The sequence below is a fragment of the Chenopodium album genome, chromosome 25 (genome assembly GCF_948465745.1).
Source record: "Chenopodium album chromosome 25, dcCheAlbu1.1, whole genome shotgun sequence".
NCBI classification, from domain to species: Eukaryota; Viridiplantae; Streptophyta; class Magnoliopsida; order Caryophyllales; family Amaranthaceae; genus Chenopodium; species Chenopodium album.
The window spans coordinates 5793770-5937948 of record NC_137858.1 but is presented as its reverse complement, the minus strand read 5'-3'; the positions used below and the strand labels follow the sequence as shown (position 1 = coordinate 5937948).

General features: G+C 34.8%; 9 protein-coding genes and 2 pseudogenes across 16 annotated transcripts; 6 read left to right on the top strand and 5 right to left on the bottom strand.

Annotated features, from left to right (window-relative positions):
- The first annotated feature begins 5444 nt into the window (after nucleotides 1-5444).
- On the top strand, nucleotides 5445-6785 carry LOC145613549 (uncharacterized). Its single transcript, XM_081668664.1, has one exon. It carries the CDS (start codon nucleotides 5445-5447, stop codon nucleotides 6783-6785), a length of 1341 nt encoding a protein of 446 aa, XP_081524790.1.
- Nucleotides 6786-22954: 16169 nt separating this feature from the next.
- LOC145613548 (phospholipase A(1) DAD1, chloroplastic pseudogene) lies at nucleotides 22955-24595 on the bottom strand (annotated as a pseudogene).
- A 37509-nt stretch (nucleotides 24596-62104) lies between these two features.
- LOC145614757 (uncharacterized) lies at nucleotides 62105-66500 on the bottom strand. Its single transcript, XM_081669823.1, has 7 exons — nucleotides 66243-66500; nucleotides 65372-65410; nucleotides 65017-65154; nucleotides 64306-64445; nucleotides 64082-64191; nucleotides 63120-63235; nucleotides 62105-62797 (listed from the first exon to the last, which is right to left on the bottom strand). Exons 1-7 carry the CDS (start codon nucleotides 66381-66383, stop codon nucleotides 62363-62365), a joined length of 1119 nt encoding a protein of 372 aa, XP_081525949.1. The 5' UTR covers nucleotides 66384-66500; the 3' UTR covers nucleotides 62105-62362.
- Nucleotides 66501-68654: 2154 nt separating this feature from the next.
- On the bottom strand, nucleotides 68655-75040 carry LOC145615109 (COP9 signalosome complex subunit 7-like). Of its 3 annotated transcripts, none has more exons than XM_081670185.1 (9): nucleotides 74694-75040; nucleotides 73844-73919; nucleotides 73456-73544; nucleotides 72458-72547; nucleotides 71151-71195; nucleotides 70990-71060; nucleotides 70149-70287; nucleotides 69150-69258; nucleotides 68655-69041 (listed from the first exon to the last, which is right to left on the bottom strand). In XM_081670185.1, exons 1-8 carry the CDS (start codon nucleotides 74850-74852, stop codon nucleotides 69184-69186), a joined length of 744 nt encoding a protein of 247 aa, XP_081526311.1. In that variant the 5' UTR covers nucleotides 74853-75040; the 3' UTR covers nucleotides 68655-69041; nucleotides 69150-69183. The 3 variants fall into 3 exon arrangements, with proteins under 3 accessions (XP_081526311.1, XP_081526312.1, XP_081526310.1); XM_081670186.1 differs by having other exon boundaries at nucleotides 69150-69255; XM_081670184.1 differs by having other exon boundaries at nucleotides 69150-69238; nucleotides 74694-75039.
- A 2180-nt stretch (nucleotides 75041-77220) lies between these two features.
- On the top strand, nucleotides 77221-86725 carry LOC145613329 (leucine carboxyl methyltransferase 1 homolog). Of its 2 annotated transcripts, none has more exons than XR_014106906.1 (13): nucleotides 77221-77494; nucleotides 79110-79198; nucleotides 79301-79425; nucleotides 80093-80140; nucleotides 80476-80557; nucleotides 81144-81246; nucleotides 81662-81782; nucleotides 81870-81917; nucleotides 82199-82282; nucleotides 82763-82834; nucleotides 84489-84540; nucleotides 85860-85898; nucleotides 86304-86350. XR_014106906.1 is itself a non-coding variant. In XM_081668414.1 (13 exons), the coding sequence occupies exons 1-13, from the start codon at nucleotides 77415-77417 to the stop codon at nucleotides 86373-86375; spliced, it is 1008 nt and encodes a 335-aa protein (XP_081524540.1). In that variant the 5' UTR covers nucleotides 77221-77414; the 3' UTR covers nucleotides 86376-86725. The 2 variants fall into 2 exon arrangements, 1 of the variants encoding a protein (XP_081524540.1); XM_081668414.1 differs by having other exon boundaries at nucleotides 82770-82834; nucleotides 86304-86725.
- A 6608-nt stretch (nucleotides 86726-93333) lies between these two features.
- LOC145613291 (nitrate regulatory gene2 protein-like) lies at nucleotides 93334-99450 on the top strand. The gene is made up of 4 exons (XM_081668370.1): nucleotides 93334-94758; nucleotides 95131-95315; nucleotides 96354-96574; nucleotides 98356-99450. The coding sequence occupies exons 1-4, from the start codon at nucleotides 93465-93467 to the stop codon at nucleotides 99137-99139; spliced, it is 2484 nt and encodes an 827-aa protein (XP_081524496.1). The 5' UTR covers nucleotides 93334-93464; the 3' UTR covers nucleotides 99140-99450.
- A 2061-nt stretch (nucleotides 99451-101511) lies between these two features.
- Nucleotides 101512-105928, bottom strand: LOC145613379 (serine/threonine-protein kinase D6PKL1-like). 3 transcript variants are annotated; one of them, XM_081668475.1, is made up of 4 exons: nucleotides 105757-105928; nucleotides 105412-105476; nucleotides 103307-104590; nucleotides 101512-102620 (listed from the first exon to the last, which is right to left on the bottom strand). In XM_081668475.1, the coding sequence occupies exons 3-4, from the start codon at nucleotides 104539-104541 to the stop codon at nucleotides 101711-101713; spliced, it is 2145 nt and encodes a 714-aa protein (XP_081524601.1). In that variant the 5' UTR covers nucleotides 104542-104590; nucleotides 105412-105476; nucleotides 105757-105928; the 3' UTR covers nucleotides 101512-101710. The 3 variants fall into 3 exon arrangements, with proteins under 3 accessions (XP_081524601.1, XP_081524603.1, XP_081524602.1); XM_081668477.1 differs by having other exon boundaries at nucleotides 105438-105476; XM_081668476.1 differs by lacking the exon at nucleotides 105757-105928 and adding an exon at nucleotides 105665-105683.
- Nucleotides 105929-109757: 3829 nt separating this feature from the next.
- LOC145613094 (protein VASCULAR ASSOCIATED DEATH 1, chloroplastic-like) lies at nucleotides 109758-126972 on the top strand. 3 transcript variants are annotated; one of them, XM_081668150.1, is made up of 19 exons: nucleotides 109758-110159; nucleotides 110302-110361; nucleotides 111935-111985; nucleotides 112205-112270; nucleotides 112923-113018; nucleotides 113124-113225; nucleotides 114307-114407; nucleotides 114483-114661; nucleotides 115171-115211; nucleotides 115367-115454; nucleotides 115663-115749; nucleotides 115837-115891; nucleotides 116353-116419; nucleotides 121858-121954; nucleotides 122182-122243; nucleotides 122333-122375; nucleotides 125681-125985; nucleotides 126140-126436; nucleotides 126517-126972. In XM_081668150.1, exons 1-18 carry the CDS (start codon nucleotides 109995-109997, stop codon nucleotides 126389-126391), a joined length of 1917 nt encoding a protein of 638 aa, XP_081524276.1. In that variant the 5' UTR covers nucleotides 109758-109994; the 3' UTR covers nucleotides 126392-126436; nucleotides 126517-126972. The 3 variants fall into 3 exon arrangements, with proteins under 3 accessions (XP_081524276.1, XP_081524275.1, XP_081524277.1); XM_081668149.1 differs by having other exon boundaries at nucleotides 109759-110159; nucleotides 125678-125985; XM_081668151.1 differs by lacking the exon at nucleotides 109758-110159 and having other exon boundaries at nucleotides 111935-111990; nucleotides 125678-125985.
- A 338-nt stretch (nucleotides 126973-127310) lies between these two features.
- On the top strand, nucleotides 127311-129457 carry LOC145615283 (thaumatin-like protein 1). The gene is made up of 3 exons (XM_081670348.1): nucleotides 127311-127542; nucleotides 128261-128468; nucleotides 128693-129457. Exons 1-3 carry the CDS (start codon nucleotides 127479-127481, stop codon nucleotides 129162-129164), a joined length of 744 nt encoding a protein of 247 aa, XP_081526474.1. The 5' UTR covers nucleotides 127311-127478; the 3' UTR covers nucleotides 129165-129457.
- A 5867-nt stretch (nucleotides 129458-135324) lies between these two features.
- Nucleotides 135325-135893, top strand: LOC145615561 (uncharacterized). The gene has a single exon (XM_081670633.1). It carries the CDS (start codon nucleotides 135360-135362, stop codon nucleotides 135885-135887), a length of 528 nt encoding a protein of 175 aa, XP_081526759.1. The 5' UTR covers nucleotides 135325-135359; the 3' UTR covers nucleotides 135888-135893.
- A 4716-nt stretch (nucleotides 135894-140609) lies between these two features.
- On the bottom strand, nucleotides 140610-141273 carry LOC145615067 (splicing factor 3B subunit 6-like protein pseudogene; annotated as a pseudogene).
- Nucleotides 141274-144179: the final 2906 nt, after the last annotated feature.

Genomic DNA, 144179 nt, shown 5'->3' with positions numbered 1-144179 from the left:
CTCACCGTTTTTGTACCTAAAAGATCATTAAGCTTAAAAGTTAAGGCCTCAATTAAAGCTATGAAATGGTATTAGAGTGGGAGATGAGCTAGACAATAGGTGGCCTTTGAAGAAAACACCTAAAAAGTTAAGCATCAATCATTCAAATTATTTTCGCTTCCTAAAAAAATAAATACCCCTTCACGGGCCATGCCTAAAAAGTATTCCATCCACTTATAATTAAAACTAATATAATAGTCACGTTTTTTATGTAGGATGCTTGAAAAGATTATCACATGTCCTAAAATATAATTGGTTTATACCATGTTATTGGTTGTCCAATCATTATATTTTTACTTAGATTTGAACGATGAAGCATTGTGGTCCTAATTGTTTTGAATTGATGAGTATTATTGAATTGAAGCCTATAAAGTATTCCATCTGCTTATAATTAAAACTAATATTAATAGTCACATTTTCTATTTATAAGATGCTTGAAAAGATTGTCACATGTCCTAAAATATAAAGGTTTCTTGCATTGCTTGTCCTATCATTATACTTTTACTTAGATTGAACAATGAAGCATTGTGGTCCTAATTGTTATGAATCATATTATTGAATGGAACTAGATTTATTTTGTTACAAGCCATAGAAAACCTATCTCTTGCTTGATAAGACCCCAAAACACAAATTAAAAAACAATGCACCTTGGATCTATAGACACTTTTCTATTATTTCATTGGTGAAGGTGCTCCATAATGATTTGTGAAATATATAGCATTTGCATGCATTTTTTTCACATGGCAATAAAATTTTAATTACATAAGCTATGATCTAGAATAATAAAATCATGTCCAACAAGTGAAATTGAAATATAATGTATCTTTAAAAGAACATAGGGTTGAAATTATGCACCTACAAAACAATAAAGGACCTTTAATTCAATAATGATAAACTTAGAACTTACCTTAAGTGTCATAAAATTAAAATAGAACATACTTTAAGTTTAAAATAAAAAAAGACCTTTCTTTCAAAATTATAATAGTCTACTATTCAATAAATAACTTATAAATCTGATTCATTCAAGATCTATAGTTCTTTGTTTTTGTATATACTCCGTCCTAACCAGATAGTGGCCGAAGTGCCAAACCCTATCAATAAAGAAAGCCATTAATCGTTGAAAAGTAAACAAGTAAAGAAAACAACTTCAACAAAAGCATAGTTGTTTATTCTCAAGGTTCTTCAACACTCAAGCTTTTTGGCTTATAAAAAACACTCTCTTCCAATTGGTCCAATCAAGTTTTCATTGGAAGTTATACATTGTTTATTTTGTATGTTTTCCTTTTTCCTACTCTTATTGTCAAATACTCCCTTCTTTTTCTTAAAAAATATATATTGGTCGGAGAAGAACAAAACGAACAAAACAATGGAAAAATATAATATGCCGTACAATAGTTTATAGTTGGCATAGGATTTTGGTCAAACCTTGTAATCATTAATCTTCAATGTATGGATATATTAAAAAGGAAAATTGATGTTCTTAGCATGACGTTAGTTATAGTTTGTGCATTATTCTACTTTTTATATTTTAATTTTTATTTCATTTTTCTCTCCTTTATTTTTGGAGTACACTCCTTTTAGGCTTTTATACTGGTCCTGTGAGAATAATTTTGACCCCAACTTTTGCCACGTAGGTCATTTATATTATAATTGGTGTATAAATTCTAGAAATAGTATGATAAATGTGCGAAATAGCTGAAGTTAGAATGATAGAGACTTTTGCTCTTTTACAAGTAGATAATGTACGGGATGATACCGGTAGTAAAAGCTATTTAGCCGGTAACATCTTCTAAATACCGCTAAACAACTGTTGATTAGTAACAAAGCCCAAATATCCATAACGGCCTTTCTAACGGCCACGTGGAGAGCTGCTTGAGGCCACGTAGGCACCTGCTACCTACAAGGTCGGTCTGCCACCTATCGTTATAGGTGGCACCAGCTTGGTTGTTTCCCTATATATACCCAAGCAAATGTTCACCTAAAGGTACGATATTTTCTCTCTCTCTTCACATATCTCAAACACTTTCTCTCTCTTCACTCTTTCTTCTTATCGGATTGCTGACTTTAGCATCGGAGAGGTTATTCCCGGATAACCCCCGGGTTAGCTTATCTGTGTTGACTGTGCAGGTGCGTAATTGGACGGTAAACCTTTACCAACCCACGAAGATTATCTGTACCGGAGCTCACCCAGAACAGTTGGCGCTAGAAGGAGGGGATAGTAATAACTTCTATCGTCCAAATAACCTTCGCCAGTCATGGAAGAAAACTAGGAAACCATAACGCCGATAACAGAAGCTGAAAACCGTCAGTATGATAGTAACATCCTTAATGTCAATGCAAACAAAACCGTCAATGCAATACCTGAGATTGAGGTGGAGGATGAAACTCATCTTCTCCACAAGAATACCGTGAATACACCGGTAACACCCGAACGGAGTCCAGCACGGATACCGGATTCCCTGGAGGAATTTACCCCTGAGGAATTAGAAGTAACGGCAAGGGTAATGAAAGCGATGTCTCGGAAAAGGAAGGAGGCTGAAGCTGCAGCTAATAAGGGGCAAGTTAATATACCGGCCATTCTTGTGGTCGTGAACCTGGCGAGCCAATTCAACCAGGCAGACCAGCAACCGCCGCCCCAGCCCCAGAATCGGGGAATAATTATCCCAAGTGAGCGTCAGCCATTGCTTCGATACCTTAGTCGAGCTGTTTACCGACCAGTATATTAGTAACAGTGCTAGGCAGAGAACTTCTGGAGAGCTTATGTCAGTCAGGTAAAGAAGAGATGAGTCCCTTAGGGATTTCATAAGGAGATTTAATAGTGAGGCTAATACGATACCAAAATTACAGCAAGAAATAGCTGTAATGGCTTTAATGAACGGTTTGGGAGATAATGATTTCAAAAAATACATGGCAAGGAAGTCCTTCCCGAATTTAGGCGTGGCCTTTGGCAAGGCATATGAATACATAAAAAACGAGGAGCTATTGAAAACCAGTAACCAGATAGCGGCATCAGAGCCTCCTCGAAGACAGAATGACAGTGTTGCGCCTAATACTTATGCCGGCGGAATAAACAGACAACAACAGCAAACAAACCAGCAAAGAACCGGTAGGCCACCCAGAGGTCTTGGCCGGTACAACAACTACACACAACTGAACACACCAAGGGCCGCAATATACTCAATAAATCAGCACAGAGAGGACTGGACAAGACCGGCACCAATGATAACCAAGGGGCGAGACACAAAAAAATACTGCATGTTTCACAGGGATATCGGCCATTATATAGAAGAATGTACTCAATTGAAGGAGAATATAGAAGACCTCATTAGAAAGGGCCACCTGTCCCAGTACTGAGCTCAAGCAGGGCCAAGTCGGCAGCAAGCCCCTCAGCCTAGACAAAGTAAGTATCGAAGGCAGGGCGATTCGTCCATGCAAGATGACACTTACCGGCGTAATCACAGCGGGGAATACCGTCAAGGGAACAATGCGCCAGGTCACAAGATTACAATAGAGGTTATTACCGGTGGTCCGGTGCATGGGGGATCAGTTAGCGGGGCGAAGAAGAGCCTGTCTGAGCACAAGCACACGGTGAATGCATTGGGTGTGGATGAGCGACCAAGGCCCGCTCAATGCCGTCAGTATCCTTCTCGGAGGCAGACGCCAAAGGCTTGGTATTTCCTCACGATGATCCATTGGTTTTAATTCTGACGGTCAATGGAGCCAACATCAAGCGAGTGCTGGTCGATGGAGGGAGCTCCGCTAACATCCTGTTTGCAGAAGCATTTCACGCAATGAGGATAGGCCGGAAGTACTTAACCCCGGTATCGTATCCCATTATTGGCTTCAATGGATCTACAGTAAGGCCAGAAGGAAGTATAGCTTTACAGGTTAGAATTGGAGAAGGCATGGCGGCCAGAGATGTCATGACAGAATTCCTAATAATTGATGTGCCCTCAGCGTATAATGCTATTGTCGGCAGACCCTTGATCCACGATGTACAGGGAATAGTTTCAACATATCATTTGACGATGGTGTACGTTTCGAATCTGGGGAAGGCAGAGCGCGTTAGGGGAGGTCAGACAATGGCCAGGGAGTGTTATGTAACAGCTCTAAAACAGCCTAACCAACAACCCCAGGCCGAGCAGGCAATGCAGAAAAGGGGGCGAGCCATACCTGCGCATGACTTAGAAATGGAGAATTTCGACACGCGCCCGGCAGCGGTTCCCCGCCCTTCGCCGGGAGGAGAGACAGTAGAAATCGAGTTGCAACCTGGGATGTCGGGAAGAACAGTGCGAGTAGGGTCCGACATGGATGTTGATACCCATTGTCACTTGGTGGAACTCTTACGGGAGAACGCTGATGTGTTCGCTTTCTCGGCAGATGAAATGCCCGGGATCCACCCAGATGTTATAGTACATAAGCTGAATGTGGATAGAAATGCCAGGCCAGTTAGGCAGAAAAAACCTAACTTCTCGACAGAAAAGATAGAAGCAATACAAGCAGAAGTAAACAAATTGCTAGCGGCGGGGTTTATTGAGCCTTGCACGTACCCTGAATGGTTAGCAAACGTAGTCATTGTGAGGAAGCCGTCAGGAAAATGGAGGATGTGCGTGGATTTTACGGACCTAAATAAAGCCTGCTCAAAGGATTTCTATCCTCTGCCCCGAATAGATAGACTGGTAGACTCCACTTCCGGCCATGCTCTGCTTAGTTTTATGGATGCCTTCTCGGGATACCATCAAGTTATCCTGTATGCACCGGATAGAACGAAAACGGCGTTTATTACTGATGCCGGCGTATTTTGTTATAAGGCAATGCCATTTGGGTTACGAAACGCCGGGGCAACATATCAGAAACTGGTAGACAAAGTCTTTGCAAATCAGAAAGGAAGAAACGTGGAAGTATATGTTGACGACTCTATCGTTAAAAGCCGGTTAGCCACTGATCACGTTGCAAATTTAAGGGAAACGTTTGAAACTTTGCGTCAGTACCGGATGAAACTCAATCCGGAGAAATTCTTTGGAGTTCGTTCAGGGAAATTCTTGGGGTTTATGGTTAGTGAAAGGGGGATAGACGCAAATCCTGATAAAATAGAAGCTATCCTTAGCCTACCACAACCAAAGTCAATAAAGGACATACAGAAGCTTATTGGACGCATGGCAGCGCTGACAAGGTTTATTAGCAAATCGGCTGATAAGGCCTTACCATTCTTCGTAGTCCTCCGGCAAAATAAAACATTCGTTTGGAGGGAAGAGCAGGCAAAGGCACTAGAGGTGGTCAAAAACCATATAAGGTCCCTACCGACCATAGCAAGGCCGGAACAGGGAGAGAGCTTGTAGTTATATATCTCGGCATCTCCTAAAACGGTTGCAGCGGTGCTAATAGTGGAACGACAGAAAACTCAAATGCCTATTTATTTTGTGAGCCATGTCCTGAACGCGGCAGAGAGACGATACCCTCTGATAGAGAAAATTGCATATGCAGTGGTCATCGCTGCAAGAAAACTTCGGCCATATTTTGATGCACATACCATTGATGTCTTGACAAATCAGCCGTTAGAGAAGTCTCTGCAGAAAATGGAGGCGTCTGGAAGATTACTCAAATGGGCGGTGGAGTTGTCGGAGTACGTTATAATTTACAAGCCACGAGTGTCGATAAAGGCTCAGGCATTATCTGATTTCATTGTGGAAACATCCTACACCGAAGAAGAAGAAGTCAATGGAGTGTGGAAGGTCTCCGTTGACGGCTCCTCAGCATCAACGGGCTCCGGAGCCGGTATCGTCATGACATCACCGCAAGGGGACATATTCGAATATGCTATCAAATTCAAGTTCAAAGCCTCCAATAATGAAGCTGAGTATGAGGCAGCACCTGCGGGAGTACAGTTATGCATTGCGGCTGAGGCAAAACGGATAGAACTCACGACTGATTCACAACTGGTAGCAAGTCAGTTTGACGGCACTTATGAGGCAAAGGAACAAACAATGATGGCCTATTTGGCCAAGTTGAAAACAATAACGGCCGACCTGGAAATGTTTGAAATACAATTGGTGCCGAAGGCAAAAAACACACAGGCAGACGCCTTGGCAAAACTGGCAAGTTCAAGCTTCAATGATCTGGAGCACACTGTAATGGTGGAGCTTTTGGAACGCAAAAGTACTGACCCCGACAACACTCCAAAAGAGGTGAATTGCGTGGTTAACGGCCAAGAATGGTATGATGGTGTGCTGGCCTACAAAGTGCATAACGTCTTACTGGTGGATAAAACAGAAGTCCAGAAGATAAAGAAGGATAGTATCTGGTTTGTCATGTTCAAAGGAATGTTGTATAAAACGGGGTTCTCGCTACCATTGCGAAGGTGCATATCGGCCTATGAGTCAGCTAGGCTGATAGAAGAAATCCACGAAGGGGATTGTGGAAATCATGCCGGAGGCCGGTCAATGTCTTTAGAAGCAATGAAAAGAGGATATTACTGGCCAACAATGAATGTTGATACTCTAGCCTACGCGAAAAAGTGTGATAAATGCCAAAAGTTTGGGCCGGCAATAAACCAACCACCAAACGACTTGACACCAATTCTAAATCCGATACCGTTTGCACAATGGGGAATGGACATTGTTGGGCCTTTTACATCAGCAACTGGGAGCAGAAAATTTTTGATAGTAGGGATTGACTACTTCACCAAATGGATAGAGGCGGAACCGGTAGCGAAAATAACAGCGGACGAGGTCAAGAAGTTTATCTAGAAGAATATATTCACCCAATTTGGCCTACCGATGGCAATGATGTTTGATCACGGCTCCCAATTTGATTGCAGCCCCGTTAAAAACTTCCTCAACATATATAAAGTAAAATTTGCATACGCAGCAGTCTGTCATCCCCAGTCAAACGGCCAGGCGGAGGCCGCAAATAAGCAGATATTAGCGGCATTGAAAAAGAAGGTAGAAGATGCAAAAGGCTTATGGGCAGATCTGATCCCAGAGATACTATGGGCAAATAGAACGACAACAAGGGAAGCCACTGGGGAGTCACCATTCAACCTTGCTTTCGGCTCAGAGGCCGTTATTCCAGCTGAAGTGGGACTCCCCACGTTCCGTGTACAACATTTTTGTGAAGATTAAAATGACTTGCTCCTAAGGCAACAATTAGACTTCCTACCAGAAATACGGCTTACGGTTGCCGTCAGATCAGCGGCATATAAGAATCGTATGAGTCAAGCATATAACAAAAGAGTCAATTACCGGCCTTTGGAAGATGGGGACTTGGTCCTTCGCCGAACTACCGCAACGGGTAAAGGAAATGCAGATGGCAAGCTCACCGCAAACTGGGAGGGACCCTATCAGGTGTACGAGACAGTTCGTCAAGGATCGTATCGGTTGATGACTTTTGAAGGGGTACCGTTAAAAAATGTTTGGAATGCAAGTGTCCTCAAGAAATACTATGTTTAATTTTTTTTTTTTAATTTTTCATGTTTAGTACTGGCATGACATGTAGTCATGATTCAGCGTTCTTTGTTATTTCTTATTTTGTAGGGCAAGCTCTATGCCTATAGTTTGTTTTAAAAGTTTTGGCCAAGGCCGTTAATAAGAGCCGTACGTACTATAACTAATGGAGTCATCCCCTACTTTCGATATGATCTGATAAACAGCCTAGCTAGCTGTCTCTTTCATTCAAGTGAGGAGGAAGGTTGGATAACTAATGCGCCTCAAGGCGAGTTGAAATTGACGGTCTGATCCACTGTCAATACTCGGCCTGCTAAAGGCTGCATATATATATGAAAAACACCGAAAGAACCAAAATGATAAGGAATTCCGAAATCAATTTCTAAGGAAATTAATTGCGGAATTCGGGGGCATATGCCTAATATGCCTATGTGTTGGAATCGAAAAAACAAAAAAAAGAAGGCCGATAATTTGTTAGAACTAGAAATAGTTTAAGTAGCAAAGCATTACAAAATTTTGCGTACAGATAAGCAACAAGTATACGATTATAATACAATTATAGAAATCACAGACAGGAATAATAGTATCGAAATACAAGTGCATTCACGGCATTAGAATGAATACATGAAAGAAAACACGTAGGTTTCTTTCAAACAAAATTAACGGTAAAATCATTCAGAATACGGGCATAACGGAGAAACTATTTAGTTTTGCGCAATTAAAATATACAGGTTACCAAATTCAGATACAGTTGATAAGTGATTAAACAAACAGAAAATAAAAATTGTCAGAACATACACATATGAAGTCGACAACCATCACCCAAAAAAGATAAGGGTCAGATCGGCCAAAATACAAGTTCATAAAAATTGTTTTAACAAAAAAGACATAAGTTGCTCAACAATGAGCCTTAGCAATTACAGATAAAGAGGACCCGCATGATTCCGGTGATGACTGCCCGCCCCATTAATCCTTCTTCGTGTCAGGCGCCTTTTGGGGGACAGCTTCAGAGGTGCCGACAGCCTTGCCCTCTCCGATAGGACTAGCAATCAGAGCATCTTCAAACTCCTCTTCCGGTAGGTCACGGGGGTCCAGATTCTTCAGAACTTCAATCGGAGGAGGGTTATCAAAGTAATCCCCCTCATAGCTGGTAGGAGAGAGATGCATGTCATCACCATAGGCAGTCTCAGCTGCCTGCCATTTTTCTGCATCCCAGTTCTCGGCCTTGCAGACACAGCGGTGCGCAGCTACCCATCCGCCAGTGTACCGGTCCACTAGCAAGTTCCAGTAATGGTCAGACTGCATGAACCGATTGACTGCTCGGCGCCTGATACCGGGCTTGTCCTCTTCAGCCTTTTTCAAACTCTCCTCCAACTTTGTTCTGGTCTCCTTCTCTGTCTTCAGCTGCAGCTCGAGGTCGGTAATTCTCTTTTGCATGGATTCCTGGTTGGCCAGCTTAGTGTTCAGAACAATCATATTGTTCTCCAACGTCTTGACATTGGCCGTCAGTTTATCCTTCTCTCTAATAGCAGCTTGTCGGGCATCATCGCATTTTTTAAACTTTGCCTCGGCTTGATCATGACAGCACTGATAGTAACGGTACATGTGTACCACCTTGACCGCCGAGTTGACAGTCTGTAAAAAGAAAGGGGGGGGGGAGAAGGGAATTGTTATACAAATGTATATAATTATGAAAAAAAAAACAAAAAAAAAACGGATAAAGACCATCTTACCCGGAGCATGTCGTTCATCATTTGGCCGCAATGAGCAATAAGCTTACCAACAGGCCGGTCTGCCGGCGTGGCCAAATTCTTCAGCACTCTCCAACCCATGCTGCCGCCGGTATTGGGGTCGTCACAGATAACAGACTCTCCCCGATTTACATTGATGCGAGGATGCCACGGCTCGCCAGCACTGCCGCTAGGAACCAAGAACTCTTCAGCCACCTCGGCAGGCACCTTCACATGGGGAACCTCAATGTAATCCCCAGTCATCACCGGAATGAAGGCGTTTTTGCTGCTAGCAGACCTCCCCGACACCCGAGTTTGTCGGTCCCTCAAAGAAGGATCTTCGGCCGGTACCAGCTTCTCAGTGGCTACAACTTTCTCTGCCGCAACAACACTTGCCTCAGTAGGCTTGCGCAGATGAATGTTTAATTTCCTGATACCGGAAGGACGGTCGCCGTCATCCTCCAAATTCACAACGTTCAAATCCTTGAAGGTCTCTTCCGGCTTCTGCTGGTTTTTAGCGGCCTCTTCTTGTTTTTGCTTTTTGAGCTGGTAACGGCTTGAGAGGTCGCCAGCTCTTTTGGAGGCATTTGCTCCGCCTCTCTTAACAGGCAGGGTGCGAGCTTTAGTCCTGCGTTGCTCGTTAGAAGTCATGTCTTGTCGTCTTCTTTTCTTCCCTTTGAGAGCACGTGTGCAGTATACAGGTAGTGTATCGTAACTGTGTTTTGGGTTTGGAGGGCACTGAAATTTCACCCTGCCGTCAGGATGTAAACCCAAGCTGGCAAAATCTAACTTGTTAATACCTGCAACGCAATAGACGCGCAAAGAATAAATACAAGTAACGAGATAGCGAGGCTTAAGTACTCTGAATGTTGAAATACCGATATGATAGTCAGCTATTTTAAAATAACTGGTTCTGGGCATAGAAATACTTCAACCCATAGTTAACAATACAAAAAAAAAAAAAAAAAAGAAACAAAGCTGTTAATGTGAGAAGAACCATACCAAATTCGTCAGTCCAGCAGAGACCGACATGAGACAAAGGGGCGTTACCCAAGATATAATTACAGTTGGGTAGCCACACCCCCGGTACAGCTTTTTTCTTACTACCAGCCTTTACATATGTACAATCAAAAAATTTACAAGCATACTTCTCTACCGGACCTAATCTTCTACTCCTAATAGTATCACACATGCTATGAGGGGGATAGAAACATCTGCGAACTTTGTAGTCTTCAGGAACACTTAGAAAATAGAACATCTCCATCCAACCTTTACAACTGGTCAGTTTCGGCCAGATTGTACATTTACCACGGGCCGTGAACAATGACCAAAACCCTGGTGACTGACTGTCTCTCTTTAGCCAGTTAAGGGTACGAAACAAGTTCAATGTAAGAGGGAAGTCCATGAATATCATAACCTACACCAGTGAGATAAGGTTACAGATAGCAATGGGCGTTAGCTGCGCCACACACACATTCCAAGCCCTGAAAATTTTCTCGATAAAGGGGTGCAACGGAAACCGTAAACCATATTCAATATGCTTCGCATAAACGACTATATGACCGTCAGGACAGTCAAGAGCAGCCTCACCCTCTTTAGGCAATTTTAAATCATAGCCGTCAGGAAGGTTGAAGAAGTGGGCACCGATGCGGCAATACTCTTTCTCGGTAGCCTTCTGGAGCCATTCTGGGTCAACTTTCGTCGACACAACCTTGTACTCGGACTTTAGTTCAAGAGGTTCTCGGTATTTTTGGTCGTCATTTTCAGAGTCATACCCTTCATCCAAACTTTCTTCTTTCAAGACGGCATCGCTTCTTTCAGCGGCCTCACCCTATCTCACTCGCACAACCAACTCACTAGTCTCTGTATCTTGACTACCATCTGCACTACCGGTAGCCTCAGATTCCTCACCACCACTCTCACCTACACCCTCATCTTGACTGTTACCTACACTTTCCTCATCCATTCCTTCCAAAGACCTCTCAACTGACTGAACGTGTTCCTCACCGACATCAGAGGTTTCTTCAACCACAGGTTCATTACCTGCGCGGCGCTCAGAGGTTTCACCTTCCTCGGGCTGATAACTAATTCTTTTGGTTCTCGGCATTGCCGTTGTTTTACGACCTATCTTGCCTAAATTCGATCCGTACTGAATAATCTCGAAAGTAGACTCCAACTGTGGACAAATGCTTATCGGGGAGACTGAGATGATCTCAACGTCTTCTAAAATACTAGACCAAGTAGGCTGACAATACTTTTCAACTTCTTTCACTGGAGCTGAGGACAAGGGTGCAAACGGGTCAGCCTCGCCGGCCTTACCCGAAGTCGAGTTTTGAGCAAATTTAGGCATAAACTTAACAGACACGCAACCACAGACACAACACTAAGGTGAAACAGGAAATTGACACTCTAATTACCAAAATAAACGAAAAAGTTAGAGCTTTTTACCTCGTTGAACCGATTGAATTTCGCAGAACAGCTCTGACAGAAATACTGAAGTAGGAAAGTCGAGAAGTTATATCTTCAAGCCAAAAATTGAAATCACTCTCCTCTTGATGATGCAGATTGATTGACGAAAACCTAAGTGTGTTCGCAGAAATACTTCGAAGAAATTTTTGGAATGAAGAGCAAATGAGGAAATTTCCTCATTTTCGAGGCTTAAATACCCCCATGAACAGTGGCAGTTGAAGTGACAGTTTGAGCATGCAATCCAACGGCTGGGGAAAAACGCCTTTTCATAAACTAAGACGCAGGATGAATGACACGTGCCCCACTCATTTTTTAACTATTCCTGCCCAAGCCAATTTTGGATTTTTCAAATTTTTCATCAAAAAATAATGCCTCCGTGCACTATCGGTACTTTTTTCACTTGGGGGGCAAATCGGAGATTTTTTAATCTCAGTTAAGTTTTAAGTTGACAAAAGCACTATCGGTACTTTGCTCACTTAGGGGGCAAATCGGAGATTTTTTAATCTCAGTTAAGTTTTAAGTTGACCAAAGCACTATCGGTACTTTGCTCACTTGGGGGGCAAATTGGAAATTTTTCAATCTCAGTTCATGTTTTCCTTACTTAACTCCCTCTCATAATTACAAGTGAGCACGCCGGTTTCACCACCGTCCTCACTTGGGGGGCTAGTTGTACGGGATGATACCGGTAGTAAAAACTATTTAGCCGGTAATATCTTCTAAATACCGCTAAACAACTGTTGATTAGTAACAAAGCCCAAATATCCATGGAGAGGTTATTCCCGGATAACCCCCGGGTTAGCTTATCTGTGTTGACTGTGCAGGTGCGTAATTGGACGGTAAACCTTTACCAACACACGAAGATTATCTGTACCGGAGCTCACCCGGAACAGATAAGCTGCATTTAGGCTGGCCATAAGAGGGGGCTACATGATTGCAACTTATCCAAATGTAGCCATGGAAATTTGGATATATGGGTCATCATAGTTGTGTGCACTCCTTCTATCAACATAGCTAAGGTTAACCACATATATTCTTAGTGTTCAACTAGCCTTTGAGTCTCATAGTCGACCGTGTGTATTAGATTTCCACTTCTTAGTGCATCAACTTACAAGGATGGTAGGTCGTACATTATACCGGGAATCTATAAATAATCGAAAATGTGTGATTTTATTGAAGTTTTCAGCAAATATATAAGGAATATAGTTGTTTTCTTTATCATAGAAGGGATATTTTAATAAGAATATTAGATTATCATGAAAATATATATACTCTTATCCTTGTTTTGAGAGTTTGATTTGAAGAAACTTTTTTTTATTTGAATATTTGGAAAGAGGTAATGTACATCTCAACTTGTTTTTGCTAAATTTAACTTTGTTTTGGCCACTATATATAAGTTTGAAAGAACTTAGCATGTGTTGTCTCATGAATAGTGCGTTTCAAAACGTGTTGTTAACTTTGTTCCTAAAGCAATAATGCCTCTTGTTGAATATAATGCATCATAATTTAAAATTGACATTTTGTCCTTGCTAAAGTGGTGGTGCAGAATTTCTTAAAGCTATTTTGGAAGTAGGTTAAAAAGTGTACGACAAAATATATACATAGATTTATTTCTAAGTGTGGCTTTATTAGTAAGAAAATGATGGTTTAAACTAGCAAAACAATGGTAATCAATTATTGAAATTGTTCTAATTCACATAGTGACTTGATTTTAGGCATACCCTTTTGGGCTCAAAAGCATTCCTTATCAAGGATATGGATATGAGTCTCGGTAGGATCTTGTAAATTTTAAACTTCAAGAGCTTCAATTCAAGTACTTGAATTCAAAATTATCATCTTTAAATGGCCATTAAGTTAACTTTGCAAATTGTTCAATTCTCAATATACCCTTTCTTGCTATCTATCTTTTAAAAACTATAAACTTGAATCAAGAATAATTATGTTTTGTATACATCATATATAGCAATTCATTGTTAACAATTAGAAAAATGAGTTATCGGTTCTAAGCAAATGAAGTCAAATTATTGTGTTAGTTTTTGTATTTATTCATGTTTTTAATCATTGTGAAAATAATATTGGTATAATAGTTACTTAAAGGTTTATATTGGATTGATATATATCATAATAATAGTTTTGTCTTCTCACCAAAGATGTATACCTTGATATTTTTAGTAGTATAAAGTAGCCACATTAAATGATTATGCTTCGTCAAATTCAATTGTCCTATTTTGCAACATCTTATCTCAATTTGAAGTGGGTTTTAAGCATGTTTGATTCACTACTGTTTAGATTTGTGGTTGCTATATTTTGTCATGTGAAATTTAATTGAAAAGGGCATGCAATGTTTCATGATCGAGTGAACTTGCTTTTAAGTTTCAAAACTAACATAATTTGTTTGATATGATTTGCTTAGTTGGATTAAATTTTGAGATAGAATGCAAAGTTAAAAAGTTGAGAAGTATGGAGCATACAACTTTCGTTTCTTTAAAAATGTCTTTTGAAATGAATGTATGTGTATATCCGCGTAAGAATTGAATTTACTCCGCACAAGTACAACCACGTACAAGTCCACAACCATATAGCTATCATCTAAAACAACTTATTTCTCGAGTATACACGTATACACGTACACATATAAAAACGGATTTGTAAGAACACATGTATACACGTACACATATAAGTACATAACTCACTGTGATTCCCTAGAGTATTGCATATTTGCATGTCAACCATATGGTTGTCTTCAATGAATTCGTTAAGTTAGTTTTAAAAATTGGTAATAATAAATAATTATGTTGATGGTTTGCAGCATTTGCATGCTAGTTATATGGTTGGTTCCAATGGACTATAGATGACATTTCGAATTTCGTGGTACTGGTACGCTAATAGTGCCTTATACCCAACGGGAAGACTATCCAAGTTCCAACATTGCTATTTAACTCTTATTAGATTTCAATATTATCTATTGAATGCATTTGCATTTTTGGTGCAGACAGTATATATGTGCGACAATTATATAGACGGAATTTGGTCACATACTGTATGAACTAACTTCAAAGACTTTAATCAACAAGTTTAGATGGCGTCCACTCTATTGGATTCATTTGTAAGTCTTCTATTGTGTTATTCTAGAAATGCAATTGTAATGGATTTGCCTTATTCAAATTATGTGATAGAAAGAGGATTGTTAACAATGAAAGTATATTATTAAATTGATGAAATTTGAAAGTTTTGTAAATTTTCAAATTCAAGCTCCTTTTCGTTTGACTTTTGATATAGCTCACTTTTAAGTTTGAAATATGTATGCAAAACACATATAGGTCTCACGTCACTGTGTAATCAATTGCTACTGTCTGTTGGTTGTTTGTTGGTTCACCTGATATATTTTTATTGTTTTAGTCAAGTGGTTAGTTGATATTATTGGCTTAATGTCATGTATACTTTAAAAGATATGCAGTAAGTAAAAATCAATTATTGGCTACTAGATGTTTGTGCAAATAAACCAATTTTTGAGGTAAACGACCTATAGATAATAGATCTAATTATGTAATTGGTATATAAATAGTCGAGTAGCCAATTGATAAGCCATCTAATAAGCTATTCTAAGTATTATATTTATTTAATTCGATGAAAAAAATGTCCATTTAAGTCAATTACCAAATAAGGTCTCAGTTTTGTGATAATCCTTATATAAATAGGAATAATTTTCTCATTGAGCATGAAGCAAATGTGCTTTGGTAACAGTTGCACTACTTCACCATTTGTATCATTTATTTTTCTGGCTCTGCATGCATGGTTGCACTGCACCATTTTTTGCCATTGGTTTGCAATGTTTTAAGTTTTAATAGGATTGTTAACTTTAAGGTTTTTTTTTTTCATAATCTCTAGTATCGTCAATCTTCTTACATGTATTGGACAACAACTTTTATGGAGTGTTTCACATTTTTATGGCATGTATCTTAATATATATGCATGATCTTATGGTTTGACTGCACTTTCGGAGGAATTGGAGCATACTTTGGTGTAAATTAATCATTACTATTAAAGTGATTATATCTCACTTTATACATAACATAAAATTATTAGTCAAAAAGTTTATCATATGTAAATAATTAGCCGCAAACGAGGACCCCTAATCAAAGATACATTGGATGTGTCATTTGTCTGAAAGAAGTTATAACAAAATAATTACAATTAGAATGTTCTATTTACTCATTGTTATTGCATTTATTTTACTCTTGGTTCTGTGCAAGAATTTTTTTTGAGTTCAAATCTTTTAAAAATGATGATGATTTGGTTTGATAATCTTTGATTTAATTTGTCTATATTAAGTGTGTGTAATCATAAGTTTAACTTCTTTCTTAACAATAATAATGATGAAATTTTTATGGTACACTCCATAATAATGACAGTTTAACCGTGTGATTTGGGCATGTAGATTTCAACTTTCTATGTTCACCTTTTAACTGGTGCAATGAAATTATGTGAAGAAATTTAAACTTTATAAAATTATACAGAGTACTTGTTGTAGATTAAAAATAACTAATCATTAATTACACAGATTGATGTGTGTTTTTATATCATAATTTTTTAATTTATACTATTTTTTCATTAAAAAAAAGTGAATTTTATCCTTATACTTCATCCGTTTCTTTTTAGTTGACACGTTTCTTTAGTCATGTTTGCCAATGCACTTATACAATCATTAATATCTTTAATTATCAATAAAAAAAAATTATGAAAAGTTGATACTTTGAAAGTCGTGACGAATCTAAAAAGATCCCACATGACTATATTTTTCATTACGTATAGAGCACAAAATACGGTCAAAGGGAGGTGGATGAATAGTGTTAAAGTCAAAACGTGTCAACAAAAAAGAAACGGAGGTAGTATGTGTTTGTAGTTCTATGTGTTACATATATCATAATTCATTGCATCAAAAAAATATATCATTATTCATTACCCATGTATGTATGCAAACACTAACACACATTAATAGTATTGCAATTTAGTTTTGTAAATGACTATTCGAGGTAAATGAATATTCGAGGTATATTCTCTATCAACATGGAATAAAATTATGATAATTTAGTTTTGTAAATGAATATTCGAGGTATATTCTCTATCAACATGGAATAAAATTTGGCTTCTATAATATTGACATATATGATGCTTTTGAATAAAGACGATATGTTCACATACTTATTATTAGGTTCACAATTTTAATGATTGTTTGGCCATATTAGTTTATTTTAATAATTTTGACTTATCAGAGGTGACAATCGAGTCATTAGGGTAGAATTTGATTCAGGTCGTATTATTTGTTGTTCTATTGTCAATATGTTTGATTATATAAAATCATCATTATACAAATATTGGTTATTGGGTTGGGTGGGTTTGGTTAGGGAGAAATAATGTTATTTGGTTGAGTTCTGGGTCAGATAATCAAGTATACTTCTTCCGTTTTATTAATATTGCACCACTTGCCTTTTAAGAAAGTTTCACAAATATTGCACCATATCCATTTTAGGAAAAGAAATACTCCCTCCGTCCCTTAATACAATGCCTCTTTTGAGCATTTATTCCTCACATAATAAAGAGAAAGAGGTATTGTATTAAGGGACAGAGGGAGTACTTGTGTTCACACTACAAACACCTAATATACCCTTGCTTTTCAACCCTTACTTTTTATTTTGTGTATACAATCACATGGCCTTTTAAGAAACTTTGTATTTCTACCTTTCTCTCTCATCATTTTTTCAACTTCCAAAAATTTTATGCCAAACCCTTATGGTGCAATAATAAAAGAACGGAGGAAATAGATAAATTCTATCAGCCTTATGGCATAGGTTATTAATCTTTTGACATTTTAAGTATCTCATCCTTGTTAATTTTACTTATATAATGTGGTTGCGTCAATTTGTTGGAATTAGAAGATAAACTTGTGACTTTTTAGGATTCCGAAGAAAAACTCGAGAACCAAGCAACAAAAATAATTGATGTGTTAAGGGCCTGTTTTGATTTACTGAATTAAACTGATTGGGGCTGAACTGAATAAAGTTGAAATGAGTTGTTTATGAAAGATAGAAATTAGGAACTGAGTTGAATTGAACTGAATTAAAATTAAGCTTAAAAGAACAGGCCCTAAAGGTGATTGTTACCTAAGGGCCTGTTCACATTTACTGAATTGAGCTAAACTGAACTGAACTGATTGGAGTTGAGCTGAACTGAACTGAACTGAGCTGAAATGAATATTTTATGAGAGAGGGAAATTAGGAGCTGAAATGAACTGAACTGACCTGAAATTAATATTTTATGAGAGAGGGAAATTAGGAGCTGAACTGAACTGAATTGATTGGAGCTGAACTGAATTGAGCTGAAATGAATATTTTATGAGAGAGGGAAATTAGGAGCTGAACTGAACTGAACTGATTGGAGCTGAACTGAACTGAACTGAAATTAAGTAAATGTGAACAGACCCTAAGTGCATTTAAAGGTAAGATGCAATCAAGAGTTTGTTTATATTTTCAGGTAAGAAAGACAAAATTCGATTAGGCTCTATGAGATTTGATCCCTAAAACAGTACACAAGGATCTGTCAATCTCAAAGTAATGTTTATTACTCGTATGTACGAAGTACATATGTACGTGGGGGTCAAATTTCTAAATTAAAGTCTAAAGCTTCCTTGTTTGCAGAGTTGAAGACAATAATTATAGTTCGACACATTCTTCTGGTTTTCCTCTGTTGTTTGGTCAAGTTGAGACTAAGGAAGGATATATACTAGAATTTATATCATAAAGGTCTTCATAGACTTCAAATAGCTAAGTTTTCAATACGTTTGGAAAACATTTATTGTTGAAGAATCGAAATTCTAATTCGAGACATATTGCAGATAATAAAATCAATTTACTCATTTTTTCAATTTGGCACATTATTTGACCATATACTACGTAGCATTTAGTCATTTACTACTTCCTTTTTTTTAATGTAAACACAATTTTTTTTTAGTTAATAATGGTCTCTAGTCTCGCTCTACTCTCTAATATTGTATTTTGGTCAATAATAATTCTGATTATATATCAACAAACAAAAACAAAAATACAAGAATTTTAAAACTTACATGTTGTAACAAAATTTTCAAAGTCTCACATGATTAAACAAATAAATTTCTTACATTGGTGTGTGAAGTCGTGATAAAAGTTTACGAAGTTTATTGACCATAAACAAGAGAGATTAGATGTTGAATTTACTTTAGAATGGAAATTAAGTATGTACCTATTTTTATAGAGTATGTACGTACTCCGTATAACTTTAGGGTCAATATATTTTTTTCATGAAAAATGCCAAAGTTATTGGGTTAGATGATGGAATTTCTACTTCAACACGAAAACCTCATTTAGTTAAATCATTGAATCTTTTGAGAATAAAATTTCCTAAAATTTGTGTTTTCAAAGTAAATACAAGACAAACAAGTACACATACATTTATTTCTAATAAATTCAAATTTTCACATATTTATATGTCAATCAAGCAAGTTAGAAAGTTGTTACAATTTAATTGTGCTTTTGTAAATTGTTTATTAGGGTATACTATTGGATTTATGACTTATTTTCAATCTTTACAATTTTACAATACAATTAAGTGAATTCTAACATTTTTCATCACTTATACTACCTTAAATAATAAAGTTGTCAAATCAAGCATGTTAGTAGATTTAGTGCAGGTTCATATATGCGTACCCAAGTTAATCAATTCTTATTCAAGCTACTTCGAATGTGATTAATTCAATTTTTGACAACTTTAACCTTAAGGTTCGATCAATTGACGCGCACTAAATTGATAGATTATTTGATCTTTGAATTTCACGATTTGATTGGCTCGATACATCTTGTAGCATTCCTATTCATGAATCTTTTAAGCCATACTTCATAATTTGTATTTTCTAATAAATACATGTTAATATTACCCTTTAATTACTTAAGTACACGAGTAACTTGAAATAAAAAAAAATTATAATACGTCAATTATTGCCTATATAATTTTTTAATCTTATAAAATTTATATATATATATAGACTTTAAGACTAGGGGCCTGTTCTCATTGACTGAACTCAGCTGAACTGAACTGAACTGAACTCAGCTGAACTGAAGTGAACTAAACTGAACTGAAATGAATATTTTATAAGAGAAGGAAATTAGGAGCTGAACTGAACTGAACTGAACTGAATTGAGCTGAATTGAACTGAACTGAACTGAACTCAGCTGAACTGAACTGAACTGAACTGAACTGAACTCAGCTGAACTGAACTGAACTGAACTGAATTTCAACGTAAGAGAACAGGCCCTTGATGATCATCAAAATGATCCACTTTTTGAGTCAAATATTTTTTTTGTTGGCCTATCAAAATTGCGGCGGTATACTCTTAATTAATTAATAATTCGAGTACTAAGCAGTTGAACCTTTTTGGTACACGAACTTCGATGCAGGACTTTTTTTCAATGACTTTTTTCCTATAAAATAAGTTTGGTGTGTTACACTTTTAAGGAAAAAATTACTCGTATAAGTGGCCGGTGGACTGTGATTGGACGTTATTTTCATGTCTCAAATTTTGTAACTGTTTAATTTTTCATGGCCGGTGTTATTTCATGCAGTTGTGAAGATTTTGGGTATTACACGGGTATGTTTATTTGACACTTTGACCATATATATTATGTAGTCTTACATTTAAATAAAATCAAATATGATATAACTATAATAATGTAGGATAATTTTACAATGGCTACAATAATTTTGTGGCCACTATAACTTTTAAATCATGGTCGTACACTTGTTGATATTAATTCCACGTCATCCATATTGAGTTGAGGCACTTGACTTGACAAAAAAAAAAAAAAAAAAATCAAAAATTAAAACTGCATTACCCCCTTCCTTTCTAAACTCGGATCCTCATACGGAGTATTACATTATTAAATTACTCCATTGCTTACCATGAATTAATAATGGTTTTCATAGGTAACCCTACACAGCAGAAATTAAAACAATTAGTTCATGGTGATCCGATCAAAATTCCACCATTGATCATTTCTGCTATACCTTGCTTCCATTTTCTGTAATCTGATCTAATGCTTATGTTAATCAATCTAATGTTGTTTCATCACATAATTTGAATTCTTGATGTTTATATTATCGGAGTATATGTGTGTAAATTAATTCTCAATCTTCCATCAATGGAGGAATAGTTATACGATCATTAAATAAATTGATAGAGTTTTATTGATTTTTTTTATTAATTGGTAAAAGCAGTTTTTTTGGATTAAAAAAAGTTATGGTTTAATAAATGAATGGATAGGATTTCCACTAAAAAATAAAGGGTCTAGATTAAAAGTAATACAATGGCCACAATTTTAATGTAGCCATTGAATAGTCTTCCTAATAATGTAATGAATTATCTAATTAAATTACGTAATATATGAATATAATAATAAAGGAACTATACAAAAAACAAATGTCAACTTTATTATATTATGGATTAGAGGGATTGATTTTATATGCATGCACTCACGTACTATAACCTTATGATAAAGGACTCTTTATGGACTTGCTCCAACATCATATTGTTCCTTAGGCTTCTCCTTTTTTTTTACACACTTACGATGAAGAAAATCACACTTAAATTTGTGTTTGTGTAATCGTGTTTTTTTTAAAAAAAATATTTCGTATGTTATTTGATATATATACTTTATGCATAAAACTTTCTCCCTTTTTTTTTTTAATTGCATCATTATTGTAATTGCGGACTCTTAGCTAATTTTTGGAGTAAAGAAAGACAGAGAGAAAAAGTATAATAGAAAGAATTGATTAGATTAAAGAGAAAATGATGCATCTAAATTAAAACTTTTTTTATATATAAAGTGATGCATATAGTAAAAAAATGGAGAAAGTAGCTTATAAAATTGTCTTTTAATGTGTAGAGCAAGGTAATAGAGTTTTTTTACATTCAAGAAAGAATAAAATCAATCGAGGTGCAAGAGTAGCTCAAACAATAATCATCCCACTCGATCAAGGAGCATACTTGGGTTCGCGTCTCATCACCAAAGAGAAGGCAGATATACATTATTGTTGGGGGTTCTATACGTTCACATTTGTATAATTTACCTAAAGAAGTAGGTGAGTCAGCAAGGTATATGCATGTACTATTGTACTCACATATACTCAGAGTTATGTAAAGAAGTTTAAATTTTTTATTCAAAGCTCAACCACGAAATGTTATGAAATCAAGAGGGATGTTTTTTCATTTGCATAATATGGTAAGGCCAAACCTAAAGGAGGAGGAGGAAGAGAAGAAAAAATAAATAAATAAATAAATAAAAAAGACCTTTTTAATTAAAAGCATATGCAAATTGTTCAGCTTTATAGGTCATGCTTTTAGGAGCGGAGATAAATTAAAAAGTACTCGTAAGAGATAGTCACACCCTCAAAAACTAAAATTGGTAGAGATCGATCATTTGACCTAAAGATCACATACACGGTGAAATCTATAGCAGCACTACTTAATGCAAATACTTTCTACTCGTATTTTGCAACGTGACATGTTCAAGAGCACAAAGAGTGGAAACTTACGTGTCGTCCCTTGTGAATTGGAGTGATAACATGACTGAAGAAAAGCCATTCTCGCCACGTGCTAAAATTCATCACTATTTTTTTTTTTTTTTTTTTTTTTTTGTGCCTTTTCCTTTTTTCAGAGGTAATGAAAATTGTAAATCAATATGATCAAAAAAAGATGTTAAAAATCAAATATGATTAAATGTACGTCAAAAAATTGTATGTATTGCATAAAAGTCTAGGTGCACTAGATTGCTTATTTATTAGCTTAGGAAATGTGTGAATTTTCAATTTTTTTTTTTTTGAAAGCAAGCTACGAATATCATTGAATTTTAACAAATTACTATGAATTTGTTGTGAATATGCAATAATCGATCTCTATTTAACAAAACGAGATTTGCACCTTGAAAACTATCGGAGTTGTATTGTCAATGAAACTTAGTTAAATTTAAATTTTAATTATAAAATTGAGAATTTTTGGATATAACGTAACCTTATTAAAATTACGGTTTGACCAATGAAATTGTAAGGATTTTTTTTAATCCCTTTAGACTAATTTCTACGTAGTAAACAGAAAATTAAATAAAAATAATGAAGCCGAGTTCAACTTAGAATCAAACAATGTCGAATTGCCCAAATCTATACGTAAGATATATGTACAATTATTAGCATGTCTCAAAATTGTTTACAAAGAAATGCAAAAACACCATTATTCTCTTTTCGATGAACACAACAACTCTCAGAGAGTTTATTCAAAGACCTTCTAACAAGATTTTTGAGTGGACAATCTTCCACTAAGTTAAGGTATGTTTTTAGGTCATGACATTTTGCAACGTCCAGGTTTCCCAAGTAGTATGATAGTTGCTCTGATTCGCTGTTTGCTAACCGGAGCTCCCGTCCCACCTCGGCGTACACCCACCACTGTGTGTCCTCCACCCTAAATTGTTGGACCCAATTCAAGCATAGCTCCGCCAATGGGTTTAATTTTTTGAATCCATTATTGTTACTAGGACTTCTACTTTCAACTTCTCCGAACCCAAAATGGCTACCACCACAACTACTTTTAGTTTTACTAGAACGACTAATGATGTTACTATCAATTCTACCAGGACGATTACTTTTATTGTTAGTGTTATTGTTATTGTTATTGCGAGGATTTTTACTACTTTTTTCCTCAATTTTTTTAATAGGACTAGTACTTTTATTTATGTTGACAAATTCTTCATTATTATCAGTAACAAAGCCGGGTACTTTAGTGATGAGATCACTCGGATTGACCACCCTTAATATTTTCGTCCCTTGCTTGTCTACAAGGGAACGGAAGCTTTGGTTTCCCACTCGTGGCCCACCGAAGGATATCACGGTCACGAGTGGGGCCCGGTCGAACGTAGTCTTGATGTCGTAGGCTGCCAACGTAGCGAGGGCAGCCCCGAGGCTGTGGCCGGTGATGGTTATACTAAGAGGCTGCTTGTCTTGGTAGTGCTTGAGGATCCGACTAACCTCCATTCTTATTGAGTCCTGGAGACTGGGCCACATGTCGGTGCCCGAAGTGTACAGGCTCAGAAACCCACTTTCTACCATTGGGGGGCCGTCTAAGTCCCCTGGGTCCACATTGTCATTATTTAACGATGTGGACCCAGGGACAGGGACTGGGACTGGGGCTAGAGTGGCTCGTAGGTTCTCTAGCCACTCTAGACACGTGGCGGTCCCACGTAAGGCGATGACTACCTCCCGGCGCCCCAGGTGGTCAATCATCGCCTTATCAGTACAGACCGCCACGTACCCAATCCAGCTGGTCTTCACCGGAGACCAGCTAGATTGGGCCCAATCGGGTACTTGAATCCCCGAAGTAGCCCGGAGGTGTCGGGTAAGCCGAAACCCGGGTGTTGGCAACCCACAATCTTGGAAAAAAGACTTTTTTTTATACTTGGATGACCCAAATGAGGGTGATCCGGGATCAAAGTCGAACCCCCGGTACGTAGCCTCAATAAAGGATCCGTACCGGAGGATCTCATCGCGAAGATTATCATCAAGTGGGTCAAGTAACCCTTCCCAATCCCTCGCACCCATGTACTCCTTCCAACGATCAGCAACACGGGGCGAGCCCATATGCCTCACCCCTCGACCCGACTTACTCGTTGTCGTTGTCGGTTTAATAGAATGATGAAGGAGGGACTGCTGAGATGACTGGAAAGTCATCATAAGTTGTTGAGTTTGTTTAGTGAGATTGCAATGCTGCTGCGTGGGGACATGCGGTGTTATGCCGGAAGTAGGGATATCATATGGTAATGCAAATGACTTCATAGACAGCCTCATTATATATATATATATATATATATTTGGGCTGCTATGATATTATTCGTACGAAAAAACTATATATTATACGATCAAATAAAGTTGTTATTGTTATTGATGAATAATGATGAAGATATTTTTGGGGGGGATTTTAATTTACATATAAGCTAATGTTGAAGAGTAGCTGTAATGTAGCAAAAAATAATGTTTGGGAATGAAGAGTTTAAGCATTGCCAAATTTATAGGAGTGGAGAGGGGTAGAGGAGGAAAAGGCATAAAATGGAAGAATGAAGAGTGTGTGATTGAGACTAGTGTGAGTGTGACACTAAACGAGTAGAATCTCATTGGTTGAATTTTCTTCAGAGAGAGAAAACTCTTGATTTTTTTAAATACATAATTTATTTCTCCATTTCTTATTAATTGCGACTTTAACGTTATTATTCATATAAGTAGTTTTTTACTTCTTTTAATGATTTGCACTTTAAAAACAAGAAAATAATAATAATAATAAGGGAATTTCTCAACGGTAACCCCCAATTTTTGCTACGCCCCAATGGTAACCTCCCCTTTTTTTAATTATACAAAATGACCTTAGTTAAAAAATTCATCTCACTCATAACCTAATTTCATTAAATATTAACAATAGTTAGATTTATATTTAAAAAAAATAAATAAATAAAATAAAATAAAATTAACCCTAACCACCAAAAATCAGCCACCACCTGCCCAGCCACCATCTGCCACCCACCATCTCCCTTCCGGCATACCATCCCAAGTCCTCCAATCGCCGGCGATTCTACCCACCCAGACTACCCCGACCGCCATTGATGATGCGCCAACTCCACCTCAAACACCGCCACAACCCTCCTTCCCTCTCCTCCTTCTTACCGTCACCACCACTAGATCGCCAATCTCGGAAGCCCGACCACCCCAGACCGGTGAACCCAAACACGAATTAGATTTTGTAGATCGATCAAGGAGCAATTGCTTCAATGGAATAAGCGCTCGGAAGGGTCTTGCGGTGGCTCTGCTGTGGACTGAGTGCGACGGTGGCTTTTGTGGTCGAATTGGAGGTGCTGGTGGTTAATTTGGCGGCTAACGGTGGTTGTCTCGTGGGAATCAGCTGTTGGTTGGTTGCGGGCTGCTGTGTGAAGGAGTTGTTGCGCTGGGGTTGTGCGGTGATGGGTTGAAGGTGGAGGTAGGGAAATGGTTGGTAGCAGGCTGCTGTGCGAGGGAGTTGTTGCACTGGGGTTCGGCGCTTTGGGTGTGAGGTCGGTGTTTCAGATGAGGGGGTTGGGTGGGAGGCGGCTCCGATGAGGATGGAGGTGGTGCAGGCTAGATCTGGTGGGGTGAGGGTGGAGGTGGTGGTAGGGTTGGTGGTTTTTCTTTTTAGTTTTTTTTTTTCAAAACTAACCATAGTTAGTTTTTTTTTAATTAATTAACTCTCATTAATGTCATAAGTGAGATAAGTTTTTTAATTGGGGTCATATTGTATAATAAAAAAAAGGGAGGTTACCATTGGTGCGTAGCAAAAGTTGGGGGTTACCGTTGAGAATTTCCCTAATAATAATAATAATAATAATAATAAACGGTCAATGTAAGCTCTTGATATATTGAAAATTTTCCATTTCTTATTAATTGACATGTTATAACTTCGACGTTACTATATAAGTTGCTTTGACTTCTTTTAATGATTTGCACTTTAAAAAAAAATGGAGTAACTATCAATGTAAAATATTTCGCAGGTTTCAAATTAAACATACCATTTTAAAATTAGGAAAATGCTATACATAGCCCTTAGGGCTACATATAAGCATTAAATTTAGCCTTGAAAATCGTTAAAAATTAAGAAATCATGAAAATATAAACACTAATTACACTGATTTACGCGTGTTTTTGTCATAAATTCCTAATTTTATACCATTTCCAATAGTATATTTAATGCTTATATATAGCCCTTAAGGCTACATATAGCATTACCCTTAAAATTAATCATAACATTTTTGACATAGGTCATTAATATTACATTACAGGTAGTAAAATGTACTCGTACATAAAGTTGATTTAATAAAAATATACATAACGACTAATCAAAAAATAGTTTACTAAAAAAAATACATATAATCGATGCAAAGTAAGTAATGAGTATATAGATATTCTATGTAAAGTCAAACTGTTACAACTAATCTGAAACCATGATAGTATTAGATTTTTTAATCTCAAATTTTTTATTTTTTTTTTCCCATAATTTAACTTATTTGTTGATTAATTGATTTCATTTGTTTCAAAAAAAAAAAAAAAGAATTCATTAATGTTCAAAATCATGCATTTTATTAGTGTCAACTACCCCGTAATAGAGTATATATCAAACGGTGGAAGTAGGAAATTTTCTGATGATGATTTAATTTTTAAGTTGCATAATTTTGTCTTGAGTTATCATTTCCTAAATATTAATGGAACCTCTCAAGGACCGAGTTTTTAAGTCAACTGCCAAGTGCTAACCTAAAAATTTTTGACATCTTGAGGACATGCAACATGCATGAGTCCATGCATGTAGGAAAAATTTCCTTTCAATGACAAGTCAGTATTTAAATTTTCAAAATCTTTAAATTACTTCGTAAAATGTAATCTACATTTGAATCAAAAATATTGTGATACATTTAATAAATTTGGTTTAACCCAATGAAGACATACATATGACTAGTGCTGTCAAATTTCAAACCGAAACCGTTTAACTGCCCGAAACCGACCGACCCAAATGAGAACCGAACCGATTAAAAACCGATTTTTTTGAAACCGAAAACCGACCCGAACCGTATTTTAGTAAACCCGAAACCGAATCGACCCGAATAATGTTAAACCGTATAAGAACTGAACCCGTTAACAAACCGAACCAAATATAAACCGAACCGAAAGAAAACCGAACCGAAAAAGAACCGAACCGTATCTAACCCGAAATCGGTTCCAACCCGAAACCGTTTAAACTGGCAAAAAAACCGCTTACACCGAACCGTTAGCAAACTGCTACCCGTTTGCACCGAACCATTTAAAAACCGAACTGTTTGTAAACCGAACTGGTTATAAACCGAACCGTTTATGAACCAAACCGCTTTTAAATCGAACCGTTTACAAACTTTTTTACATAATTAAATGGATTTTTTTTTTTTACGGGAATATAATTAAATGAATTAAATATTAGAAATCTTAGAATATTTTTTTTAAAATAGCAAGGCAAATCATTCATTAAGGATAATCAGTGTTCACAAACAAGAGCAAAACAAGCAGGCTCAGGCCCTGCCTCAAACTATTAGCAACACTACTGCCTCTAGTCATGTATATAAATGATTAAATAAGAAGCATATAATAACCTAATTGTAAACACAATAATACATTAATACACTAACTCTTATAATCTACTTCGTAATAAACTAGTAAGATCAGTATGACTAAACTTGAAACAGAACATAATATGTATTTATAAAATCAATGAGAATTTGTTTATAATATGATGCCTAAATAATAAATATGAAATGATTCGCGACTTTATATAAAACTTGTGAACGCAAAAGGTTAGCAAGTACTATCAAATTTCAAACCAAAACCATTTAACTGCCCGAATCCAAACAACTCGATAAACAATTTATTTTTTGAAACCGACCCGAACCGTAATTTAGTAAACTTGAAATGGAACTGATATGAATAACGTTAAAGTGGTTAAACCATCGAAGAACCGAACCAGTTATAAACTGTACCGAAAAAGAACCGAACCAGTTAAAAACTGAACCGAAAAAGAACCAAACCAGTTATAAACTGAACCAAAAAAAAACCGAACTGTTTCTAACCCGAAACCGTTTCCAACCCGAAATTGTTTGAACCGGGATAAAAACCGTTTACACCGCACCGTTAACAAACCGCAACCCGTCTGCACCGAACTGTTTACTACCCGGACTGTTTACAACCCGAACCGAATTAAAACCGCTTAAGAATAAACCGAAACCGAATCGAACCGATAACTATTTAAACCGAACCAAAACCGACCCGTGAGACAAGTAAACCGATTCCAAACCGACCCGATTGAATACCGAACCAATTTCAAACCGAACCGAAACCGAACTGTCAAACCGTTTTGACAGTGCTACATATGACTAATGACTTATAACCACATTGAATTTGGTTTAACCCAATGAAGACCTACATATGATCTCGATAGTTACATTTTTTATTTATAAGGGCAAGGAGTCTGTAAAGTAAAGTAAAAGACCAAATCAAATCAAAAGATTAAACTGATGGTTAAACTTTTATACGTCCTATAAAATAACGCGCCATATTATTAAAAATGAAAAACATGAGATCGGATAAAAAGAGAGAAAAAGGGAGTGGGAGATGAAAAAAGAGCGAGTTTGCGTAGGGGTGAGCGAGGGTGGGGGAACCCACGCACGCACTGGCCACCACGAAAATGGGAAACAGAATAAACCGTTGGTGCTTCTAAACGTACAAACGATATTATTTGGAAATGGTGTCCTATTATGCCAATATATGACTATGTATTTGTAATTTTGTACACAATATAGTGAACTAGGAAATGTCACAATTTGGAGATCCTATTCGTAAATTTTATGGCCCATTTTACATTTTTCTGACAGTAAATGTTTTAAATAGTATCCTTGTGTTTTTTTTTTATTATTAAAAATACCTAATGTAAAATATAAACATGCTCGATCTAGCCTTAAATTCGTAATTTGTTCTACAAATGAAAACAGAGGCAATTCCGATCCTTTGTTCTTTATGCTATGATTTCACGATTATCAATACTCCATATATATCTTTTACAACTAGTATATTCGATAAAATATGAGATATATTATTTTTAAGTTGCATCTAAAAAGATCTCACGTGATATGATTTTGGTGTCTTATTATAGTGAGTTTTTATTGTTAAAATTTTTGGTATCACGTGTAGTACTTCGTACTTATTAAGACAATTCTAACAAAATTCCACATAAATATGTTTTTTCTACCTACGGTCATAAACAGAAGACGTGAATATTGTAAAAGTCAAAGCTAGTTTAGGGGGTGTTTGGTTCGCAAAATGATATGGGGTTGGAATCAAGAATGAAGCCACAATGATATCGGTTTGGAATTTGATTCTCAATACCATGCGTTTGGTATGAGTATGAAATGCATTTTTTTTTCTTTTATTTGATACGTAAAAGTATGGGAATGAGTGAAACCCACTTCCACCTCTCCCCCTAGATTTCTAAACCCGTCCATAGACTCCATACCTTGAGGGTTTGAACTCTTTGAAGTATGGGTTAGAAACTCTTAAAACCATAAAACAAATATAAGATATTGGTTTAAAGTTTAAACCATTCTAAGCTCATAACTTGTATCTAAATTATGCGAATCAAACACATCATAATAATTAGTACCATATTAAAAAAAAATTATTAGAAAAAAAAAAAAAAAAAAAAAAACTATCCTCCTTACGCAACTCAACAGTGAAGTATGAGTAATTCGCTTGAGTGTACGTTAGCGAATCTTGTTTTCCAACAAAAGATGAGAGATTCCAATTTCTTCGGCAGGAAAATATTTATAGGGATTGAGGATGGATGGTAAATGAATTGCGTATATACTCCCTCCGTTCCAAAAAGAACGACCCAATTGGCCAAAATTTTGTCCCAAAAAGAATGACCCATTTGCATTAAAACACCCACCAATTTGCTACAATATTTGTGCAAAATTAGCTTCCCCATATAAAAATTTGATTTTCCATGTTATTTTATTACTTTCTCTCTCTATTTTTTTTACAAATCTCATGTAAATTTATCTTTCCAATATACTTTTACTTATTTTTACTTAACTTCCTTAATACCCGCGTAATCAACCCAAATGGATCGTTCTTTTTGGGACGGAGGGAGTGCTATTTATAGGGGACCTCGCCTAATAATACACGTCCAAAATTGATCCATTTTTATTTTCCTTTTATTTTCTTCATTCTCATTATCTTTATCACTATCATGATTTATGCTTATCTTTAAAATATGACTTATACTACAGTATTGTTTAGAAAAAAATAAATAAATAAAAAATAGTATACTACAGTATTTGTCTTTCTATAATATCATTGAAGCTTTGTTTGTCTTGGACGAAATATTTTTTTCTTAGAAGAAATCCTTTATTTTTAAGTGTTTAGTATGTAAAAGGCGAAGATATTTTTTTTCTCAACAATGAAAAACATTTACCATTTTAAAAAGGGAATGTCACAGTTTCATTCCTTTATTAATTTCTATAACATTTTTTTAGCTCCCTATATATATACATTTAAACTTTTAAAACTTTAAAAGACATCTTTTTATATATGAAATATCATTTGTGTGAAAAACATATTCTTTCAAAACAAATAGTCTTATCGTACTAAAAATATAAGAATATAAATAAATACTTTTATTACGTGAGAGAGGACAAGAGCCAATACATATAAGTAATTTTATAAAATTATGTCGATAGTTAGAGATTTTAGGGTGGCATATTACATTTTTACAATGTCTAAGAAAATATTTTCTTCTAAAAATTTAAAATGAAACCTGAATTTTCTTTCTCATTAATAGTCAATTTATAATTTCCACACCTAAAAAGGCATTAAAATTAATTTTTATGTGGATTTTGGAGGATGACTCCATGGGAAAAGAAAAGAGCAAAAGATGGGAAGTTGACAAATGAAGACGTTGACGAATGTAAAAGGAACGCACGAACTGTTTGTGGGGTGCAACTACCGAACTTATACATACTTCATTCAAATATTCAATAGTTACTTCGTATGAACAAGTTCCTTTTATTTATACTAGTATTTCGTAATATACTTCAATACTAGTTATTTTTAGAAAAAGAGAATATGAATATGACTCAATGGGACATACTTGATTTGAGTCTTAGCTACATACCATATAATAAGTGTTTGGTCTGATAAAATAATTGGTAATAAATATGCTTGTGAAGGTGCTTCAAATTGGGGCCGGGATCCCCAAACCTTTCTTAACTATCCATCTTTTGTTTAATTTCCGCTTTAATTTTTGCATAATTTTAACTACATATATTGACACATATAAGGAGGATTGTAAACACAAGTTTAAAGTAAAGGCAATATTAAAAGTAATTAGATTATATGGGCGACTAGGTGCTATTTGCATAGTATGGGCTAAAGTCCTAAAATCATACCTTAAGGTATATTGAACTTTCAACATCTAAATACAAAAGGTTGAAAAACATTGTTTCCTATAATTAATTTTAGCATTAGAGCCTTTGTCTAACATGCACATTTTTTAACGTCTTTTATTGATTTGTTTTTATATGGAGCATGACACTACCTAACACTATTACATTAATTAAGTTTACTACATATCAAACTCGCATATGTTGTGTAAGATTATACTTTATTAAAAAGTTATAGCTATGATCTTAGATCAAAGGGTAAATTTCTTATACATATAGGCATAAAATCCAAATAATGTTCCCTACTAAAATTTAAAATTCGACTAGTGTATTTATCTGTTAGGCATACTTTTAAAAGAAGTAATTAATTAAATCAAAGTGGAATTAACAATTTAATGAGAAAATTGTAAAAAAACTTACGTTGACAGATAAATTGGAATTCAAAGATGAAGGCTTTTGTTGAAGCTACTTTATTTCTTGCGCGTTTGGAATTTAAGAACGTTAGTAATTTGGGGTTAATGGGGTGTTGCTACATTTTTCAACTTTTTTTTTGGAAAAAAAATATATGAACTTTTTATTGTAAATAATTAATCTTATAAAGATAGTGCTTTTTGAAGGGATATACTACGGTATTATATATGTTGTATTTTTTTACTGTTTATTTGCATGATAAACTCATGCTTCTAATTCGTGCCATGTGCACGCGTGCGGTCCTCTTATGTACTATACTCCCTTTTTGAGGAGACTATTCATATAAGTACTCAATATTTTGTTGAATGGTCGTTATAATACCATTAATTTAGTTATTTCAATATAATCGCAATAACAAACTTGTTATTGATGTACAATATGGATAATCAATTAATAGGAAGTACTACGTATATGTAAATGTATATGTCATTGTATAAAATATTATGTTTAACATTTGATATTATGAATATATTTTTGTCAAAAAAAAAAAGATATTATGAATATATAAATTTAATTTAATTTTGTTTTTATATTTACTCTAGCAAACTATTATAATCAATGTATTATGAAAAGTGAAAGTGATACCATTGAACAATTGAATGAATAAATCTACGAGTATAGTTAATCGATCTGAGTAACATTACTCTGTATAGAATCTTTAATGTTACTTACATATATGTTTATATTGGCACGCACTCTAAGTTTTAAAATGCCACTTAAGTGATGCAAACACTATTACCTATATATGAAGTAGAAGTGCTTCGTTATATTTTTCATTCCCTATACCTTTTCCATCAACTAGTGGATCCCTTACCCACTTTTTCCTTTCTATGTTCTCTTATTAATATAGAATATGTAATCCCTCTATTTCAAAAGAATTTATACAATTTAAATATTTTACACTATTTATCTATGATGACGTATTAATTGTGACTATATATTATACTGATTTAAAAAGATCAAGTATATCATGTATGTAAGATGTTGTTAAATTAGTACATATATTGTGATTCTATTCTTTTTTCTTCGATAGTGCATTGTGATTACTTATAATATAAGCATTATTAATTGTGATGCTTGTGCGCATATGATAACAATGGATTATTATTGATATTAATAAGAGATTAACATCATCTATTTGCTTCATCTGTATGAAATTATTTTATATGAACTTATTTTAATTGATCTTATTTTCATTAAAATTTTTGAGCTTATTTTATATGATGGTATTTTTTTATTTTATTTTTTTCAATTCTTTTCCTCCCATTGGTTAGCACCTTTTTCAATTCTTTTCCTCCCATTGGTTAGCACCTTTTTCAATTCTTTTCCTCCCATTGGTTAGGATGGGACCTTTTTCAATTCTTTATCTCCCATTGGTTCGCATCTTTAACTTAAAACACCTATATATAAACAAGCAACAAATAATTTTCAATACCTTAGCTTATGGCATATATACATATAGTTATAAAATTATTAATATTATACTAGTATGACCAAACAACAAAACAAATGCAAGATGAGCCATGCATACGCTGGAAGGTCGTATAATAATTAAGGTAAAAAGGAACAATTTAAGGGAATTATTGAAAGGTTGCTTGCACACATATAAAGCAAAACATTAGCTGCAGCAGCAATTTCTTTATTTTAATTGATTAAATTGTGATTTTTCTATTTTAATAATAACATCCAAAAATGCCCATAAATTTTATGTTTCCTAAGTGGCAAGAAACCCATGCATATTGAGGGTGGAAGACACAATTGTGAATTGTGATACTAAATATTGAAAATAAAACATTTATAAGTATAATTTGGCCTGGTTGTACAACCCAATTTCCACAAATTATAACATTGTTTAATTTTGTAAAAGGTACAAAAACCACTTATCAGATTATTTATTGGTTTACCACCATGTTGTCTGTTACTATAATGTCAATTGAAATATTGTCAACTACACTGCCAACTTTGGGTGTCACTAGCTACATTATGTTTCCTCAAAAAAACAGATTAAATAGTGATAATATAATATTATTAAGTAATATGATACAAGTGGAAGTATTTTTTGATATATTTTGTGAGTGAAATTATATTACTATTGTAAATAATCGTGCACACTAGCTATTGTAAATTTCTAACCCTATTATTGCACTAATACCTGTTGATGAGAATACATAAATCTGAGGTCTCCGACTAAATTAGTAGTCAATTCAACATAATTTCTTTAATCAAAGCTATATTTTTCATGATAAATAATATATCATAGATCATTACATACAATTAACTATTACGTGTTGATAATATAATAATTCTAAAATTGAAATAATAATTATTGTACAGTTAATTTTAGGGTCTGTTCACATTTACTGAACTGAACTGAACTGAACTGAACTGATTGGAGCTGAACTGAACTGAACTGAACTAAACTAAACTGAAATGAATATTTTATGAGAGAGGGAAATTAGGAGCTGAACTAAACTAAACTAAACTGATTGGAGCTGAACTGAACTGAACTGAACTGAACTGAACTGATTAGAACTGAACTGAACTGAACTGAAATTAAGTAAATATGAACAGGCCCTTACAACTTTCCTTTTCACATCCCGTGCATTTATGTTCTAGCTTAGGGCCTGTGCTCTTCAGCTTATTTTCAGTTCAATTCATTTCAGTTCTTAATTTCCTTCTCTCATAAAATATTCAGTTCAGTTCAGCTCATTTCAGTCAATCAGAACAGGCCCTTAGTATTTACTTCCTTTGTTCTTTTTTAGTTGACCTGTTTCTTTTATCACGCTTGCCAATGCAAATTTCAACGATCAATAACTTTAATTCTCAATAAGTAAAAATTATAAAATTTATATATTATGATAGTACTTATTGAGACGAATTCAAAAAGATCTCACATGAATATATTTGTCCTAACATATTATTCACAAAAAACGGTCAAAGGAGGGGTGATGAATAGTGTAAAAGTTAAAGCGGGTCAAGTAAAAAAGAACGGAGGAAGTAGTAATTTGATCAATATAGCTTTCTAATAGAAGTATAAAGTGAGTAAGCTTTTTTGAAATTAAAACTCATTTACTAATAAAATAATTTGAACATTAGTGTTTTCAAATTAAATATAGAATCAACAAAATGTTTTGAAATGTCCATCTCAATAATAAAATAAATATTATTCTAAGCTACAAATAAACAGAAAGTTGGCAATTTGACTGTACAAGTATTATACTTTGTAGAAAAAGTGAATTGATTTTATGATTCTTAGCATTACTTGAAAAAAAGATCACTTCCTTATGTTTTATACATTGTCACTTTCCAATCTGGCCTCAAATGGGCATAACCACGTTGATCTTTTTACCCATTATTTTGAGTTTGGTTGGAGAAAGGAAGGATTTTAATTTGATTTAACACCATATAATTCATTTCGTATCATTCTTTTGCCTCACATCAATTGTATTACGCGATCACATAGCTTGCTAATACGTATTTGCTATCAAGCTCATACTCGGGTTTGTTATATCTAGAAACTAGTTTTTGCCCCGTGCAAATGCACGGGTTCATAATTATAAGACTTAAAAATAATAAAAGTCAATTAAAATAGAGTTAGTTTAAATGAATTGACTTATATATAACAATTTTTTTTAAAAAAAAAATTTGAATTCATTAATTTCTACCCTTAAAACTCTCTTGTTAGCTAAATTATTTTAAATATTTTGATAAATTATTGTAAGTTTTATTCATTGCATTTTTTATCATATTATTTTTTAAAGAAAAAAAGTAAAAAATTTTGGGCGGGAAAATTTTTGTTGTGAATGCGACATGTGTAATTAAGGGATAACTCTGGTGATTACTTTAGTATAGAGTATAATATTTTGATAAATTATTGTAAGTTTTATTCATTGCATTTTTTTATCATATTATTTTTTAAAGAAAAAAAAGTAAAAAATTTTGGGCGGGAAAATTTTTGTTGTGAATGCGACATGTGTAATTAAGGGATAACTCTGGTGATTACTTTAGTATAGAGTATAGATATAGATTAGTGTATGGTACGAGTAATATATATCATGATATGTTGCTTCTAAACTCATATACCGTGAGCTCTTTATCAAAATCCACATTGTGTTTTCCTCCATCTTATTTATATAATTAAAATCATTCCTTATATATGTGTAATGATTTGATTAAGACTGTTGACACCGAAATTTTGTTAATTATTAGATGTCAGATATATGTAAATAAGGAGATAATAACAAAAATATAAAATATATATATATCTTCAGAATCTCATAGATTATTATCTTTTACTCTACAACACTCTATAAAGAGGATCGTTTATAGGGTTTAAGAAGGCTCAGATGGAATAAGTCACAAAAGACCTCATCTCCTCCCTACTATCAAACATTGTAGGTACATAGTATGGATTAAGCCGATAAGGCCCCGTACTATAAACAAATTTCAAAACTCTAACCCTTTGAAGAGAGGAATCAAGATATCTACGAGAGTATACAACCCACAAATTATCAATGAAATCATTGTCCCCATATATTTTTCATCTCTTTATTTGTATATTGCAGGTTTGAATTTTTATGGTTTACAAACACCATGTAATAATTTGGAACCGTGAGAAAATTTGTGAATCGATCATTAATGATTTTGAAATATTTTGGGTCATCTAATGATTATTTCTCTTTAAAATGTCATTATAACATTACTCCTTGTTTTACAAAGCTTGTACTGTAACATTGTTCACTCTTCCATTTCTATTAGTTAACATCCTATGTATTGGATCATTATTGTTCTTGTCAACTTAAGTGGCCAATTCAATAGGCTACTTTTAACCCAACCCCAAGGTAGGCCTAGCTAGATCACAAGCCTCATGGCCCGACTCGGACACTTTTTACAATATAAGGGGTCAAACCGTTAAATGCACAACTCATTAATTATTTATATAAAAAAATTGCATTGATAAGTGTGACATATATGCTAACACATTTTGCACAACTCATTAATTATTTATATAAAAAAAATTGCATTGATAAGCGTGACATATATGCTAACACATTTTAAAGAATTTATTCGATAGATTAAGATTGGTCTTCCTAAACTAGACCCACATCTCAGCTCGCAGATCACTTCATGCCTTCCTAAATCGATTATGGTTCCTCCTCATCTAACCCAACCCACCCATACATCGGCCAAGGCCGCCACTAGCCATGGGATATACTTGCATAGTTGCATGGGCCCTTTCACAAGTGAGTGTCAACAATTGGGTGATTAGACTTAAACATCCTAATGTGTTACGTGAAAAACTAATCATAACAACATATATACGGAGTATTTCAATTTATGGCCATAACACTAAGAAATACCCAACAAAATTAGAACAATTGTAACTCCTTTTGTAGTTATAGCTAGCTAGCTAGAAAGGCCACAAATTGAGTCACTTCAACATAAAATCAACTTGGGAAACCGCCAATAGCCGCATATATAACTAGATGAAGCATAAAAACATGAAGATGAAGTTGGCGTATTATGGTTAAGTAGTTGTACATTCTCTATATTTGTATACTACAGCTTCGTTCTAGATCTACTTGTTATAGCTGTGTTTGTACTTCTTACCTAATAACTCTTTTTGAGGTTGACAGACCAGATCGATCTTTACATTTTGACACCACTCAACTAAGAAATTGATAGAGACTCCATACACGAATCGATTTTGACACTCACCCCATTAATGTACATGGACTACGGAGTACCTCTGGTTATATGGCGATACATAAATTAAATTATTTATATATTGTGGCTATCTAAACACCAAAAAAATGTATATATAAAAAAACAGATATAAACATTTAGCCAATTAAATTGTTCGTATATAAAAAAATAAAATGAATGAAAAAAAAAAAGCTTTTGAACCAGCAACCGAAGTTGGACATACGTACATAAGGCGGCCTTCAATTAATTAAAAATAAGCAATCTCATTTGTTTATTTGAATAACCTCTATTTTTCTACTTTGATTCTTTAAAGAATAACTTTCTACTATTTAATCCCATTTGATCACCATGTCCTTTACTAAGTTAATCATACTGCTTAAAAGCGATCAAAGTGGTCTTGCCATCATCTAGTGGCGTGGATAACCACTTATAAATATTTGTATTTTATAATTACTTAATTCGTATTTTAATTTAATTTAAGCCCCTTCAGACCATCACAATTGATCTTACTTATTACCCTAATTTCATGTGTTTGGACACATGCAATGTTCTCCATATCATGTTGAGAAAGGAAAACTATTATACTTCAATAAAAAAAATTTAAAATAGAAGACTTAATTTTTCTACTGTATTAGACATTTAGGGTATGTTTTACTCACTAGACATTCACTTATTAGAAATTATTTAAAATTACTAGTAATTTTAACTTATTTAGTTTATAATTTAAAATTGTGTAACCTTTATCAAAATCTATTTTAGCGAATTAACTTTTTACTGAATTTATTTATCTCAAAATAAACAAAATAAGGTGAATAATAGAACAAGACCATAACTAAGGCCTATTCCCATTAAAGAAGACTTTTGTTTCTATGAAAAGAGTATTAAAAACCAAACCACATGCACATCTCATATTAATCCCAATTTTATCATCCCAACATCAAATATTTTTGAATAATTGTTACCTAACTTCAAATTAGATGGTGACATTTACTCCAAAAATGTTATAAAGACTACTCAAAACTAAGTGGCCTAAAAATAGCATCATATAATAGTCGACTAAAAATAGCATAATAATGGTCATGCAACATAACATATTCTTTAGTCTTGTAAGCAAACATAAATATATGGACTAACATCTTATCTCTATATGCCATTTTGCCCTCTGTTACTAGCGTTACTCACTTGTAACAATTATGTTGAGAATTTTGATTTTCCACTCATTTTTTCCACAAAATTTTCTTCTGATCTATCATTTAAATTTCTTGTCGATTGCTACTTATTGCTCCACTATACAAAATTATGCAATCTTTTTTTGTAAAATTTGTTTTTGGTGTCTCCAATTATAGAGTGCCTAGCTACTTCACCATTTGTTTTATTCTTACAATCATTGGTTGAATTACTTCCACTTTCATGATATAATTTGCATATTCACTCTTTAATTCAGCAGCAATATCATAGCACGAATCAATTTTGTTTGATTTTTGATAAACATAAATCCATATATATTATATAGTGGTAGTTTAAATTGACAATTGGGTTATTCGCCATTTTGGGTATAAGAGGTAGTGACACGACAAGGCCTAGCAACACCGTTAAAGCCATTTTTTTTTCCTAATTCAAGGGTCGGTTTAAAGGTTAGCAACGCTTTTTTTCATCATTACTTATTAGAAGTCGGTTGGTTTATAACTTTATATGTTCTATGTTAATATTGTATATTTGTCATGTTTATTATCTTGGTAGGAGTTTTAGGTAAATTAGGTCTCTTTTGTATTGTGTATATATATTGTCGTAAATATCAATACAAGGCTAAGCCGTTTTATCTAATCCCTCTTGAGTTTAATTAACATTAATGGCCTTAGTTTTTGTTTTCAATTCAAGTGTCGGTACAAGGGTTAGATAGTGACGCGTTTTTCGTTGTTACCGACCTTTATATAGCGCCGCACGCAAGAGCCCTTCTCCCTACTAGTTGTTGAGCATTTGGTTTAGTTTTTGATATCTAGGGCCAAGTTGGGCGCTAACCCAAGTTAAATCAATATCAGATCAAGCTAATATTTGTTGAATCAATATTAGCTCAAGCTAATTTATTAATTGGTTGTATCAATAGCGAATTAGACTTATAATTGTTGCATCGATACTTATGTTACATTTTGAATCTCCAAGTTTATTTAATTTTTTTCCAATTTGGGTATAAAATTGGATTATTCCTTATAATAATTATTACAGTAATATATGAGATGTGACATCATTATGTGTGGTGTCCCTCATTTTGATGGTAAGCCTCTAATTTGGTCATTTTCATTACCTTTTAGATTTATTACTTTATTAGTCTTGTATTTGATAATATTGCAATCAATAAATTTATCACATTCTCTGATCTTGGAGTCTAATTTGTCTTCTATATCATCGATGAGAAAATTGTTCTCTTTTTTCTCTCATTCACAAGTAAGGATAATCACTTTTTTTATTGAAAAAAGTCATCAGACTACATTAGAATCATCTATAGTACTATGCAATGTTTTTCTGAAACTTAAATTAAATTTAATTCGAATATTCGATCTTCTAGGACATATTATTATCATAAATTCTTAAATAATATTGTTTAACTTACTCTTAATAATAATTCGTATCTATAAAATTAATATTAATATTTATTGAAATATAACATATAAGACAACACGCAACACACACTCTACAAAATATAGCTTAGACAGCACAAAAGAGAAGTCGTTTTATGTCCACCATTGCTAAGCATAAAAATGCATTATGGTAAACTTATAATTATAATATGGGCCATGCAAACCAAAAATCATGTCAAAATAATTCATTTTCGGCTAATTTGATCGAGAAATACGTTGGCCATGTAATTGAGTCAAGTCACAGTCAAGATGCACTCAAATTGACATAACCCCACTTTTTTTAATTTCCTTCCATGAAAATCACTCTCAAATCTTCAACTCTTTTTTATTGGATACTAAAAGTTTTTTAGTGCTACATATTTAGCTTCCGTCCAATTAAATGTTATCAAAAAATTAAAATTAAAATAATTATGCGAAATTTATGCCATTTGGTCTGATTTTAATTTTTACCCATATCAATTAGCACCTTCGCTTCACTTTTTTGCCTTTATTTTGGTCTTTTTGTCTCAGACTAATCTTCCTTTTAATAATAATCTTTGGAGGAAAAAAAAAAATCAATTTATGCATTAGATTAGGTACAATATATTACCAAAAAAAAAAAAAAAAAAAAAAAAAAAAAAAAAAAAAAAAAAAACCTAATAACAACAATGATTTTTCCAAACTTGTTAAACCCCAAATAACATTTATTAAAGATTGTAATACAAACAAAATTACCCTCCCTGTTAATTTAAGATGCATCCAAGAAATAGCATAAATACGAATCTGTTAAGAGTTAATTAATTTAATCAAGGTGTGAATGTCCACACTCCAATTTCTTCATTGCATTTAATGTAGTAGCCAACCCTAATTGCCACCCTCTAATGTTATAGCCCACAATGTAATAGTGGTTCTTACTACTATAAATAGCCATGCAATTTCACTTGTATGAGGCACAAAAATATTACCAAGAGTAATACATAAAAGTAGTAATACTTCTCTTATTACCTTCTTCTCTTAATCCTCTAATTTCAATATATTTCATAACACGTTATCAGCACCATCTTCAATCAGGTATACTTATACCGATTATCCAATTTTTACAAAGATTCAATTTCTTTCACAAAATATATTTTGAGGAGTATGCTCTATAGTTGCCCATATGGGATCCTCTATACCAGAAACTCCCAATATATTTCTCCACAAAATTACTCTACATAATTAGCCATGTTGATAAAAATGAGGGTATCAATACATACCTTATTTATGATACTTAGTTTGGTAACTCTCATGCATGGTTATAGAAAGTAATATATAATTACTTTTGCATGTGGAAATATTTGTTGTATGCATGTTAATAGAGTAAATTTCATGGTCACACAAATCATGTTCATACTTACTTACTTGTGCATAATTACTAAAATGAAAAAAAAAATGATGCAGCCTTTATATTTATTTAATTTTTAGATTACACACTTTTTATGTTTCTTTTAGTTTTCGAACCCTTGACCTCATGAATAGATTAGGGTTCTCGGACCACTACGGCTTGCATCCCAGTGTGATACTTATTTACGTTTGTAAATATTAATAGTTTGATTACGATTATTTTACCAGTCTACTAGAACATTGTATGATATTTTTACAGTTGTGTAAAGCTGAAACGGATAATTTACCCCCTATAAAAGGCAGATTACACCCCCTTATTTCACCATACAAACCTTATCCCCTCCTTAAACTTTACCCAAATTATCTCCTCTTCTTCTTCCTCCATTTACTTCGGCCACACACCATGTTCCCCGTCAACAACCGACAACCACCACACCCCTTTACCTTTGAAGAAGATTTAAGGAAATTAAAACTATACTTAGTTTTAATTATGGCCCTAGTAGTTTTATTAATGGCAATGATGATTTTCATCATTTTACATAAGTAGTGCTCGGTTTTTCGACAAAGGGAATTCATGCATGTAATCTCCGTAGTACTTCAAGTTTTTTTTGTCTTCTAGGTAGATTATAAGTGCATTTTGTTATAATAAATGTTCCTTTTGTCTTATCATTAATGTATGTCATTAATATTATTATTATTATTGTTGTTGTTGTTGTCGGTGATATAGTAATAGTAGTAGTATTTATTGTTATTGTTATTATTATCATTGTTATTGTTATATTTGTTGTTGTCGTTGTTTAACTAAAGTAATTATCATGTTTAATTTTAGCTTAACTTTATGTAAATCATAATAATAACCCAAGGGGGAGAAGCAAATATGTTTTAAATGGATTATTATTATGATTATAATTTGATTAATTTAACTATCACTTGCTTAATTGGCTTAATAATAATTACCTATTTGATTGTAGTTAAAATGGGAGACTTGATGAAAAGACAATTTGACGTATTAGACTTGTCCGGACATAATTATCTTGAATGGACAGTTGATGCCCAAATGAATTTGAAGGCTCAGGGATTGGAACATACAATCAAAGAAATTACCATCCCAGAAAACGAAAAAGATGCCCCTGCTCAAGTTAAAGTTCCAACTGATCAAGAGAAAGCAAAAGCTATAGTTCTCTTAAGGCATCATTTACATAACAGTTTAAAAACTGAGTATTTAATGGTGGAAAATCCCAAAGAACTATGGGATAGCCTGAAAGGAAGATATGACCACCATAAAAGGGTACTCCTTCCTTCAGCACAGTTTGAGTGGACAAACCTGAGATTTCAGGACTTTAAATCTGTCAGTGATTATAATTCATCACTATATAAAATCGTATCAATATGGAGATATTGTGATCAACCAGTCACTGAAGTGCAAATGATAGAGAAAACACTCTCTACATTCCATGCTAACAACATTGTATTACAACAGCAATACCGTGAAAGAGGCTTTATATTCTGAGCTTATTTCTACATTATTGGTTGCTGAAAAGAATAATGATCTTCTGTTGAAGAATCACAACCTAAGACCAACTGGGTCTCAAGCATTCAATGAAACAAATGCTGTAGAAAGCTCAAATCCACCCGAGACAAATGTTGCTCATCATAGAGGTGGACGTGGAAAATATAATAACCGTGGCAGAGGTCTTGGAAATTTCCGCGGACGTGGCCGTGGACGTGGTTATGGCCGTGGTAGAGGCCAATTTCCCCCTAGAAACAACACTCAAAGGGGGCATCAACAAGGAAACAAAAAGCAAGCCACCACAAAAGGAAAAGACACATGTTATAGATGTGGCATGACTGGACATTGGGGACGTACTTGTCGTACGGCCAAACATCTGGTAGAACTATACCAGGCTTCCATTAAAGGGAAAGAAAAACATGCCGAAGCAAATTATGTTAATGAAGAAAATGTCCCTGGAATTAGCCTTGATGTGTCTGATTTCCACATAGACAATGGTGAAGCTGGTGGTGAATTTATCTTTGGAGAGAATAATCATGTTTAGATAATTCATCAATTACTATGATATGTATTATGTTTTCATTATGTACTTTTCTTATATGTTTTTTTTTTTCATGTTCAAATTATGTACTCTTAATTTTTCATCATTAATAAAGTAAGTCCAGTTTAATTATCTTAAACTAATCTTGTACTTATTATTTTATGAAGATATGGATCTGTCCGAAGTTGGTTCCAAATTTCAATGCCTTTTGGACAGTGGAACAACACACATTATTCTGAAGGATAGAAAATATTTTTTAAAGTTAAAATTATTTCAAGCAAATGTTAATACCATTTCTGGGTCAGCCAAGCTAATAGAAGGTTCTGGAAAAGCTTGCATAATACTCCCAAATGGAACAAAATTAATCATTAATGACGCTTTATATTCGAGTAAATCTCGAAGAAATCTTATAAGTTTTAAAGATGTGCGTCAAAATGGTTTTCATTTAGAAACAATGATAGTGGATCAAAAGGAATATTTATGCCTCGCGGCAGAAAAACATGGCAAGAAACATGTGTATGAGAAATTGCCAGCATATTCTTCAGGGTTATATCATATAGATATACGACCAGTTGAAATAAATTCGATATCTAACCAGAAGTTAGATAATAAGAATCTGCTAAATTTATGGCATGATCGTTTGGGTCATCCTGGTACAGGAATGATGCACAAGATTATAGCAAATTCAGTAGGACATTCAATTAAGAATGTTAAAATCCCTCGATCAGATGAATTAACATGCTCTGCATGTTCACTTGGCAAATTAATAATAAGGCCATATATGAACAAAATTGCTACTGAATCTCCAACATTTTTAGAGAGGATTCAAGGAGACATTTGTGGACCAATTAATCCTGCATGTGGACCATTCCGATATTTTATGGTATTAATTGATGCCTCAACTCGATGGTCACATGTAAGTCTCTTATCCAGTAGAAATGTTGCTTTTGCAAAACTCCTTGCTCAAATTATTAAACTAAGAGCACAATTTCCAGACCATACAATAAAAAGAATAAGGCTTGACAATGCTGGGGAATTTACATCCCAAACATTTAATGTTATTGTATGTCGATTGGAATTGTTGTAGAACATCCAGTAGCTCATGTTCATACACAAAATGGACTCGCTGAGTCATTAATTAAGAGACTAAAATTGATTGCAAGGCCATTATTGATGAGATCAAAATTGCCTTCATCTGCTTGGGGTCACGCCATAATACATGCGACAACTCTAATTAGATTGAGACCAACTGCTTATCATAAGTTCTCACCACTACAATTAGTTTTTGGTCGAGAACCTAATGTCTCACATCTAAAAATTTTTGGTTGTGCGGTGTATGTTCCTATTGCTCTACCCCAACGAACAAAGATGGGTCCACAAAGAAGGCTGGGAATTTATGTTGGGTTTGAATCACCCTCCATAATTAAATATCTTGAACCAATGACCGGTGATTTATTTACGGCCAGATTTGCCGACTGTCATTTCAATGAGACAGTATTCCCAGCCTTAGGGGGAGAGAAAGTGGACCCACGAAAGAAAGAAATAGAAATCATTTGGAATGCAACACAATTGTCAATGTTTGATCCACGAACAAATATGTGTGAACAAGAAGTTCAGAAAATTGTTCATTTACAAAGCATTGCAAATCAGCTGCCTGATGCATTTATAGATGCAAAGAAAGTGACAAAATCACATATACCAGCTGAAAATGCCCCTGCACGAATTGAAATTCCATCTGGTGATAAGATCATTGAAAATGAATCTCTAGCACGCCGAAAGTGTGGAAGACCACTTGGTTCAAAAGACTCTAAACCAAGAAAATTAAAAAGACCTGATGAGATCAACAACATTCCCCTTACGGAAGGTCAAGAAAGACAAAGTACAAATGAGAATAGAGAAAAAGATGATAATCCAAAAGGGGATGAACAAGATGACCATGACATCGATAACAATGAAACTTCAATAAACTTTGTTTCTACCGGGAATTATTGGAATAGAAATGATGTTATCGTAAATGAAATATTTGCATATTCCATTGCAATTGAAATGGCATCTGACGAAAATGATAGTGAACCAAGAACAGTGGAAGAATGTCGTTGCAGGCATGATTGGCCAAAATGGAAAGAGGCAATGCAGACAGAGTTAAAGTTACTCGAAAAACGAGAAGTGTTTGGAAAAATAACCCTTACACCAGAAGGTGTAAAGCCAGTTGGATACAAGTGGGTATTTGTGAGAAAAATGAAATTGTTAGATACAAGGCAAGACTTGTAGCCCAAGGTTTTTCTCAAATTCCAGGGATTGATTATGAGGAGACATATTCTCCCGTAGTTGATGCAACTATGTTAAGATTTCTAGTAAGCTTGACAGTCTCAGAAGGACTAAAGATGCGATTGATGGATGTAGTGACCGCATATTTATATGGGTCACTCGATACAGATATTTATATGAAAGTCCCAGATGGACTAAAATTACCAGAAAACCACAGCCTAGACATTTACTTTCCATAAAATTAAAAAGGTCACTTTATGGATTGAAACAGTCTGGGAGGATGTGGTATAATCGTCTTAGTGAATACCTTATGAAAGAAGGGTTCAAGAATAATCAAATCAGTCCTTGTGTTTTCATTAAGAGATCACAATCAGGGTTTGCAATTGTTGCAGTTTATGTTGATGACTTGAATATCATTGGAACCCCAAATGAACTTGAAAGAACTGCAAAATACTTGATGAAAGAATTTGAGATGAAAGACCTTGGACAAACTAAATTTTGTCTTGGATTGCAAATTGAGCACTTAAATAATGGTATTTTTGTCCATCAGTCTAACTACACCGAAAGAGTGTTAAAACGTTTTTTCATGGACAAAGCGACCCCAACAAACACCCCGATGATTGTTCGGTCTTTGACTATTAAATATGATCCATTTAGACCTCGAGAGGAAAACGAGGACGTCCTTGGTCCTGAAGTACCATATCTAAGTGCAATTGGGACTCTAATGTATCTAGCTAACAATACTATACCAGACATAGCTTTTTCTGTGAATTTGTTAGCCAGGTTTAGCAACGCACCAACGAAGAGACACTGGAAAGGAGTAAGACACTTACTACGATATCTACGAGGAACGAAAGATCTTGGTTTGTTTTATCAATCAAGGCAAGATGCCACCCTCATCGGATATGCAGATGCTGGATATCTATCAGACCCACAAAACGCCAAGTCACAAACTGGATATCTGTTCACCTATGGTGGAACTGCAATTTCTTGGAAATCAACAAAGCAAACCTTAACTGCGACATCATCAAATCATGCTGAGTTGATTGCCCTTTATGAAGCAGGACGTGAGTGTGTATGGCTAAGGTCAATGATCGGCAATATCCAAGAAGAATATGGGATGAAAAAAGTAACTGAAAGTCCAACCATCATTTACGAAGACAATACTGCATATATCGCACAAGTAACTAAAGGATATATTAAAGGTGATAGGACTAAACATATATCCCCAAAATTGTTCTTTACACACGATTTGCAGAAGGAAGGGAAGATAAATGTCCAACAGATCCAATCATCTGATAATCTTGCAGACTTGTTTACAAAGTCCCTACCTTCGAAGAGTGTTGAGCGGTTGGTCCACAAGATTGGGATGCGTCGTCTTCATAAACTATGTTAAAATCAGGGGGAGCATTATATGCACTGCACTTTTTTTCCCTTCGATCAGGTTTTTATCCCAATGGGTTTTTCCTGACAAGGTTTTTAATGAGGCAGTACACTAAAGCATATAGTAATATATTGTTGTACTCTTTTCCCTTAGCTATGGCTTTTATCCTAAAGGGTTTTACTTAGCAAGGTTTTAACGAGACAACATATATGTAATACCCCTAATTTTTGGGAAATATTTTCTTAAATAGTAATTTCTTTAATTAATTGAAATAATTAAATATTTCTAAATTATGATCTTGGTCGGTCCATACTTTATTAATTAACGTTATACGCCGTATTTTTTTTCTATTAATACTTAACAACTTTAGCTTAATTATTATCTCTTGAATTACAACAAATCTTAGTTTTGATATTATCTATATATTTTAACTTGATTTAATTATCAATTCTAATTATTTTATGATTTTCGTTTTTTATTAAAAAAAAAAAAAAAAATTAAAGTTTGGCCGTGAGAATTGGAGTGATTTCCTTTTATCTTCAACAACCTTTGTTAAGTATCTTAAATTATCTTACTTCCTATCTTATTCCTCTAACTAATTAACACCTATCTTACTTTTCTCTAATATCTTTCATTAGTTTCTTTTCCACATAAATTAATCTAGGCTAAATGGCATTCAAGTTCATTTAACTAACCAAACTTATCTAGTTTTCATACTAATCCTATACCTTCTTAAACTCTATCTTTTCCACTCTTAAACACTATAAATAGACCCTCAACCCTTCACAAATTCCTCACACCAAAAAAATCAGAAACCTCTTTACTCTACTCTCAATCTCAACCCCTCCTCCATTCCCTTCTTGTTTGATTAAACACCGCAACCGCAACCAAGTACTGCCACCACCCCTGACAGCCTGCTAACCACCGTCTCACTGATGTACTACTGCCACTCATTGCTGCCGTGACCTGCTGCTAGTAAGTGCATATAGTAGCACCTACTCCCTCCTTTGCCGCAAAACAACTACAAAGGGAAAAAAAAATAATAATAAATAATAACCAATATTACTAGATTAATAATGCTACATTGATACTAACGTTACAAGTTTTATACTAATGTCACTAAGTAGCTATCATATGTTATAAAAGTTCCGATTAATAAGGTTAATATTTAGGTAGTTCATGCACAAGTAGAATGGTATTTATAGTTTTGTGTTAATTTTGTTAACCTTATATTAATTAAGGTTATTTTAATTGTGTAGGAGGAGTCCCTCGATCGTGGTCAAGTTTAGTGACCGTACCTTAATTGTTCTCGTGATCAAGGTACGTATAGGTGGCTAGGTCCTTGATACAATGCGTGTTTTGGTAAATGTTTGTTTGAATGATTGTTTGAATAAATTAAGCGTATGAGTATTTAAGTTAACGATTTTCATGATAAGTTGAAATATATATTTTACGATTTAACGGTTTAATATTTAAAAGTGTTGATCGATTTAATAAAAGTTGTTGATTTATAAATCACTTAATTTAATTAATTTGTAGCTCATTGTGAGCCTGAGTATTTGATATTTTAATTGCCCCTCTACCCGGGACTGGTTAAGTAAGACCATGAGCTTTGTATGATCTGGTCTTTCCTCAAGTATAGTATAACTTGCTTGGGGGGTGTGCACACTTAGGTGAGGAAAATTGGTTTGGAATTATATTTCAAAAATTGAGAAGTTATTAATTGGAAATCTATTGGTTTGGAAAGCGTTTATTGATGAATATTACTACCCTTGGAAGGTTTAATTATTTTTGAAAAGTTAATTTTTGGAAATTGACTCGTGACAGGTTTAAATTTAAATGGTTATTTCGAAAGCATGTTTGCCTAATAAAAGTATTTACATGCCTTGCACTTATACGTACTTAGCGTTTTTGCGAATCTGTTTTCCTTTTTGTTTTGGTTCGCCCTGTTTACCATTTTGGTAAGCAGTCTTGATTTTAGGTGTGAAGTTGTTCGTGCGCATACTAGAGTCGGGATTGGGATCACATAGTTAGGAATTAATTTTATTTATATATGGACAAGTTTTTATTAGTTTATTTTGAAACAGTTATTATGGTTATTCCTATTATTAATAAAAGTTAGTTATTTTTCCGCTGCAATTTGAGTAATTAATTAAGCCTTACGTTTTCACGTGGCGGTAATACGCCCAAGTCTATCTCTACGGTATTTGTATACGTATAAATATAGTATATACGTAGAGGGAGATTTGGGGGTGTTATAATATACCCTATTTTGTATGGACATTCAAGGGGGAGTGTTAAGAGTTAATTAATTTAGTCAAGGTGTGAATGTCCACACTCCAATTTCTTCATTGCATTTAATGTAGTAGCCAACCCTAATTGCCACCCTCTAATGTTATAGCCCACAATGTAATAGTGGTTCTTACTACTATAAATAGCCATGCAATTTCACTTGTATGAGGCACAAAAATATTACCAAGGGTAATACATAAAAGTAGTAATACTTCTCTTATTACCTTCTTCTCTTAATCCTCTAATTTCTATATATTTCATAACAGAATCAACTTTTCTTTTATGCATCATCACATCATCACATATGCCTCTCATTTTTAATTTTTTTTTTGTTTTTTTTTTAATAATCTTTCTACATATATGTGGACATTGCTTTTGTGTACGTACAAATACTTTTGTGTACAAATTATTGTACATATGGATTTGTATCCCCCTAGTAATGGGGAAAGAGGCAGGCCCTGTTCTTTTGAGCTTCTGGACAGAGTAGAGCAGATTTCAGCAGAGCAAAGCAGAGCAGAGTAGAGCAGATTTCAGCAAAGCAGAGCAGAGCAGAGCAGATTGAAGCAGAGCAAAGCAAAGCAGAGTCGAGCAGAGCAGAGCAGAGTATATTTCATTATTATTATTATTATTATTATTATTATTATTATTATTATTATTATTGTTATTATTATTATTATTATCATTATTATTATTATTATTACTAATATTATTATTACTAATATTATTATTATTCTTACTATTATTATTATTATTATTATTATTATTATTATTATTATTATTACAATTATTATTATTACTACTACTACTATAATAATAATAGTAATGATTTATTATTGTTATTACTGATTTATTATTGTTATTACTACAACAACAACTACTACTACTACTACTACTACTACTACTACTACTACTACTACTACTACTACTACTACTACTACTACTACTACTACTACTACGTACTACTACTATTATTACTATTATTATAATCATTAAATTTTATTATTAAATATTTATTATTATTAATAATATTAATATTATTAAATATTAATTATATTATTATTAATAATATTATTATTATTAAATATTAATTATATTATTATTAATATTATTATTATTATTAAATATTAATTTTTAATAATATTATTATTAAATATTAATTATATATTATTATTAAATATTATTTATTTATTATTATTATTAAATATTAATTATTATTATCATTAAGTATTAATTATTTATTACTCCCTCCGGCCCCGAATGATAGTCACTTTTGAAGAAAAATTACGGGAATTAAGGACAATTAAAAAAAGAACATTGAAAAAGTAAATTTACATTGGGTATGCAAAAAAGTAGAGAGAGAAAGTAATTAAAGTACATGGGAAAGTAAAATTTACATGGGAAAGTTAAATTTGCACAAATATTTATGCAAATGTTAGAGAATTTTGGTAAAAAAATAATATTAATGGCACTTGAAAATATCAAATGTGACTAACATTTAGGGTCACTAAAAATGGCAAAAGTGACTATCATTCGGGGCCGGAGGGAGTATTATTATTATTAAATATACATTATTATTATAATAATTCAATATTAAGTATTAATTTTAAGCATGGCAGAGCAGAGCAGATTGAAGCAGAGTAGAGCAGAGCAGAACAGAGCAGATTTCAGCAGAGCAGAGCAAAGCAGAGCAGATTTCAGCAGAGCAAAGCAGCGCTAAAGAAGGGGGCCGCAGCCGCCTTTCATATAAAAATTGAGATTACATACTTGTAATAATTTAAGAACATATGATTTGACTTTTTCATGCATGATAACTCCTTGTCTACCAATGGCTGCTAAATGCTCAATGCTAATACTAATATAATAATAAGTACTTAGGACATGCTGCAATTTTTTTAATCATACTTAACCAAAATATTATTCTTATGTTTAGATACGCGCAGGTCACATCGCAAGAAAGCTAGACTACATGCAATCTCATCGTAAGAAAGTTTGACTACATACAAGCTCAATTGATATTATAATAAGCTAATAAAAACTATTCTATACTTTATTTTTATTTTAAATTGCGTTGATATATGAAATAAAACATCACTCATCAGTAACTCATATTTTGGTCAATTGGTAAGACCATGTATTAGATCTAGCGATCTAAGTAATTTATTTCAGATTTTTGTACAAATCATGCTTTTTTATGAGTATCGTGAAAACCTTAATAAATTTTTAAGTAATTTTTTTAATTAATTTATACTACATATGTAGTAGATAAATAATTTTCTCTTCAGTCATTTTATTTATCCTATTTACTTTTTGTGTTGTTTTTATGCAGGTAAATATTCGAGCATAAATAAGTTCAACTATCCATTATAGGAAATAATATTTTTAAACTATAAATTGAAATAAATCCAACAAATAAAATCTCACATAATTACTTGAAAGTTGGATCTACTGGTAAGACATCATGAAGATCGATAGATCATCATGATACAATCTAATCATCAATAGGTTAAGATTATTATTAAACCTTCTTATGCAGTTAATCTATTTTGGGAAATTCCCAATGGTAACCCTCAACTTTTGCTACGCACCAATGGTAACCTCCCCTTTTTTTTATTATACAAAATGACCTCAATTAAGAATTTCATCTCACTTATGACATTAATGAGTGTTATGTAGTTAAAAAAAAGTTTACTATGGTTAGCTTTGTAAAAAAAAAAATCAAAAAAAAAAAAAAATCACCAACCTAACCACCACCTCTACCCTCATCCCTCACCAGACCTAGCCAGCCCACCTCCAACCTCACCGGGACCTCACCGGAGCCACCGAAACCGCCGAATCACCCACATGAACCACCGAACGATTGCCTCCCCCCTTCCTCCGCCTAGACCCAAACCCTAACCTCGCAACCTTCTCTCTCCTGTGGCCGTTTTGGTCGAGGAGGGGCGGTGGGTTTAGGGGTTGAGGTTTCGAATATGGGCGGGATCGGAGAAGGCGGAAGGTGAAGAGAGAGAGGGTGGAGGAGAGGGCGGAGAAGAAAGAGAGAGAGGGAGGATCGGTGGTCTGTTGGTGGTCTGGGGTGATCGTGGCTTGGCTCGGCGATCTGGGGTGGTTGGGGTTCTAAGTTCGGCGATCTAGGAGGGCTGGGTTGTCGGGGTTCTGTGTTTGACTGGGGTGGTCGTGGTCGTGGTCGCGGTTTGGGTTCGGTGGTTTGGGGGCGGACGTGGTTTGGGGTTGGTCGCGGTTTGGGTTCGGTGGTTTGTTGGAGGTCGTGGTTTGGGGGTGGTCGTGGTCGCCGGAAAGGGAGATGGTGGCTGGCTAATTGGGGTGGCTGGTTTATGGTGGTTGAATTAATTTTTTTTTTTCTTTTGAAAAAAATCTAACTATAGTTAATTTTAATCAATTATTTAATGAAATAAGGTTGTGAGTGAGATGAAAATCTTAACTAAGGTCATTTTATAAAGCTAATTTTCAAGAGGGTTACCATTGGTGCGTAGCAAAAGTTGGGGGTTACCATTGGAAATTTCCCATCTATTTTTAAGTCACTTGCTCCCTATGATTCATGCACAAAATTATACACACACGAAACTAAAATAAAATAAAAATAAAATGAAAGTAAAATAAAATTAGTCATAAAAAATAAAATACTGTATTTAAAGGTAGATGAAGGTGAAATGAGAAAGAAAGGAAAAAGGCGTTGTATTTGCGGCTTGTCTTTTTCTTAGACGACAAACTCTGGATGGTGCATTGGTGCCTTGGTGGTGCCTAGTCTTTTTCTTGCTACTCCGTACTAATGAAGTTTCTCTTTTTTCTTCTTCTTCTTATTTTATTTATTTTTTATTTATTTGTTTTATCATAAGTTAGCAATAGATTGTCAATAACTAAACTATAATATTATCATCACACCTTTTTACGAGAAATTAATTAAGATTTATTGTATATAATTTTGTACTTCGTATATTATGGAGTGTTATTTTTGTTGAACTGAAATTATGTTTACCGAACTTAAGTTATTTGTACTTAACTGAAATTATTTTTACTGAATATTATTTTTTTAAAGTGAAGTGAACAAAACCTTACAAGATAACAAGTTGTACGTGTAAATGTGTAAGTCGTTCAGATTTTAATTAACTAGATAGCATCATATATTTCATTGCTTTCAATGTGTACATAGTATGATGGTTATGCATTGAAGTAATGGAGACATGAAATCACAATATTAAATTTTACTCCATATTATTGTTTTCCATAGTAATTTTCTCTTATAATTTAAATCTAATAGTTACATACATTGCATTAACTAATTTTTAGAGATTCTGAAGGATAAACTTTGCATATATTGTTGTAACTTTGTTTATCGTTAAAGCATAACATGTGAAACCAGTCTTGGTTTAAAAAATATCTTTAGTCTCGTCTAATATTTTAAATGTAAAGTAAATTACTTTTTCTTTTTTTTTTCTTTTTTTTTTGTATATATGACAATATGTCACCATATGGGCATATGGCTAGAGTCATGTCATAAAGTCATGCTAAAGACTATGCCATGGGAATGAATAGCATAGATGACTATGCACAACTATTGAAACATAAGAGAAAACAATGATGGTTCTTATTATTTTATCATTTAATGAAGAACTTAGGGTCTGTTCTCTTACGTTGAAATTCAGTTCAGTTCAGTTCAGCTGAGTTCAGTTCAGTTAAGTTCAGTTCAGCTCAGTTCAGTTCAGCTCCTAATTTCCTTCTCTTATAAAATATTCATTTCAGTTCAGTTCAGTTCAGCTGAGTTCAGTTCAGTTCAGTTCAGTTCAGTTCATTTCAGTCAATGAGAGCAGGCCCTTAATCTCTTCAATTCGTTTCCAAAATCTTATTCATTCATGTCAAGACTCAAGATTAACAATTCCAAGGAACAAAATTCTCACGCATGATAAAGGACAAGCAAACACTAAAGATGAGAGAAAGGGTAGGTTAACTAATGGATGGATCTGGAACATAAAATGCATGAAAATTTATATAATATTTATATGAAAATTTTAAAAACTTAGGGTCTGTTTTCATTGACTGAACTCAGCTGAACTGAATTGAACTAAACTAAACTAAACTAAATATTTTATAAGAGAAGGAAATTAGGAGTTGAACTGAACTGAACTGAATATTTTATAAGAGAAGGAAATTAGGAGCTGAACTGAACTGGACTAAATATTTTATAAGAGAAGGAAATTAGGAGCTGAACTGAATTTCAACGTATGAGAACAGACCCTTATATGAAATGTTAATAAATTCGTCACACTGTGTGTCCAAAACTCCGGATCATACAAATACTTTCTTTGTATTGTCTCAACTAAATATTTTTCTTTCCACATAGGGCCTGTTCTGATTTACTGAACTAGTTGAATTGAACTGAACAGATTGGAGTTGAACTGAACTGTTTATGAGAGAATGAAATTAAGAGCTGAACTGAACTGATTTGAAGTAAACTGAACTGAACTGAAATTAAGCTGAAGAGAACAGATCCCATAGTAATTTATAAAATTTATATATATTAAAGTCATATATATGCCATCTGTAATAAACTGAATATAAATTATAGATCTTTGAATTGCATTATTATTTAGATGTTATACATATCCCTTAGGGCTATATATAAGCATTAAATTTACTCTTGAAAAATGTATAAAGTTAGGAATTCATGACAAAAACACGCGCAAATCGGTGTAATTAGTGTGTTTTTGTCATGATTTTCTAAATTTAAACCATTTTCAAGAGTAAATTAAATGTTTAATTATATGTAGCCCTAAGGGCTATGTATAGCATTTTCCTATTATTTATTCTCTCCGTCGTTTTTTTTTGAGGTATATTGCTTTGTTAAATCAAGCCATATTCTTCATAAGGTAAATATCAAGATTAAAAATGGAACCATCAAGCTAAAGCATCTATGTCCCAAATCATTAAATTTCAATGAAGATATAAATACTTATGATTCAAAAACCTATTATGGCCCACATTAATTTCCTTAAGATTTTTCTATATCTTCTCATAAAAGAGGTGAACAAGATAAAAAGAAATGAAGAAATAAACCAACAAAACATAAGATAATGCTTTCCTCTTCTTGCTTTTTTGATATTATACCCTATGAAAAGTCGTTTTTGTCCTTCAATGCATGCAACATTTGGCTACAACATTAATATGCTCTTGAAAATTAGCACGAACATATTCTAAGTTCGAGATTGAATGTTCACTAGATCTAGCATGCTAACAAATATCAGAAATCACTCAACATGCTTAGAAGATACTTTAGGCTCAACAATAGGAATTTGCTGAGAATCAACTGTGACATTATCTTTATTTTGGTGTTGCGTGCCATTTGTTTGCTAGAAATTTTCGGTGCACCAACTAATTTGATCTATGCTTCTGAAATACAACGGTATAATTTTCAAGTAGATTTATTAATAATAAATTTATACGCAAACTTAACAAATTTAATTCAAGTGGATTTATGAATAATTAACATATACGAAGTATGAATTTAATTATTATGCGTGCTAAAAATGATAAAAGTGACACATTAGTTTTTGGAGACCTAAAAAAGGCAAGACTAAATTTTTTTATAACATAAATGTTAGTATTTGTATTTGCCTAAGATTTGCATACTATCGATCATGCCCAATAACCATTACCTAGAGCTGTCAATTCGGGTAAATGGGTCGGGTTTGAGTCGGGTTTGTGTGGGTCGGGTCATTTCAGGTCGGGTTAATGTCAGGACCTATATGGGTCGGGTTCGGGTTGGGTCATGCTTGAGTCGGGTCACGTCGGGTCATACATCTTTTCATGTTTGGGTCGGGTCAATAAAAGGTCGGTTTACATTCGGGTCGGGTGAAAAACTAGTCGGGTTAAATTCGGGTTTTTACGGGTTTAAATGAGTTAGGGTCATGTTCGGGTTCGAGTCGGATTCGGTTCAAGTCAATTATTTTCGGGTTATAATCAGGTCGGGTCATTATCGGGTTCGAGTCGGATTCGGTTCAAGTCAATAATTTGCGGGTTATAATCAAGTCGAGTCATTTTCAAGTCGGGTCATTATCGGGTATGAGTCGGGTCATTTCCAACGGCCTCATTTAGCTATTGTTCTAAGCTCCTAATTTTAGCCTAAAGACAAAAAACAGAGTTTCAGTAATATAATGATTTCAGAAATAAGAAAATTGTTATTTTACACCTCAAATTTCAAAGACATTATTTAAACAAAAACGAAGTACTCTTTTTATCCTAAAAACTCCTAAATCCTAAAATTCGGGTTAGTAATAGGTCGAGTTTAAATTCGGGTCGGGTCAATAACAAATCGGGTTGAATTTGGGTCGGGTTAATGACAAGTCGAGTTGATTTCGTGTCGGGTTTGTAACAAGTCGGATTTAAATTCGAGTCGGGTTAGGAACGGGTCGGGTTAGTAACAGGTCGGGTTGAATTCGGGTTTTGACGGGTTAAATCGGGTTTGGGTCATTCTCGGGTTTGAGTCGGGTTCGGTTCAGGTCAATAATTTACGGGTCACATTCGGGTCGGGTCCTCTCTAGGTCGGTTCATGGTCGGGTTCGAGTCTCAAATACTCGGGTCAACGCGGGTTCAGACGGGTTAGGGTTAGGGTCGGTATTTCGGGTCGGGTCAGCTTTTGACAGCTCTACCATTACCCCAAGATAGGAGGCTAGAGTCGTAGTTGGCTAGAGTCGTAGGAGGCTAGGATCGAATCCCACCAAGCACGTTTTAAGAGAGATTTTCCTTATATGCATTCCCCCCTTTTAGGATGGGTATCCTAACCTCTTCTCCTCAAAAAAAAAAAAAAAAAAAAAAAAAAAAAAAAAAAAAACCTAGTAACACAAGCTTTTTTGCGTCAATTGTTGGCTTTCAATGTTTTTGATGTTTACAACTAGCAACCAACAACCAACGAACGTTGCCAAACATGTACATTAAGAGGCTATATCAAAATTAATGTTGATTATTTATATTTGAGCTCGGGTTTTCTAATTAAAGCCGCTTTATTTTTTTTAACACCCCTACTCGAACTGGATCGTGCAAGGAACCATGTCAAAACCGACCCAATAAGGTGATGCGGACACTCCATCTAAAGAATTGGACGGCAAAGTGAGAGGGGTCCCAAACAAGCTAAGATAGGATCGGATCCGAGTCAAATTGAATTGAAATTCAAATTTAGTGTGAACTACTCTCATATAAACTCTAATACAAATGATTGGACACTTTTCAATGGTTTCATTAACTGACTAATTACTCTTTTAAAGCCACAACTATTTATTGCTTTTCAATTTGAGACAACCAACCAACCAAATCTTTACAACAACTACTACTAATCATATGCCTACATTTCTGACTACCTTTCCGACTATATTGTACTAAAACACTTGTCTAATTTCCTCTATCCTTTTTTTTTTTCTTCTTTTCCGTCTTAGGTTTTTTTTTTTTTTTTTTTTTTAAATTTTTGTATTTTTATCGGATTTTACAAATACTTATTCCATAAAATATCATTTGACACGTAGTTTACGTAAAATAATAGAAAATGTTTATTGGAAATAATTTTACTATCAATAAGGAAACAATGTTAAGTTTTTATGGTTCAAATTTGCAACTTAATATGTTCATGTTCATTTCTAAGTTAAAGTTTATAAATTTCACCTTAATTTAAGCATAATAAGTTTAGATAAGAAATTTCAGAAAAATTTAATTTCAAATAGTGAAAATCAGGCCAGGTGAATTGAAAAAAAGTGTCTAATCCAATTACCAATTGATTTGGGATATATAGAACCTTTTATTAACCTTATATTTGATTCAAACTCTCTTTCTCGTGCAAATTAAATTTACTTAGGTTTTTCAAACATCTCAAATCAATTATTATGTACATAACTAATAATTTCAGACGAAAGGAGATACCTCTCAATAGTTATTTAATTGATTGGTGGGGGCCTAGGGGCCATGGCCATTGCCAATTTCACATTTGTCACTAGACCTTTAGGTGAATTAGGTCCCGATCTCAAAACTCTATGGTACGGTGTAAATGGTGTATAAATTGTGAATAATGTTAAAGAATTTGATGTCATGACAGTAAAGAAGAAAGTATTGATCATGCAAACAATACTTTAAACGATACATCAAATTCTTACACGGTCAATGATAGCCCAATAAATTACTTGCAATCATATACTATATGATGCATGCACTTTTCCTTAGAATAATTTGCGTATAAGGCTGCAAAAAGGGAAAAGGGACGAGATTAGGACTTATGATGAGTGAGTGAGTGATGGTAGATAGCTTAGAGTGGTGCAAAAAACGCTCAAATTCAGCTCATACTAGTACGAGTACAACAATAACTAATCTTTATCTAATTGACACGCCTTAACCTAGAAATTGTTTATCTCGTACTAAAATTTTTGTCAATATTTGATCCCCTAAAAGATGGAAAGTTAACCGTCCTTCTATATTGATTGGAGTGAATGTACAAAGATTTGATGTACTACTAATTGTTTTACTACGTATTTCAACTTTCAAGTGTGATCATGAGTAGTTATTTAGGAGTGATACGTGTATAAAAGATTCCTCTAAATGTTTTTTAAAGGGTGAAATGAAAAATTAACACTCATTATGCTGTTGTCTTTAAATGTTTTACAGTCGTACGTATATAAGTTGGATAAAAAAAAAAACTTCTAATATATAACGCACAAAAAGTGATATTGTATATATGCAGCTGCTACATGCACTATTGCTTTTAAGTTTTAGCATTATTCCTAAAATTTTAACCACACAAACTATTGGTTTCCATATTGTCAAGCATTACATTTTAGTTTTACACGTAGGAAATATTTAAAATCCAAATAAAAATTATGTTGTCTAATGCTCTTTTGATATTGATATTGACCTTGACATTGACGGCCAATGTGGCCGGACCAATTTTGCTTTTGGTACTTTCTCCAAGGTATTACCTCCTTTGACAATTAGATTCATTTGATCATATACTCTACTCGTGGGCCTCATTTAAAAGAAAAAAAAAAATCTTCAATCACTTGGCAACCAAATCTTTTTCTTTGAATTCCTTTATTTTCTATTTTCAATGTCATTGATCCAAAACCGGACCAGATCGAAAATTTCAATTTCAAGAACCGAAGATCGGACCAATTAAGATGGAAAGAACCCGGAGCGGACCGAAAAAATAGTCCAAAACCCCGAACCAGTCCGCTTTCGACAGATTTTAGGATTTATTAGGGAAAAAATCTGATTTTTTATGGAAAACAATTTTTGTTTATGAAAAACTAAAAAAAATGAAGGAAAAACAATATTATAACGTCTTTTTATGCATCATTAGTATAAAAGCTCATAAAATTAATTTTTTCTAGGCATATTAAGGATAATTTTAATTATTATTAAAGGTTTTATGCATATTTTTAAGGAAAAAATTCAATGCAGGCCAAGAACGATTTATAGGGTTTTGGACCGGACCGGATACGAGACCGAAAAAATGAATTCCTCAACCCGAAGACCGGATCGATTAATTTAGTCCGGTCATGTCCGGTCCATTTTTTCGGTCCGGACCGATTTTTTGAACACCCCTAATTATAATAACATTTGAATTGTAATTTGTAAGTTTGATATGAGTAATTAACTTTTAACCAATATAACTATTCAATTTCCGTCATTCTTCAACTGTTGGATAGACCTAACAAAGTGTATTGTTCTAAATTTAGATTATATACTTTGAGTTTTGATTAATTATGAATTCAATTTAAATCATTACTCGGTTCTAAAAGTTGCAATTTCAAAGCTTCACTTCCACAAATAATCTCACGAGTTGATTATATTTTGTTCTTTTATCCATATTTACCTTTAACTTAGGTCTTAGGGTGAATGAGCCTAAAATCTTATCAATAAGCTTTAATTTCACAAATCATAACATTATTTACAAAAGGATCATGAAAATTGCGAAAATTAACTAAGGGAAAAGCCTTATAATGTCCAATAGCAAACATACTATTTTATATGTAGATAATTGAAACATAATATCATCAAAAAGCTATAATCTCACGCATAACATTATTAGACTTAACAAAGGATTATGAAAACTGCGAAAATAAACTAAAGGAATAAGTCTTCTACTGTCCAATAGCAAACAGACTTTGTAAATGATTGAAACATAATGTTGACTGACTTGTCTCCCAATGGCAAAAGCACAACTGGCACAAGTCATGTCCTAAAGATTTGTTCTAAACAAAATAAAATTTTGGTCAAATTTCGTACGAAATATATCATGTCAATAACTCATTTTTTTTTGCATAAGTCTTAAGAAAACCAACTAACTAAATGTCTTCATGTAGTGGGAATTCGAACAATCCTAATGTCAAATTTACTACAATAATTATATATATATATAATTTTTTTTTCCCTATAGAGAAAAGGTACACGATTACTAATGGTATTATATATAAAAAAAAGCCAAAAGAAACTACGGAGTAATAGTTTTTCGATCTTAGGTAAAGAACCACGAAAAATAAACATAGAAAAAAAAAAAAAAATACATAACAGAATTACGTCAATGCTCCAAATGACGCTTGACATAAGGTCCTTAATACTTAAGGACTAAAACTCCATAAGTAATACCTAAAACACCTATACCGCAACATCTTATGATGACTAAGAGCAAAGAACATCCTCCTACCCCTCGCGACCGAGCGAGCATGATTGCCTACACTGCCAGTGGTTCAGGGAGATTAGAGAGTTGTTCATAATGAAGAGGTGCTGCTTGCATGCATGGGATTGCTCGACCATTTGTGCCATCATAGACATTCTAGAGGGAAGTGATTGCATTCATGCCATTATAGTCTTGTGTGCCTGTTTGGGTTCGATAGTTTAGCACTATGGCATGCTCGTGCCACTATGTTTTTGGCACGATCCTTAAACTGAAATCCCTAAGGTTGGTTCATCATCCCTTCACAGGAAAGTATTTGATGATAAACAACCAATCTTCAGCATTTTTTTGGTGGTTTGTAAAACCTAAGGGAACAATGCAATTGCTTCTATTACTTTATATAATGCAGAAGAACATGTATTATTCATACCAAATTTAACACAAGTGTTTTTATTCCAAATTTCCAATATAGAACGTTCATGCATGAATTATGATGTATCCTCTACATGTCCCAACCTTCGGCCCCCACAAATATTAGGGAAGCTAGAGGGTGAAAAACAAATAGATGAGCAAAAAAAAAAGTAAGCAAAATTTGACAAATAATTCAAATCCTATTTTCCTATTCACAAGACTTATGCACATAGATAAGTTACTATACCGTATTACAGACTTTTCCCAACAACCATGGGAAGATTCAGAAGAGAGTAAGAAAATGGTACCTAAATTCACCTAAACCAGAAGTAGTGTCCTATTCCTTCTTAGGGCATGGTTTGGCTTGCCATCTGGAATTACTGTTATGTTTTCTTGGGCCAGAGTACCTGCGGTACCCAGCACTAGACCTGGTTGGAGGACCACTGGATGCAGGTTCCACCACTGCGTTATGACCTCTAGGACGTTGCTTCCTTGTTTCACGAGTACGATTTGAGGAATTACTTGACTCTGGCTCTTCTCTAGCTATTTGATTGTTATGCTGTTGCTCACTGGCTTGTTCATTCATCACCTCTGCATCTTCACTGACCAAGTCATGAAGAGACAGGCGCGAAAATAACACATTGTCTTTTGGGGGTTCTATCAAGCCACCATGCTGTTGTTGCAGCTCCAAGATTGCCTCAAACTTCTGTCTTCTACTGGTCTCCAGATCACAATGGAGGACTTTCTCCACGAGCTCTTTCTCATAAACATCCTGAAGATCATACCCAAAGTAAAAGTTTTAGTACCAGGATATGATTATACAGAGCATCGTGTTCAGGGATCTCTCTATCTACAAACCATCAACCATATAGATCTGTAGATGTGCAAGTGCCTAATCCTAGTGCTCACAAATCATAACATTACAAGCATCACTTACTTGTCAAGAGGAAAATATTGACCAATTCAGTACTTTTCATCTTACACTAAAGTTACATAACTGATAAAAAGCAGCACTGCTAGAGTGACTGTGTCTTCCTATGAAATCTGTTAACCAAAAAACCAAAACTGGGAATTGGAAATCTCTTATTACATACCAATTCTGCATCATGAGAACCAACCAAATTGAGCACATGTTCAATGTCCTTGGCAAGGAAGATTTTACGACAGACAGGACAGTTTCCTGTACTATCTCCCATCATTTTGCGTAAATCTGTTGAGCAATAAGTTAAAAGAATCAGTGAAAAACAAACAAGCAGAGGAGCACCACTAAGGTTGAAGGAGCAATTATGACTGTCTAAGTTTCTTAACAAGTCCACAAAGCTACCAATTCTATTCTTAATCATTTAGGTGCTTAACCTTGTAAGTAAGGCATCATCATATACTTGCAATTCACAGATCATTTTACACAACATGGCAAATTCTGGAGACTCAAAAATACTAAATTAGTAATTTATCACTTCAAGTGAGCTAGATGCCTAGATCAGTTCCGTTATCACTTATTACAATTATCATAGCTAGCTTAGTGTCAATGATGAATGCCATGGACAAATCTCAAGGAATAGGTTTGACTGAAAGAGTCGTATATTTGCCACAGTTGCCAAGATAGCCCTTAGATTCTCTCATAGAGGGCTTAATTTAGGTGACACTCAAAGCTATTAACATGAAAATGTAAAGCATAAGTGGCATAGAGAAAAATCAACTGTCAAGCATCATCAGAATTAGACCTGTCAAAAGGGTAAGATTAGACTGGTTTCAGATCAGGTAATTTCAAATATGGATCAGACCAGTTCCAGGATGACTTTATAGAACAAGTAGTTTTTTGCAAGTTTTGTCAGTTTTTTTGTTCAAAAATCTTGTATTTGAACACATACTTTCAGATGAATCAAGGTTAAGTTTAGGGGTACGGTCAATTTTAGAGGTAGCACATGACATAATGCTAAGAAGATCTAGCCAATGCAATCTGCCTCTATGAGCTCAAGAACTATAAGAAAAATCCTGAACAGCTACTAGATAATTAACAAAGTAGATAGTAACTACATTGGTCAACATGTCTTGCCTGAAGCCATATCGTTTTCATCATGGACAATAGATGACGGAGTACTTGAGTTTCCATGGCAGGCTTCATTTTGTTTCAGGAACCATTTCAACCATCTTACAATGCACTCACTACATCAACACGGGCAAAATCAAGACAACAACAATTTAAGCAATAAATGCAATCTGTCATTTGATGCATACTACTATACTAGTATATTACAGAATAAGGATTTAGGCGTTTACCAGTGGAAGCAATGAAAGCAAGACATCAACTTCATAAATGGCTGGGCTTCACTGTGCTTATCTTCTGTTACCAAAGGATACAAACACAATGGACAGTCACCTTCAGGGTGGTTCATGCTGGTAAGAATTTCCACAGCTTCCTGTTGCAACAAGAATTTTACTTGTTTAGAGGACAGATTTAAAATAACCTTCTTTGTGAAAAAAAGAAAATTAGAAAAAAGGATTATAGTGACACAGTAACGATAGCAGTTGAGTATAATTCCTGCATCAGCTAGTCCTTAAGGAAGCTTTAATGGCATAGTCCAGAAGTGAAGGGAAAAAAAAACTAACCAACTTCTCGCATGTAGAAAACAACACAAACCAAAACTCTCACAATTTTTTTTTTACTTCAAATAAGTTATGTCAAAAAGTTACTACCTCCGTTTCTTATTATGTGCAACAAAGGGGTATTATTTGTGAGACATAAAATATTCCTTTATTGTACGTAATAAGAAACGGAGGTAGTATTTACTTAAAAGTTTTGTCGATATTATTTTTGTACTAACTTGACCACTTCAATGTTGGCAAATTCAGAACTACATGATATGCTGTTCTTGTATTAAAAAAAAAAAAAAAAAAAAAAAAAAAAACTTAATCTTTGTACACAAGTCAAAAAGGAATATTTTGTGCATCGCATATTCACATGTTCCCATGAAAATTGAATGAGCTAACCTCGCAAAGCGCCACAAGCATTAAGCAAGATGCGAGTTCATGAGCCTTCTCATGTAAACCACTAATCAGATGCTTTTGCCTTTTCTCATCAAGTCCTTTAGAACCTATAATATCAACATAAGGTGGATCACTGGGATACTGCCACAAATTGAAGGTAAATATTAGACAGAAAAGAGGTACAAAACAAATCAAGGAAACTCTTAAAATGTCTTCCGAAATGTAACAGGGACAACTGGGTATAAACCAGGTTATAAAAACATGAAATTTCTTCACATTGAGGTTTAAGATTATGCCATTCCCTTGACTCATCAAAACTAGAGAGGGGATAATTAAATACAAAAGTAGAAAACTGTACCTGAATACCAGCCCGTAACTCAATTGTTGCTTCCACAAACTACAGAAAAGGGGAAAAAATGCTTTTGTTAAGTTTTGACACTGCATAAGTCAAGGCAAGCAAGTTACAATAAACTTCGAAAGAAACAACAATAGAGGTCTTAGGCTTCAAATCAATGGCACTAGAGCTAGACTGTAGAATAATAAGCTGATATAGTTCTCTTTCGTTTACTAGTTGCCTCATGGAGTTACAATCCGAGACGACAAACAACAAAGTTTCATAATTTAGTAGGTACTAGTTCCAATTTACCTTTAGGGAAACTCAGTTTTCAATAACAGCTGAAATAGGTATCTCAATTTCCATTAAAATCGCAAAAACCTTAGCTCTACCAAAATAGGTATGATGATAAACCAAGTGTTTATAATAAACAAAATCCTCGAAAATTCCTACCATTCGAAACACAAGGTCTGGCCTTAAAATGTCAACAATACAGAATTGGGGAAAAAAAAAATCACAAGTCTTTCTCATGTAATCTTGTTATGCATTATCAATACAATTATACTGTCTTCAACCTTAAAGCCCTAAACCTTAGGGCTTTAGTAAATTCTTCACAATCACATAATTCCATATCAACATTTTAATTCTATCAAACAATAACAATGAAACAGAAGTTGGAAATTAAAAAGTTGCAATCAAACTAAAATGAGCATAATTCGAAGAAGCCAACATAAATTTGATCAAAAAGTATTTGACAATTAATATGTTCTGAATAACGTTTAATTCAAATACTAGTACTGATATTTAGCTCAATAATTCCAATTCAAAAATCAAAAAAGCAGAAAAATAAAATTAACAAGAGAATTAAGAAATTGAATCCTTAAAATTAATAGACCTGTTGAGAATCGACGTCGGCGGTACAAGGTTTGATGTGGAGACGAAGATGAGGAGGAAATCTATTGAGGACGATACAGTCATCGCCATAAACGGCTTCAGCAGCTTCGACTTCCATTGTTACTTCATCTTCTTCCGCCATTGATGATCGCCAAAGTTAGCAGAAAAAGGAGAAAAGATGAAAAGGTTTTTCAGCTCGTTGTCTGAAGTATATTGAAATATGGAATACTTTATTAGGGGGCGTTTGGTTCACGAAATATAGGTATGAGGTATGGGTTTAGAATGACTAAAACCCATACCATATGTTTGGTTGACAAAAATATGAATTTCAAATCCATACCTCAAACCCATGAGGTATGGGGTTTAGAAACCTTGGGGGGAGGTGGGTTTGGCTCATTCCATTCCCTTAGGTATCAAATAAAAGGAGAGAATAGTGAGATATTCCATTCCAGAATTAAACCAAACACATGGTATTAAGTATCAAGTTCCAACCCGATACCACCTTAACCCCATTCCTGATTCCAACCCCATACCACTTTGTGAACCAAACGCCCCCTTATAGAAAATGGATCTCCTTTCTTGACCCGGAATATGGTAAAGGTTACTCCATTATGCACCCGGATATACCGTGGTGTTTAGAGAGCTTTAAAGATGGGCGATAAGAGTTGATCCCAAGATATCTTGAAACCGAAAAGGGAGCTCTAACCACATGAGCTATACCATAGCGTGACTCACACCCACCCTTATAGGTGGGGAGGAGTCAAAAAGAAAAGGATAGGGGATTGTTTGGATTGTGTAGACGATGCTGTTGTCACTGCTTGAATCATAATTAGAAGAGTGAGTTATAGGAAATATGATATAGAAGATCAACAAATTTTTGACCAATTTCTTGAATAGTTCTTCAGCTTTTAGAATTTGAATGCTTAAATATCAGGAATAATTCTTCAGCTTTCAGAATTTTAAAAACTCTTGAGTACTTTTAACGGCAGTATGATTGTTAACAAAGGCAATTCTTGAGATATATCAACAACTATTGAATACTGATTCTTAACAAACTTCGTAATTTGAGTATCGAGATGCATGTCTTGATTTTCATTCACTAATGTTGCATATGTTTCACAAATTTGTCATTGACAAGTTTTCACTGTTTTCATTTTCCCATAATTTGCGAAACAATATTCCAATACACACATAGAAAGAACAGCATGTGAAAATAGGAAAAGCCAGACAAGGACAGTGTGCTAATTTTGCATCATGTCTATGACAAAGTGGTTAACTGACAAAGTCGAGATTGAGCCAAATTGCGAGCAAAACCATAGATGCTGTTTTAAGCTAGTGCCTTGCTCCAGCCTTGGCATATTGTTTTATCACCTTTTCTTAAGCAACCAAAAAATCCCAATTCCACAAAACAAAACATATATTACCTCCGTTTCATAAAATCTGCAACAAAGGGCCTTGCACATTTCCCAAGGCAAAATTTCTTAAGCAAAGATTAGTAAACAAAAGGGCATGTGATTAATAGGATGAGAGAGGAAATAACCCCACCACAACCACCCAAAACCCAACCAGCCAACTTATACCACCACCACACCACCAACACCACAACCAGACCCCCAAATCGCAACCCCACCACCACCACCCAAAATCGCACGAAGCCCCACCACCACCACCCAAAATCGCAGATCCCCCTATCGCAGACCCCAAATCGCACGACCACCAAATCGCCCTCAAATCGCACGACCACGACTTTGAAAAGGGTGAAAAGGGCGGCGAACTGGAGTTGGAGAAATCGGCGACTGTCACCAGTACGAGGGGCGCGCGGCAATCGAGGGTAATTGACACCCGACCTACCTCACCACTACCATCAAATTGAAACCCGACCTCACCACCATCAAGAATCGAAACCCCATCTCGCCACCATGAAATGCGCCCACAACCACGAGAAAAGAGAGGAGAAAGAAGAGATGGTGCGGATCTGCAAGGCGGTGGTGGTGCGGTGGATCTGCATGGTGGTGGTGCAGTGAGAGAAGAGAGAGAAAGAGGATAAGGATGGTGCTGGTGGTGGTTGAGAGGGAGGAGAGAGAAAAATTGGTGGTGTTGATGGTGGATATGGTTGTGAGGGAGGAGAGAGGATGTGGGTTAGGATTTTAATTAGAGATAAATTAATTTGGGTTAAAGAGTTAATATGTTGTTTATTAAAGTTAAGTAAAATTTAGTAAGGGTATGTGGTAATTTTATACAAAAAAAATTTACTAAAAGAGGTAACTTTTGGTTTGTTGCACATAATGTATAGTTTCCGTTTTGGAAAATTGTTGTAGATTTTATGAAACGGAGGTAGTACTTCGTATGTCACAAAAACAAAAAAAAAACAAAAAAAAAAGAAAAGAAAGACATAGATCGATGAAATCAATACTGCGCCGAATTCACTTCATCTTGCTATAAAAGCACCAAAATTTTCCCGTCAATAGTCATAGATCAATCAAGAACATTATAGCAACTACGAATCTTGACTAAACCTCGAAAATATATTGTAACTATTACAATCCCAAGATCCACCCATGAAAAATTCAACCCTTCAACACCAAAACAGACCACCTACACTAATGAAAATTATTAACATGGATTCAGGGGGCTTGTATAGTTGCCTACTTCGAAAAGATCAAAGATCAGCCACAATGGTCCAAAAGTAAAGGTGTATTATCTCCAAAAGCAGAAATCTGTGCAGCTTGCCACTGTCCAAACCAGCAGTCACCTCATAAACACTCTATCTCCCACTGTTCAATGTAGTGGATGCCGCCTCCTGCAGTCAAAAAATATGTTGATAAAAAGAATCCATCATATTGAGTACTACTGAATTGTGAATACGTAAACTGGTGCAGCATAGAAAGGTTGACTACAGGAAAACTACCTCTTAGGTCGGATTCTATCTTCCTCGAAGTCCATCACTCCGCCAGGTTCAGCGTAGATCTCCTCATGCCCTCTGAAGTCCAAGTCGGCCTGCTTACAGTGTGTAGCTTCTGCCACAATGTAAGTAAGACCATCGACGAACATATTCCATGACAAAAGCAAGAAAATAAATGCGCTCTCTAAACCTAGATGCTACTACTTGCTAACTGAATACAAAAATTTATGGCTGTTGCAAACTGCCACCAGATCACTGAATCCAAATCATGATAAAAATGATTTGTCAGAATTTAACACACAAGAATACAATTTCAGCTGAATGAATGGACATACACCAAACAGCATCTTGCAAGACAATCGACATAATAATGTTGTGTACAAACATTCAGCACAAACAAACACTCCCTCTTTTTTAATGTAAAGTGCTACAGTTTGACTTCTCTTACTATTCATATGCTAAATTTCAACTTAATTTTTTACAGATACAAAAACAAACTAAATCCCAAAAGAATTTAGGGTCAGGAAACATGAACCGTCCATAAATTTATAACAAACATATTACTCCCTCTGTCTTAATTACGTGCTCGTATTCCTTTTAGGGGTGCCCAAAATGTTTTGCCTGTTTCAGAATCATTCCATTTAAAGAATGTACTATTTGATAAATATACTTATCATATAAAATGTTGTTGGATTAGTCACAAACTCACAATGTATATATTCATATTATCAATTTATTTAATAATTTTTATCAATAAACAATTGATTGTGTATCAACAAACATGCAGTCATATAGCACTAAAACAATACCAAAGGGAGTAGCAAGTAAATTGAAACTATACCAGAATTCCCAACACTACTATGTAACCAGGTCAGTGGAACGGCTACAGTGCAAGCACCAAATGCAAATGCTAATTGCACGGTATACACATTGCTAAATGACAAGCCAGTAGGCATGTTTGCAGGAGATAATTAGTAGCAAAAGCAGAAAAAATGAATTTCACACCTTCATGGAAACTGTCTTCTTTACTTCCTCCACTCTCTCTTCAACTTCTTTTTTATGTTTCTTGTCCACCTCACTCATGGTATCAGCCCATTTAATCTTCTCTTGAATTGTCAAAAGTAAGTTGTCTGAAGTTGCCAGCCTTTAACACATACACACAAAAATATAAACCATTAAATAGGATTTGCAATGGCTAGCAATACAAAAGCAAAATTGTTCTATAGAAATAACCAATCAATGTAACAATGCAGATTTGATTACTCAGAAAGCTTGATATGCACCCAACCACTGACATTAAAACAAAAAGGGAAATAAAACTGCTACAAATTCCCAGCTGCTAGGAGGTCCAGATAGGAAGAATCAAACCATGATTCATGAAACGTAACAAAAACAACATACACTGCATTCCTTGGATACAGTCTAAGGTGATCATAGACCATATGACCCAGAGGAATTTCCCAACACGATATAGCAATTCAAGAATCAGACACCGCAATAAAAAAAAATACCAAGAAAAATTAATCAAATCGTATTCTAAAAAGTGACAAGTTATGAAACTTGGGCCATGTAAGAGTCTTAAACATGTTAGGATGCGACCTAACAGTGTGTTTGTCCACAAGCTCTCATCTGTTTGCCTTCAGATCAAGTGAGGATATCAGATGAGAAGAGGAGCCAATCAGCCAATAACTTAATTACAGCACAAATGTAGGGAAAGAAGTAGAACGAAGAATCCACAAATATTAGAGGAAAAAAAAAGTCAGAAATACAGTACAAAGATTATCCTTGTTGGCACATTATCCACTTCAAAAAATAAAAAAAAGGCTTTATGCAAAAGTCAAAATACCAGTTAGTCAATGTCTGTATCATACTGCCCAATTGCCCTGGTCTAAGATCCCTTCCAGCAGCGAACGCTACCTGCATCCAAATGACAACTGTATCAAACTTCAAAAGGCTTTAACATTCCTCGTGAGAAGGTGTGGGATAAAGAGTGTGCAATTATAGAACCTCAAAACATCTTCGGTACTGATCCAGCTTTCCCCTAACAATGCCCTGTCAACCAACAACAAATGTCAGTTTACAATCGATACATAAACACAACCTGATACATAATCACAACTTGATGCTTAGGACCTTCCCAAGATCACTCAATTATTTAATAGTCACGAACATATATACATTGAAAAACACTTGTCGAATACTGTGAGTCTGTGACATAGCACCGTAGCACGACATATTTGAGTCTAAAGACTGATAGGTACATATAAAAGCCAATCAGTTTGATTCAGATGATTTCAAATTTGAGTAATGACGTAATGTTGCAGGCTTGAAACTGAATGTGTCTACTGTCTAGGGGCTGGAGCGAGTAAGAAGATAATAGTTCGATGCTCCAAGAAAGTCCAAAGCTAGTCATGCTAAAAGCATCATTTATTTTGTTTGGAAATGCAAAACAAATATCAACATCTGTAGCTCAGGGCATTAGCATTGATAGACCTCAAACCGGAAGTCAGGCCTTAAATACGAAAGGAGCACTGACTACTGCATTCGCAAATTTGCCCAAATCCTCACATTGATTAAACACTAATGTCGCTTCTATTACGAAGCCCCGCCCCCCTTCAAAGCCGAACATGAAAATTTCCCCTCGCATGGATTTTTAAGATAAACCTCTTAGAGAATTAGAGGCCAAATTTTCCTATTTGTAAACAAAAAAAAGAGACCAAACCATATCATAATTAGATTATAAAACAGTTTGCACTTCGGGTGAGTAACACGTAACGGACCAAACGAATTCCTGATTGGAATTGGGGGGCATTTCAGGGAGAACCAGCTAGCTTTGGGTTCGACCAGCTACTTTATCACCTACATTGATTTTGCTTTATGTATTTAACTCAAACGTCGCTCGCCTCTTTTTGGGATATTGTTAAAATATAAGGAGCTGCACCAATATATAGGCAAGTAGGCAACGGTGCTACAAAATTATGCTGACAGTTGAAACTTGAACCACAACTTCACAAAGTGATTCAGCATGACATCCATATAAATCATACATGATCATCACAATACAACATGAAAACCAAAAATAGACAAGATTGAAATGAAACGCAGGCCTGAAGTCCAAAGCGGAGCTGTAGAAATATTAATGACATCTCATGGGAAAGAAAAGTAAAGAAAACATAACCTGAATAAAAAGGAATATATACACAAGAAACAAGATAGACAGATTTACTAATAATAATAAAGACCAGGAACAGCTTAAATCAGTTAGATCCATAAGTTTAGATGGAGATGAAGATATAAGTTACCAGAATACGTACCGAATACATGCACTCGTTGATAAGAAAATCTTCCAGTTCACGCACATTTGTAACATCTAGCTCCTCCATCAAATGATCATATGGTAGTACCTGAAAACAGCACAGGCAAAAACAGAACAGCAACAAAATTAAGAAGGAAGCATGGAACCATAATCCAATAATGCATTGCTTATCAACAACACAGCAGATAGGTTTATCATCGAATTATTTCATATATAGTAACCAAATTATTTTACATAAATAAAGAGTAACTCTCCGTGTTTCCCAACTCAAAAGCTACATCCCACCACCACATAAAAGAACTTAAGTCATGTAAGGACATGAATTTATAAATGTCATTCCAGTTTACTAAAACACAGCATATTATAGCACATTTGAGACAAATGAGGTGTAATAACATCTGGTCTTTGTCCAAATGAACCCTCCCCAGGTTTAATGACTGGAATTGTAGATGAAACGTACTTAAAATGCATCAGAGCAATATCATAGACCGAGGTGGACATGAGCCCATGACGACTGCAGCATGTTAATTGTGGTTCAAATTACCCATGTTAAAAGGAAAACTGACTTGACATAGTGTCATCGTGGTTTAATGATTACCAAACAAAGTCCTCATTGACAATATATACAGTTAAAAAAAGAAAAGAAAAAAAAAAAAAAAAAAAAAAAAGTTCAAAACCCTATATTGTCTCTCAGGATAATTGTCTCCATGAAGCATCTAAGCTTATCGGCAACTAGTATAAATTTGTGAAATATAAGAGATTAAGAGTGCATTTTACTAAAATAGTCTCATTCTTCTCTTTTTTTTAAAAAAATGATAAAAAAAAATGAAAAAGAAAAGAAATTCTACTATTCTAGCAAGGGAGTATAAGTAAGTTATCTGACTGGCACTGGACAGTGTAATACATTTCAGCACTTAATATCAAAACACTAGGCTTTGACACTGAAAATCGACAAAGACTTCAAGGGGATGGAAAATATGAATGTGACAGAAGTACCTTGCTTGTCTCAGCCAATGTAAGCACAGTGAGTTGCTTTAACTTGAGTATTTGGTCAGCAGCAAGCAGAGGTAGAGACCCAGCACTGCCTGCACATTATAAATTCATAATATTTCATGCGCTTTATCATAAAGACCCAAGGTTAAGAGTTCTGCAAATAACGATCAGATCAATGACAATGAAAGGCAAAAATAAACCAATAGTACAGCACTGGAAAGTTCACCCAGATCATAATAAACACCAGTACAACACAGTGTAATATGTCACATTAAAAGCATTATTATGTATTGGACTCTTCTTTACAAAATAACATTTGGAAGGGGTGGGGCTATCATTCACAAAATCACAAAATGCCACGTATAAAACCAAAAAGACTAGAAAAACTTACTTTTATAATCACTCCAAGTTCCTTGAGCAAACAAACGGAGAAGATTAAGGTACACTGAATGTTCGGTTCCTTGGAGCTGCATTACAGATAACAATAAGACCGAGAAAACACAAACAACCAAACAAAAACAAAAGGCATGTACATAGTTTTAAGATCAAACAAAAGCAAGAAAAGGAAAAAAAAAAAGTGAAAAATTCTCAATTAATTAGGAGATGCTACTGACTAAAGTTACATGATGACAAGCTAAGTCTATTAAGACTCACTCCAACCTTATTCCTAAATTGCCATGACAGTTTACCAGTTTAGTAACCAATATTTGATAATTCACCTTAATTACTACAACATGATCGACATATCTCGGACTTTTTTACAATGCAGCTAATTTTTTTTTTCCCCAATTTATCATAATACCAATTCGTCATTCAAAACTGCTTACTTCACCAACCTAAACATATAGTGTTCCAGCAGCATTACACTCGGCATCGAATTAAGTAGAATGGTACTAGACTATTGATTTTATCGCATTCCACTAGCTCAAATTCATAGAACTTAGGTACCTTACTACCCCCATTAAATTCATAATCAAATCATCACCCTTGTGTTCTTCTTCACCAGTAACTCACATATTCATAGGGAATTAGTGAACTCCACCAATATACTATTTATACTAATCAATACAATATAACATGGACTTTTTCAAATTCCATAACCCTAACGAAACCTAACTACAAATCGCACCCAATTCATAATCAAACAGTCACGAAAAACCCTAATCATAGTAAATTATATGAATTAAATCAATAAAAACAAAAAACCTAAAAATCAATCAATTTGAGGAGAGGGAAAAAACCTCGGCTACATTGGGAACAGCAAGAATTTCGGAGAATGCGAAGAGCAAAGGGTTGGAAGTAGCTTCGACGATGATTGGAACGAGAGAAGAACCCTTATTTGCCGACGTTTGCTTTACGAAGTGTTCGATTAACTCCGCTTGTCTCTGCTCGATATCCATTGTTGATGAAATTCAAAAATTGGGAATTTTATGAGGAGAGAGAAATTTTCAATTGAATTGTGATGATTAACGAGTTATAATCTAGGGTTTCAGAAATTGATGATGAGATGAAGATGGAGAGAAAGGGGGGTAAAACAAAGTAAAAAGTGTGTATGATTTTGATTTTTGGGTTTAGAAGATTGTATTGAAGTTATAGTGTTCTAGAATTTTCTTTTTATATTGGCCACTTTTTTTTTTCCTTTTTTATACTTGTATTTTTAAGTTAATACGGAGTTGATCAACGTTCCCTTCGTCCTTTAAAAATTAACAACCACCAAAACCCATAGTTAATATTGAAAAAATATGGTTTAAAATGAATTTGACAAGATCATGACTATACTTGTATAATTATTGTTATTATTATAGAAGGGTTAATGGGAATTTGTAATTTAACAAGTTATAAAATTTTGACCCTAAATGGCAGTAGAGTAATCTTATAATACGAGTATTTTTTTAGGATTATTAAGTTAAAGTAGATATTAAGCTAATATGTAACATTTAACATCTAAACATTGGTAGCTTGTTTGGTTAAGTAGTATTCCCAAGTTAATCCAATAAACATAACAAAATTTTCAACTCCAAAGTTGTTAATCAGACACCATTTGCATAGGAGTGTTCTTAATGTACACTCTTGAACAGCGTAATCTCCATCTACGCGTATTAACCATGAACATGTTAGTAATGATAAGCTCTACTGTGTCTATAATCTATATCCTTTTCCTCTCCACTAGCTAGGGTTTTATATCTTTTGGTCATAAGAAATTTAGATTTAATGGCGACTTGGAGATTTGGAGGGAAAAGGAGCGGACATAGAATAGGATGAGCTCAACTAAAACACTTAATTAACGTCAAAAAGTAAGGTAAGATTTTGTTAAAAACTAGCATAATTAGGCGATGTGATGTGAATACCCACACCTTATTCTACAGCGTCATTAATGTTTAGCTGCCCTTTTAGCCAATCCTAAGGTTGTAGCTAATGTAGTACGAGTAGTAATCTGCACTACTATAAATACCATGCAAATTCACTAGGCATGATTGTAAAATTTTTTTTGATATTTCTCTTACCTCTTTTCTTGTTTATCAACTTTAAGATTTGAAGTTGTCGAATTTTTTTGATGTTTCTCACAAAAGTATTTTTTGAAAATGTTATTTCTAACAAATTTTCTACTCGTATAATATGTGTTTATATTCCGTAATTAAAGGTCAAATTTTTTTGATCCTTTGAATTAGTGTACGTTTAGTGGACGATTTTAAATACGTCACCCGTATATTTTTTTGGAAAATTTGATTTAAATAATCCAACCTTTAACGTATTTATTTTTAATAATCCAACCTTTTGATTATTCCACAATAATCCAAGCTTTGGGGGGTGTCTTAGATTATCAGGCCAAGGTGACCTGCAACCTGTTTCTTAGGTAATTTTTTTTTTTTTTCATTTCAATTTAAATTTTTTTTGACAAAAAAAATAAAAAAGTAAAACCCAGCCACCTACCTCTCTGCCGCCCTTCCCAGTCTCTTTTCCATTTTCCGACCACCGCCACCCCTACCCCCTGCCAACCCTCGCCCTCCCCCTCCCCTCCGCGCAGGTGCTACCCCTCGAAATCCACCCCAATTCCCACTCCCTTGTCCAGTTACCGACTTCCCTTGAAACCACCCCCAATTCCCTAAAACACCGAAAAGCTATACATCGAAAAAGGAATCTGTTATTTGAGGGGGGAGCGACGCCTGGGAATTGAGAACGAAGAGAGAGAAATTGAGGACGAGGGACAGTAGGCGGCGCGTGGTCAGTCGTGGGTGGCTGGGATCGGAATTAATGGAGAATGAAGGGAAAGAGAAAGAAAGGAGGGAGGAAGGAAAAAGAAAGGAAGTAAGAAGGAATGAGCTGCCGGAAATTATGGAGGAGAAGGAAGGAGGTCGTGGGGTGCTCGGCAATTGGAGGTACCGACTGTGGGTGGTCGGATTTTGGAGGGGAGGGGTGGTGTCGTGCGTGGTGGTGGTCGGATTTTGGATGGGTAGGAGTGGTGGTGACTGGTGATCGGATTTTGGAGGGGAGGGAGTGGTGGTGGTCGATTTTTGGAGGGGAAGTGGTGGTGGTGCTGTAATGGAGGTTTCAAGGGAAGGAGGGGAAAAACAGGGGATTTTTTTTTTAATTTAATTTTTTTTTTTTAAAAAAATTAAAATATTTATTGGACAAATGACAATCTGACACGTGGAAGGTGGTCTGCACTTTTAGGTTAAGTGACCTGCTAGGCCTGATAATCTAAGACACCCCTAAATCTTAGGTTATTGTAATATAATCAAAAGGTTGAATTAATAAAAATAAATACGTCAAAGGTTGGATTATTTAAATCAAATTTTCCTATTTTTTTTAAGGAAAGGTAAACAAAAGTTAGACAAGAACATCTAATACTCCGTGGTAAATAAACCGATAGAGTACCAAACGACGTACCGCCTATTTTTTCCACGAACTCTTGTTATTCATAATTTGATTAAATCAATCTGAGTGTTTGAGAAAGGACAAAAATGGCGACAAAATCAGCAGATGCAAGCAGCAACACTGCAGCTGTTCAAGCCACCAATGACGACGCTTCTGCTAGCAAATTGTCAGCGATTTCTTTATGTCCCCCAATTTTTATGCAGTTTATTCATGTTGCAACTTCAATTTTCTGGGATTGTTTTGCTATTTTTTTTTCAGCCGATTTTATTTATGCTATTTCGTATGTGTTTTAGGTGATCGATTAATTTTTGGGTATGTGTTAAATCGATTTTATTTGTTGTGTTCTTCCACTTTAGCCTTTTATTTTGCTATTTTTTCACCTAATTTTGATGGTTGGAATTGTAAGAATTGAAATGGTGGACTGCAATTTAAGAACACTAGTCTATTGCTACGAAAATTCACCCGTACCGTGTTTTTTTGTAAATTCACTGGTGTCGTGTTTGATGTATTGACATTGATGATAAGAAATGTGGGTTTAGAGATAATGGCCTTGTTGTGACTTGGTTTTTTGATGGAGGGGGGGGGGTGTTGTTGGGGGTGAGTTGGGGGGGGGGGGGGTTTAAGCTTCACTGTATTCTTAATACGGGGTTGCCAGTTATAAAGGAGGCGCTATCTGTCCTGAGAATGTGTGATCCATTGTTTTGAGATTCAGCCCTTGCAGGCGCTGCAGTGTTATCTTTAACGAGGTGGCAATGCATCATTCATGAGTTTGGGTCCAGCAGTGTGTGAATTGGGAAGTGTTTAATCAAGGGTCTGTAGATGAATGAAGTTAATTGACACGCTATCAAAATGTTAAGAGTCATTCACTTAGGAGGTTGCATTTTTCAATGTGTCATATTTTAGTGAATTAGTGGCAAGGAATCCTAACTAGCAAGGTCTCTTACTTGACAGAACTTGAGATTATAGAAATTGACTTATGCGTGGTAATTGAGAGCTGTGAGGCTAATGCTTGCTAATTGTGTGAACAACAAGAGGTTGCGATTTGATTGGCCACAGTGGGAGGAACAGAGGAAAGCTTATCATATGTGATTTGTCTGTAAATTAATTGGTTATATCAATGTTAGGATGGGGTGGGAGAGAAAGAAAACAAAGATAGAACAGTGAGTATTTTAATTGACAAGGATTTAGATGACATGCAAAAGGAAGATGTTATAGACTATGTGTTTTTTAGGTTTCAAAGGCTTGCAGAAACAATGAGATCGTGACGCCCTTGTTGTATTTCCAAAAATTGATTGTCCTTGAGGGTAATAACAGCTTTCAACAGCTAAAAGTGTAACTAATCCTTCGTTTAAGAAGCTGAGTACCAATATGAAAGTTTAACCATATGTTATTAAGTCCTTAGATAAGGCTAAGATAATACTTATTGTAAGTTGTCCACCACATGTCTTTATAAATACTATGTTGGCTTCAATCTTCGCATTTTTTCATCATTATTATCCCAATTCCTCTAAAGATGGCTTCAGTCATTAGTCTCTTTGCGAGTAATTTGATTTATTGCCATGGAGGTTTTGCCTAAAGAACATTTACTAATTTGTGCTGTATGAATGCTTAGACTTTTATTTTGCATCTAGAAGAGAATAAACCTGGACCTGCAGCTGACTTGCAATTATTGTTTGTTATAGCCGACCCCACTTTTGGGATTAAGGCTTTGATTGATTGATTGATTGATTAACCTGGCTCTATGTGAATCTGATTACTCCTCTCCTTAATTATTGTCTTAGGTCTTGCGTGAAAAAGGGATACATGAGAGATGACTACATCCATTTGTTTGTGAGAAGGCCTGTAAGGAGATCTCCTATAATTAATCGTGGTAGGCTTAGTTGTAGTAAGATTTTTCATATTTGGCAGTTGCAATATGTTTTTCCACTTATGTCCTCTTTTTTTTTTTTTGGTTGTATTTATCCTTTTAAAGGTTATTTTGCCCGTTTTGCTGCTCTTCGGAAGCTTCTTTTCCAGTTTCTCAATACTGATGATCAGAGTAGGAAGCAGGTTCTATCACTTGGAGCAGGCTTTGATACAACATATTTTCAGTTGCAGGTACATTTTGCTTTATGATCTTGTAGTTTGAAATGATGCTAGAACTTTACCAGCAATTAACCCCTAACTGGTTTCCTTTATTCAAGTCCGCTCAACCTTGAGTTGCGTATATGTATTAGTCCATATATTATTAGATGTATTACGCAGCTTTCGAGCAAGAGGGTTCCCCCCCTTTTTTATAATCCCTTAAATCCTCAAATGATCACTCGTTACCTCGCTACTGAACTTTTTGGTTGCGTGTTATTTTAAGTTAGAACTGATTTTGGTGTTATAATTGATTATATATGATGTCATTTGGGCAGTAGGCTGGGTTCCCACCCACAACACCCCCCCCCCCCAACTAAATATACATCACACATGTTTTATTGGTTGCTTCTTAGTTCTTGGGTTGCTACAATAATCCATAACTCCCACATTGGTATATATCTCTAAAAGTTTAAGCTAATGATTATCTGCTACATTTGGCAATTATCATAGTATGATACATTGCTTTAAATGGGTACAAGTTTCAGCCTTTAGGTCTTTTACAAAAATTTTGGGATTTTTATCTGGAACATAGTTAGCTTAGACCTAGACCATTTGACATGTTATGCTAATATTTATGATTGTCTTTACTCACCTTAGTAGGAATGTATATTGATACATGTGCGATGCTTCTTTCTACTAGGCGGAAGGAAAAGCACCATACCTATACGTGGAGCTGGATTTTAAGGAGGTAAAATTGTGAGGCTTTAGATGTTGCTTCAGCATTTGTCTAGTGATAGTTATTTGGTTTATACTCCCCTCCCCCCCTCTTATGTGTGGGTGTTGGTGGGACTGTGGGAGAATTTTATACTATATTATGTACTTATCAAGCAAGATTGTCAAGGTCGTGGGAACTTATAGGCATTCAAATTGGCAACAACTACATAGAAGATGGATCACTTTGCTACCATATAAACGTACTTGACATTTCTGGGACTAATGTTTAGTAAACTTTCATGGGATGCCAACTATCTGTAGAAAATGTATGTTTTCTTTATTTGATTTCTGGATGACATGAACTTACAGGTGACTAGCAAGAAGGCTGCATTAATTGAGTTTTACAATGAGCTGAAAGAAAAACTTGGTCCAACAGCTTCGATTTCACGAGGTTAGACTTTCATAACTACTGTTAGATTTCTGTAAGTCAACATGCCTTAACAATCAAATCATTTGATTCAGAACACTTGACACTTGTATGTAGTCGTACTGAGCTTTTACTTTTACTTATGATTGTGCTTGATAGCATGCAATTGATTACCTTTATATATATATATAATTATATATATATATATATATATATATATATATATATATATATGTATATATATATATAATTTTAAATAAAAGATGAATAAAAATCTCAATATCAAAACCAAGTTGTTTAAGAAAGGCGCATGGCTTATATGTATACTGCCTATTGCTCTAAGCCTTTAATAGATCCTTCAATACTGGCCTCTGTACCCCTGTGGCCTGTGGGTCATTTTTTTTATTATTAGTGTTGTGTGTGTGTGCGTGTGCGTGTGCGCGCGCGCGTGCATGCGTGTTGCGCGGAGGCTTTATGTTCGTTTGTTTACTTACTGCAATTGAATTGGAGTATTCTGAATGTTATATGTACCACTTAGTAGCCTGCTTGAGTGCTACCTCTTAATTGGAAATTGACTTGCTGCTGACTTGAAATCTTTTGGCTTGTGCAGAAAATGGAGAAGTGCATGGAGATCATTACAAACTGCTTCCTGTTGATTTGAGGGACATTCAAAATTTAAATGATGTGATAGGTTTAGCTAACCTTGATCCCAGGTATGCATGAACTTTTCTGTTTCACTTAGGATTTAATCATTAGTTCTGTCTAGTGATTGTTAAAGGTGGTGAAGGGTGGAGATCCCCTCCAATTCAGCAGTTGTATTTCCTTGACCTTAAGGATAGGAGGAGGGTTAATATACCCTAAGTATGATTCTTATTCTGCAAGTTCTGTCGTTTTATAGTTTGAATTCTACGGGTTCAATATTTGGTTCAAGTTTCTTGGGAAGTAAAGGGTGGACAGAAAATTTGTCCCATAAAAAAAGGGGAAATTGGTCACCTTGATGAAAGTAAACTAGTTCTTTTGTCAGATTGAATACATCTTATCCCATGCTCTTTCTGTCATCCATGTACATTTGCTTAATTTAGCGATGATGTGGCTAGATGATAACGCTTATTCTGATGACAATATCAGTCTGCCAACATTTATTATTGCAGAGTGCGTTTTAATATACTTGGATCCTGAGTCAAGCCGTGCTATAGTTGGTTGGGCTGCAAAAACATTTTCCACAGCTGTATTTTTCCTATATGAGCAGGTTATACATCCTTGATTCACAGCTGTTTGTCTTCTTGGAGTCGCTCCTTTGTACGATGTGCTTATTTCTGTATTTGTTCTTTTACAGATTCATCCAGATGATGCTTTTGGAGAGCAAATGATTCTTAACTTGGAGGTAATTTTCTTATTTCTTATGTTACATGTTTTTTTCATTCTTCTACTCTTCTTGTGATAACTATATCTCCTCAAGTTTTCTTTCACTTCTATGAGATCAATATGATTGAATACATTTGTCTTTTGAAATCCTTTTTTATTTGTGTGTTACCCGATTTGCACTTGATTTTGGCTCCTGCTTGCAAATCCTGAAAAAAATTACTTTAATACTACAATTTTACCTCTGCTTGTTTTGACTAATCCACTACTTAGTATATGATATTCCCTCCCTTTTTCTTTTAGTGCCGTGGTTGTGGGCTCTTAGGCATACATGCTACACCAACTTTGGAAGCGAAAGAAAGGCTTTTCCTTGATCAGGGATGGCAGGTATAATCTGTACTTTCTGTTATTACTTGGCTACATCACTTCCAAAGTTAAATTTTTTGTCATGGGATATCTTTCGAGTTTATATCACATGATATTCCCTTGAAAACAACTCTTTCCTGAGGAACAAGTCACCCGAATATGAGTGAAGCCTGTAGCGTACAATCCAAGACTGGTAAAGAGTGCTTTTGACGTGATTGTGCTTCTAAGTCAATGGATGATTGGCTAAAATTATATACGTAGTATTACAATTCACAAGTAGCAAAACATTATTTCTCCAAATTATTTAAAAGTTAGGCACATCAATATACGATTATTGAGATTAGTTACTTAAACTCCGTGTATGTGGTTAGTTATCTGATATACGAAGACCAAGCTTGCCTCTTTGCGTTTGATTGTTATTGGTGTACTCTATCTGTGTATTTTTCTCTCTCTCTCTCTCTCTTTTTTTTTCCTGATTATATATTTTAAATAATATACGAGGTTTCAGAGGGCTACTGCTTGGGATATGCTGAGAGTTTACAGTGAATTTATAGATTCCCAAGAAAGACGCAGGTAGATTTTTTTTTTCTTTTGTAATGAAGCTGTAATTCTTACTTTGCTCCCGTCAAAAACAAAAAAAAAAAAACTTACTTTGCTGGTGGGTGGTAATGTTATTATCGAGCTAGGTCATTCAGAAATGGTTATACTGTGTTTTTGGTTACCTACTGTCCTACTTGCATTTGCAGGTCAGTAGGTTCAGTATCTTCTTGCTTCATGAAGTGAATAAAAATTTATATTTTATTAAGGAGGTGATTGCTTGATATTATTATGGTGTACTGAATTGTAGCTATGTTGTTTATGGTGTATTGAAATTTCAGATGGATTTAGAAACAATATAATACTAGGGCAGCTAACGCGCGCGGTGCGCGCGGAGTGGCTTGTCCTTTCTTGATTTTTATATTAGGTTGTGTTTAAACTCTCCACGACATTGGGGTTTTAGAGAAAATAATTTGATAAATTAATGGAATGAGTATATTGGATTGTGTTTAAACTTTTTGTTTTCCCGGCAGAACTTTTCCACTTGTTTACAACTTTTCCTCAAAAAACATTTATACAGTTATTCAACAATGCAATATTGCAAAAACATCTACAAACTTAATTAAGAATAGATTAAATATAATTAAAAAATCATAGAGCACATATTACATACAAATAGAAGTAATTTAACATTGCATATGCATATACTAATGGAAAAGTTTTTCGGAGCATTTACTATTTGCAAGTATATACTCTCATCCAACCTAGTAATTACTCTACATAAATTATATAGGATTAACTATATGAAACTAAAAAAAGAGAAACAGTTCACCCAACTCGCATAAACATTAACATTTAGGCAATCAGGGAAAATATAGTATCAGCTTGCAATTGCAACTTTCTTCCAAAAACGTGAATTTGGTTATGCAGTAGAAAAAGTTTTATGCAGCCCCAATTATAGCCTTAAACCCTTGATAATTCCCTTGACTTCTTTCTTGCTTTTTTCCCTTTTCATCGTAGTCAGTTAGGTTCCCTTTCTTCTTAGTACATCTACTTCGACAAAATCATCAATCATTGGTCTCAATGTCATTTATATACAATTATGTGTAAGTCGTTAATTTTGACCTCCGGTCACAAAAAAAGAAATAACTTTTTGCTTGTGCGGTTGGTAAAGTTGTCATGCAATTAAATTATAACCTCCATTAAATATCAAAATTTTAAATTTCATGATTTCATTTTCCTTTTAATTAATTTAATTAATTAAGCAGAAAGATTTTTCAAGCTCATCCATCTTGTAGAGTCATCTTTTTTATTTCAATCATAAGAGATGACCTTTAAAATATACCTATAGCATAAATAAATAAAAAGTGCATAAATGTAAGGAGATAGAAAGCTCAACACTGATTATTACATTTGTACATGTGGAAGGACATAAATGTAAGAAATAGGACATAAATGTAAGAAATAACATATGAGGGTAAGAACGTAAATAAACATTTTGAAGGGCATATAGGTCCATGCACTATTCATAAGCGCAATCTTCTACTTTTTATAAGGTAGGGATACGTAGTATTTATTTTTCTGATTTCTGTGCTACACATGTCTTCTTTCTTTTTTTTTCTTCTTCTTCTTTATCAATGCACCCATCAAATGTCCACCTAAAATCTCTCTTCTGTATCATTGTATTCAGGATTGAGCGCCTAGAGTTATTCGATGAGTTTGAGGAGTGGCACATGATGCAGGCAAGTTCTTATTTGGTTATTTCATTATGTCAGCTATGGTCCTTGTAGATTAAACATACAAGTTGGATGCGAGTCCATGGGACCAACTTCCCCTTGAGTCTTAATATAAGTGCTAGCGCTTATGATCTCGATATATGAGCTTATGGTGTATTGAATTAGTCTGAGCTTGTTTATTTTTCTATACACTAATACACAGAAGCTCTGATCAAGCTCATATTAGACTTTTTAACAAGATTACAGATGAATTACATGCACTGAATTTGTTCCTTTTCTTCTTGTACGACTTTACCCCTTACCATAATGGACACGTTTGGTCTCTCGAAAAAATTGGGGGGGGGGGGGGGGGGGGGGCGGGGCGGGGGGGAGAGGTTGAGGAAGGAGGAGTTGGGTGATCCTGGAAATGAAGGTGGGGTATATTGTGAAGATCTAAGTAGGTGAAGGAATGAAGGGTTGGGGTATGATTAAGATTTCAACCATTCTCTATGATGTAATTTGACAAGAGATGGGCAATTGATTGTTCCCCTTTAATTGGTGATCTACTCCCTACGAGCATGACGACTTTTCTTCAACATTTGTGTGTGGGAGAAATTTCCCTAATTATCTTCCTAATAATACTCTCAAATACTAGTCTGAAAAACAAAAAAGGGTGAGAGAGAAAGAGTGGTACCTATAGATTATATGTTCTTAAGTAGCTTTATTGTTCCAAATATCTGATAACATTATTCTCTTACTTAAACAAGTTCCTTCTATGCTCAAACATTTAGCCAGATACATGAAACTTTGCATCGAGAATGCCTAATCAGTAAAACCGATAGAATGAAAGAGGCTATATACAGTTTTTGGGCTTGACTTCATGGTTCCCTAGAGTTTGTCTTCTTAGACAAGTCTTACTATTTACCCTCAATGCTTGGCATGCATTTTCATGATCTTCAAAAGCTTGTGAAGGTTAAGGGTTCTATTTATTACGAGTAGTTTGTACGTATAAAATGAAAGATGTGTATAGTTACTAAGCTAGATCCTGCTTGTTTCCAAAGTCTACTTGGATATCAGTTAGTGGTAGAATATTGGAGTCTGGCGATAATTTTAGCTGAGTGCGTTGAGTTGAACAAGTATTTTATCAGGGTGCTAAAATATCCTCGATGCTTGGTTCAGTAGTTGTGCTAGATACAGCTGCAAAAAATTTGTTCGGATGTTACTATCACCTTTTTGATATTCAAGATTTTTAATCCCTGGAGCTTGCTATCTATGTAGCTGACCCGGAGAGTTATAGTTCTAAATTTGGTGTGATCACTAACATTTTTCTTCAATTGCATCTACAGGAACACTATTGTGTTGCTCTTGCTATGAACGATGCTTTGGTATGTTCTTGTACCATCAGTTATTCATTTATCTACATCTGATAGAAGATGAAATAACCACCCAAGTGCATTGATGAAGGACATGTGTTATTTTTATCAATAGAAAATGCCAATGCATACTGTATTAATTATTAAATTAGAATCCATAAAAAATTGGTCGGCCGTCAACTATCACTTTCTGATAGCTGTACGTAGATAATCTGACAAAAAAAGATGCATGACTGCATGAGGATTACTTCACCCATTTTCATCAAATATTTTTCTTTTTTTTCTAGATATTCCATACACTTGCACATATACATAGTACAACAACATATCTAGAAAATCATATACAGGTACTATTATATTCTGCTGCTTAAATATCTGACCTACCCGGCTACCCGCCTTCTCAAAATCATGCTTCAGGGCATGTTCCAGAATTACGGCTTTCACGAGAACGATGGGAAAAATGCTAGCTCCACTCCAACCGGATCGTGATCAAAGCAAGGATGCCAACTACACAAGCTCATAATCAGTTTCAGTAAGTTTGGTACAATGAAGAAGTTCATGAAATGTGCATGTTAATTTGCTCCCAACTTGCACTAGATTAGACTGAGAATGAAAACCCGAGAAATAAAAAAAACTTTAGCACTAGTCTACAGAAGGATGATAACATGTAGTATATTGTGGTCCATGTATGATGTTTGACTTATAGGAAGATCTACACTTTCTATTCTTTTGCTTAGCTGTTTTCGCAAACGAACGTGGTAGGGACCTTTCTTTAACCACAAAACTGGTGTCACCCATGGACTTGTGGGGACTTTGTTTGGGTCTTTGTTATTTCTTAACCTGACCTTTTTTTTTTAATCTTTCTTTTTAATCTTTTTGGCTTCTCTTGGGTGATTAGTATGCCATTGGTTTGGGTGGTTCTGGAATTCTACCGCTTTCATAATTGCACATTTTTTTGGTCGTGTGTTTGATTATTGCACATTTGATGGTGCCCCTTTTTTTGTTGTATTTGTGGTTTTGCATTATTTGATTGGATATGATTCTGAATTCTGATTCTCCTAGGCAGAGACTACTCTCTTCTCTCGCTGAAAACTACAACGCACCTGGCATGTTAGATGGGAAAAAATCTGTGAGGATTAGCATTTAATTTTGAAGATATAATGGTGGGACGGGTTGGTCTTTGGATCTTATGAGAAAAAATTCTGATGCCTTTGTATGTTAGATTCCTTTCTCATTCCACGCGACTGCTCCTTTGAACTACGGAGTATATAATCATCTAAATGAATTATGGCATGGTGCGATGCATCAGTGTGCGTTACAAAGGGTTTGTCAAAGACGGTCAGAGTAAGGACAGTTTCACAAGCTGTTATTTTTCTTGGAAGTTTTTTCCTAATAGTCAGTAGAAATCTTTTTTCCTTTTTATTTTTGCTCTTCAAAATTTTCCTACTCTGAATACAATCCTTGGACGTTCATATAGACTGCTTTTAGAATAAGCCGAGGAAGGGTAAGAGAAATAGATTTTTCCAATTACAGAGCGATTTCCATCTGAAGGCATGTCCCTGTAGGCTGTAGCCTCTGTTGGTGGCGGGTTATCCTTGTAAGGTAGTAGCTGAGAAAAGAGTGAAATCAGAAAGCAGCCATTTCAATAAAATCTGGGAAATGTTCTTTTAAAAGTGTTGTGTACTTGTGTTTAGGTTATCTACATGACGTGTAACGTGTTTAGTAGTTACAAATGACACTTTGAGATGACATAGCGAAACACTCGTACTTGATTAAGCACTTCACAGTTTGTACCTCAGGATCTTAATCTTGATCCTTCCTTTTTTTGAATTCCTTTGAATGAGCAACCTAGTTACAGGATAAGTGGGAACATGTTCATATAAATTATAGAATTAAGTGGACCCACTTTTCTTTTACAGAAGATTTGAATATTGGTATACTCCTGTATCATGTTGGAAATTTTGGACTCCTGAATCTAATTGAGCTAAGTGGACCATATATATTTTGGGTTTACCTTTTGAGGAGGAAGAAGAAGAAAAATTGTTAAATTTATACTCCGTATTTACTTTACTTTACTTTAGATTATGCATTGGATTCGAAGCTTTTATAATAACTTATTTATCTTATTGTTAACTATCTTGCTTGTAATTTTACTAGGAAGTACTTTATTCTAGGGTTTTGCTAATCCCCAAACTTAAAGGAATGAAAATTCAATGCCTTGAGCTTTGGGTTCTTGGGATGTCCTTCCTAGTTCCTAATCCTGTTTTGAGTTTAGACTGGGGCTGGAGATTTTAGGTTAACTTCGCCTAGTTTGGGTGCGTATAATTGGGTGTGAACCTAAAATTTAGTGCTCCGATTACAGTAGAGAGTAGACTGTTAAGTTGTTTTTTCGTCTTAGCGTTGTATAATAACAAGTGAGAGGTTAGCCATATGCTTATTGAACCATGAGAGATTTATTGGGTCAAGGATAAGCATTACTCAATACTCATAAGTTGCAAGTGCGGCTTATAAGTCTTTTAGGTGGTGTGTGCGTGTGCTTATGTGGGATGGGGAGAATTGATACTATACTTTGATAGCTAGTCTATTACGAAGCAAGGAATTATAAGTCCCTATAGTTTGTGTATTTCGAATCAGCATTGTGATTTATGAGTTTATGACGATAAGATTTTGGACCGATGGAGTATAAAATTTAGTGATTGTTTCATTATAAGCTCAATAAAGTGGATGTAGTGGTAATGTAACGTTAGAAACCAACTTTATTAGGTTCCTACATCAAGGTTTTACTATTGTAAAGAAAAGAATCGGATACTCTCCTAAGTCTGAGTTACAGGATACAGTTTTCTGGATGGTCCAAGAAAAAAAAGGGTTCTGATTACTGAAAAATGAGGGTAAAAAAAGTTACAAAGAGCCTTTTCCACCGTTAACGTTGTTTCCTTTATAAGAGTGAAAGGACATTAAGGGAATATTTGTAGGACAGTACAGTGTTATTGGAATTTTGGTTGGACTCAATTTTGACTCAAGTTTAAGTGTTTAAACACTCAATCCATCCATAAAAATTCATCATGTTAGACTATGGACACACATACTATGAGAGTAGGTGCGAACGAGAGCAAGAAAGTTAGTGAAGGGATCTACTTCATATTAGGTTAATAATACTCCTATACGGAGTAATTATCAAAGTCGTATGTTATCAAGAGGCAAATTAAGTAGCGTACTAAAGGGCACTCTGTTTCCTACTAGGATGTTATAGTTTGGCTTGTGGATAGGGTCTAACCTAGTTTTCTTTTCCAATAATTGAACAAATAAAACTTCTAGGTAACTTTTACGACTCCGTACTACATACTAAATAAAGTGATTATATATGTTGTGCTACGGAGTAATCTAAAGTTTGTTAATCGTTTAATATAAATCATTTTGAAATTTTGTTGTTAATATTCAGCTGCAAATTCTATCATATGCTTGGAATATTGTAGAAGTATATGTTCTCGATTCGTTTGTCACAATAGTACTGATCTTTTAGGGTTTTGGGACATCTAATGGTGTTCTCTTTTCTAATCTCCCGTCACTTCTTTTGATTCTTTTTTTTTTTCATTCTTTTTCCTCAAAAAGGAAACTAGTTATTCGATGCTAAAAGAGGAAAAATAGCCACAGAATTACTTTAATCTTGAAATTACAATTACAATTACAAAATTTACAATGAGGTGTGTCACTAATTTATGCTTCACAACCATTTTGCTGTTGCACTGCATGGAGGACGTGACGTTTAGGATTGCTCCTTGCTCGGTGCTGGAGATTGACAAGTTTGTTACGTCTACTACGTTACTCGGTATTTATTACAAAACTTCGTAACATTTGTCTTTCGTGATTCTCTCTTAAAGAAATACACCATATTACTTTATACTTCGTATGAAATAACTATAACAACATAGCACGTATTGTGAAGTACTTGAAATCACTTCTTAAATTTTTAGTACAGCATGAATTTAACATTATATGAAGTGTTCTTATAGTGAGTACTACAACTTTTATCAATGTCTTAAGTTAACACACAACTCAATGTTTTGATCAATCTTTTAATTTTTTACGTAATTAATAAATGAATTTCTCTCAAAAATAGGATAAATTTTTTTAGAAAAATGGATTGTTGGAAAGTTTGGCATGTAATGTCTTAATTACAATCCCATAACTCCATACGCTATGGATTTATCGATTTATCCAATATAAATATATAATTGTAGGCTTTCTTGATATACCTCCCAAAATTTGGCTTCTAAAACCTTTTTAATGTATTTTAATTTAATTTGGACCGAATGTTCATATGTCCCTATCGTATAGGTACACTAAATAACACAAGCGTGTAGCTTAATTAAGCACTAATTAAATAAACTACTATTGTAAAAAGGATAGTTTTCAAATGGCTACAATAAAATTGTGATCATTGTAATTAGTGAATCACAACCCTTCAATTTATAAAATTCATCTTATCCATCCATTTAGTTGACTTTAAAGTACACCTTATTAACTACCAAAAAAAAAATTAAAAAAAAAATAAAAAAAAATCAACTTTTAATTAAATGTTAGAATTTGGTCGAAGGATATGGAATCAATTTATTTTTTTAAAATCTTTAATGTCAATTGATTGGTTTCTTGAAAACTAGAGACAAATTTCATAACTTTTTATCATCTTCTTCTTTTTCTCTCCCTTTTTCTGGGTTGTTTTTAATGGAGGATGATTTATTTTTTGATAAAAATGATGAAAAAAATATGGACCTTGTAATGTATAATGCGGTAGATAGGTTATTGTTAATAAACTATGATCAAATGTTTAATTTTAATGGAGATGGACAATCATTTGAGCTTAGATATTGCAGATCGAATATGCATCAATGGCAATGTTCAGAATTTTTGTTTTAGTAACTGTTTTTTTTTTAATTTAAAATTAAAAACTGTTTTTTTTTTCTTTTTCTTTTTTCATTTCTATTTAAAATTAAAGTCATTCAACTGGATGAATGAACAAGATTGAACATTTAAAAATATAGGGCCAAGATTAAAACTAATTACAATAGCTACAATTTTATTGTAGCCATTGAATAGTCTTCCCTGTAAAAATGTAGTTTGAAAAGGGCTTTGGTGTTCTTTTCCATGCTGCCATAGATAACCCAGAACCTGGGTTCAATTGCACTGCCCAACAAACATTTGTTTTGTCCTCAAAAACAACTTTTTTTCAAAAAAAAAAAAAAAAAAAAAAAAAAAAAAAAAAAAAAAAGCAAAAATCTAGGTAATTTAGAGCATATTAGACACTGACTAATCTGGATTCTAGTCGAAATAGGTGTTCTCAAGTCTAAGGTCTTGAACTTGAGATTTTGATTAAGCTTGGGTACCTCGCTCACTAGCTGATTCAAACACTTAACATCCTCAACATAAGTTAGTATATTAACTCTAACAACTTATCTCTGAAGACCCCTCGTACGATCATTTTTCTTATTCATTCGTCACATATTCGCATGCTTATATTTTGTACTCAAAGTCTCGAATAGCAACATTAATTTCATTTTATGAAAATGTCGATCATAAAATAGGTATATGTTGAGTCCTTACATAAATTTTCAATTTACGATAAGGACTCGACATATACCGAATGCAAAATATTAGCAAAGATGGAACCTTTAAATTAAAATAAAAATTCCTATAATATACAAACAAAAGACAGCCTTCGTAGGAGAATCATCTTTTTATACAAACCAACAGGCTACAAACAGCCTTCCATAACTGATAACTCAACCCTATACTATAATTATTTTACTATGATAAAATCTGCACTATATCATTAACCATTAATTAACTATTGCCGACCAAATTTTATAAAGGTATAAATTATCTTTACCTTACTACTACATAATTATTAATTTAATCAAAGACTGTCGTCTCTGATTAGGTGAAATATAAGCAACAATATGTTCCAAATTAATTAGTGCATAGAGTATTAAAAATAGGAAAATGCTATATATAGCCCTTAGGGCTACATATAAGCATTAAATTTACACTAGAAAACCGTAAAAAGTTAGGAAATCATGAAAATATAAACACTAATTACACTGATTTACGCGTGTTCTTGTCATGAATTCCTAATTTTATACAATTTTCTAGAGTATATTTAATGCTTATATATAGCCCTTAGGGCTACATATAGCATTACCCTTAAAAATATTATTATTCTGTTAATTAACTCGCGTGTCTTCTTCACGTCCTTAGCTTAATCGCTTAATTTAGTTGATTAATTAAATTAATTTTGTTGAATTTTTAAATTGTAAAAAGGAAAGTTGGAGGAAACTACTGTGCTAAAATGTAAAAAAAGTAAATAGAAAAGTGTATTCCCTTGGAAAAAATGGTGATGTACAACAAGGCTACGTGCATCTAATTGTATTTTTCGAAAAAGTTTTTTTTTTTTTTTTTTTTTTTTTTTTTTTTTTTTTTTTTTGAAGGGTTTCGAAAAAGTATTTGCTTTTGTGTTTTTTGAGCGAGGAAAAGCGTATTTTTAGAATTTCTTTTTCTTCTTTTTTTACAAAGTTTACTTTAATATGAGGCTTAAAAGAGAAGGATATTTGAGGAAGGTAGAAATATTACTCCATTAGTATGACATGAATCACCGATGATGTCTAAGCCTAATGGCAAAGATTGAGGGTTTGTATACTTCAAGTGATAGGTTCAAATGATCAAATTTGAAATCTCATGTCCCGATTTGTAATTTGTAATGTCCTTGTGACTTATTTGCACATAAAATAAATTGTTATATTATAAAATACTTTTGAAAATCACTCAATTAAAAAAACATTTTTACTAAATGTAGGCGTTGGTGACTTGGTCCGTTGGCTCAAGTTTATAGATATCATGGAGGTCAAATATTGTCGACAATTACAATTTGTAAGAGAAGTCACAAAGGTTGCTAGCTACTCTGTATAGTTTTCACTTTGGATACTCCAAAATTTTTAGACAATAAATTAAAACTTCATTTTTTTTTCAAAATTCTTTACAAATACTAACAAATTCAACATTTCAACAACATTAACAAACTTTCAATTATAATTTCCCTCCCATTCTATAAAACTCTAAATTCCCATAATCACTCACAACTAACCACATAATTAAAGCTATGACAAAAGTTTATCACCTTTGCCCTTTTCTTCTTCCTCATCTATCTTTTTTTTTTTCACCCCCATTTTCTTTTGTATTTTTCTTTATACTCGTATAGAAAAGTCAATTAAGACACGTCCTATCAAAAATAAATAAATAAAAAATAAAATTAAGACATAAATACAACTATATTTTCTTAAAAATAAAAAAATATTAAAAAGAAAAAGGCAACAGTTATCTCTTATTACCAGTAAGCTACTCTCTACTCTGTACTACACTACACTACACTCCACTCTTCTTCTTCTTCTTCCTTCCTTCTTCAACCGTCCTTTCTCTCTCCTCACTTTCTCTCTCTAAAACCAAAACCACCATGAAATCACTCCAAAACCGCCATTACTAACACCCTTTCTCTCTCCTCCACTTTCTCTCTCTAAAACCGCCATTAAAATGGGCTGCACAGCTTCAAAACTCGACAACGAAGACACTGTTCGCCGCTGCAAAGAACGCCGGCGACTCATCAAGGACGCCGTCTTCGCCCGCCACCACCTCGCCGCCGCACACGCCGACTACTGCCGCTCGCTCCGCGTCACCGGCGATGCTCTCACCGACTTCGCCGCCGGCGAACCCCTCCTCGTCGTCTCCCCTTCAACCCCTTCTGTTCTCCTCAACCATTCTCAGAACAATCGAATTCCTTCAATACCCAAATCGCCATTTTCTCTCTCCTCCAATTCTTCTGCTACCCATCTCCCTAAACATCCTCCTCCGATCAAAACTGTCCCCTATTCTCCGGTTGCGCAACCGCCGCCACCTCCGCCGGAGTTTTCTCCGACGATTGGGAGCTCGAAAGTGCCCCATATTTTGTCTGATTCGAGTGTTAAATCTGGTAATATTGTTGAAAAAGGGAGGGTAAAAAGGGGTCCGAAATTGCCCCATATTTTGTCGGATTCTAGTGTTTCTTCTTCAACTCCTAAATCATTCGCCGGAAAATTCGATTTTCCGGGAGAAATGGAGACTACCTATGTCGGTGTTCCTAATTATAATTACGCTTCTACCCCTTCTCAGGCTTCTTCCGTTTGGAATTGGGATAATTTCGACCCTCCTCCTTCTCCTCCTGGTTCGGAATTCTTCCACCCTTCTTCTGCTAAAAGCGACACCGTTTCGAGCCACTACAATCACCGTGAATTGCAGGGTTTCAACCAGCAAGGGCAGAACCGTCATTTGGGTGGTGGGGTGGAGGAAAGGGAGGAGAGAGAAAGAGAGAGTGAGAGGGAAAGGGAGGAAGTTCATTGCAGTGAGTGGGGTGATCATTACAGTTCAAATTCATCTGATTCAGACGATGTTGATGAGGAGGAAGATGATGGGGATATTGATGGAGATGGGGATGATGAAAGGGAGACAAGATCAGAGTTTTCCGAGCTTCGAACCCGGTCCCATTTCGGGTCTTCCTCGGTTCGGAGCGAGCCCGTGGGGATGGGGATGGGGATGGGGATGGCTCCGCCATTGAAGAAGGTGGAGGAGCGATCTGAGGACGGAGCTTCGTCGTCGAGGAGTTGGAAGAATAATGGGAGAGAAGTTTGTGGGAGTGAAGAGATGAGGATTGTTGTAAGGCATAAGGATCTTCAGGAGATTGTTGCTTCTCTTAAGGAGTATTTTGATAAAGCTGCTGCTGCTGGTGATCAGGTTTCTGAGATGTTAGAGACTGGTAGAGCTCAGCTTGATCGCAGTTTTCGACAATTAAAGAGTATGTTCATTCAATTTTTAGCATCTTTATGTTCTTTAATTTTGTTTGAAGATTATTATAATTGTTACTTGTGATTTCTTGTGATCCAATGTGTAAGTAGTTTGAACCATTTTTACACATGTTCATTGTATAATTTGGCATCTTTTACTTTAGAATCATACTATTGTCTGTGATCTGAAGTATATTTGATTCAATTTGGGATAATTAGAATTGGGGATATTTAGTGTTTTAGTAGTTTGTTGGATTGGATAGAGTAGAATTGTAGGATGGTGGATAAGATGACTATTGGTGCTTTATAATTTGAATCAGTCCGTTTTTCGGATATGTTGTATGGATTTGGGCATTTATATTTGTTGTTGTTGGGTGTTGCAGAAACTGTATATCATTCAAGCGGGGTGTTGAGTACCTTAAGCTCGAGCTGGACTTCAAAGCCTCCATTGGCTGTGAAGTATCGGCTTGATACCACTGCGTTGGAAGCAACCGGAGGTTCTAAGAGTCTTTGCTCTACATTGGAACGCCTTCTGGCGTGGGAAAAGAAGCTTTATGAAGAAGTCAAGGTGATGATATATTGCTTTATTGAACAATTGTACATCTATCTTTATCTTTGCCCTTTTTTCTGGCTTTTTGATAAAGCTCCTACAAGGTGAGAATTTACCTGTAAATGCTTGCTTTCTTTCTTGTGTGGATCCCTGGTTGAGAGAGTGAACGGGTTAACATGGCCAGTGATTTTTGATATTGACATTTCGAGATCCCACTTTTCTTAAAGTACCCATTTTCTGATCCCAGCGAATTGTCTTACAGTTGTTTTCACTTTCAAGCTAAACAAAGTGATTAAGATGGGAGTGCTTATCCTAGTTTTGCATCTATATTTTTTGTATGCTGTGTACCATACCTTTTTTATTAGTTAACTCTATTAGGCAATGGTCCCTTCCATTTTGGAGACTCTCGTAGAAAGAAATTGATACTCCCTCCAGTTTTGAGATGGTTCTACTTTATTTTTTTAGGTTGGTTCCAAGTTATCTGTCCCAATTTCAATTTTCACTTTGCCTGTAAAACACATTATGGCATTTAATTGGTTTTCTCTTGATACGCAAATGTGCCAATTAGGACAGTCAGAGAGACACAGGGGAAGTATGACTTTTAGACTTATTGTTGTTTAACACGCTAAGAGAATAAAGGTGAGTCATGATTATGAGCTATTTGGTTGACGGGGATCTTGTTGCTAGATTGTTACCTAGATGCATCTCATTGTGGATCATTTCCAACCATCCGTGCCAATGTTTTTGAGGATGAGAAGAGGGTAGAGAAGGGAAAAAGTGGTGGAATGTGGAGACCTGCATTGTGTTCAAATGCTATCAGTATTCAGTCGTCATTGCTTATTTGGCGTGGTTAATTATAAATTATGATGATGCAGATAATCTCAATATAAACATGCTATAAGAACATTGAGAAGACTTTTTCCTGAGTTATATACTTCGTATTTTTTTTATTTTTGTTTGTAACTCCCAATTTTTACTTCATGAAGTTAATGCTGAGTTAAGATTGTTTTTTTAGTTTTGGATGCAATTCTAATTATTGCTGTGAATGAGCTGCAGGCTAGAGAAAGTGTGAAGATTGAGCATGAGAAGAAATTGGCAACGCTTCAGAGTCAGGAATACAAAGGTGATGAGGTCAAGTTGGACAAAACAAAGACTTCAATTAAGAGACTGCAATCTCTAATTATTGTGACTTCACAAGCTGTCAATACAACATCGTCTGCCATTGTTGGACTAAGGGACAGTGATCTTATCCCACAACTCGTTGAACTTTGTCATGGGTAAGTATTATGTAATTGACAATTGTATTGCTGCTTAAAAACATTTAATTTGTTTATATTGATCCAGAATGAGTGTTGTATTATGGCTTAATTAGTTAATTTACTACCTAGTATACCTACTGTGCCACGTTACTGATTTAGAATCTTTATCAGGAACAGATTCGTTTCATAATCATTTTATCTGCTCTCCTTGGATCAGCCTTTACTTATCCGTAACTTTCATGCCATTGTGCAGACGCATTCATATTGAGCCTTCTAGTGGATTTGAAAATTGGAATCTCTGCTCCATTAGTATTAGGGTACAACCTTGCACTTCCCTGGTAGGTTGAAAATTAATAGAGAAATTAGATTTAAGCTTCCTCGTCAAAATTTGTGGAGTTTGATAGTTTGTTCATCCGATTCACTATATTCCTGCATTATTTCATACTGATTCCGGTTCCTGCCTGACATAGAATGTCATTAGAGGGAACAATTCATCTTGTTTCCTACCAAGTGTGAAAGGAAAAAAAATGGGGGGAGTGGAATTGTCAAGGCAAGTGGCATGGAAAAACTACAGAAAATAAACCATGTGCTCTTGCAACTTGCAACCATCTTGTAGTAATAGGTGTCCTGTTGTCCTATTGGGCCGCTTCCTAACAATTAGTTCATTCATAACATGGTCCTTTTAGGCTTAAATACAAGTTCTTTCATGATATGATTTATGTTGTGGCATTTGGTAGATTGTTTTTATTGTGTCTGGGCCCACCCTTGTTTTTTCCTAGCCAATCTAGAAACGATTTAATTTGGTTGAAGGTGACTGTTGTTGGTATCTTGCTTTATATTTATGGGACCTAGTTAATAGTAATAATGAGATCTGGATTAAATTAGAGTATAATCTTGTGTCATAAGTATTGATCATTCAGTACTTTTTTGTAATGTTTGAGCAGATTGGTAATTGGGATGGATTTTATATTGATCATTGATGTTTTTTTAGAAAAATTGCACTGTAGGTCCCTGATTGTCATGAGCCAATAATGAGTATAGATATGCAGATTTTTAATTAGTTTGCACTTTAGCATGATTGTCATTGGATCTATCAATGTAGTTGTGCATATCATTGACAATTATGACATCGACCCTGGTGGTTGGTGTGGCTCGTTAAACTTCAACACGGGAACTAACCAGTTTGAGTAGATGGATTGTAAGGATAGATTAGGGTATCTGGTGAAAAGTTTGGATTGTTTTCCCATTAGATCAGTTGAGGCTCCTGCATAGATAGGTTACCATTGCAGATTAGTGGCAGTTGCTACAAGACACTAAAAGGATTAGCTATGATAGAAAATTTATCACTAGAATTAAGTGGGAATTATTTTTTAATTCAAATTAAAGCTCGTAGACTGTTTGTTGACTCTGTTTGCTGTCCCTTTCTTCTTTAAAGACCATGCTTGCCTGCTAAACTTTAGAACTTCACTAGCTTACTGTACTGGTTTAGATCTGCATGGATGTAATTCTTTTACAAAGTCTTTGATTAAAACTTGTAAATTATTACCTGAATATTGATACTCGTAGTGCTGTAGTTGCACGTATTGCAATATGGTCTTAGCTGGTGTTCTCTGTATTCAATGCTTTGTAAGGTATGATCCTTGACACTATTGACTTTACTTTGCCTTGGGGGGGCATAAGGAGCTCACTTCCTTGAAATGTTATGGTCTTTCTTTTCTGTAGCTCTGGCAAGTTAAGTTCATTAAAGTGGTTTGATATTAATATGTTGTGCTTACACAAACCCACTTCGCTGAATGCAGGATGATGTACATGTGGAGATCAATGAACCAGTTCCATGAAGTTCAGAACCAAATTGTTCAGCAAGTACGTGGTTTGATAAACCGTATAGCGAAAGGGGAATCAACCTCTGAACTCCATCGGCAAGCAACTCGGGACTTAGAATCAGCTGTCTCTGCCTGGCACTCGAGTTTCTGTCGCCTTATTAAATTCCAACGGGACTTCGTCCATTCTGTTCATGGTTGGTTCAAGCTAAGCCTTCTTTCTGTTGACCATGAATCCGCTAACATGATGCCGGAGCATTCAGATGCATATCCCTTTTTTGATGAGTGGAAAAATGCACTTGATCGTCTTCCTGATACTGTCACTTCAGAAGCCATGAAAAGCTTTGTTAATGTTGTCCATGTGATATCAGCGAAGCAGACAGAGGAATTTAAGATCCAAAAGAGAACAGAATCAATATCAAAAGAACTTGAGAAGAAATCTACGGCCGTCAGAAACCTTGAGAAGAAGTATTATAACTCATATTCCATGGTAGGCCTTAATTTTCCGGATGGACCCGACAATGGGCAGGCACTTGATGCACGTGATCCACTGTCCGAGAAAAAATCCGAGCTCCAAGCTTGCCAAAGGCGAGTAGAAGACGAGATGATGAAACATGCTAAAGCAGTGGAGGTAACTAGAGCAATGACATTGAACAACATACAGACTGGTTTGCCGGGAGTTTTTCAGGCATTGACAAGTTTCTCCTTACTATTCATGGAAGGACTGGAAGCAGTGTGTACGCGCTCATACGCCATCAAATAGAAAGACGAAACACTTAATATCGCTTTCGGCCTTTTGGGGGGATAATTTTTGGATTTAAGGTAAGTTTAGCTTGGAGAGGGCTTGGAATTTTTTTGGCTGTGGCCCTTCATTTCTTTAGCATTACCTGTTGCTCCTTCTGGAGGGTTGTTGTCTGTAGCTCTTTGTTGTAGATATGTGGAATTTTGAAAGTTCATCATCTTTATATTGGTTGAGGGATAGAAATTTCTCTCTTTGTACAGGAAAATTGCTTACATTATGTTTGTTTTTTCTGGGAATTTACATAAATTATTCAATATTTTATAATCAATAAATGTCCTACTACCACTTCTCTACCAATCATTTATCTTGTAATTTATTGGCTTGTGACTTCTATAATTTATTATAGTTTTATTTTGTCAGAATAATCTGGCTACTTTTGTTGTGTTCATACACCAATCAAACTCTCTGATGGCCAATGGCCAATGCAGCATCAGAAAATCAAGATGCAATAAGAAGATTTTCTTGCTTTGATCATCACGAAGGACAACAATGTAGATGAGATTCAATTCTGTAGATTTACATATCAACCTAATGATATACACGGTAGGAAATGAACAAACATGCTTGCAATCGCATCCTCATATCAGCTTATGAGCAACAGAGGCAAACTAACTGCATAAGAAGACATAGTTCGTAGCAAGCAGAACAAGTACACGCTTACACCCAATTAATCTATGATTTATCAGCTTAATTAACTCTAATATAAGCACGAGGTAAACAATGTGAAATGTGAATAATATGAGTTGAATGAAAATCAACCCAAATCAAGGAAGAATACGAAAACCAAGGATTATGCAGAATGCAGAATGTCAGAGAAAAACGACAAGAATGCAAAAAATGGAGCAAAATGTTTGGACACTATTTAAGGGAATAAGGTCCAAAGAAGATGCAGGTTATGTCAAGCTTTGGGGAAAAGGACCGAGAGAAACACGTTCATTACAATCTCTAGTGTCCCATCGTGCAACACTATAGGCTAGAGTATTACCCGCACGCTTAATGTGAGGAAACATCAATGTTGTGAATGCAGTAGTTGGTGGATCTTAATTACCCTTGTTCTAGAAATTCAATTAATTTAAATAATTAAACTGAAAAGTAGCCACTGACAAAAATTTCCAATCCATTTATATATAATGGGATTTTGTCTTGTTTGTTTCTTGGTTAAAAGAGACCAAGCATATGGAGAATCTTGGCTACTTTACCAGTTTGTGGATGAATAGAGTTTTTTTTTTAATCCAATCAAGACATCACAACTCATTTTCTGGATCTTTCTCCTAATTATGTGGATCATCATTAAGTTCCACTAAAAGATTTAATTAGTAACATTACCTTCCATTAGCATTCACACATATCACATTAATCTCAACTTTAGTCAACTTTCATTTTGGTGATCAACTTGACCTATTCACCCCAAGGAAGGTAATCTCGCTTGTGTCTCGAAAGATAAGTTTAGATAAGTGTTTGTAAGTTCAAATAAGGAAATTCAAGGGTGTTTAGTTAAGTATATGAAAAGGGGCTATCAAGATTAGCTTACAACTAAATTAAATTCTAATAAGTTCAAAAAAATAAAACTTAGAATATAAATTACATCAAAATTAAAATTCTACACAGTTTTGGGGCTAATTTGAATTCGGGATCAGTTTTGGGTGGTTAGATTTCAGTCCCAATTGTTGTTGCGAGGGATCGAACACAGGTTTCCCCTACCAAGTGTAGTTTCAATCACCACTACACCAACATCTAATTGGTTAAGTACGAAATATACGAATAATGTGAAAAGTTCAAATGAAATACTTCGTAGGAAGTAGAGGGGAGTTTATATTTCTTATAATGGGGTGCTGGGCCACAGGGCCAGTATGATAATAGTTTTGCAGTTGTGGACTTCTGGTCGGCAAAAGTATTGCAATATTACTGTGAGTGTGTGGCAGTGGGCCGAGCATCTTAAACTCTAAAGATTGAGCTATTTGACCATGGTATATACTTTCTTTCTGGTAATAAATTTGTTATTTGGTTGTGCAAACCCATTGTTGGACTTCTGTATGAACTTATAATATTATTGATTTTTCTGATCATATTTGATGGTTACACACTTACAATTAATCACTAATTATACTAATTGACGAGTGATTTTATAATGCATTTCCAAATTCAAGAAATACCATTGCTTTTCTGGTTCACAACCATAATTACATCAAGCGACGCCATTTTACCCTGAATTTTCAGGTGGAATCACTATCATGAATCTGGGGTTCTTGATCTATTCTAACCTAAAACATGTGCAGCAGGATACCATAGCATGATGATGAAAAGAAATGAAACTATGATAGTCTGTAGTTATCTAATAATATTGGCCATTAGATGATGTACTATGATCTAATTGAAAAAAATATATAGATTTCCAGATGATTGGCATTGGAATTGGAATGTTTCTAACTAGGTGCTCAAAATGCACATAGCAAAACATGTGCGTGCAAATTTTCACAGGACAATACAAAGATCTACCAAAACACTGCCAAAGTTTGTCCTGAATGCATTACACTAAAAGAATTCAAAGTCCAAATATTTACCGCCGCCTGGCTTCATGTCGGTACTGGCCATTCTTTTACTGACACTACCAACATCAACACCAGCTCCTATACCTGCACCTGCTCCTGCACCTACACCTGCGGTGTCAACCGGCCCAAACTTACCTGGCAACTCCATCTCCATTGGTCTTGGTATCTCTGGAGGTGTGCTGCAGCGTATCAGAGCCCAGTTAACCCCTTCGAAGAATGGGTGTTGCTTGATTTCGGTGGCACCCCTCTTTACTCCAAGTCTGTTTTGAGGCTCTTTCACAAGCAATCCTCTAATCAAATCTCGACTTGCATAGCTTGTTGCTGGAGCATCTGGAAACTTCAGTTGCTGCCCCACAACGTTAAAGAGAGTGGCACGATTTCCTGAGCCCTTGAAGGGAGTTTTTCCATAGAGTAGTTCGTGCAAGAAAACCCCAAATGTCCACCAGTCAACAGCACTTCCGTGGCCTTCTCCCTTGATAATTTCTGGGGCTAAGTATTCGTGGGTTCCAACAAAGGACATGGACCGGGCTTGGGTTGGCTCAGCAACGAGCTCAGGAAGAGTTCTGGATAGAAATCCAGGCTCATTTTTTAGTTGTTTGGTTTTTTTCTTGCTCTTCTTAGGAAAGATTCCAGGAAGGAAACACGCAGGTTGGATGCAAACTGCTGAAGGCTCAATACAAGCTGGCTGTACACAGAATGCATTTGGAGGGCCAGAATCAGAGGAACTCTTTACTAGGGTTGGGGAGACTGTGCAACGCAAGGAAAGGTCAAAATCGGAAAGCATGATATGCCCGTCATCACGAACCAAGACATTTTCTGGTTTCAAGTCTCTGTAGATAACTCCAAGCATGTGAAGATACTCAAGAGCCAACAACACTTCAGCAGCATAAAACCTATACGATATGGAGGAAAAGGAATGGAGTAAGATACAAGGGGCTCCAAAAATTAATACAAGAACCATTCTACTCACGGAAACTTAATCATTTTCATGAGCAAGATAGACTTTGCAAATATAGTGGAAAGCATAATATACTGATCAAATGATTCAAGTCCCTTCAACTGACATCAGAACAAGCAATAACAATGCAGGGAAAGTAGAAAAGATGCCTTGATGTGAGAGAAGAGAAGACTAATTCTAGCTCACAACATCCATAACACTGTAATCTTCCAAAGAAGAAGGCATACTTCAAAGAGACTCTAATTAAAAGTTATTTAGTTATCAGAACCCTCCATATGCATTGTTTTCATTGAATTCTGAGATTAGCTCATACAATCACTGGATCTCAAAACCATCCATCTCAACCACTGATATTGATTTTATGAAAAGTCTAACCAGTGATTATACAGAAACTTCACTAAATAGCGAAGGCTTACAGCACTGGTACCTCTTGGCGGATTTTTTGCAGAGAAAGAGAAGAGGGAAAGGGGATAAATGCCTTTTAAATAATACAATTACAAGGAATTATACCAGCAGCACAGTGTTGTTATATGGAGCAAAAAAGATAGCACAATATCATTCTGGAAGCAGTAGAACCATATAATATTCACACGACAATTGTGTTTATGTTTTGAGCCATACCTTGCTGCATACTCGGAAAAATGTTTGCCTGGCTGACGTTGTCTTAAGGTGTGAAGGTCACCTCCTGGACAATACTCCATGACCAAACAGGAAAACCTGTCAGTCTCAAAATGTGTATACAAAGTCGGTAAAAATGGATGATCAAGCAGTTGCAGAATCTCTCTTTCTGTTTGAGCTCTACTCAACTTCTTCCTAGCAGCAAGAGATGCTTTGTCCATTACCTTCATAGCAAAATAACAACGGGTGCCACTCAGCTCAGACAAATACACACTTCCAATGTCACCACAACCAAGCCTCTTGAGTAGCCTAAAGTGGCTCATACCCAAGATTCCATCCCGAGCTCTGATGGCTAGGATAGCCTTCCATCTAGGATCATTCCCTTTGTGTGGCTTATTAGCACTTCCAGTAAGGTTGCTCCAATTGCTTTCATCACTGAGGCCACTACTATCACTTGCTCGACTCATACTAGTTTTGGCACTTTCGAGAGAGTCTCCGCCTCGAATACTGCATTTTGTACTCTCACAATTCCTTTCAAAGCTTAGCATTCCATCGCTGGTAATGCCATCACTCCTATAAGTGCTTGCACAACTGTTAGCAATGCTCATAGATCTAACTACACAACTATCAACACTACTTAGTGGACTTGGTGGCAATGAAGCATCCCAAACACATTCTTTTTCATCATTATCTGGAGGGAGAGAGGCTTCTGTGTTTTGTGAAGCACGAGGAACCAGAAATGGAGAAGATATTGTGTTCAAGTCATTTGGTTCTTCCACCAAGCTGTCAGTAGGAGAGAGAGCAGCTGGGATTGGTTTCTTTGGAGGAGCCTGGATTGAAAGATCATCAATAAAAGGACCCTTCACAGACATGCTCTTCACCAAGGATCCAGCATCTGGCTTCTTCTGACTGATTGGCACATACACTGGTCTCATCAAATCAGTATCAACAGGTTCCGGAGGATGACTAGCACCTGAAAAGGAGCTTGAGCCAACACCATCATCAACAGAATCAACACTATGATTCGATGTGATTACATCTAACATCAGATCGTCCTGTTCTTGCAGGGATATTTTTCCCTTCCATGGTCTCGTAGGCACAGGAAAATCCAAGTCCTGAGCATCTCGTCCCTTGGATCGATTCAACTGTTGTCTAGCAGAAATAACTTTATTCCCTACTATCACACTAGCAGAAGACAAGTGAACTGGAAGTGACTTCAATTCCGGGATCCTCTCCATATTGGATGAGCAAATACCATCACAAACAGCTACAACCGCAAAACCAGCTCTGCATACAGCAAAAATTTTACCATGAAAACATCAAAACAAAATTTTATCATAAAAGACCAGATTTAGACATAATCATCTATACTTAAAAAGTTGGAAACTAGCAATATTACTTGTGATGCTAAAAGCCAGATAAATATTTAAACACAAATACGGGGAGAAGTAACCATGCACACAATACAGAACCCACCATATCCATATCTAATAAGAGCATTAGAACTTTGAATTTCGATATGAAAAGAAGAACAGAGATTAAAGCAACATAGTAGGAGGCCATCAAATACTTAACTTGAGTCACAATCATGACATAATAATATACTATGAATATCACACTGCAGAAAGAACAATCTATGCAAAAAAAGCAAAACCCATGATTCCCTAAAGAAGAAAAAAGTGACAGATTCTCTGATTATACTTCCATTAGGTCACAACTCAATTACACACAAAACAAAAGGAATAAAAACCCAAATACTGACACAAATTTGAAAAACCAGAAAACCCCATCAAACAAATACACAAAATTAGCAGAAACTAATCAATATTATCAAGCTCAATTAGAAATTAATGAAGTGGACATACATCATCAACCAAACAAAAATAAAAACCCATCAAACAAATGCACATAATTAGCACAAACTAAATAAAATAATCAAGCTTAATTTCTGATTGATGAAGTGGGAATACAGTGAAAAACCCAAAATGCTGACACAAAACTAAAACCAGAACCAATAACCCAGAAAACTATATTAAACAAAAACTCAAAATTAGCAAATATTAAACAAAATTATGAAGCTTAATCAATGATTAGTGAAGTGGGCATACATCAAAACCCTTCAAAATGCTGCTACCTTCACAAAATGTGGATCTACAGAAACCCACTTGAATTCCTGAACAAATTTAGAGAAAATAAATTCAGAGAAAACCAACTTTGAAGAGTTGGAGAAAGAATTCAAGTCTTAAAAGAAAAAAGAAAGAGAAAATTGGGAAAAATAAAAATGTGAATGTAAATAAACAAAGAAAAAGGAAAAGCTGAAGTTGTTGTGTATTGTATTGGGTACTGCTGCTATAAACTCACACTCAAACAGTACATACAAAACAAGCTCCTTTAACTTTATCAATTTTTTTTTTTGGAATAATTATTAATAATAATAAATATAAAATGTTTACCTTTGATTTGTTTTTTCATGGGAGCTGCAAAAGAAGGGAGAGAAGGTGGTCATGTGTTGATTCTAAGAGCACAAGAATGGAGGAGAGAGAAAGTTAAAAAGGAAAGAGAAGTGGGATCAGTGATTGTGATTCCAGTATGAGAAAAGGAAGGAATTCCATCCATTGTGGGGTAGATGGACCCCATTAATGTTTCTTCTTTGTGCTACACTTCTTTTCATACAGATAATTACTCCTCCTCCTCTCTCTTTCTTTCTCAATGTTATGGGAGAAGGGAATGGGATAGGAGTTGAGATACTCGACTATATGACTAACTTGTTCTCCATCGATCACCATCCGAACTCATAATATGTCACTAAATTTGTTATCCTCAGTTACGAAATCAAGTCCGCTCGATAGTAACTATTGAGCTAGGCTAGTAATGTGATTTTTGGTGGTGATATGTTAATAACGGTAATGATATAATTTTGGATAACAATGGAGGAAGGATTGTTTTGGATTTGGATTAAGAGTTAAGATCGTTGTACGGTGTTAGTTGAGGAAATTGATTGATTGACCGAGTTCAATCAGCGTGGCTTGTTTTGCATCCGCTTGAATTATTTTTTTCTATATTGGCTTTATGTTTTGCAAAATTACAAAATGGAGATGCTTTTATGGCAATAAGATTTCATTGTCTTGAAAAGGATATTGAATTATTTTGATGCCTTGGTTACTATAACTACATCATTACATGATTACTTTTCATAGCTATGAAATGCATAAGAAAACAATTAAGGAATAAAAAAAATTACGGGAACTTAGGAATAGAGGTTCATAACACTCGTATTTAGTATGATACTCCGTATTAATTATGTCTTTACGCAACAATTTGTACTCCATGTCACCTCCTTACCTTGTTTAGATAAATAGTTAAAAGTTGTCACAATAAATCTCAAATGTATGGGGCAATTAACCATTGGTTTGGGAAACCCAAATCTTATCCACCAATCCAATTCATTTTTACAAGTTACAACTGTCCCAAAACAAAACATATAAAGACTCATACAATATAATCACACTTTGAATCCCTTTTCCTCACATTCTTACATACTAACATACACCTATTTTGTTACATGATTAAAGAGTACATCCTCTAAAAACATTCTATCAATTTAACCTATTTTCATTTAATTAATTAAATTACCTTTCCTAATTTTGTATAATTATTACTAGCTTGTTGCAATAGTTGTCTAAAAGAATGATTGCTTAGGTAATCATCAATTTCATTCTCCTAATTATGTAATGTGCTCAGTAAATGACCAAATACATAAAATATTAATAAGGAAAATTTTTAAATTTTTTTTTTTTTAAGAATTTTACAAAAACTGTAGGATGGAAGCATGGAATTGAAGAAGAGTACAATTATCCTGTTTAAGTCATACTCACTAGCAAAGAGACGCGGTCGCGTGCAGTTAGGCATTGTCATATGATATGTCAATGTCCAAGTTTCTCATTTTTTGTTATTTACTGTTAATTTAAGGCTGTATAATGTTTCATGCATAACATGCAAAAATTCATAAATAGGTTTGTTATATTTGGAGTAAAAATTATGACAAGAAAACAATTGCTTTGCATAATACAAAGTACTACAAAAATAAGTTTACCATCAATGTAAATTTGTCACTCAATAATGAACTTCACGTACGTGTATAATGAATCCAATTTTTTCCAAATTATGAGAGACTAATTTGATATTTTACACTAATTGTATTTTTTCAAATGTTTCTCAATTATTATCTTATTATTGATTCTTTACTATGATTGAAAACGAGATCCACCATTACATTCGAGTTGAAAATTACATTACAAAGCATCCACAATTCATCAAGTAAATAATTAGGTGATTTTAAGGCACTGTAGGACAAGATTTAGCCATAGTCGCTAAATTGACATATTTTTAATATTATTGCCATCATAGACAATATGAAAGAAGCAAACCCATCGATCGAAGTTGAGTTTGAAGGAATCGGTGGAAGGTGACTTCCAACCCACACAAACTAGCTACACATTTTAGACCTTATATATAAAGGGGTTCTTACTAATTAATTAAGCTCAAAACCTTTTCCTTTTAATCTAGATATAATATACATATACCTCTTGCTATTATTTAACATTGAAAATGAGTGTTTCCATAATGGTCAAGTCAATGGTAATATGAAATGAGTATATTATTAAAATATTGCTATGTGGCATATTATTGGGATGATATAAAAAACATAAATTTATATAGTATCATATGATTGTCCAAAAATATAAGTATAAATTTCCTACAATTGGTGGTAACGATGATGATCAAGATCAAGAAAATAAAGCTTGTTATGTGGGTCATAAGAATTCTTCAATCCCATAAAACCAAAAGAGTTAGTGATTCAAATGATTAGCTTCAAAGTATTTTACTACAAAAACCGTAGGTCATCAACTCACATTCCCATAAAAAGGAAAGTGTTTTATTTTATTTTATAATTATTATGAATTTGATTTAAATTAATTTAAGTGGGACATAAATTTCTTTCCTACCTTAGCTTTTAGAAAAGTGGCAAAGACAAGGTTTGAATAATGAAAGTAGCCGGGAAAATTTATAAGAAATTGTTGGAATTAGCAAAAGTTGGAAGAAGGAAGCAAAAGCAATCAAGAGTGGTGGGTGGGGATGGAGTGGAGTGGGTTTTTTCATGATTCTTTTTACACTTGTATTTTGGGTATTGTGCATCAAAAGTCTTTGTTAGGGATAGTAGTGCTAATTAACTTATTAATCATGCTTTTTTCTCCTCCATTGAACTAATTATGTGCTTGTTTTGTTTAATCCCATCTTGATTGATTACAAAAATGGAAATGGGTTGTGCCAAAAGCCAACCCATAACCCTTTGTATTATTGGGTTGGCCCAACATGATAATGTAGTGATGTTTGTTGGGCCAACACTATTATGATGATTGACCATAATTGGCTCATGGGTCGACTTGAAACGCATTACTAGATTTGTTCATCGTCTAAATTTAGGTCGAACCAAAGATTGAGAATTTGATAATTCAAGACACGAAGACCGAATTGATGATGCTTGGACCGGATTCGGCAAAACAATCCAAAATATAAACTGAAGGTTTAGATCAGTCCTAAATAATTTTTTTTTTTCTAAGCAATAACATGGAAAAAAAGAAATTAAATATAGAGCATATCATAATTAGGGCTTTGCTTGAAAGCTTAGTATGGAATTTATGTCGAAAAAAAATTTAAAACTCCACTTAATTAAGAATCCAAACATCCTTATATATGGATATATCTCTATAATCATAATCTCAAGGAGGAAACAGAAGTTTATCTTTTGATCAACAAAGTATGTTAGTCTAGTAGTGAAGTTGTAAAAAAAAGCAACATAAATTGCTGACTCATCATTCATTTGATGAGTTACCACCACCTTACTCCATCTTCCAAGCTTCATCACCCTCTCTTCTCTTACACATTTGCAACCACTATCACCTTGCTCTATTTTTCCGTAAGTGAAGCATCATTTCCTCCGGTGTCCCCCTTTCCTCCCCGAAACCCATCACAGCCACCACCGATCTTCCCATTTGCTCACCGAAACCCATCATCGTCGCCACCACAACAAAGGAGGGAGCTCCAATGATGGAGGAAGCTTTCTGTTAGTGAAATGTCCATTTTAGCAACATAATACAACTAAGCAGCAAACATGAGCACCATCACTCTGACGTGGTAGTATCACTGTTCCTTTTATATACAATATTGCCATTAAATAAACAAATAATATTTATCATTACGATCAATATGGGATGCCCCAATTTCAAATAATATCTTAACATATGATGGAACTTAACCTTCAATAACAGATACACTCTAATTTCAAAATTTAAGACATACTCAACTAATCACAACAACATAAGTACCCAAATTATACACGAATACTCCATTTCGTGTAAACATTACTCCAAATAGACTTTGCGCACACTCTCAACTTTAAGACAAAAAAAAGGAAGTTCACCATTACAACAAACAAAACTAAGTCTAACATCAACCTTTCAACAAAGTTCCTTCCTCCCTAATTTCTTGAACCATCACAAAAATTCATCACCAGTTTTGTCGGTTAACTACAACCTTCATACTCATTCATCACCAACCAACCTTCTTCCTTCACTGCTACTACTCTTTCTCTCTCATCATCTTCCTCACTTTCTCTATCCTCTCTCCTTCAATGGCGGCCGCTTTGGCCAGTCCACCTTCGTCTCAAACCATGGTGTCTTCTCCTGCTCTCTCTCCTCCGCGCCACTCGTCGGAATCTGCTGTCGCCGGAAGTTCCTCCGACCTCTCTGATCGTATCACTCGAGCTTCCAGTTTCTCCAGAAATGCCGATTCTCAGGTTTGTTTATCTTGAATTTTTCTTGATTTTTTGCGATTTTGCTGTTGTTTGAAGTTGATCAACGCTTTCTGATTGTTGAATTGTTGATGATATTTTGAATTTGATGTTGAATTGTTGAATTTTGAATGATTGATTTTTGTAGGCTTTGGATTTGCTTAAAAGTGAAGAGTATCGCCAGCTTTTTCGTCTGCCTTCTGAAGAAGTAAGTCAACTCACTTTTTACTGGTAGAAAATTTGGTGTTGAATGTTCATTCAATTATTAGGGAATTTTGTTATATAAGTTTAGTATCAATTATTGAAATGGTAGTAAATTGTATATTAATTGACATGAAAATCTCAACCACTTGTGATCAAACCTAATTTTGATCATATATTAATAATATCATCAATATTCTCAGTTTGGGATTATTGAATTGTGTATAACTGCTTGAGTATGTATAGTATTACAGTATATGATTGTACAAACATATTTGCGTCACATTGTTGAGCCAGCTCGATTGTGAATGCGCCCGAACCTCACAGCTCCTTGCATAGTTGGGGATTCATTGAACATATATACAATGGATGTATAGTTTCCATCCTATAGAGATACACATACACCATCCTTTTCCGATTTAACTAGAGTTAGAGAGTAGGGAGGTATTAAGTTAACTTAGTAATCGAATTCTCAGTTGTGCACTTGCATAGAAGGAATGTACGTTATACACTCTGCTTGCTGCCTATTCTTCTTTCTGATTGGGGTTTTGGCCAAAATAAGGGAGAAGTATTGGCGCATAGGGCCCATGTGCCAATGAAACAAATAGGATGACATTTTTGTAAATAAACATGAGAAAAAGCGGTGGTGCAAAATTTGTACCACTACATATATAATGGTACATTAAATGTACCACTATACCATTAAGGGAGAGTGAAAAAATAACAAAACCCCAAAATAACCTCCTATGTGCATGTGAAACACATAGGCCCTATGCACCTAGATGCACTCCAAAATTAGTATCATGGCATATGCCGAAAAATTAAACACATGCATCAGGATATTTACATTTAAAACATTCTTCTTATATATCTGTGAAGTGAACTTGAGAGGAAACAAATCCTATGAGTATTCGGAACCAGATTCTAGAAACGATTATGGTCTTTTGCTGAAGATCACGCAACTAATAGTCTCAGCAGTGAACCAGCACAAGGTTGTACTTGTGCTCGTGTCATTTATGGAAGAATAGTCTTGTCCACGAGCAAATCAATGTGCGATAGCGCTTAGTTTGCACTTTTAGACCTTAAGGACCCATGTTAATTTGATGTTCAAGGCGCAGCCGCCATGTATTGAGTTTGGTCCTGACAAACGAGATTTGTTGGTGTACGTGACTCATGAAGTATCTCATTGACAAACTATGGGGGCAGGTTGCAACATACAACTTTAATGTGCTATTCCCCCAACCCACCCTCAGCTTAAAGGTATTGAGATGGAGGAATGATATTGGTCTATGGCTGTGTACTTGGATTTGTTTCTATCTTTGATTCTTCCTAACAGTTACAACTTCTGATGATATTTCAGATTACTCTTGTGTGCGTTTGATATGTGTTAGCTGACTTAGCTTCATAATTGATGAATTTTCTACAAGTTCTGATGATCCTTCAATTAGTAGTCAACTACACAAGTTTTTGTTTGTAATTGAAACCATGATAAACTTTCATTGCAGATTATATCCTTATCGTAAGTTTTATTCCCCAATATACAGAAGTGATTTACAGCTCGATTACTTCCTTTATTTCAGGTTCTACTACAGGATTTTAATTGTGCATTACAAGAGAACATTCTTCTTCAGGTAAGGTTGATTCTATTCCCTTCTTTATTATTATTACCTTTTTAATTTACTATTTGTTGTTTTTCTTCATTGCTTTTCTCATCAGGGGTGCAGTGAATATATTTCTTGTTATCTCAATTGCTGACCATTTATTGGCTTTTAGTTGATTTCTGCATCAAAATGGATAAAAATAGTGTCTAATCTTATTCTTACATTTTGCCACTGTGATTGTTTGTGCAGGGGCATATGTACTTGTTTGAGAACTACATATGCTTTTACTCCAACATCTTTGGATTTGAAACAAAGGTAACTTGCTATTCTTATCTCTATGCTACGTGATATAGTGATGATGTTAAATATGATTTCTATGAAACATTAAAAATTTGAACTGACTGAAGCAGCTTAGATTTCCGAGTAATTGACTGTTGTCTTTCTCTCCTTGAGGATTCACATTTGTATCAATAGGTTTTTCTTAACAGGTTATACCACTTTGCCTATACTTTTTAAGACACAAATTCCAAACAACAAATGGGAAACCTATGATTTTATGTACCCATGTCAGACAATCAACTCTTGGACATGTAAATGGAATCCTGAACTGTCACTTCCATTTTCTTGAGCCTGATATTGCAGAGAAAAAAAAGTTGAAAATACAGGGAAAATGCAAATAGTCTGTTCAAATTGGAATATGTCTTATAAATGACGTTTTATTGAACCTGTGTTCAATACCTGGGCAGTGTCATCATTTGTTCAAATTTGATCCTTGACATGTCTGACATTTGAAATCATGCTCTTACCCGGAATTCATGCCAATGTCTTGGGAAGCTGGGGGTATCTAGTACCACCACTTAATGGGGAGGGCTATTCTTTTGTCACATTTCCTACTGTTGTTTTTTGACTATTCACACTTGCATTAAGAACTTGACTTTCTTTGTGGTTGGACTTTATTTTGCTCCAGAAAATAATCTCTCTTCAAGAAGTCACATCTGTACGAAGAGCAAAAACGGCTGGAATCTTTCCTAATGCAATTGAAATTGTGGCTGCTGGAAAGAAGGTAACTAAATTTTCATCATTATGTGTGGCCTATGGTGCTCGAAATTTGATATGTAGATGAGGTCTCGATTTTGATTGATTTGCATGATTTCTCATGGTTTGGCAGCACTTTTTCGCTTCTTTTTTGTCCCGTGATGAAGCTTTTAAGCTTATTGATGATGGATGGTCACATCAGAGTAATGGTTCTAAAAGGATATTAGATCGACAGGTATTACTATTTTATATTTATTCACTTATTGTTAATAGACTTATCGTTGAGAATTATGAAGTATGATTTTGATTCAAACTTTAGCACATTCCATATACATGAAATTCATTAAAGTTGATATCCTGCTGTATGAGTTTCATCAATGTGATCTGTTGTTTCTGTCCCATCAAATGCAAATATAAGCATGCTGTATTTCTGGAAAAGGGCTTAATTTATTACTATTTTATATTTATACAGGGCTTTTGCTTGTGACACATTTATATCTGGAGAGTCTGATAGTCTTTATATATTTATTTTTTGGGAAGGAGGAGGGGTAGATTTTGTGTGTGAAATTTTGCTTGATGTGGAGAAAAGTTAATCATGGGAGTGAATAGTCTTTCAATTCTCAGGAGGGAGGGGTTTTACTTGCTTATTCAAAACCCTGAAGTGTACCTAGGTTGGGTTGAGTCACTTATGTGATTAAATTATGTCAATGGCAGATTTTTGCCCACAAAAAAAAAAAAAAAAAAAGTCTGTAGAGATTGAAAGTCCAATTAAAGAGGACTCTTTTTGGAGCTTGATTATTTTTTATGCTCTATGATACTTGCTTTATTTGTCTACAAAAGTCACCAATTTTTAGATTTTAAAGATCTTGTGATTCCTACAATAACACAAAGCTCTTCAAATGTCTTATACAACAACAATACCTACTTCAAAATAAATAGGAAGCATACATAGCTTAACGAGCTATTTTAATTTTAGTTTGTTATAATTCAAGTGGTCAAAAAACAGTGATTCTTTGATACAATTGAAATTTGATGCTTAATAGATTAGAACACTAAAGATGATCTTACTCCAACTATGTGAAATAATATGCCTGTTTTTGCTTGACCTTGCCTTCATAATTGTTTGATTATCTTTTGGGATCATTAAAAAAAAATGTCATAAGCTGCTGTTACTAGGGAAGGAACTTGATTACGATGACTAGTTGGCAGTAATATACAACTTTATTGCAGCTATAAAATTTTGTGGATTTGTATATGAACCTCAGGTTTTTCAATAAAATTTGTGTATTAACACTTTGGACCCTTTCAACAATTAGGATTCTAAATCCGAGAGCAGTTCCCAGTTAAATGGAGATGTTCCAGCTGAAAACACCAACCTCTCTGATTCCCCTGCGAGTGATTGTGATATAGATGAGAGGTAATTCACGAGCAACTCTTTGAAATTCTGTTTGAGATTCAGCTATTTGGCTTTCTTATTTGGGACTCATCTCAGGAATTTGGAGGAGTCTACATCAGAAGATACCAAACCTTCTCCAGATCATGTGCTTGATAATGCTAAGTCAACTGCCTCAGAAGTTCCTCATGTGATGGAAGAGAAACAAGATGATGCAGGACCTTCTACATCTTTGCGGTCTATCAATTGGAACCTGGAAACTCAGGATGCTCCTGAAAGTAAACTACTCATTCTTCTTTTTTGTTGATTCCAGCTGTGTGCTTCAAATTTGTTAGATCCTGGAAACATATTACATTCCTTCTATAAAATACGTTGATTATTTTGCTAGAGATGCTTCCTTTTTCTTCTAAGTAGAGAGCTTGGTGGCAGATAAAAGATAATCAATTATCCAAGTTGTCAAGAGTTAATTCAGGTTACTCGATTATTTAGAATTAAATTTTGTGCTAGTGAACTATATAGCTTTGATTAGTAAGAACTTAGAAGTGAAATGATTTCATAGTGAAAGGACCACAAATTTAACAAAAAGTTTGATGCAGGCTTTGTTCACCTCTTATCAATTTTTAGATAGAAGGCAAATATGAGCACATTATACCTGTTTTCAATTTTTGTTCATATGCTATATTTCTGTACTCTTAGGCATAGATTACCTTCTATAAATCCACACTTCATGATCCTTAACCAATGATTCTATAGATTACTTTTCTGACGGTGCCTCTCCAATGTGCAGTACCTAAAAGTTACACCAAGATTGCGGAGTCCAAATTTCCGGTATGTTATGCTCTTCTTCTTACCTACAATCTAAGAGTATTTATTTTCATTCCTTACGATGGTTGTTGTGTGGTGCTATGGTGATCTATATTGCAGCTATATGTTGCTGATTTCCATTAATTTGATATTACATCAAATCTTCTTGTGAAATGCAGATAAATGTTGAGCAGTTCTTCAATCTATTTATTTCTGACGAAGCTGTTGGTTTTGTTGAATCCTTCCATAACAAATGCGGAGATAAAGGTATTCCTTTCAGTAGATGTGAACTTTACACTGTATATATGAACCTTATACGAAGGAAACCTGATTATTCAAAAAAAGAAGGAATTGGGAGATAGTAATTTTTAAGAGCTTCATTGCCTAGAAAAAGGTGTAAAGAAGGAAGCTAGGCTATAGAACTCTTTTACCTAGTTTGCCTGAAGTATGTTGCTTATTGTTTATATGAATACAGATTTTAGGTGCACTTCATGGTTGCCTCATGATAAGTTTGGATATACTCGTGAGAAAAGTTTTCAGCATCCGGTGAAAATATATTTTGGTATGCTACATCTCTATTGAATCAGTATCATATTTAAACAGATTTTTTGAGTATGGCCTTAGAGGCTGATTCCTTCTGTTTTTTAAGGGGCAAAATGTGGTGGCTGCAAGGAGACACAGAAATTTCAGGTTTACAAGGACAGGTACACTGTACACTGCATGATTCTTGGAATGCTTATGTGTCATCGTCACAAAACACTAAATGGCTACATTGTTTATCTAACTTCTTTTGACTTTACATTCCAAATTATTTCTTTTGAAGATCATGATTTACTGGGAATTTAATCATTTATTAATTCTGGAACTTAATACTTGTGAAAAGTTGATGACCATATTTTAACAGTTAGTCTACATGTCTTTTTGGCCTGGCATAGCAATGGATTTTCTACAAGAAAAAAAAAATGAAAAAAAAAAAGAAGAAAAGCTGATTATTTCACTTTTTTACCCAATCAAATCATGCTATACTCATTGGCAGTACTTTTACTACTTTAGTGTTGCCACGGCTTATTTTAGTTTTGCAATAAGTGATTTATAATGACTGCTAAATATGAGTAATGCACTACGCCATTGTTTTTGACACTAAAATTTTTCAATATGTTGCCAGCCATCTTGTTATCAGAACTTCACAGGAAGTGAGTGATGTTCCTTATGCAGATTACTTTACTGTTGAGGTAAATTTTCCTGCTGATTTTTTTTTTTTTTTTTTACTTAATTGATCAGTCTTCATAGTAAAATATTTTTCTCCATATATGTATTTCTTTGAACGGTAATATATGCGTCCTGATTTTTGGTAGAGACATTAGGTTTTGGTTTTGGTCTTTTGTTTATGTTATTGATCATTTCTATCCATAAATCTCCCCCATACTTCAAAATAATTGTTTCAATTTGTAAATATGCTGGTTTAGAGGTAATAGTCCTAGAAGGCTAGAAAGATACATGCATAGTCTAGAACAGAATGTTCTGATTAATATTATGTGGTTTACTAAGTGAGCTCGTGGTCATCAATTGCTAGTAGCTGCCTTGAGGTAGGTCTAGTCAACTAGTCATATGTTGTCATAAACGTCTGTGGTAGGCTTGAGTTTAAGACATCACTGCAAGTTGTGAACGGGTAAAATGACCATTTAAGGGCATATTGGATGGTTCCACATACCCAATTTGATTCTCGGAGGATATTAGGGACCATGGTAAACATCTCAGCAATTTTTATTTCTGGGCGAAAAAAGGTCAAAAAATTACAAAATCGAAGGGTATAATCCACGCTTTTTGAGGAAATATTGAGGTTACGGGGCCCGGTGGCGAAAAGCCTTGAGACCTTAAGAGATACATCTCGGGATCATATAATTCCGTTTGAAACCACATATGATCATTATATGTTGTCTGAACGTCCGTGGTAGGCTTGATTTTATGAAATCACTTCAAGTTGTGAACGGGTAAAATGACCGTTTAAGGGCATATTGGATGGTTCCACCGACCCAATTTGACTCCCGGATTAGGGACCATAGTAAACATCTCGGCGATTTTATTTCCGGACAAAAAAAGGTAAAAAAATTACAAAATCAAAGGCTTTAAGGAAATTTAGAGGTTTCGGGGCCCCTTGAGACCCTAAGGGATACATCTCGAGGTCATATAATTCTGATTGAAACCACATATGAATGATATGATCATTATATGTTGTCTATAAAGTCCGTGGTAGGCTTAATTTCACGAAATCACTTCGGGTTGTGAACGGGTAAATTGACCGTTTAAGGGCATATTGGATGGTTCCACCAACCTAATTGGACTCTTGGAGGGTATTAGGGACCATGGTAAATATCTCGGCAATTTTTATTTCCGGGCAAAAAAAGGTCAAAAAATTACAAAATTGAAAGTTATAATCCACATTTTTTAAGAAATTTTGAGGTTTCGGGGCCTGGTGGCAAAAAGCCTTGAGACCCTAAGGGATACATCTCGGAGTCATATAATCCCGTTTGAAACCACATATGATCATTATATGTTGTCTGTAACGTCCGTGGTAGGCTTAATTTTACGAAATTACTTCAAGTTGTGAACGAGTAATATGACCGTTTAAGGGCATATTGGATAGTTCCACTGACCCAATTAGACTCCAGGAGAATATTAGGAACCAAGGTAAACATCTCGACAATTTGTATTTCCGAGCGAAAAATGGTTAAAAAATTACAAAATTGAAGTCTATAATAATCAATGCTTTTTGAGAAAATTTTGAGGTTTCAAGGCCCGGTGGTAATAAGTGTTAAGACCCTAAGTTATATATCTCGGGATCAAATAATGTTGTTTGAAACCATATATGATCATTATATGTTGTCATAAACGTACGTGGTAGACTTGCTTTTACGAAATCATTTCAAGTTGTTAACGGGTAAAATGACCGTTTAAGGGCATATTGGATGGTTCCACCGACCCAATTGGACTCCCGGAGGATATAAGGGACCATGGTTAACATCTCGGCAATTTTTATTTCCGGTCTAAAAAAAGGTCAAAAAAATTACAAAATTAAAGGCTATAATCCACGCTTTTCGAGGAAATTTTGAGGTTTCGGGCCCGGTGTTGAAAAGCCTTGAGACCCTAAAGGCTATATCTCGGGGTCATATAATTCCGTTTGAAACCACATATAATCATTATATGTTGTGTGTAACGTCCGTGGTAGGCTTGATTTTACGAAATCACTTCAAGCTGTGAACGAGTAAAAATGACCGTTTAAGGGCATAATTGATGGTTCCACCGACCCAATTTGACTCCCGGAGGATATTAGGGACCATGTTAAACATCTCGACAATTTTTATTTCCGGGCGAAAAAAGGTCAAAAAAATTACAAAATTGAAGGCTATAATCCACGCTTTTTGAGGAAATTTTGAGGTTTCGGGGCCTGGTGGCAAAAAGCCTTGAGAGCCTAAGGGATACATCTCGGGGTCATATAATTCCGTTTGAAACCACATATGATCATTATATGTTGTGTGTAACGTCCATGGTAGGCTTAATTTTACGAAATCACTTTTTGTTGTGAACGGGTAAAATGACCATTTAAGGGCATATTGGATGGTTCCACCGACCTAATTGGACTCTTGGAGGGTATTAGGGACCATGGCAAACATCTCGACAATTTTTATTTCTGGGCGAAAAAAGTTCAAAAAATTATAAAATTAAAGGTTATATATTCACGCTTTTTGAGGAATTTTGAGGTTTCGGGGCCCGATGGCGAAAACCCTGAAACCCTAAGGGATACATCTCGGGGTTATATAATGACGTTTGAAATCATATATGATCATTATATGTTGTCAAAAACGTCCGTGGTAGGCTTGAGTTTACGAAATGACTGCAAGTTGTGAACGGGTAAAATGACCGTTGAAGGGCATATTGGATGGTTCCACCGACCCAATTGGACTCCCGGAGGATATAAAGGACTATGGTAAACATCTCGGCAAATTTTATTTCCGGTCTTAAAAATGGTCAAAAAATTTACAAAATTGAAGGCTATAATCCACGCGTTTTGAGGAAATTTTGAGGTTTCGGGGCCCGGTGTTGAAAAGCCTTGAGACCCTAAGGGCTACGGGTCATATAATTTCGTTTGAAACCACATATGATCATTATATGTTGTCTGTAACGTGCGTGGTAGGCTTAATTTTACGAAATCACTTCAAGTTGTGAACGGGTAAAATGATCGTTTATGGGCATATTGGGTGGTTCCACCGACCCAATTTGACTCTCGTAGGATATTAGTGACCATGGTTTACATGTCGGCAATTTTTATTTCCGGGCGAAAAAAGAACAAAAAATTACAAAATCGAAGGCTATAATCCACTTTTTTGAGAAATTTTGATGTTTCGTGGCCTGGTGGCGAAAACCCTTGAAACCCTAAGGGATACATCTTAAGGTTATATAATGCTGTTTGAAACCATATATGATCATCATATGTTGTCATAAACGTCCGGGGTAGGCTTGAGTTTAGACATCACTGCAAGTTGTGAACGGGTAAAATGACCGTATATTGGATGGTTCTATCGTCCCGATTTGACTCCCGGAGGATATTAGGGACCATGGTAAACATCTCGGCAATTTTTATTTTCGAGTGAAAATAGGTCAAAAAATTACTAAATCGAAGGCTATAATCCACGCTTTTTGAGAAAATTTTGAGGTTTCGGGGCCGGCGGCGAAAAGCCTTGAGACCCTAAGGGATACATCTCGGGGTCGTATAATTCCGTTTAAACCACATATGATCATTATATGTTGTCTGTAACGTCTGTGGTAGGTTTGATTTTACGAAATCACTTCAAGTATTAAACGAGTAAAATGACTGCTTAAGGGCATATTGGATGGTTCCTCCGACCCAATTGGACTCTTGGAGGGTTTTAGGAACCATGGTAAATATCTCGACAATTTTTATTTCCGGGCGAAAAATGGTAAAAAAATTACAAAATTAAAGGCTATAATCCACGCTTTTTGAGAAATTTTGAGGTTTCGGGCCCGGTTGCCAAAACCCTTGAAACCCTAAGGGATTCATCTCGGGGTTATATAATGCTGTTTGAAACCATATATAATCATTATATGTTGTCATAAACGTCCGTGGTAGGCTTGAGTTTACGAAATCACTTCAAGTTGTGAACGAGTAAAATGATCGTTAAAGGGCATATTGGATGGTCCACCGACCCAATTTGATTTTAGGAGGATATTAGGAACCATGGTAAACATCTCGGCAATTTTTATTTTCGCAAAAAAAGGTAAAAAAATCACAAAATCGAAGGCTAATCCACGTTTTTTTGAGGAAGTATTAAGGTTTTGGGGTCTGATGACTAAAAGCCTTGAGACCGTAAGAGATACATTTCGGGGTTATATAATTCCGTTTGAAACCACATATGATCATTATATATTGTCTGTAATGTCCTTGGTAGGTTTGATTTTACGAAATCATTTCAAGTTGTGAACGAGTAAAATGACCTTTTAAGAGCATATTGGATGGTTCCACCGACCCAATTGGACTCTTTGAGGGTATTAGGGACCATGGTAAACATCTCGGTAATTTTTATTTCCGGGCGAAAAAAGGTCAAAAAATTACAAAATTGAAGGTTATAATCCACGCTTTTTGAGGAATTTCGAGGCCCGGTGGCGAAAACCCTTAAAACCCTTGAAACCCTAAGGGATACATCTCGAGTTTATATAATGCCGTTTGAAACCATATATGATCATTCTATGTTGTCATAAACGTCCGTGGTAGGCTTGAGTTTACGAAATCACTGCAAGTTGTGAACGAGTAAAATGACCGTTTAAGGGCATATTGGATGGTTCCATTGACCCAATTGGACTCATGGAGGGTATTAGAGACCATGGTAAATATTTTGACAATTTTTATTTCCGGACGAAAAATGGTCAAAAAAATTACAAAATTGAAGGCTATAATCCAAGCTTTTTGAGGAAATTTTGAGGTTTCGAGGCCCGATGGTGAAAAGTGTTAAGACTCTAGGGTATATATCTCGGGGTCAAATACTATCGTTTAAAACCATATATGATCATTATATATTGTTATAAACGTACGTGGTAGACTTGATTTTACGAAATCATTTCAAGTTGTGAATGGGTAAAATTACCATTTAAGTGTATATTGGGTGGTTCCACCGCCACCAATTGGACTTTTGGAGGATATAAGGGACCATGGTAAACATCTCGACAATTTTTATATTCGGGCTAAAAAAGGTCCAAAAATTACAAAATTAAAGGTTATAACACAGTATCTATAATCTTTTGAGATGGTGAAGTCAGTAGGCCCAGCATCTTGCATAGTTTCTGGTTTAGTTTTTTTTGTAGACATTGATGTACCCACATTGACCTTAGGTAGGTTAGCTCTAAATTTTTCTTAGATATGCCTGTGTTTAAGCTTTGAGGCGTGCTGTTTAATTTGGAAAGTAAATATAACTTCTAATACTACGTATATGAGGCTTTTTCTTCTGATGTTACTGGTCTCTGTCCATTGGTATGAATCCCAATGGGCTGCTATGGGATCCATCTCTGCTTTTTTTTTGTTTGTTTGTTTGATTTTTTTTTTTTTTTTTTCAATTTAGTAAAATTCTGTTATTAAACATATTTTCAAATGCCTTTTTAGGGAATCTGGGATGTTCGGAAAGACAGTGATGAATCAGAAGGTTGTATATTGCAAGTTTTTATAAATGTGTCTTTTTCTAAGAAAACCATGTGGAAAGGTTTGTTAACTCTCTCTCTCTCTCTGCATGTGAGAACTGGAGCGGCAGATCCCTTGTATTGGTTGACTTATTGCCTGCCAGATTTTTTTTTATCTTTTTTTTTTCTGTGTATTACCAGCATTATGTTTTTTGATTGGGATGCAGATTTTGATCTCTGTCCCCTTGTATACTTTTCCTGGATGTATTTGATTGATTCTAGTTGCTTTTATCTTGCTATTATCATACAGGTAAGATTGAGCAATCAACCGTGGAAGAGTGTCGAGAAGTTTTTGCAACCTGGATAGAACTTGTATTGTCCTTTTCCCTGTGCTGCCTTTATATTGGAGTTCCCTATAGTTTTATTCTCAGTGAGGAATTTATTTTTAAAATTTCTTTCAGGCACATGAACTATTAAAGAAGAAGAACATTGAGAAACCAGAAGGTACAGTGACATTTTAATATCAAGATGTTCTTAGCATGACTTTGTGCGTGTATTTTATTGACCAGCAACCACTTTAATTTTCTGCATCGAGTGGTCCAATTACAGTCACACTGTAATGGACTGAGTTCGGTCACCCAGTGATTTCAGATTTTAAACAGCAAATTAATAAAGGTGAAAGCTTTAAATTGATTAATAATAGTAAAAGGGTTACAAACGATAATTTAATAGCTTAAGGCTATCAATCTTCGAAAGTGAGTTTAGCTCACAACTCTCCAAAATGGCTTTAGGCCATAACTCTCTAAAGGGTTCATACCAAATTTCTGCCTGCCTTCATTCTACTCCTCTCTACCTATTTATACTAAGGACTATAAACCCTAATAAATTAACATATACTAGAATACCTAAACTACCCCTCCAGATTGATCTATTACAATACCGGCCCCCTAAACTTTCACCTTGTCCTCAAGGTGGATAATAGTCAGCATTCGATTTCCGGCCTTGGCAACTCTGACCACTGTTCCAGCTCTTGAATAGGCGAAAATTAAGAGCGGACTGCATTGAGGAATGTTGTTCCTTGTTGAGAGTTAGTACTCCCTCTAGGAGCCTAAACATAGCAGAAAAACGCAGCAGCTTGTCAAGGGAAGTAATTGGAATTAGGATGAAGTCAGTGGTAAAACAAGAAGTGTGCAATCTGGGAAGAAATGAAGTATAGCTTGGTATGTAGGCTTGTACTCGGAGCAGGTCAACAATTGTTTGAATGGAAGAAGTTGGGAGTTGGAGGGTGGGATAATCTGGGTTAAAGAATATGGTAAGATTGGACTTAGAAATATAGTCATAAATCTTGGGCCCAAACTTTTGTGCCTGAACTAAGATTAGGAAATAAAAAAGGATTGGCTTTAAAGATGGGTTTAGTTTATAAAGGGTGTTGGATGTTAAAAATGGTTGTGGGGTAGAGATGTTAGGCTTGGGAGCATGGAATGGGGTAGTGGGCCTTGTTGTGGTGAGCCCAATTAAGGGTCTGGCTTCATAAAAGAAATTGCTGCTAGACTCATTAGGGTATAGGAAGAAGATTGTAAACACGTTGCCCTTGAGCTTATCTCTGACACTTGTATTTGTTTTGTCTCCCAATACACAAATGACTATAATACCCTTAACAACATAATTTGAACTCATCTTCCAAGCTGAGAAGATATCATGTGGTCCAAGTCCAACTACTCCTATAGGGTCAACACTTTTATCAGCCCCTGCCATGTAATCAGCTCCCACATTTACAAGTCTACCCTTACTAGTACCTTCCACTATTGGCTTCCTCTCCAAGCCAAAGTATGACTCACCCAAATTTCCCAACAACTTTCCTTCGTCAGATTTTTGGAACTTACCAAATACCCACCACCCTTGGGATTCTCCACCTTCTGTCCCGCCACCTGCAGGGGACCCCAGCCCACTTTCGAACAAGCTACCACCACCTGTAAAACCACCAGAAAAATCACCGTTCTTCACTGTAACTCTACTTTGCAAGTTCGGACCACCTGCAGCCCTTTGTTTACTCGCCCAACGCAGACAACCCGAACCACCACCTGATCCACTTCCTTCAGTGCCGCCTCTCTCGAAAATCCCTCCAACAGTGTAAAAGTTACCGGCCAAATTATTTTGTTGCCCCTTACCGAAATCAACACCTGAGTTAATTTCTCTGGTCGGCTTACTCATGAACCCACCTGAACAGCTAATGCCGTTACCAGCCTTGTTCGCTTCGCTAAATCCTTCTCTGGCAGTCCTACCTGGACCACCGCCGGATCCACTAGCATCGGCACTGCCCTTCCCAAGAAATCTTCCTGACCAACCACCACAAAAGATACTAGCCTCGCTCACTCTAACACTATCAAAAACACCCCCAATTTCACGAGTTCCACCACCGAAGTCGCCACCCAAGCCACCTTCGAAAACGCTAACCCCACCACCCCGACCACCCGTCAACCCACCAGCGCGCCCATGAGGTACAGCACCAGACTCGCTTGCACCAGATCTGCCCTTCATCCAGCCATCGCTTTCTCTTTTCAGGCCACCACTAGCGGTGGTCTTGCCACCACTCTCTACCTTTCCGGCTGAAACTCCTGCACCCAATTCGCCGGCGAAGCCACCTTGACCCCCACCGGTAAATCCATCTCCAATGTCACCAAGCCTTCCACTAGATTTGACGACTCCTCTAAAACCCTTATCTACACAATTTAACTCACCACCAAGGTTTGTCAAACCACCAAGGGCTACACCCCCAACAAAAAATCCATTTTCTTCTTCTGACATAGAGTGTACCTGCTCCTCCTCTATATCATCCGCATTTTCGTCTTCTGATTTTGCTTGATGATCTTCTCCCTTCATCTCCATTGGGGAATTGACTTTGGTAGTGATTTTGTCCTCTACCTCCTTTGAGAATTCTTGAGATGGCGCCTTTGTTTCCTCTTCGATTGATGGTGTCGGAACTGGAGTTGGTTGCTCGTACCAGGGCGTTATAGATGACGAGCCGAAACGACTCGCCAACACTTTCTTCAGAATTCGCCATTCCCGTATTGGTAGCCACCTGTGCTCACTTTCAAACCACTCCAACGCTTCGCCGCTAAGCCCTATAATGGCAGCCTTCAATTTCACCTCCTCGTCTAATTGGAAAATTTGGAAAGTATCCTCTAGTTGAAGTACCCAATTATCCAGATTACTACCATTAAACTCAGAAATTTGAAGCTCACATCGGACTCTTCGTTCGTCATTCAGATCTGAAACACCACGCTCTCTCTTTCTGGAAATATATGCGTATCCCTCTTGGATCCAATTTTGCATAAGTTGTGATGCCTCTCTCTCAGCAATAACAAGCACCATTTTTTTTTTTCAGTTTCGTAGTGGTGGTTTCCGACACCGGACAGCCAGGAACACCGCTCTGATACCAAGTGTAATGGACTGAGTTCGGTCACCCAGTGATTTCAGATTTTAAACAGCAAATTAATAAAGGTGAAAGCTTTAAATTGATTAATAATAGTAAAAGGGTTACAAACGATAATTTAATAGCTTAAGGCTATCAATCTTCGAAAGTGAGTTTAGCTCACAACTCTCCAAAATGGCTTTAGGCCATAACTCTCTAAAGGGTTCATACCAAATTTCTGCCTGCCTTCATTCTACTCCTCTCTACCTATTTATACTAAGGACTATAAACCCTAATAAATTAACATATACTAGAATACCTAAACTACCCCTCCAGATTGATCTATTACACACACCCTTTTTTTTTCATTCATTTGTGGACATCTTGTGTGCAGAAGGTGTTGTACCTAACACAATCCAGGATGGCCAAGCTGATCAAGAAGTCACTGGAGGATCTGCAGAACACTCAGAAAGTTTTCAAGGGAAGAGTGAGCCGCAGGGGATAATTGATACTGTAGCTAACTCTTGGAGCACTCATGAACAAATTAGAAATAGCTTACTTGAGAATCTGCTTCATGCTACTACAGCAATAACTTCTACTTCGAGAGAGATTGCAGTAAAGTTCTGCACTTTTTTGAGTAGTAGAGGCAACCTCCAACCAATTTTGGTGATTGCATTTTCTATTATCCTCCTCTTAATGCAGGTATGATAATGTTCATATATTTTCCTTACATTTTTAAATTCACTGTCAGCACTGAGCACTAGTCACTTTTAGACTCACTCGAAGTTAATTCGACTGAGAGATTTATTATGTATGCCTGTTCTGTTGGTTGATATTTTACTGTGTCTCACTGCAGCTCAGCATTGTTGTGCTATTAAGTAGACCACAACCAGTGTACGTAACACCTCAAGCAGATCACACAAGCTCCGTGGGGCTAGGGGTTGGTCATAGAGCAGCAGAAGCAATGGCTTGGATGGAAAAACGAGCAAACCTGCTAAAGGACGAGATGCTTGTGGTTGAGGCTCAGCTAGAAAGGATGAGACATGAACACATTTTTTTGAAAACACAATTGAAGGACTTTGAGCGTCTACTTAAGCAGCAAAGATGACTGCCCCATGAGCTCTTGTATATTCTTTTATCAGTCCCATCAGTGGTATACCTTTTATACTCATTATATTTGAAAATTTTACTCTCTGCTTTTTTTGATACGATGATAAATTTATTTGGTTTCAGGTTTTCAGCCAGTGACTTAATGTTGGTCGGTGCAGAAAGGATCTTGTGTGTATAGGGTTGCATGGATGACACTTGCATATTCAGAGACATGTAAAAAGTCCTGTTTGTAGCACTTTATATCCAATGTCTTCATATGTCTAGCTAATGAATCTTATGATCTTTGTGACCCAGTAGACTAATTCAATACAAAGTATGTAGCAGTGGAAGTTGTAAATTTATTGGACTGAAAAATTCAAAGACAGGAAGATTAGCAGGGAGTTTGTAAAAACTATTACGAATTGTGAAATCTGCTGGAAAAGATTTAGGAGAAAATTACGAGGTAGGCATGCAGTTGGCCATTGGTGTTCTGCTGATGGCTTATTGTGGCATTAATTCAATGTTACATAGAAATCAAAGGAGATTAGGGTGTTCTTGTAATGAATCATGGTGCAAAATTCTTAAAGTGATTGTTCTTCAGATGTTCTTGTTATCGTCATGATGCATTCTTCTTAAATTATGCAATATGTTTCTGCTGTGTAGTTTCGGTTATCTTTGGTTTATATAGAGGCCAAAGTGAGTTCTGTTTCACAATTTCAGCGGAAATCTAACCTGTATATTGAGCTTGGGTTCACCTGATGAGCTTTTTATAGACCACATATGAGCTTATTAATAGAACACCCATCTACGAACATTTTACTTTTTTAGGTTGCCATCACATGAAATTAGTTATCAATAGTGGTTGAGAATGAAATAGTAGTTTCTAATAAGTTGTACCCCATTTAGAAAAACTTTTGTGTTTACACTAACCTGATAAAACCAGCTTTACTACATTCGTCCTGTAAATATATATAGTACGACTACGAATATATAGAAACAATACTTGTTCTCACTAAACCTTAATTAATTCTATCTCCCTTACAAACTACCAAGGAAGATAGAAAGAAAGAGGCAACAACCAAAGATTGGTTCATGTATTATTGCTAATGGAACCACCATTGCTAGTATTATTCATCATCTTAATCGTGATTACTGTCAACAATCTCAGAGGTAATCTTGTATTTGGGTGTTGAAAAAATCGTAACTTTTTGCACTTTTTTGTTTAGTATATGATCATTTGATGCATACTTCAATCTTCTTCATTTTTTGGCTCCTTTGTGTTATACTTCCTATTATATCCAGACATGTCTATTTCCTGTAATGTATCACTTTTACTCGCTTTTGCATGATCAAACAGCATGTTTGTCGAATACTCGAGTCCTAGCTCTCAATCCCTCCTTTTTCCCCCCAAGAAACTGATAGTAATTAAAGGAAAATATATACGTATTACAGAGGTGTTTGGTGATAGATTATTATCAAATTATACATTCTAAATCGCAAAAGTATTAAAATATGATGTTGTGGTTAAAGATTACAGTATAAGAATTTTGTTCTTGAAATTGACTCATTTTCTCAATGAAATTAACCCAACGAAAGTGTTTGATAAGTTCACATGATATTACTATTACGAGTAATTATTTGTGTTGTGTCCTATTAACATGCGAGAAAATACACTTTAAGTGGTTGTGGTCTGTGAAATGAAGCTTTCACGTGAAAGTGAAAGTATATAGTCCATTAGTCGTTATCTTTGGAGGAAATAACAACTGTTCTTATAATGGTATGTCTGGTGTACAGTACTTGTCATTTTGTAAGCCGGAAAGCACTACTAATGTTCACTAATCATATTTATATCACAACTGTTTTTCTCATTCCGGGATGCAAAATGCAGGGGTAGAGTCCATTGCCTTTACATTCAAAAACAACTGCCCATATACCATATGGCCAGGGACTCTCTCTGGTGCAGGCAGCCCAATATTATCGTCGACAGGATTTGAGCTTCCTATTGGTGCCACATTTACACTTGATGCACCCACTCCTTGGTCTGGCAGGTTTTGGGCACGCTCATTTTGCCAATCTGATGCCACGGGCAAATTCAGGTTAGTACTCTATACTGAAAGAATATCATGCAGCATCACTGCTCACTGAAAGAAGTATCTCAAACCCGAAAAAAGGTTCTATTTCACAGCCAATTGACAATTTACATGTAGCACACATAAATTGAGGTCTCAACAATAATGTAGATATTAAAGAGATCGTAGTTGTAATAATCACCACCAATTTTATAAGCCCGTGCTATATCTACACTGTTATTGTTTTCCAGGTGCAGCACAGGGGACTGTGGTTCCGGTGAGAAATCATGTAATGGCAAAGGAGGAGCTCCACCTGCAACCTTGGCAGAATTCACTCTTGGAGGAAGCATGAACAAGGACTTTTATGATATCAGCCTCGTCGATGGCTTCAACTTACCATTATCAGTGGTCCCACAAGGCGGGACTAATGAGTGTCCTGCTACAAGTTGTGCAGCCAATTTGAACACAGAGTGCCCAGAAACATTGTCTTTTAAGGATAATAAAGGTAGTACCATAGGTTGTAAGAGTGCATGTTTGGTATTTAACCAGCCGCAATATTGTTGTACTGGGGAATACAAGACACCGCAAACATGTCCACCAACAAATCAGTCACTATACTTCAAGAATCGGTGCCCTCAAGCTTATAGCTATGTCTATGATGATTCTACAAGCACCTTTACGTGCCCTACAGGTGTAAACTACCTCATCACTTTTTGCCCTTGATTCTTTTGGAACCACAAGAACAGTACGGCCAGTACCATGTACGTTTTAACTCTTTTAAGTAGAACTAAAGCAGTTACTGTGTTAATAATTCTATCAGGTATGAAGATCTAAGGGTAATCGATATAAAGGGGGTCGAGCTGAGAATCTTAGACACCAGCACAACCTAATTAACAAAGTTGCCAGCTCTAAACAAGTGGGGCTAATATTATTCTATTATATGCAAGACATAATTTTTACATTGTAAGATGGTGTAAATGTAGAAATTCTTAAGTATACCAAGCAATGATTAATTGATTATCCCTTTATTCAGGCTGTAGTCAGCATAAGATATTCTATTATGCAATGCCAAGATAGAAAGGAATCTACGAATAGGATCTCTACGAATTAACTCCTCTCATACCACAAGATTCCTCTTCGTCAAAGTCTCTTAAGCTTTATTCAGATCCCTCAATAGCAAAGCAGGGCTTCATCCAAGTCAATTCAAGGCTTTGAATATTGAATCTCTTTCGACAGCATCTGCAGTACCAGATATCTTCACTCTAATCTGCACTGAGCCATTCATGCATCAAATAACAAAAACGGAGAAAGAGTGCTTGGGAGGATCCAATCTCTATTTCATCTGAACATCATTCCAACAGATTTGACAAATCCTAGTAATGAGCTAGCCAGGAGGCTGTATACAGAATAAAAACACTATCACTAGTAAAACCCATCAAAGTTTCAACCAATCTAGCACAAATCTTTATTATTATTAATCATTTGTCTTCAAATCCACACCTCCAATTAGACCCTCAAGACAAAAAGGAACTACTATCAAACCTGAGTAATCCTATCATATATATAGCATAAAGTAAAATGTCCATTCTAAGACTACTCACATCAGTCAGTGGCTTATCCTAAAATTAAATTTGCTGCAGAACATTTACTTTGAGAAACACCCTGGAATAACACAACCTCAGCAAATGAACTGCACCTAGATTGTCAAAGACATCTGAGTGAATAGGCCATACCGATGGATAGCATCTAACACCAATTATAATGTTCTTAGACTCCATCGGATCACTACCCTCAAATCCATTCCTGTAACCAATCACACTCGAAGACCAAATAGACAAGAAGTGCCAACTAATCAAGAAATATACAAGCATCTGACACTAGCTAGTTATAAAAATACTGCCATTACTTTTCCTCACATGTACTTGTTTGCTTAGCAAAACCTAAATCTAGTCCATCTGACAACAGTTGTACTCCCTTATAGTCAATGGAATCTTCTAGCCCTCGAATATGCATCTCACCAGTTAGATTCATAATCTAAATAAACATATGCACCATTGCATTATCAAACTCGATGATTTCCTGGCATCTAATATATATAAGCCTCAAATGTCAACTAGTGCACCACATGTACTTCCTTACTTTCCTCTATTACATGACATAAATCCGCGGCCTATCATTGCTGAACACAGCAAGCCTTAGAACTATACTAGATATACATGATTGCTTCAGACTCTCCTATAAGTTTCCATCATTAGGTTCAGAAGAATCATACTTTATCCATTATAACCCATGTAAGCCTAAGATCAAAGGTAAATTTTACTCATATTTCCAACTATTACACCAATAACAGTAATAATTAATAATTCCAATTCAATATTACATCAAGAATTGCACAAAGGAAGAGGTGTGTAATACTGATATACATATACTGTAAATGACAATATCAATCACAGTTCAGTAAAAATGAAAACAATACACTAATCAACAAAGTATGTACTGTATTACAAAGTAGACTACATTCAATTACAAATATATACATTAAATTGCAAGGAAATTTCCCACCAAAATAACCAAAAGAATTAGTACCCAAATTGAAATTTTAAAAACCCAGAACATAAAACTTACCAAAAATAGCAGACAAACAATCAGAAGATACCTGGGGCTTGGTTCATGCATCAAAAAATTAGTCAAATTTTAGCAAGATTCCTCATCAACTATCATTGACCAAAAAGGGTTGCCAAAAAAATTAGAAAAATAAAATATTTTTAAAAAAAATAAGGAAAAACAAACAGAAAAACAGGTGTGTGAGTGAGTTGAAAAATAGAGAAAAAAAAAATGAAATGGGTGTCATTGGGAAACTTAAAACATGCAGTTTTTGTTTCTCTCTCTTTTAATTTCTACCCAATTGTTTAAACTAATTGGAAGATTCCCAAAAAATGCTTTGTTGTTAATGAAGATTTTATAAATCAATTAAATTAAAAAAAATAAATCACAGATTTTAGAAAAAGAGTCAGTAGTATTAGAGTTACTATGCAAGCAGCAATTTTCACCCATTAAAAAAATGTCCCCCTTTCTCAGTACTTGACGCATCTTCCCACATTGTATTCCAAAGAGAGAGAAAATAACCAATAACCCCACAAAATTATGTTATTACAAGATCTAATTTTTACTTTTCTCTCTACCCTTTTCTTTAAGATTTCTCAGATTTTGAGCTCGATGTGATATCGTAATTAGTAGCCTCGCTTCTAAATTACTTTAGTGTTTTGCTCGTATCTTTTTCGTCATCATTTCGTTTCAACCATTCTACCACGGGTTTAAATTGGTGATTGATTTGCGAAACGACGATATTCTATGATTCTAAGCATGATGTGAGTGTGATAGCAGCAGGAGCTACAGTGACAGTGATTTAAATGCAGTTGAACATTTTTGTTGAGAGTGAAAGGTAAGTAAGTACACTAGAAATTTAATAATGTTATCAAATTTATTTTAAGTAACAGTAATATTTGTTGTATGTTTTTGAGTGTGACTATATATCATTTTATTGATTGATGGATTTCTTTTTGCATTTGTCGATTTTTCAAGTTTCTACTTATGGTAAACTTTAACAATGTTGGTAGGAAAATACTAAGTGGGTCCACTTTAGGTTTATTTTCACATCAATGCATGTGGAAATTTTATGTGATGCTCCCATTTATTGTTCGATTTATTAGAAGAATTGAAGTTTATGATTTGAGATGGTAAACGGGTTGTTTGAATCAAGCTCGAAAATATTTTTGATTCAATGTTTTATTTAGTTTTGAATCGTGTTGTATTGAATATTTAGGTTTATTATTGTCACATTAATTTCCGTGACCGGTCAAAATCAAGTCATGTATGTATTCGAAGTTTGGGTCTTATTTTGGGTCATGTCAATGAGTATGGGCCAATTTATCCATGTTCATTAACTGGTTAAAAGTTAACATGTTAGTAGTTTAATGTTAATAAATATGATAGCGTGATTGCTTTCTCTGTCCCAAAAATCATTTAACATGGTTACATGGGTCAATTAGATTTTGTCGCAAAAATATAAGATAATGAGTTAAAAGTGAATAGAGAAATAAGATTGTCAAACAAAAAACATATAATAAAATTAATAAGAAAAATTATTGTAATTATGAGAATAATTATTGATATAGAGCCAAATATAGAAAGTGGGTCCATATTGCACGAGTAAAGGGTAGCTTTTTTTTTCTTTCTATTTATAATAATAGACAATGTATTTTTAACACATCACAATAGATCACAAAAAGATCATTATAGGAAAATTGAAGTAATGGCATTAGAAATATTAGGTAAAGCAATTGCTCATATAATTGTGTTATTTATTTAAATTGTCATCAAAGTATATGGACAAGGGCAAAATTTAAAAGAAAGACAATTTTGTTGGTTGAGATTTGTTATAAATTGAAGAATTGTTGTAGCCCAATTTTAGCTAATTAGCTTAATTATTATTTCACCAAGAACCTTTAAAGTAATAAGCTAACTAATTGACAAATTAGTATAGCTTCATACTTATTGTAGCTAACTTTATAATCACATTTGTTGTAAATCATCAATGTCATTTATTGAAATTAAGCCTATTAGAAAAAATCAATGTCATTTAAGCACTGTATAATTTTTAAATTACTTTTCAAAATTTTATATACAAAATCCAGACAGTAAAACTAAAAAAGATGATGATCCAATAGAAATTAAAAAATGGCAAGATTTAAGAATAGAAAAACAAAGGATTAGGGTAAAAAAAATAAATTGAAAAAAAAGTCCCATAAATAATTAGATGCAAAAAATAGGGATTAAGTAGTGGTTTAAATAGAATTAAAGAAGAAAGTGAAGTGAATTGTAGGAAAGCTTAATTGGGTAAGGGACATGAAGGCATGGATAAAATTACCATCCTTGGGAAGTTTTTCATAAAATAGGGAGTTTCCAAGTTGTATGTGGGTCTACTATTTGGTAGCAGACTTAACATATATACATACATATACATGTAACATGCCCCTTTCTTGTATAATTATATTTCAATGACACAATATATAATCTCTTTATTATTATATTATAATTAAGGTTTTTCATTTCAAAGTTTTCTTAATAGGTTTTTCATGGAGTTGTGAAAATAAATTTACAATTTCACAAGTCATAGTGAAACATTGCATTGAATAACATATTTCAAGCATGTTTTTCAAGTTCTCTCTTTTTACCTTTTATAATTGAGCTATCGAAATATTTCAAACATTGCATTACAAGAAAAATCTCAACATTCTTATTTTCCTAGTCACTTTGCTTTCATGTTTGAATTTGTGACAATTATATGTAATATAGACAAGATAGGGACTTAGGGTCTGTTTTAATTGACTGAAATGAGCTCAACTAAACTGAACTGAACTGAATTTTTATGAGAGAAGGAAATTAAAAACTGAACTGAACTGAAAATAATCTGAAGAGAATAGGCCCCTAATCCGTACAACAAATATAAAGGTTATCTTTTTACGTCGTATATGATTAAGTTGAAGTTATGATAGGAGCATAAACTATTATTGAGCTACATGATGACAAATTCCGTCTCATAATAACAATAGAATGTTTCATGCTAGTTTTGCCCTTCAATTTTAATTTTTTACCCTCTCTTTCTTGTTAAGAGTAAAATTGTTTGTTTTTTCTTTACCCTTTTGAGGACTCTTAACCCTTGTGCCAAAGTCTTACCCCAGATAACTTAAACTATGAAACAAGGTGAGTAACTTGTTGTATGATAACAAATCTTTGTTAAGTATTTTGGACATCATAGTATCCATGAAATTTCCATTTATCATGCCTTTATTTTACCTTCTTTTTCATGTTTTTTCACATCGAAGTCACATTCAACTTTGTGTAAGCTCTTTTAGGTATTATAGTGTGCTTTTGTGAATATAACATTGAATTGGAACACTTTTACTTTGTAGGTGATAAATGAGAGTAATAAGCCCTTTTTTTCAACTTCTTGTTGGAATGTAATACTTTGAGCAAAAGTTGATAAAGAATAAGGGACAATGATAAGTTGATCTCAAAGATCAGCAAAATTATACTCCCTAAAGTATGATTCGAGTCAATTTAAGTACAATTGCCAAATGCTACCAAAAGTTATGTATCATCGTGTAATTCTTTGAACCATTATAACAATAACCCAATATACCATGAAAATATGAGACTGAACTAGTTTAGTAATCCCTAAGATCGAGCACCTCCTTACCTATAGAATAAGGTTAAGTTTCTCTTAATAACACTAATTTCCTACTACTAAAGAAATGATAACTACACTACACTATTATCATTAACAAAAGTTTCTCAATAATCAAGAAGAAAACACACACTAAATACATATACACATAATAAATGTGCATTCAAATAATTGAGCTAGTAAGTTGCCACTTTTTTCATTATTACCCCTTTTTACAACCAAAATACATGTGCTTTCATAGTTTAATTTTCCTTTTATACAAGCATTTGGTGTGGGACTTAAGCCATTGTCTTTCTTAACCTTATTTGTGTAGAAATCATTTAACCACATTCTAAGGTGGGCATGTACTCGTACTTATGTCCTCATCTTCAATCATAAATATTTTGTAGCCCTACCCTTTTGGAATTACCAAGGTTAATTTAATAATTTTTATTCTTTACTTATATAAATATTTTTATTTATTTATTTTTACTTTGTGGGTTAGTAAAAAAGAATGAGTCTTTCCTTCATTACTTATTGTATGTTTGATTACAACATCCTTAAAAAAACACTTCTTTACTCCCTAGACAAAAAAAACACCCATTTTTTCATATTTTTTACTTAGCAGTATAATTTTGTTCTGATTCCTGCAGGATTATATATAGCCACAATATTACAGTAACCACCCTTAAATGGAAGTGAACAAGGGAAAAAACCTGCCCCGGCCTCGTTTCACATCCGAAGAGGCCGGGGATTCATCGGTAGAGTGTTCAGGGAAGCAGTGCAGATCATGTGCTGCAGCCTTGGTTGCTGACTGTGTTGCTGTCTGTTGCTGCCCTCTCGCTCTCGTCAGTCTGTTAGCTCTTGCCTTTGTTAAAGTACCTTATTTAGTAGGCAGGAGGTGTCTGAGGAAAAGGAAGAACAGGAAGAGGAAATGCTGCAAAATCGGCGAAACTGGAAGTAGTATTGATATCAACAGCAGGGATATTAGTCTGATTTCAGGGAGATTAAGTCAGAGTGAATCAGATATTATCTTTGAATTTGGAAAAGAAGGTGATAATATTAACAATAATAATCAAGAGTTGGAAGAAAGAAGAAGCTTTTGTGCTGCATTTGAAGCTGATAAAGTATTATTTGAGTTGTACCAAGTTGGTCATTTGGGTTTTGGTAGGGTTTCTTTTACTGGGATTCAACCTTTTGGTAAGGAAAATCAAGGGTAAATTTTTTTTTTTTTTTTTTTTTTAAGTTTAGTAGTTTAGTTAGAAAAAAAAAAAAAAACCAAAAAAAAAAAAAGTACAGAAAACTCTGTTTTTTCCTGAGAAGTGAAAAAAATTCAGGTATTTTTTACCTAAGGGGAAAAAGGGAGTGTGTTAATTGTGAAATTGACTTTGTTGTGAGAATGGATCAATCAGTGAGGATGTTATAGGTTATATTGTGCAGTGGTTGGTTATTTTGATAAAGTATTGTACTGTCTATAGTTGTAATTTTTATGATCATATTGATATATTCATATTGTTGATCATTTTATGTTGTGAAAAGATATGCAATTTGCTAAGGTTGTTTGTTTTATATCAAAGTGGAGAGACATGCTTTTTTACATGGAAGAGTAACCAAGTTTCTTGCTTTCTTTGCATGATATAATTGTTGTACATGTTAGCAGGGAAGAATGGGTAAGTTTCTTGCTATCTTTGCTAGATGATTGTTGTAATGGAAGAAGGGAGGGGGAATAAGAGAGATACGAAGTGAAGGAGATTGTCCTTAGGCCGTTAATTACATGTTTACATCCTCAATACAAGTGAGGATTATACTAAGTAGCTCGATTTGTTGTTTATCATGTGAGGTAGGAAATAAAGTTGAGAGATGAAAGTAAAATCCGTAACTAAAAGTCGTGAGACAATTCTTACAGTAATTTGACAGCAAAGTTAAACCAAAATCGTACAAACATATAGCTTACATTTTAGTGTAGTCGAATCAAACCATTATTATGTCTCAGATTAGTTTAGACACCAAAATAAATTTACAACATCTACATTTATGTTCAAATCACATAGATATAGGTAATTAGGTAAAATAAAAATTATTATGTTGAAAATATATGTTTACGTCATAGCCACTAATTGGGTTATTATTTGTATTTGCAATTAAACGCACGACAATTGTAATTAATTGGCAATAAAGCATCAAATTACAGGGTTTGATACCTACCTCTCTACCAGCCTAAATCTTGTTGCTTTGCTTGTCTACAGAGATTCTCAATCCGTGATTGTTATATTAAGATCAAAATAACGAGTAAGGAAGTAAGAACATGTTTTTTTCATTCAAAACTCACAAGAAATAACTTAGTTTGGTGTAGTTTGCTATCAATATGTATTAGTTTCCAAAATTTGCATCATACACCAGCCATGGCCTTTTAAGGGGGCTAATCAAGTGAGTCAAGACTAAACTTGGCTCAACTCATTACACTTGCATTCGAACTTAATTGAGCCGAATCTCGAGCATTTCAACCTTAAATTTTACAACACACAAAAAAAAAAAAATAAAAAAATAAAAATAAAAAATAAAAAATAAAAAATAAAAAAATTCAAGCCTATTAACGAATTTCTCGAGTCAAGCTCATAAAATTTCTTAGTTGAGCTCAAATAGTCAACGAATCCGATAGGCTCATACGGTTACACCCATATAGAATTATTATGGTTTATAGTTTTGGCACCAAAAACTTTGACAGTAACTTACGTATAATTATAGACCACCAAAGATTGGGGCTAAACCAAACAAGATTATAACACTTTGAACTCAAAACAAATGAAGCACGAATTTTATTTAGCATTCCAATCAAGTCACTGTGAAGGTAATAATCCTACATTATACAAAATAGTGAACCAAAACTTCCACACAAATCAGCTTTTGCTGCAGAATCATTTAGATGTAAACTAAAAAGATAACATAAAACTTAGACCACCGAGCACCATTCTTGCTCTCATATTTACAAGATCATTTTTGACCTCATGACCAACCTCCTATAATACTCAAGAACACACCAACAAATAGATACTAACATTACCTTGTTCTCAGTATTTGTCCTCTTATCACTCTCATAAAGGATATAAGGAACTCGTATTAGCATACTAGCATTAACACCAAGCTGCATAACTTTAAACCCTATTTTTTTCAAAATACCAACCCAGTATTTATATAAATAAAAAGTTTCATACCAAATTGAACAGACATGCTAAAAACTGACTAAACTTAGATACCATTAATGGAAGAATTAAGTAGGTGATTTTAATTGATGAGCTGAAATTTACAGAAAATAAAGGATATTTTCAGGCATTCAAAAGGGCTTGAGATTCTCTCAAAATTAACTCTCTAGAAGCTGACTAAAACGCTCCATCCTAGGTAAACCTATCTTTTTCTTCAAGCTACTAAAACCTTAAATATACAGATATGTTGTCCCTACCCCTCATATTGATGCTTAACAGCATATAATTCCATGATGACTTAACATTCAAGGTAAATGTGAACTTATCTGCAAATTAACAGAGACTACTAATGCGGAAAAAAAATTATTGCATGAGAAACTCAGAAGATCCTACTGCTATTACCAGTATGGAACTTGATAACAAGAAAATTAACAGAAAAGACCAGCCTGGAACGGTGAGAAATGGGGAATAATTCAAGGGGCAATATGGTCTAAAACAAGGGGTAAATAGGGATGGAGCCATGGAGGTGTGGAAGGAATTGGGCAGTGGTGAGCTAAGTATTTGATTCAGCAATACTGCAGTTTTGGGGGATAACTTAAAAAATAACACGATTTCACAGAAACTGAAGAGCTGCCTTTAAACTCCAAAGGATGATCCCCCCACTCAAATTATTTAGGTAGTGAGTATTGGACAACGACCCTTCACACACCAATCCATTCATATGCAGTTATGCACGACACTGAATTTAAATTCCTTGCTTAATAAAAGAAAAGCAAAAGCCCTATCAAATGAAAAACCCAACAAATGAAACAGAGAAAGGTTTTCACAACTCAGTCAAAAACCTACAAACAGAGAAAGGAGTATATGCTTTTCATAAACTCAAATCAACAATTGTTTCGACAAAAACAAAAAAACAAAACTATCAAAAAGAAGCTATTAGAATTTACAAGAACATACTCGCATATATATGAGTAGCCACACCAAAAACATAAGTACATAACCAGATGCAGTTAACAATAAAAAAATTTCCATGGAATCTGAAGTACCACTTTTCTCACATAACATATTTCCTTTCATTTAAGAATCATGAGAATTCTTGGTGAGGGCAAAGCCAATATTAATATCATTTTAACCAGTAAACAAATCTTTACTATTCGGAGTAATTCAACATCAGCACCATATAAAGTATTGTGGTGGCCTTAGGTTATAAAGGGAGGCATAAATTGTAAATGGTTAAATTGACAAATTGAAGGCAAAGTGGAAGGCAAATGAGTCCTGGAGTAACGTAGGGAACATAGGAAGCACCCCGAGAAATTTCCTTTCCGAGTCCTAAAAAGTCCAAAACTGAAGGCTATAATCCACGCTTTCTGGCCAATTGTAGGAAATCTTTCCAAAATTGACATGAATGAGTGGAGTGTCCCCTAGTGTCATATAAGTTGATTCGGAACAATAACAAGTCTACAAATAGGTGTATAAAGTTTAGATTTGTTGCTATTTTGAAATTATGTTGCATTGATAGTGAAGAGCTACAAAAGATGTTTAGCTATGTTGCTATTTTGAAATTATGTTGCATTGATAGTGAAGAACAACAAGAGATGGTTCTAATAATCACCAAATTGTCATCTTGGGGTCAAGCCTCACTACATAAATGATGCTTTGATATTTGTACTTCAATACTATAACCTCCATTCTCATACTTCTCAACAATTATACCCCAAGAGTGAATAACCATCATCATTATCGAACTCCAACACTCACAGGGACAAAGTGTCATCTATTGTAATGCAAGGCTTTTTCTTTGGAGATTTCAAAGGCTGAATCAAATATGTTGCATAATGAGCTCTTATACTAGGCATGACCCTGAAAAAAAAGGGGAAAAAGGTATCTTTCCAGAAACATTGAAAAATCCAACTTGGACATAACATGTAAGCCTTTTAGTCTCTCAGTTCTCTGTTTTCAGAAGCACTAGGAATTCTATAACTAATGTTGAGCTAACTACTGCAACAAAAACACAGCATGACTCTCAGGTGTAACCAAGACAAGATGGAGGTCCAGGTGTACATTCATTACTCCTAAGTAAAGTACATAGCCTATATCTAAAAGACCCACAAATTATATCAAGCTAAATATCCAATAATTTCATACAAATTTACTCCCAAAAGAGTAATGATACCATAAATTAGATAAGTCCTCAAAATAATATCACTTCAAAATGCATCGAGCATAACACATGAAACAATCTAGACAAATGCAACAAAACATATAATGTAGTTCATCATTAGCATAGGCCATAAGGTACCAATGTAAAATGTCCACCCAAACATATGGTGTACCACAATGAATCCATTCAATCCTAACCTCATCTTCCATCACTTATTGATCACTTACTTGATATTGATAACCCGAAAACTAACACAAGACATGCTAGACCATCTTGCACAACCATAAGCAATTTAAACCAAACAAAATCTATAAGTTCAAAACCCCATCAAACTCCACAAAAATTAAGAACAAAAATAAAACAGATGATCCCGAATCAGTGATAGCACGAAAAACACTCCTAGCTAGAGCAAATGCAAACTACAGGGGTGAATTCACTAGAGAATAACAGTTCACCCTTTCTGATAAGACCGTCTTCGTCTCCAACTTTCTTCCTAAGACTAATCATCAATGATCCTTAACTTTAGATTGCAGCTATTCATATTATAATGTCGAAAGTCACTGATTTGAGCAAAACAAGAATTATCAAACAATAATAGAGAATTCAATAATACTCGAAAATATAACACTAAAATAGTAAGTATTACCAGTATCAATCCTCAGAAAATACAATACCAGTAATTCACCCACATTTTACATACAATTCGTAAAAAAACCTAAAACCCATAATAAAAATTCACTTATCTTTAGTAGAAACACCATATTTCTCCTGCAATTTGACAAGGTCTTCCTCCTTCTTCTTGAAATCAATCTTCTTATTCATCTTAGCAGGCTGATAATACAACACAATAAGATAACGATTCGCGACATTAAACCCAGAAAGATGATCAACAGCAGTCTTAGCATCGTAGATATCCTCGTACACTACGAACGCTGTTCCTCGAGTATCCTTGTTAGTTCCGACACGAATTTGACGAATTGCTCCATACTTTCCGAAAATGTCGTACATCTCTTCGCTGGTGATGGTGAAGGGAAGATTACGAACGTAGAGAACTCTGTTGACCTCAGGAGGAAGACGAGTGTTGGCTTTCCTCAAGCTGATCGACATTTTTAGGGTTAGGGTTGTGAAGGATTGGGAATTGCAAGAGAGAAATTGGGGATTTTTTTAGGGTTAGGGTTTGGGGTTTTCCGACGATTGTAAAATGTAAACTGTAAGTGGTGGTTTATTTGACGAAAGAGGGGAAGGTTGAGGCGGTGTTTTGATAAATTTCTTTCTACTCCGTATGTCGGTGAGTGTGCTTCGAGTAATCAAATTAAGACTTCTACTAGACTGCTACTTCCGATTTTTATTACTTGACCTGTATTCTTGTTTTAGAAAATTTAATTATTCCGTAATATAGAGTACTTGTTAGGTTTAGGTTGCTTAAACCCGCACCTTTTCTTTTTTTCCCTAGCACGATCTTGCCATTAGATTGAGCCATTGTTGATTCAACTCTACCATATTTACGATTAACAATTAACAATTGTACTTCGGCCCTGTTCACTTTACCTTAAAAAATTAATATAGTTCAGTAAAAATAATTTCAATTCAATAAAAATAAGTTCAAATTGAGCAAAATAATTTCAGTTCGGTACAAATAAGTTCATTTTAGCAAAAATAATTTCAGTTCCGTAAAAATAATTTCAATTCAGTAAATGTAAAGAAGAAATATAATAGAGATTCAGTAAAAATAATTTCAGTTGAGTAAAAATAATTTTATATATTTGTGCACCTGCTAATTTTATAGTTGTGCACCTGCTAATATTTAAGAGTATCTAATAGTTTGTATGCAATATGTGTCTTCAATACTTTGTAATACGGAGTATAATATTATTTATTGTGCAAACTTAAAGTATAATTGTCAATTAGCCTAAATAGTTAAACAAAACTCCGTAACATTTCTTCTCGTAATGATGTAGTTGGCATATGTTGGGTAGGTTGGGCTAGTTTGATCCCCCCTCCCCATGAGGCCATATAACCCCACATGACATGGTATGTTAAGACACGTACGGAAGAGGTTTAAGAGTGTTTTTATTCACATGATTTTCTCTTACATAATAAGCTAATTTAAATGTATTTAATTTTATTTATCTGGAACTTATATTATCATTGACAATAAATAAATTGTATAGCTTTAGCTTATTTTTAGCTATAAACCGAACTTCGTTTTTCCATAACTAAATTTCTAAACATATCATAGTAATAAAGAAAGGAAAACATATGTAGACTAGAAAAGATTATTAACTTGCTCGTCAAATAATTACTCCTCCGTAACCTACATGTTGAGCACTTGTACATGAACATCTAATGATCTAAGTCTAGTAGTACTAGAAAAGTGTCACAAACTTTAAACACAGTCAAGTCAAGATAATGACAATGATGAAGTGATTATTGTGGTAGAATAACTAGTGTTTTGTTGTCACTATTAAACTAATGTTGTTCACCAAAGATAGAGAATGGTAGTTTGAACCGTTTTATTTGAACAAACTGCGCCAAGCATGAATGGATAAATGCAAATTATAAAGAGCAAAGTCGTTTTCTTTTCACATTTAGAAGTACTTTTAAACCTTTCATTTTTTAATTAATCGCAACATTATATTGACAAACAACTTTAAATAATAAGATAAACTGAAAATTAAATGAGAAATTTATTAGTTTAAACAACTAAGCTAGCTAGATGAATGTTAATTATTAGTTTATTCCTTATCCAAAAAGGATAATCCTTCAAAAAAAAAAAAAAAACGATTTTCCTTCAAGACAAAGGAAAATGTGACCCCTAATGAAAAGCTATAGTTGGTGTTTGTTGAACTTGTTACAAAAGTGATCATTTTCATTGCTAAGTGCCAATTGATGAGGCCACTTGGGCACTTGGCTAGGTAATTTCTTTGTAATTCGAGAAATGCAAATTTTAAATCCTTTATTAATTTTACGTCATTTTAGAAAACAAAATAGCCTGAATATGGACCATTTAAGGATGTTTACTCTCCTTAAATGAACTTGATTTTTCTAATCTTTTTTTTTTTTTTTTTGTTTGAATTTGTGAATGCATTTTATATTGGAACTTCCTCAACTTCTCTCTTTAAACTTATACAAAGTGTTATCTATATTGATTTTTAACATATGTTAACTAAACTTATTTTGTCTTGAATATGTCAAAATAATTCAACTAGGAGAATCAATATAACAATTATAGTTAAGTACGTAGCCCTTCTAGGTTAATAAGTTTAGTTTTGAACTTTATAAATGCAACAAATAAAAATGACTTAGTTTATAGTCTAATTTATGATATTTTGTTACAAAATATCTATCACTAATCAAACCACTACACTGTCAAAACAATTTTTTTCACACTAAAAAGAGTGCCATGTGGCACATGATTAATTTGCTTGACAAATGTATTTATATATATTCTATGTATGTAGTATAGATTATCTGAAATCACATGAACTTGACCAATTATTGAATATTTTAATTTAATATTTCATATAATAGGTAATATTACAATATAAATTTGAATATTAGGAGAGACATATATTTTCTACAAACCAAAAAAAAAATTAATTTAATAAAAATGATTCTTATCTTAATTAATTTGAAAAAATCAACTGCATCTTCATGCGACTTAAATAAATTATTACTACATCCAAGGTTCCAACGTCACATATAGACTATAGTAGTAATCTCTTTGAAATTGACTTCCAAGCTAAAATAATTTACATCATCCGTAGAATACACCATTACAATATTTCATCAACAATGACAATAACTAAGGCATTTTCATCTAAATTTACAGTACAATCATATATATCCTTGTTCTATACTCTTTTACACCTCCTCGATTTTTTAAGGGTGAAACAATGGATATGATAATGATCGTTTGTAATAACATGAATTTGTAGAGAAAACAAGACCAAGCTTGGCAAAAATCAAGGTCTTTTTTGTACTCTGTACACTATACATAAAAGTATAAATATAAATTCTTCCTTTCAAGTAAGACTAGCTGATAAAACTTATTATATATGCTGTGTCGTTGAATATAGAATAATATATGAAAATAATATTCCCAAGAACTAATGAGACAACGATTCATAACTTTAGACCTTTCTTTTTGA

Excerpts from the sequence above, each read along its gene's own strand:
- LOC145613549 (XM_081668664.1), top strand. The coding sequence starts at position 5,445 with ATGCCTATTTATTTTGTGAGCCATGTCCTGAACGCGGCAGAGAGACGA.
- LOC145614757 (XM_081669823.1), bottom strand. The coding sequence starts at position 66,383 with ATGGCGGAAGAAGATGAAGTAACAATGGAAGTCGAAGCTGCTGAAGCC. Across the intron at positions 64,446-65,016 it reads TGCTTGTGGCGCTTTGCGAG|GAAGCTGTGGAAATTCTTAC; the intron begins GTTAGCTCATTC and ends TTGTTGCAACAG. Across the intron at positions 62,798-63,119 it reads GTTCTCATGATGCAGAATTG|GATGTTTATGAGAAAGAGCT; the intron begins GTATGTAATAAG and ends TATGATCTTCAG.
- LOC145615109 (XM_081670184.1), bottom strand. The coding sequence starts at position 74,852 with ATGGATATCGAGCAGAGACAAGCGGAGTTAATCGAACACTTCGTAAAG. Across the intron at positions 72,548-73,455 it reads CATTGGCTGAGACAAGCAAG|GTACTACCATATGATCATTT; the intron begins GTACTTCTGTCA and ends TGCTGTTTTCAG. Across the intron at positions 70,288-70,989 it reads ATACAGACATTGACTAACTG|GCTGGCAACTTCAGACAACT; the intron begins GTATTTTGACTT and ends TATGTGTTAAAG.
- LOC145613329 (XM_081668414.1), top strand. The coding sequence starts at position 77,415 with ATGGCGACAAAATCAGCAGATGCAAGCAGCAACACTGCAGCTGTTCAA. Across the intron at positions 81,918-82,198 it reads AAATGATTCTTAACTTGGAG|TGCCGTGGTTGTGGGCTCTT; the intron begins GTAATTTTCTTA and ends TTTTTCTTTTAG. Across the intron at positions 82,283-82,769 it reads TCCTTGATCAGGGATGGCAG|AGGGCTACTGCTTGGGATAT; the intron begins GTATAATCTGTA and ends ACGAGGTTTCAG.
- LOC145613291 (XM_081668370.1), top strand. The coding sequence starts at position 93,465 with ATGGGCTGCACAGCTTCAAAACTCGACAACGAAGACACTGTTCGCCGC. Across the intron at positions 95,316-96,353 it reads AGCTTTATGAAGAAGTCAAG|GCTAGAGAAAGTGTGAAGAT; the intron begins GTGATGATATAT and ends AATGAGCTGCAG. Across the intron at positions 96,575-98,355 it reads CTCGTTGAACTTTGTCATGG|GATGATGTACATGTGGAGAT; the intron begins GTAAGTATTATG and ends CGCTGAATGCAG.
- LOC145613379 (XM_081668475.1), bottom strand. The coding sequence starts at position 104,541 with ATGGAGAGGATCCCGGAATTGAAGTCACTTCCAGTTCACTTGTCTTCT. Across the intron at positions 102,621-103,306 it reads TTTTCCGAGTATGCAGCAAG|GTTTTATGCTGCTGAAGTGT; the intron begins GTATGGCTCAAA and ends CATATCGTATAG.
- LOC145613094 (XM_081668149.1), top strand. The coding sequence starts at position 109,995 with ATGGCGGCCGCTTTGGCCAGTCCACCTTCGTCTCAAACCATGGTGTCT. Across the intron at positions 115,750-115,836 it reads TCCGGTGAAAATATATTTTG|GGGCAAAATGTGGTGGCTGC; the intron begins GTATGCTACATC and ends CTGTTTTTTAAG. Across the intron at positions 122,244-122,332 it reads TTGCAACCTGGATAGAACTT|GCACATGAACTATTAAAGAA; the intron begins GTATTGTCCTTT and ends AATTTCTTTCAG.
- LOC145615283 (XM_081670348.1), top strand. The coding sequence starts at position 127,479 with ATGGAACCACCATTGCTAGTATTATTCATCATCTTAATCGTGATTACT. Across the intron at positions 127,543-128,260 it reads TACTGTCAACAATCTCAGAG|GGGTAGAGTCCATTGCCTTT; the intron begins GTAATCTTGTAT and ends TGCAAAATGCAG. Across the intron at positions 128,469-128,692 it reads GATGCCACGGGCAAATTCAG|GTGCAGCACAGGGGACTGTG; the intron begins GTTAGTACTCTA and ends ATTGTTTTCCAG.
- LOC145615561 (XM_081670633.1), top strand. The coding sequence starts at position 135,360 with ATGGAAGTGAACAAGGGAAAAAACCTGCCCCGGCCTCGTTTCACATCC.